Source organism: Peromyscus maniculatus, chromosome 1, assembly GCF_049852395.1.
Source record: "Peromyscus maniculatus bairdii isolate BWxNUB_F1_BW_parent chromosome 1, HU_Pman_BW_mat_3.1, whole genome shotgun sequence".
NCBI lineage: Eukaryota > Metazoa > Chordata > Mammalia > Rodentia > Cricetidae > Peromyscus > Peromyscus maniculatus.
This window is the reverse complement of record NC_134852.1, coordinates 197290432-197404726: the sequence shown is the minus strand read 5'-3', so window position 1 is coordinate 197404726 and position 114295 is coordinate 197290432. Positions and strand designations below refer to the sequence as shown.

The following is a 114295-nucleotide window of genomic DNA, read 5'->3' as shown; positions in this document are numbered from 1 at the left end:
GTGGAGAATGAGGTAAGAATGAGATTATTAAATTCCTGACTGTAGAGTATACAGCAAGTTATTAATTGGGTGATGTAAACATGAACTGTGGACAGCTGTGGCTTTGTTTTCCACAGAGAAAGAGACATTAAGCTAAAAACCCCCTGGAGAATCCAAAGCAAGGAAGAAAGAAGTTTATGACAGGCCATTCCAGATCCTTCCTCACCTTCACTCCTCAATCAACCACACCAGACACGTTTCAACTGAGAAAAAAGTTTTAATAACACATACACATACATTCAGAGGCCTTTAAACAAGACATAGTATAAAATCTTAAAGAAAGGGGGAAATGAGGAGGAAACATCGCATTTACTGCCTAAGAGCTAGGGGTTAACTGCTGACGCAATGCCAGCCGGGAAACGGACACACAGGTGACGAGGTGTGCCGGCACCATCGAGTGCTCACACCCACTGAGATGGGACTGCACAGATTCGCATGCCCACCACTTGTACCCTATTGCCTCCTGAGAGACAAGCCAAGTCGGTTCACTTAACTCAGCTGCTTGTCAACGAGTCATTTTCAAATGTAAAAAATTACTCTTGGTTTAAAGACTCCACACATTATTACTGGCCGGTCCCCACCAACTGTATCTATTTTGATTGGGGGGGGGAAGCAAATGCTTCAATAGAGCCTGGATGGTAACACACTATGTTATCTATCTTTTACTGGGGATATATATATATATTTTTGTGAAGTCAAAAGCAAGCTACTACTTGCACTCAAAACAAAAACAAAATGTCAACCTTCCAAAAGGTGACAAAGGCACCACTGCCATCAGGAGGAGACAAGACAAAAAATGCACAAATGCTGACTTCAGTGCTACACAGATGATTTGTGCACGGAGCCTCTTCACGTGACGTTATCATAGAACTGTATTTTCAGATAACAAGAAAAGCAGGTTAGAAAAGGCAAACAGTTACACACAAAAGCATAAACACAAGTACTTTAATTTTCAGCTTGCAGTAAGGGTAATAAGTTTGACATACACATCCAGAAAATTAGACAAGGTGATTTTTGGCACAGTAAGATTGCCAAACACACCACCACTCAGTGCAAGCTTTGTTTGCCAAGTCCTAAATGTGGCCTGACAGTCTTTGTGCAAGGAGCATTTTCTCCCTCTCTACCATCCCATTTTCTGGGCAACAAAGCCGGAGAGAGGGAGATAAAGCATGGGGACTTGGAAGGAGATGGAAATACTTGATTTGGGAGAAAAATCATGAGCTACTATGCTAAAATAGAATCACAAAGTTTCTATGAGAACCCAAATGCAAATACTGACTGGACTATGACCTGGAGACTGAAGACTGTTACCAGAGTCATAAATACAAGGGCCTAAACTGATATCTGGCCATTTATTTTAAAGGGAAGGATAAAGTATTTTTCTCTCATGGAGAAAGACAATTGAAAATAGAGATTTTACTCTTATTGGAACTGCTAAATAAGAATGTATCAAAGTGGTTTTAAATTTGATGGGTGGTTATCAGTTGAAACTGCAATATAAAAGGGTCACTTAAAAACCTGAATAACCCACTTGTCCCCGTCAATGTACACAATAGAAAATATTTACACACTGTAATTACAAGCAATATAAGCAGATTTTATACTTTGAGATTTTGTACACTTTACACAATGCAAAATGAGAAAAATATGAACACTTATAAAATTACACACAAATAATGTATCTACAAGGTATTAAATTACAGAGTGAAAGCCCCCATTGTTGGGCAGATAGATGCCAGAGTTTCAAGCTTCTGTCAAATATAACTCTTTGTATCTATCTCTGTAACCATAGTGGCATTTTGTAATAATACCCTTGAGAGGTAGCATCAATATACTATTCTTACCGGTAAACTCAACACAGAAGAAAACTTTTGTTGGTCTGACTCTTGGAGCCCCAATCAGCCTCAGTTCTTGTAAATTTGATTTGTTTAGTCTTCCCTATAAAATCTCTAACTGCCCAATGCTTGACATGAGCTCAAAAGTTACTAATGTTATTTTAAATGATAAATTTAAGATAAAATGGTTTTTATTCCTAAGCCTCAATTTAGAGGTAGAAAGTTAGCTCTCAGAACTTATTTTCTCCTCTCAAACCATAAACATTGAGCCCAGTTCCTCTTCCACCCCCCACCTGGACCCCCACAGATGTTAGCATGCTCAGGAGGGAGCAAGCCACTCAAGCCAATTTTCAAAGAATAAGCATCCCTTTCAGGAAGCAAACCTCTCCCGACAGACAATGGTCAGCAGGAGTGTTCCCACCAAAGGTTTCCAAGGGCCTGGGCTCAATCTAGCGGTGCACCTCTGCTAACCTCTACCATCTAAACTAAAGGATGGCTTCCAGTGTTTACAAGAATTTAGAGCAGCTGTGGTTTTCAAGTGCAACAACTTCAAGGTACAAACGCTCGAGCAAACACACACACACACATACACACAGTGTCCCCAAAATAAACATCATCAAGGTCTCTGATAAATTATATACTGTGGGAACAAGGTTTTTGGAAACTTCCAGATTTTTAAGCCTTTATACAGAGACTTCTGTAATATAGTTACCAATGGCCAGAATTCTGGCTAAGCTAAGATTTTATGATTGAATCAGTAATTTAAAAATATATGCATTTACAAGAAATCCTAAACAAACTGCCTATGAATGTTCTGGCATTTTAAAAACAGCCACTACTTTGTAGCTTCATCTCTTCCTCTAAGGGCAATCTGACAGTATGTCTGTTTCTTATTTGACTTTAAATAGATTTAAAAACCTCAGATTTATAGTCTTGAATAGTAAAGGGACAATGTATGGACTGAAGCTGTCTGGTTTGGGGAGTTACAGAAGAGACCCACACTTGTGATTACAGAACTCTGGTCTAGACTTTCCCTTTGTATCCTAAAGTAACCAAGAGGGAAATGCAAACCACTGGACCTTGGCCTTCGTTTCAACGTCCAGCTCCTCAGGTTGGCCCACACTTATCCTCCTGTGCTGTGATGACCCAGGCGCTATGCAGCCACCTAACAAGATAACGGCTGAAAACAAGGGGTGCTAGGGAGGGTAGGCTGGGGTCTTCTATCAGCTGTGTCTACCCTACCCTTCTTTTATAAGCCCCTTTCTTTCCTCTAAGGTCAGCTGCAAATGGCATTTCATATCTGCTTCGGAAACGGCAGTCTTCATCACCAGCCCCACACTGCATATTCGAGTGGCACACAGCTGTGTTCCTTAGCGTCTGCTGGATCCACAGTAACCCTCTTGGAAAGGCCCTTCTTGCTTTGTATTTCTGCTGCTGTAACTCCTGTTAAGAATCTGGCACCCAGAAGTCATGAAGCTGCCCCTGGAGAAAGGGGAAAAGGGAAAAATTAATCAGATTATGAACTAATCCTTTTAATCATTGGACAGCAGTCTTTGATTAATGAAAGCAGAAAAATCATGATATATACACGACTCTGAAAACATCTTTCTTGTTTTGAGACAGGGTCTTACTATTAGCCCTGACTGGCCTTCAATTTCAGAGATCTGCCTGCTTCTGCCTTTCAAGTATTGGGACTAAAGGCACGAAGCCACCATGCCCAGCTGAAAATTTCTTATGATTTTATAACTTTTCCATTTTGTGCTCTGGCAATGAAAATGCTTAACACAAAAACAGGACATTTTTCTCATGGGCACATTCACAAAGGGACATATTTAAAGAGATTAATGTGTTAAACTGATTATAAAGTTTTTTGATTAATGCCACATTGACAGAGAGCCTTAACATTTTATTGAGGGAACTGGAGAGGTGTCTCAGTGGTTAACACACTGACCACTCTTCCAGAGGACCTGGATTTGATTCTAGGCACCCAAATAGAAGCTCACAACTGTGTAACTCCAGTCCCAGGAGATCCAATACTTTGTGGCCTCCAAGGTTATCCAGCATGCAAGTGGTACATAGACATACATGAAGATAAAACACCCATACACACAAAACAAAATAATTATTAACAAAAAAACAACAACCCCACACTGCATTTGGTAGAAGTCTTCCCAGCATGCACAGGGACCCGGATTTGTTCAGTAGCTCAGAATGCACAGGAGGTGGTGGTATATACCTGCACTCCTAGCAGTGGAGGAAGAGGGAAGGAGATCAGAAGCCCAAGGTCACCTCTGGCTTCACAGAGAGTTCAAGGGCAGCCTGAGCCCCACACCAACACTGAAATACTGTGAGACAGAGATTCTACCCAAGAATACGCTCAAGATGTTTTCCTTTGAACACATTTTTACTCAAAAACTTGTATATAAATGTTCATGGAAATTATTTTATTTTTGATTTTTTTGAGACAAAGTTTCTTTGTGTAGCCTTGGCTGTCCTGGAACTCGCTCTGTAGACCAGGTTGGCCTCTAACTCACAGAGATCCACCTGCCTCTCCCTCCCGAGTTCTGGGATTAAAGGCGCGTGCCACCACCGCCTGGAGAAATATTATTCTGAATAGTCAGAAAGTAGAAACAACTCTTGCTCTTCTTGTTAAGTGGATAAATAAATGTTATATATCCATACAGCCAAATATCATTTAGCAGTAGAAAGGATATACATATTACAACATGGATTTCTTTATCATTATTAGAAAAAAGAAGCTGGCCACAAAAGACCACATAGTGCATATTTCCTCTAGAAGAGGAAAATATTGACAAAAGCAGGCAGGCATCTGCCAGGGCTTAAGGGAGGTAAAGAGAGGCATGAAGGTGGTGGAGGAACAGGAGGGACCGCCAAAGTTCAAGTGTGGCGATGATCTGCTCCAGTCTGTGGCTACGCTAGTCCCCACAAACTAAGTGGTGAAATGGACAACATGCATTTTATCTTAACAGAATTGTTAGATGTACTCATGAAATAACCTCCATTTGATGCAATCTGACACTTTTAAATGGGTGCAAACCAACCCTAAAAACTAGACACAAACCATACATCATGCAGTGGGTTTCATAATAAATAAAACAACACCTGAGTAGGCCGACAGTTCTGGATTATTTCCTGCCATTTTCCATGTATTCTGGCAACCAAGTCTTTCACCTTAAAAATAACAAAAAGAGGAAAGATATCAGATCAGAGTATCTTCACTTAAAATCAAATTATCATTGGAAAGAAGCTGGGCGGTGGTGGCTCACGCCTTTAATCCCAGCACTCAAGAGGCAGAGCCAGGCGGATCTCTATGAGTTCGAGGCCAGCCTGGACTACCAAGTGAGTCCCAGGAAAGGCGCAAAGCTACACAGAGAAACCCTGTCTCGAAAAAACCAAAAAAAAAAAAAAAAATCAAATTAATATTGGAAAGAAAGCATCTCATAGTTGCTGCTATGGAGATGCATGGCTCAAAGTCCAAGACCAGTGGAAGCTATAGTGTGAGATCCTGTTTCAAAAAACCGAAACAAAACAGTAACAACAAAAATAAGTATAAAAGTCAAATATATTTCATAGCTATCACAGGCCCCAACAATTATATTTGATCGCTGTCAAGAAAAGGCTACTTATCTTTTGGGGAGGCTTTCAAATGACATGTTTTCTTTTATTATCATAATTAATTTTTTTCACAATCTAAAATGTCAAATAATTATGACTTAATTTTCTTGTTTGTTTTTGACACAGGGTCTCTCCATATAATCCTGGCTGTCTGGAACTCCCTATGTAGACCAGGCTGTCTTCAAACTCACAGAGATCCACCTGCCCCTGCTTCCTGAGTGCTGGGATTAGGTGTGAGCCACAACACCCACTCTTAATTTCTTTGATTTTATTTTACATGTATGGGTGTTGTGCCTACATGTGTATATCTGTTCATTGCCCTCAAAGCCAGAAGAGGGCTTCAGATCCCCTGGAACTGGAGTTATTATATACAGACAGTGTGAGCTGCCATGTGGGTGCTGCAAATCCAATCTGGGACCTCTGGAAGAGCAGTCAGTTCTCTTATCCACTAAGCCTTCTCTCCAGTCCTTAATTTCCTTTTTAAAAATTATTACTCTACGAGACAAAGTAGCCCTATTTAGCCCTGGATAACCCAAAATTTAATGTAATTTTCCTGCCTCTGCCTTCCAAGTACAGGGATTACAACAATGCATCACCACGCCGGATTTCCTGTTAATAAAGACAGTCCAGATGGTTCGGAGAACCACAACTCTGCCTTCAAAGAAATCTCTACTTTCTATTCTCTGGCTTTTGAACACCTGGCTAGGGAAGCTGAAGGGTATACCATTCTACAGGTCCATGCATTGGCCGCTCCCAGCTTTACCATAGCTTGCTTTTAAAAGGCTCAACAGAAAGACAACAAAAAATTCAGGATATGGCTCAGTAGTTAAGAGTACTTGTTGCTCTTGCAGAGGACACAGGTTTGAGTCCCAGAAACTACATGGCAGCTCACAACCATTTATAAACCCAGATCCAGGGAATTCAATGCCCTCTTCTGATCACTGAGGGTACCAGGCACAAACACAGTACAAAGGCATACATTCAAGGAAAAACACTAACACATAAAATTACACAAGCCTAAACATTTTTTAATGTGTCACTTGCTCCTCCCACAGAATCACAAGACCCCAACTTGCTGCCACTCCCTTTGTAAAGGCTACACAAACCTCTGGTACCAATGAACGAAGGGAAGGCCCATTACCACTCTTGATTATCTCTTAGACTTTCATTGCTTGAGAAAATCGTGTGTGTGTGTGTGTGTGTGTGTGTGTGTGTGTGTGTGTGTGTGTGCGCACGCGTGCACGGAGGCAGGCTTTCATGTATCTCAGGCTGGCCTCAAGCTCCTTATGTAGCTGTAGCTGACTGGTTCTTCTGTTGTTCTTGCCTCTACCTATCGAGTGCTGGAATTACAGGCATGTTCCACCACACTAGAATACAAATATTTAAACAAGTCAGCAATTTTTTGGGGGGAGAAAATATTTTCACTATGTAGCTCTGGTGGTCTAGAGCTGGTTACGTAGACCAGGCTGTCCTTGAACTCACTGAGATCTGCTTATCTCTGTCTCCTGAGTGCTAGGATTAAAGAAGTGATCCACCATCCTGGCCTTAAGTCAGGAAGAAACAGGCATCAGGAGGCAGAGGCAGATCTCTGAGTTCGACAAGGCCAGCCTAGTCTACAAAAAGTTCCAGGACAGCTAGGGCTACACAGAGAGACCCTGACTCAAAAACAAACAAAAAAGTGAATTAAAATCTCCACTTTCTCCCACTCTGTAAAGTTTAGCAAACTGTCTTCATGACAACTACCACTTCTCCACTAGAGGTTTTGGAGAAGTATGAAACTACTAACCCATTTCAATAATGTCATCCCCTGAAGCAATTTACATGGACCACTGGCTCACCCTCTAACAGAGGCTCTGGTAACAACCTTGATGGGCCAGCTTTAAGAAACAAAACCCAGGGGCTGGAGAGATGGCTCAGAGGTTAAGAGCACTGACTGCTCTTCCAGAGGTCCTGAGTTCAATTTCCAGAAACCACATGGTGGCTCACAGCCACCTGTAATGAGATCTGGTGCCCTCTTCTGGCCTACAAGGACACATGTAGGCAGAATAGTGTATATATAATAAATTAACTGATCTTAAAAATCGATTAAAAAAAAGAAAAGAAAAAGAAACAAAACCCAGGTCAGTAAAATGGCTCAGTGGATAAAAGTTCTTGCTATGTAGTCTGGTGGCCTGAGTTCTATCCCTGGACGCTGTGAGTTGTCCTACAAACCCCCACATGAGCAGTGTGGGTGGCATACACACCCCTCTCCCAAATAGAAGAAAAAAAAAAGAATCATTAATCTTAGTGACCCCTTTTAGGATGTCTGTCAGCAACAGCCACAAGCCCCACATGGATAGGTCAGTAACTAGTCACACTGCAGAGTACATCCCCCATGGATAGGTCAGTAACTAGTCTTACTGCAGACCAAGAACTACTATTGCCTAGTGTATCTGGAAATCTGACTCAGCTTCATTAGTTGCTCGTTTTCATGTTTACTTTAAAGTGACTAACATACAGCCAGGCGGTGGTGGCGCATGCCTTTAATCCTAGCACTCAGGAGGCAGAGGCAGGCGGATCTCTGTGAGTTTGAGGTCAGCCTGGTCTACAGAGCGAGTTCCAGGACAGGCACCAAAACTACACAGAGAAACCCTGTCTTGAAAAACCAAAAAAGAAAAAAAAAAGTGACTAACACACACCCCCAATGAGAACAGTTCAAATAGTCAGCTTCTGTAGCTGACCTATGTAAAGATACAAAGACACACAGCCCCAAACAGCCATCATCTACTATGCACACATAAGCCAAGAAGAAATCCACTTCATACAACAAAAATAAGTCAGTTAATAAAAAAAAAAAAAAAAGCTTAGATATTTCTAAAAGTATTTTTTGTGTGTTTCAGGAGGAATTCAGGTCAGTCTATTAATATTAAAGTTGTTTCTCTCGTACATTCTCATAAATTTGGTTTTCTACTGTCTTTGTGTATAAAAAAAAAACTTTAGGAAAAACAAACCAATACAAGAAAAGCCTTGGTAAGCTTACTGATGCATCAATCCCATCCACCACCATGGGTTAGAGATAGAAGACTCAGAATGAGTCTCCTAGAACAGTTCAGTGAGCATCAAGGGGAGCAGCTAGTCTATTCTCCTCTATAAACACAACCACTCTGCCCCGTCATGGAACTCATGCCATTGCCTTGTAATTATATATACCTATACATTTAAACAATATCTCCACCTGTGAAGCTAAGGTTTGAAAACGTAAGGTTTTGTGTGTGTGGAGGACAGTGTCTTCCTCTATCACCAACCTTTCTTTTTTTTTTTTAAAGATTTATTTATTTATTATGTATACAGAAGACGGCGCCAGATCTCATTACAGATGGTTGTGAGCCACCATGTGGTTGCTGGGAATTGAACTCAGGACCTCTGGAAGAGCAGTCGGTGCTCTTAACCTCTGAGCCATCTCTCCAGCCCCCAACCACCACCAACCTTATTTTTGAGACAAAGTCACTCACTGAACCCAGAGTTCACAGACTAATTAGATGGCTGACCAGTGAGCACTGGGGTCCACTTGTCCCTGCTTCCCTCAGCAGTAAGGTTAGGGATGTGTGCGACCACTCCCATTTACACAGGTACTGGGGATCCAGACTAGTGTGCAGTAGGCACTTTACCACACCCTGAGTATGTGCTTTAATCTGTACAATGGGAAAAAACAAAAAGTCCCAAAGACGCTGAAAGAAAATTTCTCTTTGGGTGTCAGGAATTTCAGAACAAAGAGTAAAGTGAAAAATGTATTTGCCTGAAGAGTGTTTTTTACTTGTACTTTTAACCTAGCTAGAAAAGTACTTAGTAGAAGCCGATTTGTTATCCAAGTCCTAACTTAGAGTGGTAATTAACACCAGTATTCAAAGTACTAGAGAGGCTGAAGCAGGAGGACCAAAAATGCGCTACTGGCTAGTGAGATAATTTAGTAGGTGAAGGCACTTGCCACCAAGCCTAACAACCTGAGTTTGGTCCTCAGGAGCCACACGGTAGAAGGAAAGGACCAACTCCCACAAGCTTTCCTGTGACCTATATATCCTAAACAATGCACATACACTAGATTATGTGCACCCCTATCCCCAACCAACAAATAAATGAATGTAAAAAAAAAACCCTAAAAGTTTTGAAGAAAGCCAGGCACAGTACTAGATGCTTGTGATCAACACTTGGAAGGCAAAGACAGGTAAGTCTGTGTGAGCGGACAGCCTGGTCTACACAATGAGGTCCAGCCAGGGCTACATAGTAAGATCCTGCTTCAGCAAACCAAAAAGAGCTTGAGGCAAGCCTGAGCTATATAATTAAAATGTCTTCATTTTAAAAAGTCCTCTTTATGTTCTTTGAAATATATTTATGTGTGCATGTGAGCGTGCACGCGTGCGTATCTATATACTGAGGATCCATGAAGTGGCTTCACCTCAAGCACACTACCACTGAGCTCTACTCACAAAGCCCTTATGCTTTTTTCCCCCAAAGAGCGGCTTGTGTATTTCCCTTGCTTACATTTTCTTTTTCTTCCAGCAGGGCCTTACTGTGTGGTTGCACAAGAAAGCCTGGGACCTGGGTTCTCCTGTCTTAGCCTCCCAAGTGCCAGGACTAGAGGTGTGACTGCTGACAACACACAACAATAGGACGCAGGGTGCTCAGTGAGTGAAGTGGCTGCCGTGCAGTCCTGAGGGCTGGGGTTCAAATCCCCAGAACCAACGTAAAGCCAGGTGTACACATCTGTAATAACTGGAAGCTCTAAGGACAACTAGTCTCCGTTTTAAACAAGGTGTAAGGCAAGGGCTGACATTCATAACTGTCAGGCATCCCCATGTGTACCATGTCGCATGCTTATACCCCAAACCCGCCATGAATAATATACTTACTTTAGTTCTGTAGAAAAGCCTTGCGTCTTCCCTAATATCACACTTAACATGCTTTTCCAAAGCCCCACAAAGCAGCACGAAGTGTTTCTATGAAAACAAACAAATGCAATGGATGAAAACAACTCTAAAGTCTTGCAAAATAACAGATTATGCAGTTAAAAAAAAAATGAAATCACTTAAAATGTACTTGATCCCACCAGTGAAAGGTGTTGACTTTCATAAAAACATAATGATTATGACTCATTGTTAGTTAATCAGAAAAGATATATACAAGAACTAGGTGCGGCAGGGCAAATGCTTAATAGTTCTAGCTATTAGGTAGACTGAGGCAGGAGGACCAGCTAAAGATCATCATGACAAAAATGAAATCCTTTCTCTTGGGGGAAAAAACAACAACAAAACAAAACAAAAACCAGGCCTGTTAGAATCATGTGGTAGGTAAAGTCCTTGCTGCCAGGCCTGACCTGAGTCCAGCCCTCAGTACCCACAAGGTGGAAAGAGCCCTGACTGCCATGTGGGTCATTTGGCATGCTCATCTGCACACAATTTAATACTTTTCCTAATACTTTCTCCATCTTCTGAGTGCAAGGCACTGAGTTTATAGGCATGTGACATTACTCTTGGCTCTTTAAAAAAAACAAAAAAACCTGCCTCCCTGCCCTTTATTGGGCTTGGAGAGATGGCTTAGTAGAATTTGGTTCCTAGTATCCACATTAGGCATCTCACAGCTATTTGCTAACTGTAGCTCCAAGGGATCCAAGGTCTTTGGCCTCCAAGGGCACCTGCACTCATGTGTGCACACCTACATGAAGGCATATATACCCACATGAAAATAAAACCTTTATTGTTGTGTAAGTCCACGTGTCTGCAGAGGTGTGCATATGTCACCGTTGCATGTGCAGAGGTCAGAAGACAACTCTGTAGAGCTGATTCTCTCCTCCCTTTACATGGAATTCTGGGAGTGTACTCAGGTTACTAGGCTTGCTTAGTAAATGCTTTACCTGCTCAAATACCTTGCCAGTCTTCTCCATGATTTTTAACTGCATTCTTTTCTAGTTTTCTGAGAGGTAGTCTGGCTATATTATTCAGGCTGGCCTCAAAACCTTGGGTGTAAGAAATCCTCTTACCTATTCTCCAGAGTAGCCAGGAAGAGCCCAAACATCTGGCCTAATCTCCTCTCCCACCAATACTTGAGATAGAAAGTGCTTTACTGCTAGGCTACATTCCCAGCCTTCTCCTCACTAAGATGTCCAGGCTGACTTTGGATTTGTGATTACCTGCCTCAGCCTCCTGAGCAGATGGGATTATAGGCCTGTACCACTTGGGCTTTTTTCCGTTTTTTGAGACATGGTTTCTCTGCATAGCCTTGGTTATCCTGAAACTCTGTAGACCAAGTTGGCCTCGAACTCAGAGCTCTGCCTGCCTCTGCCTCCTGAATGCTGAGACTGAAGGCATGTACTGCCAATGTGTGCCATTCTTTTTGAGGTAGGGTTTCATCATATAGCCTTGACTGGTTTAGAATTCATGCTGTAGACCAGGCGGGCCTCAAACTCACAGAGATCTGCCTACCTCTGCTGGGATTAAAGATCAGCAATAAGGTTTGGTGTGGGTTTTTTTGTTTTTTGTTTTTCCTACTTCTGAGACAAGGTCTCATTTCACTCACTATATGGCAGTGGTTTTCAAGCTGTGAGTCAAGACCCCTTTGGGGATCACACATATCAGATTTCCTTTAATCCCAAGGCCTGAGGCAGAGACAAGCAGATTTCTCTGAGTTTGAAGACAGCCTGGTACATACAGAGCTAGATTCAGTACAGCCAGGGCTACATAGAGAAATCCTGTCTTGAAAAACCAAACCAAACCACATAAATGAAATTCTAAAAAAAAAAAAAAAAAAAAAAAAAAAAGTTATTTAATGTATATGAGTGCATGTATGCCTTTATACCAGAAGAGGGCACCAGATCTCACTACAGATGGTTGTGAGCCACCATGTAGGTGCTGGGAATTGAACTCAGGACCTCTGATAGAGCAGCCAGTACTCTTGACTGATGAGTCATTTCTCCAGCCCAAAAATTAAATTCTTAGTATGGAGAGAGAATTCAGAAATGCACATGTGAAGCAAATCAGTAGTTTAATTTACTTGGAAGGCAAACATTTCTAAATAACATTAAAAATTTTAATTTTTTGTGTGTACATGTGGCAGAGAATTTGTAAGTGGGCTTTCTCTTTCCATCCTGTGGGGCCTGGAGAATGAACTCAGGTTGTCGAACCTGGCAATAAGGACCTTTACACCACTAAGCCATCTCCCAGATTCCACTAAATAACCATTTTTAAAGGCATTTTAGTTTTTCTATAGGAAAACAAAAGTGAGTGGAAGTTCAAAGGAAGAAAGTGAGAAGAAACCAGGTAAACCTAGTCCATTTGGTGACCCTTGTACCCTATGAGTATATTTTACTATTTCCAGGTTATGGTCACTAAGCTCTACTCCAGCAAACCACTGTTGAGAAATAATTCTTGTCACTATGATATGGTTGCAGGTTACTATGACTCCCGGATTTCTATAGCAAAACCAGTCAACTTTCAAGTTTTCTTCTAACACACGCACGCTCATTCATTTCACCAATGGAAACAACTATTTATAAGAACACTGAACATTACCTACCCGTTGTCCAGAAGAAAAAGAATGAGAACAACTAACTTCCCCAACTAAATGAAGAAGAACGTAGGTCAGGTAATATGCCTGTTAGAGAGACAAAGAAAATTACTACCCATGAAAAAGCTAAATAAATACCACCCCAGTCTACTGATTAGCAAGGTTGCCCAGGAAAGCCAGGATTTAACTGACTTGGTGAGGAACGAAAAACCATGCACTCCACCAGACTTTCTGATTTCTGAATTAAGTGCTTCTTTTACCACCTTACCACTGTTGTGTGCAGTGCAGGGCCACAACGGAGCACATTAAATTACAAACTGCCCTTTCACCCCAACTCTCAGCTCTACTCTGGAGAATTTTCCAACAGCAATAAACTCTAAAACATCGTTTGCTGTATGCCCGATGCGTTCTCTAAGCTGTGGCTCTGGATACCTGCTTTTCAAGTTCTAAATGAAGACTGTCATCAATAGTTCCATTTGGTTGTTCAGCCCTTTTCTTCAAGACCATTTTCTTCAACAAATCAGAAGGCTTCATCTGCACTAGATAGCGATGTAGGACTGAGATCTATCAAGGGAAGAGAGACTCAGTCAATTCTTGCATAGTGCTCTTTCTTGAGCTAATTCCAGTGTGCTCTCTGTTATTCTGGCTCCTTTTCCTGGCTTGATAATTCTGAAACCCATTTTTCTGTTTACTTCAAAGTCCTCAATTGCTTAAGGTGTTTTATATTAAGATTTAGTATTTGTAATTTAGGTTAAATGCTTAGAACAAGATCAAATGATATTATAATAGAGGTCACTGAATTCTAAAAAAGAAGCACTATCTATCCAATGTAGTGGCTCATGCTTGCAATCCCAACACTTGATGCTGAAGCAGGAAGATCACTGGGAGTTCAAGGCTGACTGGGCTATTAGAGAGTGGCAGGCCTGGCTGACATCAAGTAGTCAGCCTGATGGTTAATTAATCATGCAGTTCTCTTTTCTATAGATATAAGGAAAAGGCAATAGACAAGACAAACATCAGTAAGGCTAACTGCAGAAATCCTATCCTGGATCCCTTGGTGGCTATAAATATCGTTGAATGGACTGAGGACTTTTAATTATCTTAGTGGCTCAGGAATGGTGCCCACATATCTGCAATCAAATCCACTTCCACCCGACTAGGGTGGCAGTCAGTTGTCAGATAATATGCATAGTATCTTGTGCATATTCTAATACTGCTCTTACATTTAATGGTTCATACTACTAGATCATGTCTTCCAGAGTACAGTCTCATTTTTTATTTATTTATAGGACATAACCTAGTAACTTATAGTGAATTGCAATTCAAACAAGAACAATACAGGGACACCCAAGACAAAGTTCTGTGAATTTTTAAATCCAATTAAGGGCAGCCCTTATCTTAGTCCAGGTTCTATTGCTGTGAAGAGACATCATAACCACAGCAACTCTTATAAGGGAAAAATTTAATTGGGGTGGCTTGCTTATAGTTTCTGAGGTTTAGTTCATTGTTACCATGGCAGGGAGCATGGCAGACATGATGCTAACTACATCTTGATCAGAAGACAACAGGAAGTTGACTGAGACACCGGGTGGTATTGTGATCATAGGAAACTTCAAAGCCTGCCTCCATGATGACAAACTTTGACTAACAAGGCCATACCCACTCCAACAAAGCCACACCTCCTGATAGTGCCACTGTCTATGAGATTATGAGGGCCAGTTACACTCAAACCACCATAGCCCTGTTAGTGTTAACAATGTTTGCAAAGCCATCAGAACTCAGAGTGGTGTTCCTATAAGATATATTTACACATATTCATATATCTACCAGTATACCCTCTACTGAACAAGTACTGGAGGCAAACCACATTAAGTTCTATGATCCATAAAGACCACTTTATTAAAATAGGTTTAAGATGTGGTTAATAGCTTTGTAATTTCTAATCCTGTGACCACAATTTCTAATGCTGTTAATCTTGGGAGATTGAATAAATTCTCAATGTAACAGCTGCTAACAGCACATTATGAATTTCTCAAAATTAGGATTTTGAGAAAAAAAATCCTTCTGATTTAGGATTCATCAAATCTTCCAACATCTCACCAACTCTCTCATTTATTAGAAACAAAAGTGTATTTATACCTGAAGATTATTGGCATTAGGGATATCTTCGTGTTTTTCATCCAAAAGCTTTGAAATAATCACTAGACTGAGGCACTGCCTCAGTTGCCTGGAATTAGAAATGAAAAGTTTTTACAATGTGTTTAAACAATACTACTTGACAAGCAAGCAAATGAGCCAAATGGAACCTTAGTCTCTTGGGGCTGTTTCAGAACTAACTGTTAGAGAGCAGTGGTGTTGATGTAAAATATGTGCACATCAGGTTAGAACCGCCTAGAGCTGGGGGTAGTTCAGTTGGTAGAGGCTTGCCTAGCATACACTAAGCCCTGGTGTGCTCGTGCATGCCTGTAATCCTAGTGCTTAGCAGGAAGATCAGAAGTTCAAGATCATCCTCTCCTACACAGTGAGCTCCAGACTCTGCTTGAGCTCCTAAGAACTTGTCTCATAAAAGTAGAAAAGAAAGCTGATTGTGGTGGTGCACGCCCTTAATCCCAGCACTTGGGAGGCAGAGACCAACAGATCTCCGAATTCAAGGTCAGCCTGGTCTACAGAGAGGTCCAGAACAGACAGGGATACACAGAGAAACCCTGTCTCACCCCCTACCCCCACCCCCCGAAAAAGGAAATTAATTTTTGCTATATATCATCTATACCAGCTGTTCTCAACCCCTGGCAGCAGGGTGGTGGTGGTGGTGGTTCGAATGACCCTTTCACAGGGGTTATATATCAGATATCCTGCACAATAGATATTTACCTTATAATTCATAACCATTTAGTTGTGAAGTAGGAAAAAAAATAATTTTATGGTTAGGAGTCACTACAATATCAGGAACTGTATTAAAGTGTCATAGCATTAGGAAGGTTGAGAACCACTAAGCTATACTTATACTGACTTATCTGATAAGCTAAAAATAAAAACCAAGAATAGTCAGTCATGTTCTGAATTAAGTAACATAATCAGGCTCACACCCCCATAAACAAACAAATAAATAAATAAAAGAACATTCAAAAAATGTTGAATAGAAGCCAAAGTTCCAAGTTGGGTGTGGTGGCCTAGTCCTGTAAACTTAACCCTCAAGAGAGGCTAAGGCAGGAAAACTGAGTTTGAGGCCAGCTGAGGCTACATAGTAAGACCCTGTTTTACAGTAAGAACTCCAAAGTGTTTACCTAGCATCAGCATTATAAAAATCTTGATGTTTATTTCACTTTACAATACCTTCCACGAGATGTCCAGTTAGGGACCAGCTGTACCAACCACAGAAGGTTGTGGGGATGACTGGAGAGTTCATTTATGCCCACACAGAGTTCATGTACCTGAAAAAAAGAGAACAAGCCCAGGGTCAGAGCTACAGACCTTTTTGCCTTGATGGAAGTCACCAAAACAGAACTCTGAAGTTTTGAAAATGCATGCCATTTAGAGCATACTAGAATGCATATATCACAAGTTCTGTTTTTTTCTTAAAGTACCCTAGAATGGTCACACACTAACATTTATATTTATATATTTACACTAGCATTTCATGTCACTCTCATGTTGTTGCTACACTTGAAAGCAACTTGGTCTTTCTTAAAAGAATAAAGTATTCAAATACCAGTTTCCCTAAGTGTGTACATCACACACACACACACACACACACACACACACACACACACACACACACACACACACACGATCATATATATTCCAGACCTGAAAATTCTTGCATGCTTGGATCCTATTACAGTATTTTAGTTTTCTTCTGGCTATGGAGCTCAGCCTTGTACGTGCTAGGCATGTACAAAACACCTGAACTATCCTTTAGCTCTCTAGCTATCATATTAAAAATTGACAGCTGCTTCAAAATAAGCTGATGAGCATGGGAAGAATGCAGTATGATCGGACAAGATGAATTACTTTTTGATAATTTTTGGAGCTTGGTGACAGTTACTCAGTTTAGTTATTTTTGTTATTGTTTTCAAGATAGAGTTTCTCTGGATAGCCTTAGCTGTCCTAAAACTCACTCTGTAGACAAGTCTGGCCTCAAACTCACAGAGATCTGCCTGTTTCTGCTGGGGTTAAAGGCATGGGCTATCACAACCCAGCACTCAGAGGAGTTTATTATGCTCCTCTTGGCTCTAGTTTAAAAACTTCTATCAAAAATGGGAAAAGGCCTAAAAAAATTACCCATGCTCAGTCGCATGGGATTAAGTTCAATTCAATCCCAGCTGCAGGCATAACTATCATGTCATTTATGCTCAGAGGTCATTTCAGAAAGACTATCCTTGAAGGCCTCAGATGACATCACTGCAGCCCTGCTGTGCTAATCTTGCCACACTGTTCACCCTTTATAATTTGTAAGACTTGATTACAACTTGAAATGTGTGGTGATATATTGTGTCCCCCAAAATATTGTGTACCCTAATAAAGCTTATCTGAGGATCAGAGGAAAAAGCCAGCAACTATATTAAACATAGAAGTCAGGTAATGGTAGCACACGCCTTTTGTCCTAGCATTCGGGAGGCAGATATCCATCTGGATCACTGTAAGTTCAAGGCCACACTGGGGAACAAAGCCAGGCATGGTGCCTTTAATCCCAGCACTAACCATAGAGGTCTGGAGAGACAGGAAGTGATGTAGCTGGGTGGGAAGAGGAAGTGAGATGCAGAACAGAAAGGCATATAGGCGTGGGCATACAGGCAGTAGGTCTCTTTGGCAGAGGATTTCCAAGTGTAAGAACATGGCTGGCTTCTTCCTGCTTTTCTGATCTCACAGATTTCACCCCAATATCTGGCTCTGGGTTTTTATTAATAAGACCATTTAGCAATTTGTCTTACAGAAATGTCACTTTACCACATCTGTACTCTTTTGCTCATCCACTAACCGCACGAGTGGTAAGGAAGCCCGGCAAAGGCAAAGGTGCAAATGCTCAGACATAGTAAATCTCCAATAAAAGGTTGAAAGACAGCTACCGAGTTCCACCAAATAGTGCCTTCCTCAGCTACTTTCCATGGTTAAACTTCTTAATTGAGCATAGAATCTTTGAATTCTGAGTGCACATGAAACAATGTGATGCTGTACAACACCCAGAGCTTTATTTATCTGTAGACTGGTCTCCTGTAGCCACTGCACAGCTGAAGATGACATTATTAACTCTTCAACTTCCTGCCCTTACTCATAAATGCTAGAATTACAGGTACACACAGCCATCCTTGGCGCAACACCTAAATTTTAAGAAATGTTACCTTTGTGTTCCAATCTCTGATGTTTTTCATGAGATTTATCAGGAGGCTTTGAAAGTCTACTAACGGAATCTGTTTCAGCTCTTTTTCCAAACTCATTTTAAACAGCATTAAAATCAGCAACATTATTTCTCGATCTTGGTAACCTTCTGGATGTATAGATGTACACAAGCCCAGGAACTGCCAGAAATGCACAAAGAAAAAAAATTACTTCAAGAGTTTAAATTATACTCTTGACAGAAGATTAACAAGTATCAGATGTCTAGAAAAGGCAAGAAATGCAACACAAGTAGTGGAATGAAAGGGTAAGTATTTCTTTCTCCATTTTCAGTATTAGTGACTGGCTTCAGCAACTAAAATTAAATTATACTGTAACACTTAACAGTGAAATTCTGACCTGAAGTTCCCTGTTGTTCTTAATATTAAAAGAAAAATGCATTTATAATGGAAATACAATTGCTAAGACCTTTCACTTGGTAAGAAACCAGTGGAATTTTAAACAATTAACCACAAAACTGGTTCTGACTCTTTGCTACAGATATACAAAGTCTTTCATACCTTAACTACATTTAAAATGTTGGTCTCAGGAAGAGTTGAAAAAACGGGATTACAAGATGAATCTTCGCTTCCTCTTCCCCCTAGTGTTTTCTGTGTTTCAAAACTATTGGAAAGGGAATAAAGCATGTATTTCAGAACCATTGAGAAAGCAGTATGGAATCAGGCATAAAATACTCACTGTGGGAAATTCTGAACAACTACTTTACTAAGTCAGGGTCTCACTCTGCTGCACAGGCAAGCCCCAAACTTACACTCACGCTGCCTCAGCCTCCTAAGAAGCTGGGCTTACAGGTGCATGCCACTGTACCCAGCTTAGTTTCCATTTGAAACGGTTACTTTCCTTAATACTCCCATGTCAGAAAGCTATGAAAAACAGGGTTGATATAATAATAATGGCTGATGATTGCTATAGGCCCTATGAGTGACCTGAAGAAACTGCCAAACTAATATAGAGAATTATAGAGGCTAAGGAGATGGCTCAGTGCTATGCAAGCAGGAAGACCTGAGTTCTAATCTCTAACAACCACACACAATTCCAGGCATGCCTGTAAGTGTCTGAAATTCTAGCACTGGGAGATGTAAACAGGAATATACCATGAGCTCACTAGCCAGCCGAGGTGAAGGGTAAGTTTTTGGTTCAGTGAGAAGACCTTGTCTTAAGGCAATTGGGTGGGAAGTCATCTAGGAAGATACTCAACCTCCTGCTCTGGCCTCTGCATGTGCATGCACAGAGGAGTAGGTACAGGTACACTTATGTGTGTGCACCACAAACACATACACACATGCACGCACGCATGCACACATGCACGCACGCACACACCAATTCTAAGCATTTGAAAGAAGATGCACGACCTTGGCCATGGTATTTTAAATTATGTGTGTATTTATGGGTTTGTGCACATGAGTGTAGTGCCAATGGAGGCCAGAAGAAGGCATGGGAACCCCTGAACCTAAAATTATAGATTATGGGGAACTAAACTCAGGTCTTCTATAAGAGTAGTATGCACTCTTAACCACTGAGCAATCTCTGCAGATCTGATTTTGACTTTTGAGACATATTTTTACTTAAAACAACAAAAACCCAACGAAATTCATTTGGCAAAACAAAACCAAGAAAACATAATGTATCAAATGATGGTATATAATTCTCTTTGCCTTCCCAAAACTGGACTCTTCCGAGACTCGCTTCCTCCTCCCACAGTTGCTATTGGTTTTAGGCCTTCCTTCCACAAGATGTGATGATCTTACACATCAAAAGCAAGCATGAACACAGGACATTTGGTCTTTGTTTCCAGATCCCAGCAAGAGCTCTTAACTGCTGAAACTCCTTTCATACAGATAAGGTGACTCATGAAGACCACAGTAACTAACCTATGATTAGGGGGTTAGAAATTAAGCTCTACCCAGAGGGGCTAGAGAACAAACTGATCATCAGATGGCCAACAGTTTCATCTACCATCCTTGTGAAATGGACCTCTAACTGGAGACATGGCTTCGTGGTTAAAGACAACTCCCCCATTTTGATGCTTTGGTGGAAAACCCATGTATTTGGTGTCATAACAGTATGTTTTCCACCTTTCCCAATGGCCCTCTGCACCCACTTTACTACAACAGTGCCATAGTGTGTACCATTCTCTAGCTTCCCGTTTTCTCTTAGCAATGTACCTAGAGGATCCCTCCTCACCTGCATGTGGAATTCCTTTTTTCTTTTGTGCCCCATTACCTTTGATGGGAGCTCTTGCATGAACATGATGGGGGTTTATTTCTGGGCAAGGCTGTTACTAGTGGTCATAGCAAAGAGTAAGATGATCCTGCTCTCCTTGTAATCATATACTGCTTACAGCTTCTCGAGGGGCAGGTCATGAGTCTCGTGCAGGTAACCACTGCTAAGTTTATAAGTACAACAGCCATGTCATGCCTAGAAGACAGGATTTCACAGCTCTCCTTCCCAACCTTCAACTTGTACACTCTTTCTGTCCTCCCTTCTGTGATATATTCCCTAGGCTTTGGAGCATTTTTGTTTTTGAGATGGTCTCACTCTGTAGTTCAGGCTAACCTGGAACTATACCCAACCTAGCCTCTAATTTACGGTGATCCTCCTACCTTAGCCTCTCACATGTTGGGGTTACAAACATAAGGCACCAGAGTTACTTTAGAAAGAAAAAAGAGCTGGGTGGCACTCACCTTTAATCCCAGCACTAGGATCTCTGTGAGTTCAAGGCCAGCCTCATCTAAAAAAATGAGTTCTGGAAGCCGGCGGTGGTGGCGCACGCCTTTAATCCCAGCACTCGGGAGGCAGAGCCAGGAGGATCTTTGTGAGTTCGAGGCCAGCCTGGGCTACCAAGTGAGTCCCAGGAAAGGAGCAAAGCTACACAGAGAAACCCTGTCTCAAAAACCAAAACCAAAATCAAAAAGCTAACAACAACAACAACAACAACAAAAAAAAAGAGCTAGGTGGTGGTAGCACACACCTTTAATCCCAGCACTTGGGAATCAAGTAGATTTCTAAGTTTGAGGCCAGCCTGGTTTACAGAGCATGTTCCAGGACAGCCAGGGCTACACAGAGAAATCTTGTCTCCAAAACAAAACAAAACAAAACAAAACCCAAAAACAAACAAACAAAAAACCCCAAAAAACCAAACCAAACCAAAAGAAAGAAAAGAAAACAGAGTAACTATAGCCATGGCTGGTCTAGAAATTACTATTTATCATCAGCGAGACTTGAGAACTTATAGCAGTCCTCCTGCCTCAGCCTCCCAAATGCTGAGATCACAGGTATGAGCCACCACAGCCAGCCATTTTTTTCTTTGCATAACTTTCAGCAAATTACTTCATCTTTCTGTGCTCAACTCACTTGTAAAATGGGAATGAATTACTAGTAATATTTGTAGTTAACTATATTAAAATATTATGTCAAACCCTTAACTGTGTCTGGTACACAGCAAGTACTAAATAAAGGCTTCTAACTGTGATGCAATGATGTGCAAAAATAACAGATGGATCAATTTGGTAAGAGCAAAAGGCTAAAGAACAAAACAAAATTGGTCCGAGGCCCAGTGTTTCACAGCTCTTAGGTTTAAGCTGGAAGATCTCAGTCTGAGCCTAGACTGAGGTAACATAGTGACCCTTGTCTCCAGTGGGGAGAAAAATAGGAAAAATAGAAAATAGGTAAGTAAAATTATAAACTCAATATATTATATAAAAGTGCAGAGATTTCTTCTAATGGTGAAGAGTCTTGGACAAAGAAATGCTAGAAAAAAAAGATGTTTGGCAGGCTAGGCATGGAGAGAGGACCTGACTTAAAATTGATACTAAACATATAAAGGAAGAAATAGCTATGAGACAGGCAGAGGAAGAAAACACTGGCGTGCCGACTGAAAATGGTAGAGTGTTCTTAGGACTCACATTTTATGTCAGTGTATCTAGACGTCAGCTGAGACTGCACCAGTCTCTGACAGCTCCTCTCTGAACACACGTCACCCTTCACACTGCACTGGAATTACAGGCAGCTGTGAGCAGCCTGACAGGGGTGACAGTGACCCAATTTAGGCTCTCTGGAAGAGCAGCAAGTGCTTTTTTTTTAATTTTAATTTAACTTTATTTTATGTGCATTGGTATGAGGGTGTTGGATCCCCTGGAACGGGAGTTACAGACAGTCATGAGCTGCCATGTGGGTGCTGGGAATTGAACCACGGTCCTCTAGAAGAGCAGCCAGTGCTCTAAACTGCTGAGCCGTCTCTCCAGCGCCGCAACAAGTGCTCTTAATCATGGAACCTTATCTCCAGAAAATCCTTCAAATTATATTGATAAATATTATTAACATTTTTGTATTAATGCAATTATTTGATTCCACCACTTTGTATGCTTACTAAAATCAATTAAAAACTCAATGTATATACAACATACAAAATTAGTAAGTACTATTGAGTTTACCAAAAATAATGTAGTTGATATTTTAAATGTTTATATATATATGTATTTGTTTATTGTTAGTTGTGTGTTTCCCTGTGTAGATATGTCATAGGGATGAGAGATTGGATCCCCTAGAGCTGGAGTTACAGGCAGTTGTGAATCAAGGAACATGGGTGCTAGGAACCATCTTGGATCTTCTATAAGAGCAGCACAAACTCTTTATTGCTAAGCCATCTCTCTAGCTCCTAAACTGTTTATATCATGCAGAAGTAGGAGGTATTTTTAATGGGTATATGGCTGGGTGTGGTAATGGTGCATGTCTTCGACCCCAGCACTTGGGAAGCAGAGGCAGGTGAATTCTTGTGACTTCAAGGCCAGCTAGTCTACATAAGTTCCAGGCCAGCCAGGGCCCACATAGTGAAACCCTGTTTAGGGGTGGTGGGAAGAGGTTATTTAGTTGTCTGGGTATGGTGGCACATATCTGCAATCCATAACTTAGGAGGCAGAGGCAGGAGTCAAGTTTAGAGGAGCCAGAGTTACTGTTTCAAAACACAAACAGAATGTTCTAATAATAGAAGGGGGTTTTGGATAGGCTGGGAAGGCACTGTTTCTTCTATTTAAAGCAGCATTAGAGCATGTCTACAATTTTGCTACTCAACATTACTTTCCGATATGAAGTGAACCTAGGAAACAAGGGGTCCAGTCACAGTGAAGAGAGAGAAGGGAGAAGTTTGCGTTTTTCTTATGAGTGAGCCAACATGAGCATGTGCTCCACTGCGAGGACTGCTCTGACCTCTTCCGTCCTCTCCTCTGCCCGCTCGTGGTGTGCTGCTGATGTGTGTCCTGCACACCTCAAGTCCAGGCTGTGCCCTGCTCTCACCTGTGCTCCCACCCTGCTTTTTCTTCCCCTCCACTTTGAAGGTTTTCTTTGACATTACTTAAAATAACCATTGCTGGGGCTGGAGAGTAGGCTCAGCAGTTACGAGCACTGGCTCCTCTTCCATAGGTCCAGAGTTCAATTCCCAGCACCCACATGGCTCTCAACCATCTATAGTGGGGTCTGATGCCCTCTTCTGGCATAAAGTCATACATTCAGATAGAGCACTTAAACAAACAAACAAACAAAAAACCATTGCCATCAAGACTTCAAAAATGCAGGGCTAGAGAGATGTCTCAGCAGGTAAGCTCAAATTCCCTACACCCTCATGGCAGCTCACAACTGTCTCTAACTCCAGTTCCAGGGGACCTGACATCCTCACATAGACATATATGCAGGCAAAACACCAATGCGCACAAAATAAAAATAATTTTAAAAAACCTTCAAAAATGTGATCAAATTTACATTTCCTCTCATGGAGGCTTTACACATAAAACCATCTTCTCCTATAATTAAGGCCAGTTTTGCCTCATATTTCTGATTTTTATAAATTTTGACTCAGTTGTATGGTCCAGCTCCTTAGTTCTGTATCTGAACACCTAGGCTAGAATTCCACGTTAGAGCGCACAGTAGACTTTCCATTTACAGTCTTTTTTTCTTTAGTAATTTATATACACACATTTCTAGTTAGGTTTATTTTCTAGATGCACCCCCCCATCACTAAATTCTTTCTTTTGGCATACTTTTAACTAGTTACTAATCAAATAACCTAAAGGTTATTGGCTTCTCTTCATAAATTTTACTCCCCAGTGTCCATACCAAATCTATTTATCAGAGTCTTTTAGTCGATTCTTAGGCCTTGATGCATAGACTGAATCATTTATCAAATTATTTTTTTTACCAAGTTCTTTCCAATTTTTATGTTCCCCCCATCTCTTGTCTAACTGCTTTGCCCAATAAACATCTGCATCACATTTTCTAAAACTTAAATTTACTGAGGGTTGGGGTTGGGTATGTAGGTGGGTAGATGGTGTGTGAGTTTGGGGGTGTGCCAAGGTCCTAGTATAGAGGTCAGGAGACAACTTTGGGGAGTCGAATGATTTCCTCTGCCCTGAGTCTCAAAGACAGACTGAGGTGAAGTTATCTGGCTTGCACGGGAAATGCTTTTACTTGATTAGCCATCTTGCTGGCCTCGTAAACCAATGTTAAAGATCAATGAGAAGTCTTTAAAACTCTTTACAGGAATGTTTCTATTACTTCCCCATCAAACATGACAACTTCTAGATTAGGGCAGATATTTAGAATGTATTTCTAGACTGATTCCAGCTTTGAATTTAAGTAAAAAATGAATATTGATTTTATTAATCAATTATAATGACAATGAAAGGATATTATTTAAAAAAAAAAATCTTCTTTTTGAGCCCAGTGTAGTGGCACACGCCATTAACCTCAGCACTTGGGCGGCAGAGGCAAGGTGAATTTCTGTTAGTTCAAGGCCAGTCAGCATGTTCTACATAGCAAGTTCCAGGCCAGGTAGGGCTACAGAGTAAGATACTATGTAAAAACAAAAAACAAAACAAAACACCCAAAAGATCTGTTTGGTGTTTACTATGAGAAGAAAACTCACATTAGATTGTCTTCATTAAAGTCTGGCTGAAGAGTCTCCAGAGGAAACAAAGATCCAAAACCAACGCCCATGTTTAAAAACACAGCCGCTATGTCAGACAATGATGGGATCCAGGGCCAAACTGGTGAGTCACTGAAGGTATCTGGTGAACACAAGGAATTGTTTTAATTCAAACACTCATGCACAAAGGCAAAGTGACAGTCCACCTGTGAAGCGGATTGTTACAATTTTTTTTCTTCTTTCACTTTTGTGTCTTGTCACTTGAGACAAGTTTCACTATACAGTCTATGCTGGGGTTATAGGCATATGCCACCATACTTGCCTTTCATCACAATGACTTCACCGGAACGATAGCTGCTTATGGAATGTTAACAATCTAGTTAAGGTACATCATAGAAAGTATAACTTACCAGGTTGTGTGAACTAAATAACACAAAGAAAATATCCGAATAATCCATTAGAGTGTAAGTCATAATGAAGTAACATGTTTTGAAACGATTAGACACAACACTGGTTAAAATCCTAACTACCATTAACACTGGAAGTCTTTATCATCTTCAGTGGCCTCAAATAAGTGATTGGTGAAATCACAATCTTTCTTGTATTAAAAGGGCTTTCAAGCCAGGCGGTGGTGGCGCACGCCTTTAATCCCAGCACTCGGGAGGCAGAGCCAGGTGGATCTCTGTGAGTTCGAGGCCAGCCTGGATAAGAAAGCAACACTCACACACTTAGATGGTTTCAATCTGCCTTAACGCACTATTAACACAACCCTGCTGTTAATTCATAATCAAATTAAAATCAGTTGTTTAAATCTAAGCCCAGAGGTGTGTACTTGTAATCTTAGTACTCAGGTTGAGACAGGACTTAAGAGTTCAAGGCCAGCCCAGGTTACAAAGTTAGGTTGAGATAGCCTCAGTTACAAGAGACTGTATCAAACAGTAACAATAACCCTAAATAATAATTTTTAATCGGATGATTTAGCACATAAGCTTCCAAATATTTCTACTGACCCTACAAAATAACTCACATGTTAAATATTAAGGGTTGTCATCTGTAAGATCTGAGATTTTTTTTCCTCAAAGAACACAGAAAATCAGACACTTGTTTTTGAGTGGTATTTCATTCCTTTTTTGAAGACGTGTGATTACAGGGTTAGAGAGATGGCTCAGTGGTTAAGAGCAACCACATGGCAGCTCACAACTCTATTTCCAATTCCAGGGGACCTGACACCCATGGCAAAACACCAATGCACATAAAATAAAAATAAATAAATAAAAAAGTGTGATTCCAAAAAGTAATTTTAGAGCTCGGATATATAGTTCAGGTAGAGTGCTTGTTTAACATTCATGAGGTCCCATATTTAACCTCCAGTACCAGCAAAAATCAAAACAAAAACACAATTCTAACATTAAGCAATATGAAAGTGATTGTGTAATAAGCAATAGCACATACTACAAATCAATTTATGTACTCACCATTTCTAATGGTTATTTCCATCAATGTACTTAAAATTTGGACAGACACAATACAATTTGTGTGAACTGACATCATCTGTCAAAAACAGATAAATAATTGTTAGAAAACGTGAGTTTAGTATTTGCTAGGCTCATATTAAGCTATTGAAGTCTGGTAATATGGAGAATGTTCTTAATACTAGCTCCTTAGGAGGCTAAGACAAGAAAATTGTGACTGTGAGTCCAGCCCAAGCAAAGCAGTAACATCCCACTTCCAAAATAGTTTCATGTGCACTTTACTTAACACAATCACCTAAGAAGGGTTTCATTATATGTATAAACAGACAGACCAATACCTTACCAATGGGGCATATGTTCATTAACAGATCCATAGGAGGTGGGACCAAACACGGGTCTAGCCTTAGGTCAGGCCTCTTTGCATTCTAACAGGCTACCTGGTTTCTAGTGTTTGTTCATAATTTTTACAACTTCTACTTTTAATTAGGTAGATAACATTTGAAATCATAAAAAGCTACTTTTCTAGAATGTAGCACCATTCCAAACTAAACATAAAGAAAGGGCTGGGAAGATGACTTAGTTGTTAAAATGTTGGTGAACAAGTGTGAAGACCTGAGTTCTATCCTTAGTACACACACATAAAACCCAAGTATGGCTGGGTGTGGTCATACACACTTTTAATTCCAGAATGAGGGAAGCAAAGGCAGGCGGATCTCTTCTGAGTCTGAAGGCAACCTGGTCTACATAGAGTTCCATACCATCATCTATGGTCATGTAGTGAGACCTCATTTCAAAATACAAACAAATCCAAGCATGGTGTTGTACATTTTTTTTCTTTTTAACTTTATTGTTACTTTTATGTGCATGAGTGTTTTGCCTGATTTTATGTCTGTGCATCACACACATACAAGTCCCATGGAGGCCAAAAGAGGGTATCAGATTCCCTGGGACTGGAGTTTAGATAGTTGTTAGCTGCCATGTAGGTGCTGAGAATTTAATCTGGGTTCTCTAGAAGAGCAACCACTGCTCTTAACCACTGAGCCCTCTCTCCAACAGGATGGCATGCATTTGCAATTCCCAGCTTTGGGGAAATAGACACAAAGGATCCTTGGAGCTCACTGGTCAACACAGACTAGCCAATAAGTCAGCTCTAGGTTCAGTGGAAGACTGTGTCTGTCTCAAAAAAAATCAAGTGGAGACCAACTGAGGGCCCTCACGTCAACCCCAGCCAACACATGAGCACGTGTGGGCACACACAGGCACCCCCCCCCACTTCCTCTAACTCCCACCCCTCAAACTATAAAGAAAAAGACATAGGCAGAAATCACAGGGCTGGGAAGATAGTTTATTTGTTAAAATGTTTCCTGTGCAAGAAGAGGGCCTGAGTCAATCACCAGAACCTGTGTATTAAAAAAAAAAAGAAGAAGAAGAAGCGAGTGCCAGTGCTGTGTTATATGCATTTTATCACAGTGCTAGTGAGGCAGAGAGGTGAATCCTGAGGCTTGCTGGGTATGATGGTGTGAATGAAAATGGCCCCCAGAGGTTCACAGGGAGTGGCACTATTAGAAGGTGTGGCCTTGTTGGAGAAGGTGTGATGCTGGGGTAGGCTATGAGGTTTTGGAAGTGAGCCAGGCCCAGTGTCTCTCCCTTCCTGCTACTTGATGATCCAGATGTAGAACTCTCAGCTCCTCCTGTGTGTGGCCATGTCTCTGCCATGATAATAAAGGACTACACCTCTGAACTGTAAGGCGGCCCTAATTAAATGTTTCTTTTATAAGGAACACTTTTTTTTTTCTTTTATAAGGAGCACTGTTGTGACCATGGTGTCTCTTCACAGCAATAAAACCCTAAGGAAGGCATTAGCCATATAGCCTAGTCTACCCAGCAAGTCCAGGCCAATAAGAGACCTCTTGTATGATATTTTGTTTGTGTTCTGACAAATAAAGCTTGCCTGGAGATCAGAGGGCAGAGCTAGCCACTAGTTAATCATAGAGGCCAGGGTGGTGGCTTGCACCTTTACTCCCTGCACTTGGGAGGCTCATGCCTTTAATCCCAGCACTCGGGAGGTGGAGACAGAAATATAAGGCAGGTGGAGACAGGATCTCAGCCCCTTTTCGGGCTAAGGATCCAGAGAGGTAAGATGTCTCTAGTGGCTGCTGCTCTGATTCTCTGGTCTTTCAGGTTATTACCCTGATATTTGACTCTTGGTTTTTCATTGCTAAGACTAATTAGGTTCATGTTTCAGAGAGCCTTGTTCTCAAAGAACAAAGTGGGTGGAGCTTAAGAAACAACATCCCAAGTTGACCCCTGGCCTCTACATTTAAGCCCAGACACAGGAAAGTCAAATCACAGGTTAGTAATAAACAAATAAATAATAGACCCATACATTTTTAATTAGGGGAAAGGACTTGAGTCAGGGTCTTAAGTAGCCCTAGCTGTATTCAAACTAGCTATGTACCTAAAATTGACCTGAACTCTTGATCCTCTTGTTTCTATCTCCCAAGTGCGGGCCCGGTGTCATCCCCCCCCCCCCCCCACTATCACACCTAGGCATTCTCTAGGATTCTCCTTGGCCTACAGTTTTAAGGGATCACCTTTTTACAGTAGAGAAGGCATGGAGGCAGGACAGCTGGGTGGTCACACTGCACCTACACTCATGCAACAGCATTCACTCATATTTTTGAGACTCATGTTTTTGAGTCTCATGTTCAGGCTCAAATTATCCTAAAGAGAGACCACAGGGTCTCTCACTGAACCTGGAGTATACTATTTCCCCTAGATTGGGTAGTCAGTAATCCCCCTCTCCCAATTTACTGGCCTCTACCCGCCCATGGCACTGCTGGGATTACAGATGTGCACAACTGTGCACAGCTTTTATGTGACTGCTGGGATCGGAACTTCGGTCCAGAAGCACTTTACCCACTAAGCCATCTCCCCAGGCCCAACTAAGGCACCGTTAAAAAGATGTTCAGTTGTCACCAGAGACACAAGAAAGAACAGTAACTAGTGATTAGCTGCCTTCAAGGACAGGACAGCTGGGTGGTGGTGGTGCATGCCTTTAAACCCATGCACTTGGGAGGCAGAGGCAGGTGGATCTCTGAGACCAAGGCTGGTATGGTCTACACAGCAAGCCCAAGGACAGCCAGGGCTACACAGAGAAACCCTGTCTCAAAAAACCAAAACCAGAAACCTCATTAACCACCTTCCATTAAAAAACAACAAAAAACCTTTCTTCTTAATATTTTGCATAGCTATCTTAGCCTATTAAACTTTTTTTTCCACAGTACTTGACTCTAAAAACAACAACAACAAAAATGACATCTACTCACACCCCCTGCCCCCATCTCTTCCATGTTGGAATGTGGGCTTCATTTGTGTTCAATCCAGTACCTGGCACAGCCAATACTAAAAAATGCCAACCACATGGAAAAACTGAAAGAAGAATATGTTAGAATGTCTAATTCTTGACAAACACCAGGTTCCTTGAGTAGAAATGCTTTATTTTCTCCTATAGATCCCATGTATGGTTGTCTGAATGAAAATGGCCCCCATAGGCTCATAGGGAGTAGCACTCTTATGAGGTGTGCTCTTGTTGGAGGAGGTGTGGCCTGTTGGAAGAAGTGTGTCACTGGGGGTGGGCTTGGAGGTTCCAGATGATCAAGCCAGGATCTGCCAATCCAGATGTAACACTCTCAACTACCTCTCCAGCATCAAGTCTGACTGCATGCTGCCATACTCCCCACCATGACAATAATGGGCAGAATCTCTGAACTGTAAAAAAGCCCTAATTAAATATTTTCCTTTGTAAAAGCTGCCATGGTCATGGTGTATCTTCACAGCAATAGACACCCTAACTAAGTCTAATGGAGTTTTCTGATACCAATAATACCTGGCTCCTCTGCAAAAGCAGCCAGTGCTCTTAAATGCTGACTTATCCTCCCCAGTCCATCCAATAACAGGTAAGGTAGATCTTTGTGAGTTGGAGGCCTGGTCTACATAGTGAGTTCCAGGCCAGTGAGGGCTACATAGTAAGACTGTCTTTAAAAGAAGATAGGATTTCTATCTTCTTTTAGGACAAGACTTGTGTGTGTACGTACATGAAGGCATACTCATCCACACAGGGCCCATTAGGACAAAGGTTAACACTGACTTCCTATATGACTCTGACCTTAACTTATTGGGGGTAGGGGAAACAAATGTAAGCCATGGAAAGCCAGTGGAGGTCAGAAGACAACTTCCGGAGCCTGCTGTCTCCTACCATATGGGTTCTAGAGACTGAATCCAGGTTGTCAGGCTTGGAAGCAAGCACCCTTACTTAATGAGACATCTTGCCCAGCCCATTTCATTTTACTTTTTGAGAAAGGGTCTACTGCTGAACCTGGAACTTACTAACTCAGCTAGAATAGCTGGCCAGTGAGCCCCCAGGATCTCCCTGTACCCACTTCCAGCTCTCAAATCGCACAGATGTGTTGCCACTCTTGGCTTGCAGACTGGTCCTAAGAATCTGAACTTAGGTCCACAGGCACCTGCACTCACATGCACTTGTCCACACACAGACACATATATGAACAGAGAACATCACTCTCCCTGCCTCATTTTATTCCCCCAGAAATCATAGGGGTAATACACTATTTTTTTTTCTGCTTAAAGTGAAAAACAAAAGAAAAAATTCATTCATTTAGTGTGTATGTGGGGTGTGTGTACATGGCCCACGTGGAGGCCAGAGCACAACTTTTATGAGGTGGTTCTTTCCTTCCACCACGTGGGCCCTGGGAATTAAACTCAGGTGGTCAGGCTTGATGGCAAGCACCTTTACCCTTCAGGCATCCTGCTAGATCCAAGAAGTTTACTGAGTAGGAAATACAGTAGGAACCCACTATAAACCCCCAACATTTCTCTTACCCGAAACAACCACTTTAACACAGGTACAGGACATTGGACGTAGTGATATGCAGAAGTAAGGAAGCCTTGTGTTGTCAAAAAAATCTGATCTGTTTTTCCTGATCTGAAAACAGAAGATCAACGATTGTTACCCATGGCAAAACACTTCTATAGCACAAACACATTTGACATAATCAGAGAAACGAGCCGGCGGTGGTGGGACACGCCTTTAATCCCAGCACTCGGGAGGCAGAGCCAGGCGGATCTCTGTGAGTTCAAGGCCAGCCTGGGCTACCAAGTGAGTCCCAGGAAAGGCGCAAAGCTACACAGAGAAACCCTGTCTCGAAAAACCAAAAAAAAAAAAAAAAGAGAGAGAGAAACGAGTAAGCAAACCTCAGTCAATGGAGGTAGTAGATTCCATACTAACATGGAACAGATTTACACATAAAAGTTCAACTGATGGTCTAGCTGACTCAGATGATGGGCTCACATTTCTCTGTGGACAAAGCTACATTTGTATGTAGTGCTTAGAGTCCACCCACTCTCAGGACATGGGCTTGTCAGTTTAGGGATGAACTTCCTAAGTCAGCACCAGAATCCACATGGTTTTTCTAGACCTGAAATGCCACACCCTGAGAATAATCATCCTAGTGCAGGCACTGGGTTGACTGCAGGGCTGTCCACCTCAGTATGTGTTTTGTCTTTCTCAATGGTACCTGTTCTGAATTTTAGCTGAGCAAAATCACTTGCTGTGTGTGGCATTGCTGACTGAAGCTCCCTCAGTCAGCAGAAATCAAGCACAGACTGTATGGCCTTCTGGGAATCTGAACAGAGAGCCAGCACTATTAAGCAGTAAGAGACGACAAGTGGAGAAAAACATGGCAAAAACAATACACCAGAGCCAGGACTGCCTAGGCATGAAGCAAAACGAATCTGGTTAGGTCCCTGCTGTTCTGACAGCCACTGTTATTACTGTTGTCACCGCTGATCCTTTCTTTTGTGGTACTGGGAATACGTTTTGGAGACCAAGTCTTGCTCTGTCGCTCAGGGTGACTCAAACTGTAACCTTCCTGCTGCAACAACTCTAGGATTACAGGTGCAAGCTGTCACGCTGGACTTTACACATTCATTTCTTCCCTTTGAGATAGTATCTCCTGTAGCCCAGACAGGCTGCAAACTTGCAAGTAGTTGAAGACCACTTACAACTTCTGACTTTTCACCTTTACCTACCAAGTGCTGGGACTACAGGCTTCTGATTTATGTGGTGCTGGAGACCAAACCCAGGGCCCTGTATATGTTACATAATCACCCTACCAAATGAGCTACATCCCCACTCATTACACATTAATCTTAATCCTAGCCGATAAAAAAAAGAGATGTACCATGCTTGAAGCTTTCGGTTTTAATTCTAGCACTGTAAACAAAAACAAAACTCCATGTTGATGCAGTTAATACCAGCAATTGCTGTGGGACATTCTGTATGCTGTGAATGTGTTGCTCTGATTGGTTGATAAATAAAACGCTGATTGGCCAGTAGCCAGGCAGGACATATAGGCGGGACAAGCAGAGAGGAGAATTCTGGGAAGATGAAGGCTGAGTCAGGGGAGATGCCAGCCTGCTGTCCAGGGAGCAGCATGTAACAGCATACAGGTAAAGCCACGGAACATGTGGCAACATATAGATTAACAGAAATGGGCTGAGTTTAAATATAAGAGCTAGTCAGTGGTAGACCTGAGCTAATGGCCATGCAGCTATAATTAATATAAGCTTCTGAGTGATTACTTTATAAGCATCTGCGGAGTCTGTGAGGCTGGGCAGAACCAGAAAAAAACTTTCAGCTACAAGCACACAGGAGGCAGAGGCAGGCTCTTTTACTAGTCTCCAATTAGAAGCTTTTAAGAGCAACTTTTAAAAAAAGATTTTAGTTTATGTGTATGGGTGTTTTGCCTCTGATGGTTATTCTTGGCTGTCAACTTGACTACAACTAGAATTCATTAAAACACAAATGTATGGACACACATGTGTCAGATTTTTTCTTAATTAAATCATTTTAAGTGTCAAGACCGCCCTACCCCCCCTTTTTTGAGACAGAGTTTCTCTGTGTAGCCCTGGCTGTCCTAGAACTAGCTCTGTAGACCAGGCTGGCCTCAAACTCACAGAGATCCACCTGCCTCTGCCTCCTGAGTGCTGAGATCAAAGGTGTGCACCACCACTGACTAGCTTAGAAAGACCCATTTCTCACCTGGATCTCTGAAGTGGGCAGATACATCTTTAATCTGGGCCACACCTTCTGCTGGCAGTCTAGATAAAGGACACGGAAGGAGGAGGAAGGCTCTCTCTCCCTGCTTGCTCTGGCTCTTGATCTCCCTAGCAAGTTCATTCATGCATTGGCATTAGAGGCTATTCTTCAGGATTCCAGCACACACTGAAGACGGGCAGATATATTCAACCTTGTGGATTGAACAACTGGAATTTTGGACTTGCCCTTGGTGGACAGCCATTGTTGAACTGGCTGGACCACAGCCACCTGTAAACCATTCTGAAAAGTCCCCTTTCTATATATACAGAAAATTCTATACATTCTATAAACCTCTAGAGCAGTGTTTCTCAACCGTCCTAATGCTGTGACTCTTTAATATAGTTCCCCATGTTATGGTGACCCCAACCATAAAGTTACTTTCATTGCTACTTCAAACTCAGAAATCCACCTGCCTCCTGAGTGCTGGGATTAAAGACGTACTGAATCCACCCCACAGTAAGTGTAATTAACCAATAAGCCATCTCTCCAGCCCTTAGAACAATTTTTTTTATACAGAAAAAAACCCATGTTTAAGATTTACTTACTTGAGAATAAGCTTTTCCACAGCACTTTCTCCGATAAAACCAGAGTCTCTTAAATCTAAGGTATACTGATTGAAAATTTTTCCAGAATTGAGGAAATTAAATATTTCTTCACCTGGATGATGATCAGGAATAGCATCAATTGTAACTGAAAATTTCTTTAGAAATTCCCTGAAACACAAAGACCATTGAATAACAAAGAATTAGGATACACATGGTTTTGTACTTAAAAGACAAGGGCAGTCATCCAGGAGGGGTGACGTAGGCCTATGACCCCAGTATTCGGGAAGCAGAGGCAGACAGGTGAATCTTGGTGAGTTCAAGACCAGCCTGGCCTACAAATCAAATTCCAGGACAGTCAAGGCAACACAGAGAAACCCTGTCTTGAAAACAATGTTTTGCCTTCCTTAAAGCTTGTAGTGAAAACCACTGAGTCTCTGAGTGTGAAGACTTATCATGTACCTTGTTTTTTTTTGCTTTTCAAGACAGGGTTTCTCTGTGTATGATTGGCTGTCCTGAAACTCGATTTGTAGACCAGGCTGGCCTCTAACTTAGAACTCAGAGATCTGCCTGCCTCTGCCTCCTCAGTGCTGGGATCTAAGGCTTGTGCCACCACTACCCTGCATACCTTGGTTTTAATGTTTGCCTTTCAACAAAACCCAAGTGTATCTCAGTCATTTGGCAGCCAGTCCTCAGTGGCCCAGCTGTTTTATAAAAATCAAATGAAAAATGGTAAATAGTACTAGAAGCTTATAGATGGTGTAAAAAGACACTACCTGTGTTCTTCCAAGAGGCCATCCTCATCATCTGTACTGTCCTGGTCACCAATTCTGATAGGAGATTTAATGCCTCGGCCTTGTCTTATGTCTTCCTGTAACTGCTTCTGTAGTTCATCTAGCCTGAAAATTGAAAGAATGTCCTAATAAATGATTTACATTTATTTATTTTTGAGCCTGGTTCTCTCCATGTAGTCTTAGAACTCTCTATATAGATCAGCCTGGTCTCAAATTCAACAGAGATCCAACTGCCTCTGCCTCCCGAGTGTTGGGAATAAAAGCATGCACACCAGGCTAGGCTTACGATTTATTTAAAAAACAGACAACTAGAGCCAGGAGCCTTTTCTACAGAGCTAGTTCCAGGACAGCCAAGGCTACACACACACACACACACACACAAAAAAAAAAAAACCAAACCAAAACAAAACAAAACAAAAACCCTGTCTTGAAAAACCAACCAACCAACCAAACAACAAATAATCCCCCCCACAAACAAATGAAACCCAGAAACTTCAGCTGTTATATAAAAGCAGCCCCAAGCAAAACTCTTACTATATACTCTATTTTAAAGAAATTCTGTTAGAATACAGGGTAAATCATATCTCCACAATACATTACACTACTTAAAAAAAAAAAAATCGATTTTATGGGTATGTGTTTTGCCTACATGCATGTCTGTGAACCATGTGCATGCAGTGTCCAGAGGCCAGAAGAGGGGTTGGATCTCCTGGCAATGAAGTCACATGTAGGTGCTGGGAATCAAACCTGGGTCCTCTGGAAGAGCAACCAGTACTAGTACTCTTAGTCACTGGGCCATCTTTCTAACCCCTTGAATATTTCTTTACAGCTAGAAATTTAAGAATGATCTGTCCAAACCAGAGAATAGAAAAAGAAAAACAGTAAATAATGATCAAATTTGATTATCTTCTCTAATGTTTAATACTCATTGATATCTTGTAGACCAACATCCTGATAATATTAGGTTTTTGTTTTCATCATGGTCATCCAATTATTATCATCATCATCATCACACCTAATACTGAGCACTTACTATGGCACACCCAACCACGAACTCTTGGTGAGACTAGAGGAAAATAAGCCATCAATAATCTCATTGTTCTATTACTACTGAAGGGTCAATCATTACACCAAATGTTACTTCCATCTTTGGTCTGAGAAAGTTATTATTCCTACTACCATTTGCTTGCCTATGTGCGTGCGTGCGTGCGTGCGTGCGTGTGTGTGTGTGTGTGTGTGTGTGTGTTTTGTGATGTATCCTAGGCTGGCCTCACACTTGAGATCTTCCTGTCTCCACTTATGTGTTGAGATTACTGGTGCGTATCACCACATGTAGCAATGCTTAATTTAAAACAACTTCTCTAACTAAACTCAGAGGGAAAAACTTTTAACGTAAATGTCTGAAAAGTTAGTTATATGTTTAACAAGTTTGAGATTTGTATATACTAACTTTTTTTTTTTTTTTTTTGGTTTTTCGAGACAGGGTTTCTCTGTGTAGCTTTGCGCCTTTCCTGGAACTCGCTTTGGAGACCAGGCTGGCCTCGAACTCAGAGATCCGCCTGGCTCTGCCTCCCAAGTGCTGGGATTAAAGGAGTGCGCCACCACTGCCCGGCCAGTATATACTAACTTTTACACAATCCAGTCAGGTAAACTTACTTTTAAAGTAACTTAAAATTTATTTTGAAACTGGGAGTGGTGGCACTTGCCCTTAAATCCCAGCACTTGGATCTCTGTGAGTTTGAAGCCACTGACATCTTACCTACTCCAGCCAGCTAAACTTTAAATGAAGTTATCTGGGCTAGTTTCATGGGTAGTCTTTGAATAAATAAGGCATGCTGTTCTCATTAGTAATAAGTCTGTAACCAGTAACATAATTTTTTAACTTAAAGTTTAATTTATATGTGTGTGCCACATATATGTATGTGTGTTTCCACGGAGGCCAGAAGAGGGTGTTGGAGCTCCCGGAGGTGGTTGTGAACTACCAGACATAGGTTTTGGGAAACAAAATCAGACCCTTTGGAAGAGCAGCAAGTGTTCTTAGCCAGTGAGCCATGGCTCCAGGCCCACTGTTTAATCCCAGCATTCAGGAGGCTAAGGCAGGCAGATCTTTGTGAGTTTGAGGCCAGTCTGATGTACATAGTGAGTTCCAGGATAGCCAGAGCTACATAGTGAGACCCTATCTCAAAAAACCAAAACCAAACAAACAAAATTACATTGATTTGTATGTGTGTGTGTTCATGCATACTAGGTGTGTGTGTAGGTCGGAGGATAACTCAAGAGTCAGTTCCCTCCTTTCTCCATCTGAGTCTTAGCGACTGAACTCTGGATGTCAAGCTCGGCAGCAAGTGCTTTTACCCACTGAACCATCTCCCACGCCCTTTATTTACTGAGATAGACACTGAACTTAAGGCACTCTTCCTGCCTCAGTATCCCAAGTTCCCGAATTACAACAACTGCCACTATTTTTAGTGAGTCTCATACATTTCATTATGACCCTAAATTTTCAGACATGTATAAAATGGGCTGCTTATCATCATTTTGAACTATTCTTCCACAGAGTAACATGATACAGGAATACATGTATGTTCATCTTGGTTTCAAAACTTGTATTTGATATTGGGCATGGTGATACACACCTGTAATCCCAGAATTTGGGGACACTAAAGGCAGAAGAATCTGAACTTTGGGAGGAGCCGTGGCAACATAGGGAGATCACGCCTAACTAAGCAAATAACCCTTCCTCCAGCCCAAGAAAACAGTAACAAAACTGCTTGAAATTGGTAAATTTGAAAAATTTTTTTGGTTTTTTAAAATATTTTTGCCACGTGGTGGTGGCACACACCATTAATCCCAGCACTCAGGAGGCAGAGGCAGGGGATCTCTGTGAGTTTGAGACCAGCCTGGTCTACAGAGTGAGTTCCAGGACAGCCAGAGCTATAGAGAAACTCTGTCTCATGAAAACAAAACAAAAAACCCAAAAATATAAATAAAATGCTTATTTCCCTAAGCAGAATAGATTTATTTATAACAAAGAATAAATAACAATGGTTCCTTACTCAGAGTAGTTTATATCCATATTACACGAAAACTGAGTTTTCTCAGGGTTAAATGTTACTAATTTAAAGAAAATATGGAAAGTTTCATAAATCTGCATGTTATCCTTGCACAGGAACCATGCTAATCTTCTCTGTAGTGTTACAATTTTAGTCTATGTGCTGCTGAAGCATGTACAAACATAAAAATATTCTAAGAAAAGGCCCTATCTTTGTGCCAATAATAAAAACTCATTGATTAAAAGCAGGCAAAGGCAGCTGGGTGGTGGTGGCGCACGCCTTTAATCCCAGCACTCTGGAGGTAGAGGCAGGCAGATCTCTGTGAGTTTGAGGCCAGCTTGGTCTACTGAGCGAGTTCCAGGACAGCCTGGACTGTTTCACAAAGAAACCCTGTCTCAAAAACAAACAAACAGGCAAAGGCTCTGAACAGACATAATTATGAAAAAGCCTAATACTACACAAAAATATACTTAAGATGCCAATCAAAATCATGATGAGAACCATTCCATGCCCTTTAAGATGGCTATTATAAAAAGGAAAAAAAAAGTGTGAGAGAGAAAATATCAAGTGCTGGAGAAGATGTGGAGAAAAGAAATCCTCCTTCATTGCTGGTAGTTATGGAAAATGCTGTAGCTGCTGCAGGAGACAGTGTGGTGGTTCTCCCAAACCAACAATCACCTCATGACTCACTAAGGCTGTGTGTGTAGGCATATATCCAAAATACCCGAAAGGGGGACTAAAGATATATGTACACACATCTTCATAGCATTTTTTCCCCAGAATAGTCAGTAAGTGGGCCCTGCCCAAGTGGCCATTAATGGATAAATAAACAAAATGCGGCATGTATGTAAGACAGAATAGTCAACCTTTAAAAAGGAAATTCTCCACAATCTTCACTACAAACAAGACATTATGCTACGTATAATCCCTCTGATCTAACAAATAAACTACTAAATGATCTCACTTGACATATCCAGAGTAGTCAGCTTCATAGAAACGGGAAGAAAAATTAAAATGGTGGTTTGTCTAAGGCAGGGAGGAAGAGCACAATGGTAACTGGTGTGGAGTTTCGTTTGAGAAGATGAAGAATGTTCTGGAGCTAGGTGGTGGTGATGATGGCTACATGGATGTTAGTGTACTAACCTAAACTGAACTGTTCAAAATAAAATCTAGGGCTGTGGTGATGGCTCGGAGAAAAGCCCTCACTGCACAAGCCTCAGGACCCAAGTTTCAATTCTCAAAACCCACATAAAAGCTGGATGTGTATGCCAGGTGTGGTAGTGCACACTTTTAAACCCAGAAGCCAGCAGGCAGAAGTCTGTGAATTTGAGGCCAGCCATGGCTACATAGTGAGACTCTTATCTCAAAAAAAAGGGCAATGGATGCATAGCATAAGTGTCTGTAATCCCAGTGCTCCTACAGGGAGACAGGAGGTAGAGCCAGGAGACTCCCTGAAGCTCATGGGTCAGGTGGCCCGGCATACACAGCACTGAGGAGACTGCGTCAACACGATGGAAGGTGGGGACTGACACCAAGGCTGTCCTCAGAGCTTCACATGCATGCTACAGCAAACACGCACTAGCACTCTCATGCATGAACTGTGCACACAATAAAAATAAGTTCTATCCATGCTTTTCATCAAGGATATCAGTTAAGATACTGTTATAACAAGCAAAAAGGAATTTATAATAATGCAATACAAAGTATACTGTAAAACCTATATCTTTTGATATCTCACTAATAAGAGAGTACATCTTATTTCTACAACAGTTGACAAGAGAACTGTAATAATGGTACTCCTACAAAACGCATGTTAATTTTTAGTTCCCTTGGGATTTATGGTGCTGGAGACTAAAGTCAGGGCTTTGCAATTGCTTGGCAATCCTTTTACCTGAGCTAAATCCTCAGCCCCATATATACTAATTTATCATTCTAAGTTAAATTAAAAGCCAACCACATAGGCAAAGCAGTTTGTTAAATTTAACAGATTTTAACCAACCTTTGTGTGTCTTCCATCTCCTTTACAAGACGCTCTAAAGTATTTGTATAAGTTCCACTCTGAGCATATTCCTAAAACAAAAAGAAAGTTTAAAAAATACTTTATAACTCATCTTAGTAGAAGAACTGGGATATTAAGTTATTCAGAGTACTAATGACTATTTTCTGTCAGTATCCTGGGTCTGGATGATACCCTTCTTAAAGGAAAAATTTCACCATCATGCTTTAAATCTAGTATTCTATACTGCAGGCAATTGGATTCCAACATCCATTAGGAGGGACACTGCCTGTAACACCCTGCTAACCTCAGGATCTGAATGCAACACCCAAGGGCTCTGTGGCATCCCTATATTTTCTTCTGCATTCTACTTCAGTGAAATCAAACTACCACTAAGTTTTAGGTGTTATCATGGATTACTATACCTTCCCCACCAAACTTTACAGAAACCTTAAAATTAATACAGTTTACTCCCAAGATAGAATGAAGCACTTTATAAATAAAATTGCACACCACAATTAACAACATTTCTACACTCTACCTTCATTTACAGCAGTGGTCTCCAAAGCAGGGGGTGTGCAAGGTGATCCATTGGGGTGCAGGAAGAAAATAATAGAACTTCTATTTATATGGAACTTCTATAGAAACTCCAGTAGAACTTAATCTACAGTAACGTCTACGTAACTGCCACAGGAAAATACTTAATTTTTCTTTTTTCTTCTAAATTCTGCTTTTGTATATACTTTATTTCAAAAGTACACAGTATTATAGTGGTACATATATAGAATCTATGAGGTACATATATATTGGGGAACATGCTTAAAAGTTTCCTTTCAATAAAAAAAGTACATGTGATCAAAAAATTTTGGAGACCACTGATTTACAATAATAAAATTGAAGATATGGGGAACTCATTTACCAAAAGAGAAATTCACACCCATGTCAGTCTAATGATGAGATGTAGTAGTAAACACTGAATTTTAAAGTAAGTCAACAATCTATCTTCTTTAATTAATCCATCTTTTCCCCATCAAGTGAAGACAAATTACCACAGAACTACTTACTATGTAGTCTGATGACTGGGATCTAAGCCCCTTGGAAAAGGCAGGAGGCTTTCCTGAAGCTGTAGGAGTCTGGTTGAAGTTCATAGCCATTATCTCTTCCAGTGATTTTAATGTTTCCTCTTCCTCATCACTCTCTAAGTTGTAACCTAAACTTTCTTCATCACTATCAAAATCACCCCTGAATTTCCTTTTCAGTGCACTGCTACCTGCATTGGAATTTCCTGAACTCTCTTTATCTGAAGGTGCTGCAGGGCTCGGGACACGCGGCACAACTTCCAAGGCAGCTGGGGGAGACTCTGTAGGAGGGCTGTACTCTGAATGCAAAGATCCCCCAGAACTTTTCCCTGAAGATTCATTAGAAACAGCCTTCATAGTCTTTGCTTTGTGTTCCTTGTGTTTGGAGGATTCTGCAGAATGCCCAGAACGTTCTTTAGAGGAGGAACGCTCTTTATCTTTTTTAGGAACTGGAAGAGTGCAATTTTTAGCATTTAATGGTACTCGAGAGGAAACAGCACTTGGAACATGGGAAAGTAAAGGTAGTTTTGTCTCCTTTGATGTCACAGAGCCAGCCGGTTTACTTTTCTGAAGGTTGCTAGCTCTTTTAATTGCAGATTTTTCCTGAGGTAAAGGGAAGTGGGGCTTCTGTGTTTTAGTCTCTTTGGTACTTGCTGCGTGGACTTGGTCACTATTCCTGGAAGAATGGTGGCCAGAATTTGAAGGTGCCAAGTCTGCAGAAGAACGATCTCTTTCATCATCAGGTTCCTTGGCTATATCTTCCAAGCGCAGAACGCCACCTGGTGTCTTCAGTGCAATGTGTCTTATAAACTTTTCTCTCTGATGTGATGTGTCTGGACGCTTCTCTAGGAAGGACTCTTTTGCTTTTGGTATGATAGATTCTTTTGTGCTTTTCAGATCTGAGTCCACAGAGTTCCTTTTTCTTTTCTCCAAGAGTTTATTCTGCTTAGAGCCTAAAATTAATTTTTGTCACATCAGTGAAAAGTATACTGTTCTGTCTGGCTCAAGCTTATTCACAGAACACTGATGAAATGTTTAAACTCTAAGTTTAGGCCGACATTATTCACTATATATATGTAATGAAGAAAGAGATCTGGCAGCGAAGATTTAGAGCTAACAACACATGCTCATGTTTACTGCTAGTCTATTAAGTTACTATCTTACCAAAGGTACCACTCCCTAAAACATAAGACCCTGTATATTGGCACTAATGAGGGATTCTAGACTACTTCTGCTTGAAGTGGATATTCTTTTCAAGTCCCACCCACCTGGTTCTAGAATGAAATACTTCTACATCTAAAGGTGTGGTGGTTTTAGATTATAAGCAACTACAGGACTAAAAGGTAGATAAATAATTTATTTAAAAATAAACTTGACTGGGTGTTGTGGTACACCATCTTTAATCCCAGCACTTGGGAGGCAGAGGCAAGGGGGATCTCTGTGAGTTTGAAGTCAGCTTGGTCTACATAGAGTTCCAGGACAGCCAAAGTTACACAGAGACCCCCCTGTCTCAAAAAAAAAAAAAAAAAAAAAAAAAAAGCAAGAAATAAATTCTACCTTGCATTGTGGTGCATCCCTATAATCACAGCAGTCAGGAGTCTGAGGCAAGAGGATCATGAATATAAAAGGCCAGTCTGGGCTAGAATGGGGTGGGGGAATTGGAAAACCCTGTCTCAATAAAACAAAACAAAAACAAAACACCAAAACAAACACTAAACCAATAAATAGATGCATCCAAGTATTTCCACCTAGTGATTACCACCAACTCGTATGTCCTTCTAGTTTTCAGCTGTTACGGGTTGAAACGCCGTGCTGTGTCTCCCCAGATATGGTCAACTACTGACCATCATCACTACAGACTGAGAACTTAACTGGGAACAGGGTCTTCACCGACAAACCCAAACTAAAACAAGGTATGCCAGAGGAGGACACAAGATACCATGCAACTGAGAGACGTCGTTAAAATCCAGGACTGCTGAAGATCGCAAACAAACACCAGAAGCTGAAGGTGTAAAGAAGTAGTCTCCCTAGAGTAGCAATCAGAGGGAGGGCCTTACCAATGGACTCATTTCAGACTTCAACTTTCTAGAACTATGAGGTAATAATTTCTGTTGTTTTAAGCTACCCTAGCTTGGGTACTTTGTTATAGATGCCTGTGTTCACTAACTAGAAACACTTTAATAACTATATATTTGCCCAGTGTTGGTGGTGCACACCTTTAATCCCAGCACTCAGGAGGCAGAGACAGGCGGATCTCTGTAAATTTGAGGCCAGCCTGGGCTACAGAGCATGTTCCAGGACATCCAGGACTATACAGAGAAACCCTGTCTAGAAAACAAAACAACAACAAAAACAATGCAGGAAGAGAAATCAAATGACTCAAGACAAGATTGAGTTAAGCAGATTATCTTAAGTATGATATTACAAAGATAATAACTACAGAGCTGGATTTTGTTCCCGTATACTAGGAAGCCAGATCATTAATATACAGATAGAAATGACAACGACTTGATTTGGTCAGAAGTATCTAGAAACAAACGAAAATTGTTTATAAAAATAGTTTAGGACAAGTCAGATTACTAAGAATTTCTACTATTTCTGCCTATGAGCAAAATACTCTGGAAGCAATGCAGAAAGATCTTGAATTTGAGGCCAGCCTAGACTATACAGTATCTAGAATTGAGAGGGGACTGAACTGCTTGACAGTCTAGGTAGGCTCCACCTTTGTGTGTGTGTGTGTGTGTGTGTGTGTGTGTGTGTGTGTGTGTGTGTGTGTGTGTGTGTGTGTCCGTCCATGTGGAAGCAGAGGTGGACCAGTACCTACCAGTATCTACCTTGTTTCTAAGGCAGTCTTCCTGAAGCTGGAGATCATCATTTTGACTAGACTGGCTCACCAGTGGGCTCTTGGACATCTTTCTTGGTGCCCTGATCACAGGACTGTCTCATTGACCCCAGCTTTTACATGGTGCTGGAGATCCAGACTCAAGTTTCTATGTTTGCAAGACTATATAGCAGACCCAGGGAGCTGCCTTCCCCAAATCTGAAGCACTCTTTTCTAAACTTTCTAGGAAGTAGAGAAATTGAAAATTTTTCAGTTCTTTTTGTACTTCTTTTTTAAAAAACATTTTTTTTAAGGTTTATTTATTTATTTATTACGTATACAGTGTTCTGTCTGCATGTGTCCTTGCAGGCCAGAAGAGGGCACCAGATCTAATTGCAAGTGGTTGTGAGCCACCATGTGGTTGCTGGGAATTGAACTCAGGACCTCTGGAAGAGCAGTCAGTGCTCTTAACCACTGAAACATCTCTCCAGCCCCCATCTTTTTGTACTTCTTAGTCTATAGGTTGTATGTTTGTTTCACAGTACTTTGATTATTTATTAAATAAAATATTTAGATAAGAAATGGGTTGAGCTTGTAAAATGTCAAAGAAAAAAAGAAAAAGATGTCCAATGTTGATTAATTAAGGAGACTAGTCATTAAACTATAAAATGTACCAGGACTGATTAAATTTGACTACAGGATGCAGCCAAAAGGCGGCTTTTGGAAGGCCAACTCTATATGTCCACTCTACCAACATTTAAAAAATTCTTAAACTTGTAGCAACCAATAATAGTATAGTGTGTGTGTGTGTGTGTGTGTATAATTATCACACTTGAGTGTAATAGCAGACTTACCATTTGCATTGTATGTGTATATGTCTGCATATGCAAACTATGCATGCACTCAAGCACAAGTCTTTCTGTGGATGTGTATGCATGTATATGCCCAAGTATGTGGAGGCTCTCACAGGTCAACACTGGGTGTCCTCCATCAATCTTAACTTTCTTTTTTAAGACAAGGTCTGTCACTGGACCTGGAGCTCCTCAATTCAGCAGAACTAGCTGGCTGGCAAGCCCCAGGGATCCTCCTGCCTCCCAGCACTGGGATTATAGGTGAACACTGCATGTCATGCTTTTATACACAGACACTGGGGATCTGAACTGTGGTCCTTGGGCAACAAGCACTTTATCAAGTAAGCGTCTCTCTAGCCCCTTGTTTTGGTTTTCTGAGACAGGGCCTTGCTATGCAGCCTAAAACTTGAAGTAAACTGCTTCAACATTCTAGGTGCTGTGATTATAGGCATGAATTACCATGTACAGCTCCATTTTTAATATCACATACAATGACACAAGGAACACAGTAAGTTTTCAATAAATGTAAGCTATTTCTCTGTTAACTATATCTTCCTGAATGTAGGAAGAATCCATATAGTTCATTTTTCAAAGTTTGAAGTTATAGCAGAAAAAGCTGACACACTAGATGAGTAAAATTATTTCTACAGGCCTTTCATTTTCTCAGTAATAAGTTTTTGCAGTGTTAAAGTTTTTAATACTGTAATTCTGGATCCCTACTTTAAATCTTTGTATACATGGTGTCATCTCAAGTTGCTTCAAGTCTTTCTGCAGGAAGAGATTTAACACATGCATGCTCCCCAACCCCTGACCGGCACTAAGCAGGTTCTATTGGGCCCACCTTCAGTCTTTAAATTTTCATGTTCTAATTTTTCTACTGTTAAGAAGAGATACTTAAAAGAATTCCTGAGTTAGGTGGTTGTGGTGGCACACGCCTTTCATCCCAGAACTGGAGAGGCAGAGGCAGGTGCATCTCTGTGAGTCCGAGGCCAGCCTGGTCTACATAGGGTTCCAGGACAGCCAAGGTTATAGAGAGAGACCATGTCTCAAAAAAACCAAAAACTAAAACAAAACAAAAACAAATAAACAAACAAAAGAATTCCTGAGTTAACAGTAGCTATTTGTGATGTATCTTCTCAATCAACAGAAATTAAAGTATTAATTAATTAAAGTATTAATTAATATCTTGTAGATGTCCTTGAGATGTTACATTAGAAAGACATCTTTGTATTTGGAATATTTGGATCTTGTTTTAACTTCATACAAAGCATTTTTTAATAGGACACCAAGAATACAAGAGTAGGGGCTGGAGAGATGGCACTGACTGCTCTTCCAGAGGTCCTGAGTTCAATTCCCAGCAACCACATGGTGGCTCACGACCACCTGTAATGAGATCTGGTGCCCTCTTCTGGCCTGCAAGGACACATGCAGACAGAACACTATGTATAATAAATAAATAAATCTTTAAAAAGAATACAAGAGTATGCTGCTGCTCATTTGTTCTGGGATAGCATCCCACTGTAGCCCAAGCCAGTCCCAAACTTGTATCCTCTTCTCTCAGTCTGAGTGCTGGAATCACAGGTATGTACGTATCATCATGCCTAACATCAAAATGATGTTTCTTGATGTAGCCAAGGATTCAGAAGTGAAAACACTCAATACCAATATAAAGAACGCTGTTAAAACACTATTAGGAATTCCTTTGAAGAAGGCAAAGAGAAATCAAGACAACAGATTTTGCAGAATAAATTCAAGCACGTTTTTTTCGAGATCAGGTATTACTCAATATAGTTCAGGCTGACTTCAAACTCGAGATCCTCCTGTCTCAGCCTCTTGAGTACTTGGGATTAAAGACGTGTGCCACTATACCTAGCTCTAAATATTAGTCTTTAGAAATATTAATTTTATCAAACTCTTATTATCTGAGACATTTAATTCTAGGAAGGGAACTAAATATTTGAATAAATTTATTTTAAAGTGTGAAAAGAAGATGCAAACTTACTTAGAAACTATATGTTTAAGTCTCATGCTACCTACCTGAAAGTTCCCATGAGTCTGAAGATGATCTTTTTCTTGAGAGATGTCCATTTTCCTATGAGGAAGTAAAGAATATGAACTTACATTTGAATAGACTTCTAGACCAATAAAGCAAATACCTATATTCAGAGGTAGTTTTTAAACCAACAAACAAACAAACAAAAAAAAAACTTTAAATATCTTAAAATGAAGAATATGGGCTGGAGATGTAGCTCAGCGGTACAGTGCTCATCTAGACACACAAGGCCCGAATGCAATACCTAGCACTAGGGAAACACACACACAGCCATCTGTATCATAAAATATGTAAAATAAAAATAAAAATCACAAAATAAAGTCCATGTTTTATAAGCTAACAGTAATTTCATAACTCAAAAACTAATATAATAATTGAAGACTATTTTTCTATGGACCAAATATTATGTCTATTGATCATTAGCAATATTAGTAGTAAAGGCACAATCTTATTGCAAAGAGGCCTCTGAATTTACAAATATCTTCTAGGAATACACAATGCCAAGGTTTCTTTTTATTCACTCCTAGAACATTAGTTATTTTTGGTTTATCTGATTTGAATTTTTCACAGTAGCTTATCAACACTGCATTTCTTTGCAGTGTTGGGGTCTCAACCAGGGCTTCTCACACAATGGGCAGGCATTCCACCACAGAGCTACATTCCCAGTTCTACACTGTTTTTGTTTCTGAGACAGGATTAGGTTATGTAGGCCAGCATAGCTGACTTTCTAGGGAAGAGGAAAAGCTTTGATGTTAATCTGAGTCTGTATTCTCAAAAGAAAAAAGATAGGACTACGTCATCAGGTATGTTTCTAAGACCCATACCTAATCAATTATCTAAGGTTTATATATGGGCTGGAGAAACAGCTCAGCAGTTAAGAGTTCTTGTGCTCTTGGAGAACTTGAGTTCTTAGCACCAACATCAGGCAGCTCACAACCATCTGTAACTCCAACTCCAGGAGATCTGATGGCTTTTTTTGGCCTCTAAGGACACCTCTACATACAAGTTCAAATAAAATAAATAAGTCAAAGATTTATATATATCTGGAACAGTGATTCTTGAACTTTTGGAGTGCATCAGTTATCTAGAGGACTTACAACCAAAGACTGCTGGGCTCCAACTCCACTGTTTCTCACTAGGCAGGGACTGTATTTTGGACAAATTCCCAAGTGCTGCAGATGCTCCTGCTGCTCTGAGGACATTTTAAGAACCACTGCTCTAAGTTATTTCCTGTTCTTTTATATTTGCCATTCTTTAAGTACCTCTTTTTGGAAAACTTAACTTTAAAAAAATGACTCTACTTGCCTGAAAGAATGTCTATTTTCCATTAGAAAAGATCTTTGATCCTGGTCTGAAAAAATTAAGGTAAAGAAATTTACTGAATTCAATGAAGGGTAGTTGGAGGAAACCTAATGAAACCAGTGTCAGCCCAAACTGTGCACCCGTATTTCCTTAAATGTTATGGATTAATAATATCTTTAGACTTAGGATCTAACCATGGTACGGTAGTGGTAAAATTAACCCAGTAATTCTTGTACATACCAGATTTGAAAGATTACTCTTTCCAGGGATAGCATCATTCTGTTTACTGTGTTCATGCCTTGGTTTGCATTTTTTCCCTACACTAGAGGATTTTAAGGAAAGATTGCTTGTTTCTGAGAAAGAATTTTCCGAGTTGATTCTCTGCTCCATTTGTTCCTTTCTCAACTTCTTCTGTTCTCGTTCTCGGCAGTAAGAAGCTAATGACAACTTGAACCTCGCTCCCAGTGGGCTTTCTCCTGGGTGGTGCCGGGATAGGCTGCTTCTGCTACTAACACTTCGGGAGCTGTTCTTGAAGATGTCACCCCCTGTGGCTGGGGCCTGCTTTCTGGAGTCTTCACTAGTCTTGCCTCGATCTCTGTCATTCTTCTCTCTGTTACTTTCATGAATGAACAGTGACTTCCTTCTCTCTGGAGACCGGTGTTTTTTCTTCCGTGTCTTCATCTCTTTGGGCAATCGATAAGAGGAAGGATAGATACCTGATCCTTTGAGTAAATATTTGGAGCCTACTGACATACAAGGCCGCCGTGACTCATGTACACCATGATCTTTGTGGTGCTCTTTACCACCTTTCATGAAAGCTTCTAAAATAGGACTTTCTTCTGATGACATTCTTTTGGGTTTAGTTTTTTTTGGTGAAGATAATTTCCTTTCAAATTGCTCTCTCCCACTGATGGATACTCCATTTCCTCCATATTTGATGTTTGATTTTTGTGGAGAATCCAACATATGTTTGTCTAAAACAGTCACAATTAAAACACATACAAATTTTATGTTATTAAAAATAAATTAATGTTTCTATTCCTATTTAACTATCAATTTATAACTATATTGAAGCTATTAAAGAATTCAAGCCAATTAATATTTGGGTAATAAAATACATTTTGGAAGAGAGAGAAATTAAGAAATGGGTTTGTTTACCTTTTATGAAGTTTACATTCATGACTCCCTCCTACTACATCATCTAACCTCCCTGTGGCTATATTTGTGAGCTACTGTGCTAGAGAGTAAAATAAACATTCAGAGGCAGAGGCAGGCAGATTTCTGAGTTTGAGGCCAGCCAGGTCTACAGAGTGAGTTCCAGGACAGCCAGGGTTACACAGAGAAACTCTGTCTTAGAAAAAAAGAAAGAAAAAAAAAAATCAGCACTATCAACTGTATGTTATTTTAATTGTTAAGAATGTAGAACAGATGGCTTAATGTTTACACATCTTCATTCTAACTGTATAATTTTCAATTCTGAACAGTATAATCAAATTCTGGAGGCCCTCTTCACCTCTAAAACAACCGATCAAAAATATTTTAATATGCATACCTGGTTTTGAAGCTGGCTTGAAGAAATCTATGATTGACTGTTTCCTGAAAATAAAAGCACAACTAATATGACATCACAAAAGCAAGTATTAAAACCTCAATATCTTAGATTAGGTGGTGAACATTAGATTTATATAATACAGGCTGGATTCCACTATCCGATTTAACTAAGTTCTGACAATGTTAATCATGCTTTGCTAAGCCACAAGAAAGTTGAAAATATAACCAATTTTCTCTAAGTTTATAAATACAACTGAGACAATGAAATCTCGAGTACTAAATGGCAAAACTAAAGTGTGAATCTAGGGAACTGATGAGTGTTGTTTAGTTTGGGAATGCTCACATCTACATGCTAGGGTAGAAGACCTTGGGGAGAAGTCTCTGATTCTGTTTGTTGTTATCTCCAGTGACTGGCAGTGATTCAAATAGAAACCTGATGAGCAATGGTGACTGGAACCCTTAACAGACTCTTGCAACAGGAGGAGAGTGACAGATGGGAAGATGAACAATCAGGTTGATCTGGGGAGGTGGTTGAAAGGAAGGTGCATGGCAAAAGCAGAAGGGATCATTTATGAGTCTCACAGTATCTCTATGTTTCTAAGATGCTAAACTAAGTAACAGCAAAAACTAAAATGAGCCACAACTTGGGTTTCAAATGTTTTTTTTATCTAAGATTCCTTAAGATTAGCTAGGAGCAGTGGCACACATCTTTAATCCCAGCACTCAGGAGACAGAGGCAGGTGGATCTGTGTGAGTTTGAGACTGGGCTGGTCTATGTAGTGAATTCTTGGCCAGTCAGGGCTACATAGTGAGACCTTGTCTCAGGGGGGACACTACACACAAGAAAAGAAAAAGAAAACTACAAGACGAGTGGGGGGCTGAGGAGAGGCCCCGTGTTTAAGAGCACTTGCTGCTCTTGCAGTGAAGTCGACTTGGCTGTTCACAATGTCTAACTCCAGTTCCAGGAGATGTGATGCCCTCTTCTGGTCTCAGGCACCAGGCACACACATGCTGCAGACATACATGCAGCCAAAACACTCATACACATAAAATAAAAATAAAAATATTACAAAAAAAAACCTCTTAAGAAATCTTTAAAAAGCAGCAGACTACCCAAGTAAAATGAAAAAATGTTGATATAAAAGTTAAAACAAAACAAAACAAAACAAAAAAAAAAACAAATTGGTTTAATAAATTTTATGGGTTACTGTGCCCTAACACAGGCATGATTATTACCAGAACCTACACTCTGATTTGTTAATGCATGTTGAGTTGTCAGCTGTGAAAGGGGAGATGTTATATGTAGAGAAAAACTGAGTAAATAAAATAATTTACTGAAATGTATCCATTTTGCTGAAAGCGAGTAAGCAGTAAGCTACCAGTGTCTCTAAACATGTCTCTTCTGAGAATGGAGCATTCCATGAAAAGCCTAAGCAATCCAAACCCAAGGCTGATCTCCTTTTCTAGTTTGTACACTTTACTGGTCACATCAGAAGAGCAATGTACATCTTTCCTGGTTTACCTAGATTCTACAGGTATGCTGATAGAACCCTAAATGACTCCAAATGACAGCAAGTGACAGGGTAAAGGAGAATACATGCATTTCTTTACAAGAAGTAACTTACATTAGGTAAATTAACTCTACCACCAAGTAGAAAGGAAGAAATGCTAGAGTCTGCAAAGGGGAGGCAAATGATGTCCTATTATTGGTAGTTAGCAAGGTGCAAAAGAACCCAGAAGCAGCTAATTCAAATCAAGATATACTAATATCTCTTTGTTAAATACAACACCGCATCTCTTTCCTCAAGTATTAACCCTAATATTCCTCTTCAATACACCAGAAAGACAACAACAACAAAAATGGCTTTGGGTAAACCATGTAACCATAAATGAAACTTTCTAGAGGGAAAAATAATTGCTTCCTAAGTTCAAATGCACAGAAATGCCCATTACTTATCTATAACTGGTTTTTAAAAATTATGACAGCCTCACAAACCTTTATCTGCAAGTTTAGGGACTTGTGGATTTTGGGAAGGAAATAACCTGAATGTATTATGTACAGCCCCCAGCAGGGTCTGGTGTAACCTGTAAGTCAAACATACTAATATTTCTGCAGCAAAGCTTATGACACTCAGTGGAATAAAGACCATCCACAACCTCGTATTACTTCTGGCCAGCCTGGCTCAGCTGCTAAATAAGCTGTGGTAGGCAACTTAATGAAAACGTTTGCTTTTCATAGCTTTCTGAATTAAGATAAAGGACTGCGAGTCTGTGCCACAATATTAACGCATAAATCTACTTTTAAACGTGTTACCACTTTTAATAATTAAAATAAAAAAGACAGTACCAAGTTCGTAGATAATTTAAACATGTTTTATTGTTAAAGGATGTCATTTGATGAAATTCTCCATCATTACATAGCTCCCAGAAAATCTTTACAAAAAAAAAAAAAAGAAGAAGAAGAAAATAAAATGAAAAAGGAAAAGGTCTCTTGGAGAGGCAGAAAGTTACTCACAGGGAAAACAGGCGCATTCCAAAAATGGTTTTAGTATGAATGACCGTGTACACTGTACTATATAGAGTAATTAGTGGGTTTTCCTTATCACCTCTTACATAATTTCACTCACAGTGTAGAAACCACCAGCATCAGAACGATCTAAATAGATGCATCGAGGAGGGAGGGTCCCAGGTCAAGCTCTCGAAAGAATAAAAATAACCTTCTACCTAAGGCGAGCTCTCCATAGCCACTAGACCAAAAGCAACACCCCAACTACAGAAAAGGAGACTCCAACTCCCAGAAGCCCCCGCGCGGAGGCGGGGCAAGGGCTTGCAGGCCGCAGAACATCAAGGCCTGAGCTCGCTGAGGATGGCGGGAACTGAAGAGCAGCCGTCCGCAGTCCTCCCTTCTCCCCGTGCCCCCGCGACCCGGCCCCTTCTCAAGCCCTCTGCACGGTACCTGTCCCCAGGACTCTCTGTTCTTTTTCCCGCTGCAGCAGGGGCGGTACTACCGGGTCTCAGATGGCAGCGCGGGGGCGACGACCCCGGGGCTGGGGATGAGGGGAAACCTGGCCTAGCGGGCATGCAGCGCCTTGTCATGTCGGCGCCGCTGACGACGGCGGCATGAGCTGTGGCTGGAGAAGCTGGGTGCGTGGTTGCCGTCTTGCTGCTGGGACTCGGGGCGGCTGTCGGTGCAGAGGTGGGCGGCACCCCCTACTCTCTTCATGGCGGTTCTCTCTTCGGAAGTGACTCCGGTGTGAGCGGGAAGGAACCTGAGGACCACCAGGGGGCGGGCCTTGCTCGAGGTGCCGCGTCTCGATTGGCTGACCTGGGGGTCACTCTGGTGGTGGCGCAATCGAAAGCCTGGGCCTGTGGGGAGGAGGCGGGGGCTTCTGGAAGGGGGAGGGGAGAATGAAAACTGCCCGCCCCAGACCCGTCACGTGCGCCCGGGGCGCGCGCCTGCGGCGTCGGGGCCGCGGCCGCCTTGGCGGGTGCGTGGGAGTGGGAAAGCGGGGGCCGTGGCGGGTGCTGCGACAGCTGGCGACCCCCGCCCGATCGGGGGCTGGGGTGCGGGGGGGGGTTTGCAGAAGTAAACCGAGCCTGCAGCTGTCTGCAGTGAGCACGGCCAGCAGTTGTCACGGTCATGCTGCAGAAGTGCCCAGCTGCGCTAGTGTTACAGAGTCATGTTGGCGTCCTAGGCCACAGTGCCGGAATGCTTGTCACCATTTCCTCGGCAGGCTGCTCTGGCCATTGTGAGTTGACCGCTGTGTGAAGGGTCTGGTAGACAGTAATACGGTCCCCTCCCCCCCACCCCCACTCCCACCCCTCACCCCCGCCAGGGCAGGGGTAGGGAGGACACCCAGCCATTGAAGGAGACATTTTTTATTCTGTAAAAGCGTTTTGTCTGTAATGAGTTTCCCGTGAAGTCTCGCATGGAGGTTTTTGGCCGGAGCAGCCCTCATCTGCAAAGGCTGTTGGGCTGGGTTTTCTCGGCGGACTGAGAGACCGGTCAGACAGTATTTCTGAGCCTCACTGTCCCTGTATATAGGATGGGCGTATTTCTTCTGGGTAAAATCACTCTGGGTAATTTTAAGCAATAAAACCCAGCAGTGTAAACAGGTTTAGATTGTTTCACGTAATTGGTACAAACACACGATTTCCTTTCCTTTGTCCTTCAGACAGACTCCTGCAGTAACAGGCCAGTTGCTGTAGGGAAGGCCTGAATCCTAGCTCTTGGGAGACTGAAGTAGAAGGGTCAAGAGATTGAGGCCATGGCTGTGGTGATAGATAAAGGAACTTGCTTTTATGACCCAGGACCACATGGCAGAAGGAGAGGACTGATTCCCTCCAGCGAGTTAACCTGTGACTTTGGTCATACACACACGTGAAAGAAATGTAATAAAAGACACATTTTTTTTTTTTTTTAAGAGAGAGGGAAATAGCGGGGTGCTAGTGGCCCATGCCTTTAATTCCAGCACCCAGGAGACCGAGGCAGGCAGATCTCTGTGAGTTCAAGGCCAGCCTGGTCTACAGAGATAGTTCCAGGACAGCCAGGGCTACACAAAGAAGCCTTGTCTGGAAAGAAATGAGAGAGAGAGAGAGAGAGAGAGAGAGAGAGAGAGAGAGAGAGAGAGAGAGAGAGAGAGGCGCTAGTCTTAACTATGTAGCAAAATCCTGTCTCAAAAGAGCTAAATAAAATCTTCCAGAGACTGAAAAAAATTCCTATTATAATGCTTGTTAATAAACAAAATATCAATCTCAAAGATGTCCAGGGTTTAATTAAGAGGAATGTTCCCTCAGTTGGCTAGAACAAATTCCTAAATGACACACACACAAAAATTTGAGCAGGTCTTCTAAATTTATTGTACTGAGATTGAATTGCTTCTGTTTCTAAGCACACTGGACTGACCTGAAGCTCACCTCTTTTCTCTTCCCTGGTAGCCCTCAAGAGGGGGAATTAATGAGAAGACGGCGACCAGTAAGCGGGCAAGGTAGGAGGTAAAGCGTAAACCCAGGTCTTCCCAGAGCGCACAGCTATAGACTAGGTACTAAAGGTGTAAGAAAAGAAATACCAAAGTCAAGGGCATTAAATAAGACCTTTTCTGCTGCTTATGACTGAGAATTTACTGTGCTGCTTATATGTATTATTCCATACATTAAAAAAGAGCACAATAGGTGCTGAAAATAGGTTGCATAATGACATACGTTTGTTCATGCCTTTTCATGTGCATTATTTCCTGTCCCTTCCTTGATTTAGTACTTTCTGTTGGCTATTTCGACACTAGGAAGTCCCTGCTTCTAGAACAGCACATCCACTAAACTTTTAAGCCGATTTGTTTCATTGCATGCTCAATCCATAAAAAGAATAAAGCATAAAAACACATTCCGCATGATCAATTGGCCGCTTTTCTTGGATTGTAGTATTTGATTCATCCAGCCTCCAAACTATCACTTTAAAGTCTGCTCATGCTGCCAAACAATAGTTTTCACATTTTCTTAATCTGATCAGCAGATTATGAAGTTAAGTGAGGCAAGAAATCCCTTGATCAATAAATGGAGATGGAGTCATAATGAAAGCACAATTTAAAAAAAATCTCTCCTTAACTGGGTAGTAGTTACCTAAACCCTCAATAAACATCAGGGCTTTTCTTTGTTTAAGCTGCACAGGAAAAAGATACAGATTTCGTTTGCAGAGTGAGATGCATTCAACATACTAACAACTGTCTAGAGCCTGAGATGCTCCTCTCCTCCAAAGAGAACCGAGCCTCTGTCTTGTGTGGATTCTCATTTTTTGCTTTAAATGTGTGCACATACACTATGCACAAACATATATATTCCAACCTAAGGACTTCCCCACCTCTTTAAGGTACTGAGGATGGAATTCAGGGTCTCATGCGTATGAGGCAAGCACACTGCCACTAAGCTATTCCCAGTTTTGTGAGAGCTTTTTGATTTTTTTTCCTCTTTTACTTTCTAGTGGACTGAAAATAGATGGCCAGGGAACTACAGACTGTAAAAGCTGTCAAAAAAGCTCTCATGTGTGTGCTCTCATGGGGTGACAAGACAGGAGAGAAAAACTGAGGTGTGGATGAGGGAAATGATGATGAACAGTGTCAGCGAGACTAGGTGAGAGAGTCAAAACAAATCTCCAGGCAGTGCTGAAAAAAGATTTGGAAGAAGGAAGGCTGGACTGTAAATGGCTAGTTTGGTAAGATTTCTGAGCATGGGGATAAGGAAGCAAGGGCCAGGACCTGGAGTGGCTTTTTAAAAATGATTTGTTTGTTTGTTTACTTATTTATTTATTAGTTTGATTTACCAGGCGGGGTTTCTTTGTGTACACAGCTGTCCTCAAACTTGATCTGTAGACCAGGCTGGTCTTGGACTCACATATTCACCTGCCTCTGCCTCCTGACTGCTGGGATTAAAGGCTAAATTATTTATTTTTAATGTGTGTAGTATTCTGTCTACATGCATGTCTGTGCACCATTTGCATGCCTGCTGCTCACAGAGGTCAGAGGCAGCACTGAATAACCCCAGAACTGGAGTTAGACAGTGTTAGCCACTGTGTGGGTGCTGGGAACTGAACTCTGGGTCCTCTGGAAGACTAGCCAGTGCTCTGAACCACTGAGCCCTGTCTCTAGCCCAGCCCACCCATGGCTTCTGTATATAACATATTATATATAAAACTCGCCGGGCAGTGGTGGCGCACGCCTTTAATCCCAGCACTCAGGAGGCAGAGCCAGGCGGATCTCTGTGAGTTCGAGGCCAGTCTGGGCTACCAAGTGAGTTCCAGGAAAGGCGCAAAGCTACACAGAGAAACCCTGTCTCGAAAAACCAAAAAAAAAAAAAAACTCAGTCCACTCTAGCAGCAACTCAGGAAGTCCGCAGGCTCTGATACTGATGAGAAGGGATGGGAGAGATAGCTTGGGGAAAACCATGACGTGAACAATGGAGCAAGCTTGCTAGGAAAGGCAAGCTCTGGGTGGGCGTCCTGGGAGGAGTGACTGTCTAAGGGTGCCAGAGATCCCAAGCAGTCACAAAGACTTGCTAAACATTGTGGGCAAATGATCACACAGAGAGCCTCAGCGCTCTGGGATTAAGAGAATCAAAAGACTATCTGTACATAACAGAGACTCACTAAAAAGCTGGAAACATGGAAAGCAACTTCTGGCTTTACAAGAATGGCATGTTTTGGGCTTGAGATTGCTCTGCTTGGAAATTAACTCCAAGCCTCCCAGAAGTTGTCCGAGGGCTAGGGAGAGAGTGGGGGTAGGAATGTGTAGAGGGTGGTCTGAGAGGTGGGATAAGGAACAGATTCAGAGAAACAGGAAACAATTAACTTGAAAGCCTGACAGAAAGACCGCATGAGGGTCTCAAGAAAGGAAGGTGAACTTGTACACGTGCATGCACGTGTACACACACACACACACACACACACACACACACACACACAGAGGCTAGAAGAGGGTGCCAGATCCTCTGGAATTGGAATTACAGGTAGTTGTGAGCCACCATGTGCGTGTGTGGGTGTTAGCAATTGAGCCCAGGGTTTTGGAAGAGCAGTCAGTGCTTTTTAACCACTGAACTATCCAGCCCCAACCATGATACATTTTATGGTGTTTTTTTTTTTGTGGTGCTAGGGATGGAACTCAGGGACATATGCACACACACACACACACACACACACACACACACACACATATACACACACACACATTCATGCTATCACTGAGTTATACACACACACACACACACACACACACACACACACACACACACACACCGCCTCCCAGATCTTTCTTTAGTGAATCCCTTTATCTTCCAGCACACCATGACGCTGAGTCTGTGTCAGTCATCAGATGGCCTCCTGGGAGGGTGCGTATTTTAGCCCCAACGAGGCTTTTTGTTTGTTTTATTCTTTTGTTTGGATTTTGTGAGATACTGTCTTGCTTATGTAGCCTGGCTAACCTGGAACATAATTATGTAGACCAGACTGGCCTGAAACTCATGATCACAGAGGGTTGGGATTATAGGCCTGTATTTCCATATTAAGCCCCAAATAATTTTTTAAAGACACAGAACAATATTTAAAATTTAAGAGTTTCTATACAAACTTCTAGATTTTTTTTGTTTTGTTTTGAGTAGCACAGTCAAAATTCTCACACTTAACCCTACAGGGACTAGGTAGGTAATAAAGAAATATTTAGTAGCCAGAAAGCTACCTTTAGTCTCAGTATTGGGGAGGCAGAGGCTGGCAGTGCTTTGTGAGTTTGAGGCCAGCCTGGTCTACATAGAGAGTTCTAGGACAGACAGAGCTATACAGAATTATACCCTGTCTCAATAAATAAATAAATAAATCAAATTAAAATAAAATCAGCTCCATTTTCCTACTCTTATAGAGACATGAAGTCACAGAATACTTCTTAACACTAATGATGTCCACAACAAGCACTCCTTGGACATGTTGTGGGTCAGATCCTGTTCTAAGCAGTTTCTGGATTCTGATCCATTTAATCACCGCATTCCTCCAAATTAGAAAAGGTGGCCTGGTCCAGTGTCCATATCAGCGTGATGATAAATGGTACCTGGTACTCAGCCTCAGTGTGGAAGGAGGTAGGACTGGGAACATGGGAGGGCACATTCCTGACTAAATGGGGGCAGTGTCTTGAGACCAGAATTCCCACATGGGAATGTGGGTCTGTTGCCTCTGCCCTCAGCACCAAACCCCCGGGAACTGTGAGTGAGACATGACAGGCCTGCTGTCAGAGCAGACAGTTAGCAGTGGTTTCCCATACCCCCCAACGCTTGTTTATTTCTATAGCACTATGAGATCATATCCTCCCTGCCCCCAACATATACACCACTGTTTAGCCCAGTCCAACCAAATGTCTCCTGGAGCCACAAGAAGTAATGAGTGCACCGGTGCCTAGAGGAATACTCCAGAGAGTGGGCAAGATTCTTACTGAATAATTTCTCTTTAAGACAAGCTCTGGCATATCCCAGGCTGGCCTTGAACTCTGTATGTAGCCAAAGGTGACCTTCAACTTTGGATTCTCCTGCCTCCACTTAGGGAGTGCCAAGGTTATAAGGGTGTATCGCCACACCAGGTTTGTACTCAGGATCAAATCCAGGGTTTCCTCTGTGCTAGGCAAGCGCTCTACCGACTGACTACATCCTCATTCTTTAGTTCTTAAAGAAAGTACCACAAGTACCAACACCTATGGTCATCTACAAGGACCAATGGCCAATATCTAAGAAAAATGTAAAACGTACATGTCCTTACACATCTTACAGACAGATTGGACATTCATAAAGGTGGATGTATGAAGGCCTTTCTTGCCATAATATCAGTGGCAAAACATTGAAAGGAAACTGACTGGGTAAACAAATGGTGATAGAACCACACAGTTCACACCAGGCAGTGGGTGATACAGGCGGGGGTGCTGTGGTTAACATCCACCCGACTGCCTGGCCTGCCTTGCTCACCCTCAGCCTTATTGTGTTTCCAGTTGCAGATCTTACTGGTTTTGCACCTCAAGTACCTTTGTAAACCCCTCTCATTTTTTACAAATGTAAAATATAGCGATGCATACAAAGAATAATATAAGCACACATCCACTAGTTTGCATTCCCAACTCTTAATCTCTTATCTAGTTACTTCTTTTCTGGTCTTTTTGTTTGTTTTTTAAACTACCACCTCCTAATTCCCATTATTGTGGTTTTGAAGTCAAATGAAAGGGTCTCTCGTGCATCTTTAGTCAATATATATTCTATATATTGTAGCAGGAATCTTAAAAGTTCTTATTAATAAAATCAAACTTGAAGCCAGGTTTTGGGGTGAATGCTGGAAGATCAGAGAAGCAGAACAAGCTACAGCCACCTCACCTCACCAGTTCCTCAGCTGATCCTGTTTCCTCAGACTGGAAGCCTCTGAGTCCTCCTCCGAATGGATCTCAGCTGAACTGCTGCTAAAAGCCTAAAAGCTTAACCAGGCTCTAGTTCCTGGTTCTCACACCTTATATACCTTTCTGCTTTCTGCCATCACTTCCCAGGATTAAAGGCGTGAGTCACCATGCCTGGCTGTTTCTGCTGTGGCTTTAAACTCATAGAGATCCAAATGGATTTCTGTCTCCCAAGTGAGAGGATTAAAGGCATGTGTGCCACCATTTTCTGGCCTCTATATGTAGTAGCTGTTCTGTTCTCTGACCTCAGATAAGTTTATTAAGGTGCACAATATTTTGGGGAAACACAATATATTCTAAAAGTATGCATATGTATATTTTATTTATGTGTTAATAGTCTGCATTCTTATTTGCCCATGACAGACCATGCTGCCATGGACATCTCTGTCCACACGTCTTTGTGTCTGTGTGCAAGAGCCTCTATGGGTTGTATAATCAGAAGAGAAATTACTGGGCTATGAGATAGTTTCATTATCAAGTTTACTGTATGCTTCCAAATTGCCTTCCATAAATGGCTGAATTAATTTACTTTCCTCCATCAGCATATGAGAATATCACTTTTCCTAGTGTGGCCTCCAATATTTCATTGTTTTATTTTACATTAACCCTAATTATGTGGTTTAATATATATTTCTATATTTAAGGGGCAACTTGAATATCTTTTGTTAATTGCATATTTCTATATTTTACTCATATTCCTTTTTTTGTGAGGGGGTTTAACATGGGGTTTCTCTGTGTAGTCTTGGCTGCCCTGGAGCTTGCTCTGTAGACCAGGCTGGTCCCAAATGCATAAAGATTTGCCTGCCTCTGCCTCCCAAGTGCTGGAATTAAAGGCCTATACTATCACTGCCAGGCTAGAAGAATCCAAATTTGAATACCCCAAAATCCTTTCTGTCTCTCAGCTGCACCCTGACAGAGGCCAGCAGTCCTCAGAGTTTCCTGCTTTCATGGTGGCCTCCTTGTCTTCCACTTTGCTTTGCTTTAATCCATTTTCCACATTGAAGCCCCCCACTATCTCTAATAAGCCACTCTGACCATACCATTCCTAAATTCATCACATACAAGAAAACTAAATGAAGTATCACATAAGACATGACCACCCCCACCCCTTCACCCTCCACCAACTTTTAAGATTTGCCGTGCCAGATGTGACACCTCTGATCCCTCGCTATTTTCTCTGAAGACCATCATCCTTCCTGGTGCTCCCTAGACTGAGCCAGTCATAGGAATGGCCATTGAACATCTTTGAGCATGTCAGCCTCACTCCTGCTTCTGGGCTCTTGTACAAGCATTTGTGGAGCAACTTGTCCTTGTAAACGTTTCCCCGATATCCCTAAAGAGACCTGCTTGCTCCTTGCTCAAGCCTCACAAGCACTGGGTTCACTGTGATGTGTGGCCTTACACTGAAATAACTTACTTTGTCTTTATCTCTTCTCTAGATTAAAAGCTTCAGGTGGACAGAGCTCTGACTGCTGTCTCAAGAGGCAGAACGGCAGGCAGGTTATCTAGGAGTGTAGGTTCTGAAGCCAGCCTACCTGGCTTGAATTGCCTTTTTCACTCTTAGGGAAGTTACTTAACCCCTCCATGCTCCAGAGTTCTCATTTGGGAAACGGACAGAGCAGTAGTGTTGGTCTCATTGGTTTGTATTAATTGAGTTAATACATATAAAGAGCTCGTAATAGTGTCTGGCAGCATCTAGTAAGTGCTCAATAAATCTTCATTCTGATGATCACTGTTATTAACCAGTTACTAATAGCTATCATTTATTTATATCATTATGGATGACACTTGGCAGGAAGATGTACCCAAGGCAGAAGCAGTGCTAGCCTAGGTAACACCTGGACATCCCCAGCTGAAGGTCTAGGAGTCACCCAGCAGTCTCTTACTCCTGGCTGGGGTCCCTGACAGGGATGTTTTTGTTCTTGCCTGCGTCCCTTGACCCTCCATCCCAGGCACTCAGCTTCTAACCAGAAACAGCTAGAGGTAGAAAAAAGCACATTGTATCAAAGGAGCCTGGGAACATTGTTTGCATTTGTAAAACCCTGGGCTGCCACCACCCGTCTTCTCTGTCCCACTCACCAAGTCTGCCTTCACTCTTGAAGTAGGCTTCAAGTCTGAGCTCTCAGTAAGTGGCAAGCTCCCAGCCTCTGGGCCAGAATTCCTCCAGAATCCAGTTTCCCGTGTCCGGGGCTCACAGGTCCCTCACCATAATGTTCTCTTCCAAGCACAAAATTTTTACTTTGTGTTCTTCTTAGGACCTAGGCAGAGAGCAGCCCTTCTGAGCAGAAAAACTAGCTCGGTTTTTGTGTGATAGAGCAGAGCCAGGAAGTGCTCCGCCTGATTTTCTGGAGGCCCCAGCTGCTGGCTTCCATCATAGTGAAGCGCTTAGATGCGGACAGGTGTGAAAGTGAAGGGATCAGCCTGGGGAATTCGGATGGCTCTGGTTCAGCAGAGCAAATGGGGAAACAACAGGTGTCTGCAGATGCTCTGACCCAGGAAGACACTGCACCACAGCTCACTTCAAGATTGAATTCTCATGAAATCGGTCCCTTTGTGACACCCTCCCCCAACACACACTGGTTCTCCCTGGGGCTCTAGAAATTCTGCATCCTGAGGACTTCTGCCAGCCTTGGTTACAGGTACTTTGAGGTTAGGTGTGACTCCCTCAGGATTACTGCTGGACATTCTGAGATGTTTAGGCTGTTGGTTGGTCATAGAACACAGTAGTGGTCTACTTGCATAGTAATTAAGAGGGACTTGTTGGTTTGAGCACATGGTTAGGACCAACAGAAATGACAGAACATAGGCCCATTGAATAGAGATCCCAAACCTAGGGGCTCAGAGTCGCTAAGATTTCTCTGAAAATATAGCACTCTCAAGTTTGACAAGCAGGCATTCTATGGAAGGAAGGGTTAATCTGACCTCCCAGTACTGGAGTTAGAATTGGGTTGGAGAACTCTGTCAAATGGGCATTTCCCTTCCTCTTGCCTAAGGTGGACAGGAGTGAGAGCCAGTAAATCACACTTGATGCGTTTTTGCTATCCCCTCTTACATTGTGGAGTGATGGCAAAACCCACGTGAAACTGAAATGTTCCTGTGTCGATCACCAGGCGGGAGAGCTTAGGGACAGAAGGTTGCTCCTTAGTGAGGCTTAGAGGCAGACAAACTCAGAGGACAAATGGCAGCCACCAAAGGAAGGAAGCAGGTAGAATACCTGGGTCTGCCGCAGAGGGAAAGAAGAAAGTCTGGATGAGCGTCACTGTAGAAGACAGCTGAAAGGACTAGTGAGCAGCCGCCAAGTTCATTGGAAGAAAACTGCCTGTAGCATTATCGTTCTTTTCTCTTCTTGTTCTTTTCTGGCTTTTCCAGACAGGGTTTCTCTGTGTAGCTTTGGAGCCTGTCCTGGAACTCACTCTGTAGACCAGGCTGGCCTCGAACTCACAGAGATACACCTGCCTCTGCCTTCCTAGTGTTGAGATAAAAGGCATGCGCCACCACCTCCCGGCACATTATTATTCTTAACTGCAAAACTGGAAATAATTCAAGTATCCATCAAATGACAATTAAGTACCCCACAGAACAACTTTTTCCTGGAATACTATACAATCATTAAACACTGGAGAAGATACAAGTGTGCTGTTATAAAAAAGATACCTTGAGATAAAGGGGGGAAAAAGCACGGTGTGCCAAAGTATGCGTATAGTGAATTCCTTTCTGTGTTGTGTGTTTTCTTTTTAAGATCAGGCATGTAGTGTGTACTAACATACTCTTGGATTACATAGACAATGTCTACAAGGAAGTACAGTTGCTCTTTGACTGAGAGTGGTGTTACAGCCTTTTCAACTCATGGTAAATTGAAAACTCGGAGAGTGGAAAATGCGTTTCATACATCAATCAAGGCACACAGTTTACTGTAGAGCACTGCTTCTATCTCCTGGCTGACGAGGAGCCAGCTCACAGCCCCTGCCCAGCACCCACCAGAGAGTATAATGTAACATATCACTGGCCGGGAAAAGACCAAAGTCCCAATGCACACTGAATGTATGTTGCTGTGATACTGTCATAAAGTCTAAAGTCATTAAGTTGAACCATCATAAGTCAGGGCTGTGTGCACACAACATGGTTGGCAGCACCTGCACCCTCCCTCCAGGGTTGGATTATAAGGGAGAACTCAGGGAATTGTTACTTTCAACTTTGGAGTTTTTTATATGACTTCAACTTTTTATGTGTATGGGTATTATGCCTGCATGTATGTCTGTGTAGTATGTGGTGCCTAGTACCCAAGGAGGCCAGAAGAGGATGTTAGAGCCTCTGGAACTGGCTGCAAGCCAACCATGTGAGTGCAGGGAATCGAATGTGGGTTGGCTAGAAGGGCAGCAAATGCTCTCAGCCAGCTCTCTAGCCCCTTGGGTTGACAATTTAAGCAACATTTTTAAAAAAAATTCTGCTTTAGACCGGGTAGAGGTGGTGCATGCCTTTAATCCCAGCACTTGGGAGACAGAGCCAGGTGGATCTCTGAGAGTTCAAGGCCAATGTAGGCTACAGAGTGAATTCCAGAAAAGGTGCAAAGCTACACAGAGAAACTGTCTCAAAAAAAATAAATAAATAAAATAAAATAAAATAAAATAATTAAATGTGTGTGTGTATATATATATTATATTATATATATATATATATACACACACACACACATATGAGGAAAAAGAACCTTTATTCTGAATGTATACAGACTTTTTTGTTATCTTCTGAACTATATTACAGCTAATTATATAGCATTTACATTGTGTTAGGTATTATAAATAATCTAGAAGTAGCCTAAACTGTTATGTGTAAATAATACAAGGGACTTAAACAACTTTGGATTTGGGTTTCTCAGGGGAAACCACTCAACTTGAAAGGTTTCTTCTTCCTTTTCTTCCTTCTCTTCTTTCTCCATCCCTCTCTCCCTCTCCCTCTCCCCTTGTTCTATCTGCCTATCTCCCCTCTCTCGGCCATGATGAGAATGGAACCCAGGGCCCACACGTGCTAGGTGTTCTGCCCCGGAGCTACCTCCCCAGCTGGAGATGGTAATCGTACCAGGAGTGTGGACTTCAGGCTTCTGGTTCTTCCTTCATTGAGGATGGTAGACAGCACTACGTCCTTAATGTACATTCTTTTCAAGCACGTGTAGAATATTTGCAAAAAAAAAAAAAAGCATAGCAAGATTCAGGGAGATCCCAACAGGATGATGATAACATGCAAAGAGCGCTCTATTCTCTAGTGTAATGGATTAGTAATAAGCAAAAGTATCATAGTAGGTAACAGTTAAATAACGAGTGTATAAATACCTTTTTAACAGAGGTAACAAAGGAAAAACTTGTGCGGGTGAATTTTCTCTGTTCTTGATTTTTTTTCAACCTTCACTTCTAATTATGATGACAGAACTCATTGCTCCTGTGTTGAAATACCTCTGAATAAATGATCGAGTTAATTTAGATCTCACCTTTTTCCTTGAAGGATTGAAGGCAGGTCCGTTGCTCAAAAATGCGATTCAAAATCTGAAGAAACCCTACTCGCCGGTGGTTGGACTGCTCATTTGCTAAAGCATGAAAATTCCCCCGGGATCCTAATGCGTGGCTCCAGGCTCCAACATCTGAAGAATCCTGGTTTTCTCCGGAGAGGAGTCCACACCTGCCAGTTACAATAATATGCTTAGATACTGACAGGGACAGATGTCCAACACATCTTATGTGGGGAAAGCCAGACCCCACAAAGCACAGCCAACTGCAGGGTAATGTATCTTGAACGCATTGGTAGATTATCTACCATGCATATGTTTAGGCACCAGGAAAGGAAGGAGGGGCCACAGCATTTGCTGTTCTTTCTTTGTGACGCTGGCGAAAAACCCAAGCCTTGCACTAGACAGGCAGGTGCTTACCGTTTGGAAGGAGAACAATAACCCAACCCCCTTTTTTTTTATTTTTTTAATTTTTGAGACAGGGTTTGTCTGTGTACCTGGTTGTCCTGGAACTCACTCTGTAGACCAGGCTGGCCTGGAAGAATAACAATCTTTTTGAGAGAATACATTTTCTAAGAGAGCACTGAGATCAGGACGAGGGGAAAAGTGAAATCTTGGGCCCTTTGCTTGTTTGTTGTTTAGCATTTGTAAAAAGATTATTTCTTTTTATTTTGTGTATATGGATGTTTTCCTGCACGTATGTCTGTGCACCACGTATGTGCAGTGTCAGTGGAGGTCAGAAGGGGATGTCATATTCTACTGAACTGGAGTTGCAGATGGTTGTGAGCGTCCATGTGGGAGCTGGGAACTAAACCAGGTCCTCTGGAGAGCAGTCAGTGCTCTTGACCTCAGAGCCGTGTCTGCAACCCTCTTGAGCATTTTTAATGTATACATAGTGAGATGAGGTAACTGCAGGCTTAAGACTGTTTAAGCTCTAGAAAATGGTCATGGTTCTCTGATGGGAATTTTGTTACAGTTTACAAATATGTGCATATAAAACGTGTCCATTTCTACAGAAAAACAATCTGGATGCATGCACTCAAATGTCACTGTGGTTCTGTCCCTGAGGGCTGGGAGTTCCACTTTCACTTTGCTTATTCCTCTCACTTTTGATATGTTTACAGTGAGTATTTGTAGCCAGGGAAACTGAAGATTACCCCAGAACGAAGTGCTGCCCATGGTAGGTAGGCCTTGTCCAGGAACAGCTGCCTCAGTTCTTCAGGCCTCAAGTCCAGGACTGCCATCTCTCCCTCAGGCCCTCTCCCCAGGCTCAGCATTACTCACAGCATTGGTCTCCATTTCCTAGGTGCTCGTCCTTTGCTGCCTCTGACTTCCAGCCTCACTGCCCACCTCCTGAACCTGTCTGGGCTCAGCTTACATTCTGATTATTAAGACCCCAAACTCTTGAGTTGGGAAAATTTGTCCATAGTCCCAGCTCCTCAGGAAGCTGAGGCAGGAGGATTATTTGACCTGCCTGAGCAACATAGGAACCCCATCTCAGAAGAGAAAGGAAGGAAAATGGAAAGGAAAAAAAGAGTACATTTTCCATTCCCTCCCCCCCCCCCCTCCTCCGGCTTACTGATCCCATAGAATTGACATCACCTTGGACCTTCTAATGAAACTGTGTCTTTTCCTCCTGAATGTTTTCTTGTGCATTTCAGTACTTTATATAAATCCCTTCAAAGGCTAGATAAGTGTAAAATTTGGATGTAATCAATTAATTTTTTTTTTTTTTTTTGAGATAGGATTTCTCTGTGTAGTTTTGGTACCTGTCCTGGATCTCACTCTGTAGACCAGGCTGGCCTCGAACTCACAGAGATCCACCTGGCTCTATCTCCCGAGTGCTGAGATTAAAGGAGTGCGCCACCACCACCCGGTGTAATGAATGAAATATTTAACAGCGAGTTTTCAAAAGGCTATGTCTAGGAGAGATGGCTCAGCAGGTAAAAGTGTTTGCCTCCAAAACCCGGTAACCCGAGTTCAGTCCCTACAACCCACGTACAATGCTGAGGCGTGGTAAGCCTCTGTAATCGTAGCTCTCCTAGAGTCAGACAGGGGGTCGGACAGGAAAACTGGCTTAGAGTATGCTGTGCAGCAGCAGAAATGGGAGGCCCTGCCTCCACAAGGTGGGAGGCAAGAACCCACCCGGGAAGGCTGTCCTCTGCGTTCTGTGAACACTCCATGGAATATGGATGCTCCAACCCCAAACACACAGAGTGCCATGATTAAATTTGAAGCAACAGCTGGGCAGAGTAGTACTTATTTGTATTCCCAGCACTCTTGAAGTGGAGGTTAAGAGAATCAGGAGTTCAAGGTCAGCCTTGACTATGTCTCAAGTGTAAGATTAGCCTGAGCTATATGAGACCCTATCTCATAAACAAAAAAGGGACTGGAGATATGTGAGAACACTGGCTGCTCTTGCAGAGGACCCTGATTCGGTTCCCAGCACCCTCACGGTAACTCACAACCATCTGTAACTACAATTTCTGCTGACCCAATACCCCTTTTGCCTCCGTGGGCACTGCATGCATGTGGTGTGCAGACATACATGCAGGAAAACCACTCATACATAAAAGAAAAATAAGTCCTAAAACAAGACAGTCCAGCAGAGTGGTGCATGCTTTAATCCCCTCACTCAAGAGGCAGAGGCAGGTGGATTTCTGCCAGCTTGAGGCCATTCTGGTCTATATAGCAAGTTCCAGGCCAGCTAGAGCTACATAATGAAACCCTATCTCAAAACAGAAAACAGGCAAAACAAAAGCAATAATAATAATAAGCAAAATCTTGGGAGGTAAGCTAGCCTTTTTATGGCCAAGGATGCTCACCGGTTTTGTGACTGGAGACAGCGCCTGGAGTGAGTGGTCCCCTCGAAGTGAGAAGACTGCAGTTTCGGAGTGGAGGCCTCTCCAGTGGCACGAGGGGCTTTAGCCAGCTGAGAGGCTGTCTGGATGGAGCATTCGTCAGGGCTTGGAACTTCCCGGAGAAAGGCTGTTGGGGCCAGCTGGGATTTACTTGGGCTTATCTAGTAATCCTTGGTCTGGAGACACAGATTGCTGTCTGCCTTTTTTTTTTTTTTTTTTTTTTTTTTCATTTGCTATACCAAGATAAAACTCCAGTAAATGAGATGCCTAGAAGAACTGAAACCCCCAGAAGTAATGGATCTTCCCCCAAGGCCACCCAAGCAGAGAGAAAATGGGGAGGAACATGGGGTTCCGGGACACAAGAGAGGGGTGGTATCTGTGGAGACCTTCCAGAAGTCATGTTGGAAAGGAGCACGAGCCAGACCTCAGGACCAAACTTTGTATCACCTGGAAAATTCTTTACTCTCTGTGCCTTCCTGGGTTGTGTTCTTCACATTTTCTACCCCTGTTTCCATGGTGATTAGTAGTAAATCAGTTACTGGTAAAACAGTAAAAGCTGAAAGATAAAATGTATCTTTAGGGGCAGGCAAAGTACAGGAGCTAAAGAGGCCTGCAAAGCCATTCCATCAGGAGAAGAAAGCAGGCTGGCCCCAGAGCGGCTTTCCGGAAGTGGAGGCATCTGTCCTGGAAATGAGCTTGGGGCAGAGAAGGTGGGGGCTTGGGGGAGTAGCAGGCTTAGTTTTTGTAAAATGCCCACCATTATTTTATTTGTCCCTGTATTGTATTTAATTCACACCAAATTGCAGATAATAAATTTCCCTGTGTTTGTTTTTATATTTCTAGCTGAACCAAAGAATCATGACTTACATGATCCTCTATTCTGGAGTGCCTGCTATACACAGCCTGGTAAGGAGCTGGACAGATGGCAGAGGCTCAGTATAGTTTATTTCCTTCTTTTTCAGTTGAAAGTATTTCTATGTAAGACAGGCATGGAGGTGCACACCTCTAATCCCAGCACTCCAGAAGCAGAGGCAGGAGGATCTCTGTGAGTTAGAGGGTAGCCTGGTCTATATAGCCAGTTCCAGGCTGTCGAAGGCTGTATAGCGAGACCTTGTCTAAAATTTTTTTTAATGCACAAACGTGTGATACATCACTACGCCCTTCTTGTTTAACTTTTCTCTTAGCTCCTCCTCAGATTCATATGATTATGTGGAAATAGCATGCACACACAAATACAAGTTTTATCAGTATGTTTTAAAAAAATGAGATTCCATATTTCTTGCTTTTCACTCAACATCACCCTTTGGAAATTTACCAAGAAGACTTCTGAATGACTATCCCATTCTTCCCAATGCCTGGCCAATAGATATGTAGCTGGGATATAATTTATCCGAAGGATGGGTATCTTAATCCTGGTACTATACAGCTGACTGGACATATCTATTCACATCTATGTTTTTTCCCCAGTGACATCAACTGCTGACTTGAAATTGGACATGGTGGGAGGATTTACACCATAGAAATCTCCAGACATTAAAAATGGTGCTTTGGTGGAGGGGCTGGAGAGATGGCTCAGAGGTTAAAAGCACTGGCTGTTCTTCTAGAGGACCTGGGTTCAATTCCCAGCACTCACATGGCAGCTCACAACTGTCTGTAACTACAGTTCCTGACACCCTTACACACATAGGCAAAACACCAATATACATAAATTAAATGAATAAATATTTTTTAAAATGGTGTACTGGTCCTGCATAATGGGCGTTAACAGCTTAGATGCAAGATTATAAAACATCGGTAGCGAACTTATGCCCTCCAGGATTCTCCCATTGTGCTGTAAGCCTGTATTTAAGACCTCCTCCCTCCTTCAATAAACAGCATTCGGCATTAAAAAAAAAGGCCTGGAGAGATGGCTCAGAAGTTATGAGCACAGACTCCTCTTCCAGATGTCCTGAGTTCAATTCCCAGCAACCACATGGTGGCTCACAACCATCTGTAATGAGATCTGGTGCCCTCTTCTGACCTGTTGTCATACATGCTGTATACAAAATATACAAATGAATCTTAAAAAATAAAAAATAAATGGTGTACTGGGAGGCAGAGTCAGGTGATTTCTATGTGATCAAGGCTAACCTGGTCTGCAGAGAGTTCCAGGATAGCCAGGGCCACAAAGAGAAGCCCTGTATTGAAACCCCCCAGCCCCAAATGGTGCTTTGGGGGCTGGAGAGATGGATCAGCAGTTAAGACCTCATATTTCCTTCCCAGAGGACTCAAGTTTAGTTCCCAGCACACACATGGCAGCTCACAACCATTTGTAAATCCAGGTCCAGGGGATCTGACACCCACTTCTGGCCTCTGCGGGTACTGCATGCACATGGTACACAAACATAAACGTAGACAAAACACCCATACACAAAAAAATAATACATCTTTAAAGGGAGAGGACTTTCAATTTTAATTAGCAGATCATATAGTCCCTATTAGTTTGTTTCTATTCTCCCTGCCTTAAGGTTGAAAGAATATGGCTAGTACAATTAAAACTACTGTGTGTATGCGAGCATGTCCCCTTATGTGTGCAAAACACTGATGCATACATGTCCTTACACATACTTGCTAGTGTTTTCATTTCTAGGGTACCTAAGGGTGGGATTGATGGGGCAAGAGAATACATATTTTCAGTTACTACAGCTGTCCCAGATTACAAAGGAGTATAGAAATGTACATTTCTACCATCAGTGTGAAATCTGTTTGTCCTTCATTCTGGCAATGGAAATCACCCTCGGATTAGTTCTTGCAGTCTGAAGTGGATGAAGTAATATCTCATTTTGATTTGTATTTCCATGAGTATTAATAGTTGTGAGCGGGGCTGGAGAGACAGCTCAGCAGTTAAGTAAGAGCACTGGCTGCTCTTTCAGAGGACCCAGGTTCACTTGCCAGCACCCACATGGTGGTTTGTAAACATCTGTAACTCCAGTTTCTGGGGATCCAACCCCCTCTTCTGGCCTCCAAAGGCACCAGGCATGCATGTGATGCTCAGACATACAGGTAGACCCACATGCCCAGCATACAGGTAGACAAAATACCCATACACTTAAAAAAAAAAGTCTAAAAACTTAAAGAAAACCAGTTGTGAGCTCCTCCTGCTGACCAGTTCAGTGCTCTTTCATGATGTGTTTGCTGCTGCCAGCTGCTCATTTTCCTGTTGGATTGTTTGCTTGCCTTTTGTCTGCTTATAAAACCTTGTGCCGGGCGGTGGTAGCACACGCCTTTAATCCCAGCACTCGGGAGGCAGAGGCAGGTGGATCTCAGTGAGTTCAAGGCCAACCTGGTCTGCAGAGTGAGTTTTAGGACAGCCAGGACTACACAGAGAAACCCTATCTCGAAAAACAAACAACAAAAAACAAACAAACAAACAAAAAAAAAAACCCACCACCACCAACAAAAACCTTCTTGTTTGTTATTGCTTCTAGTTATCCGTTTCTCCTGTATGAGTTTGTACATTTGTCTATTTAAAAAATTATTTTATTTTACTTTATGTGCATGGATGTTTTGCTTGTATGTTTGTCTACCATGTGGATGCAGTGTCCATAGAAGATGGCATCAGATCTCCTGGAAGTGGCATTACAGATGGTTGTGAGTCACCATGTGGGTGCTGGGAGTCAAACCCTGGTCCTCTGGCAGAGCAGCCGGTGCTCTAACCACTGAGCCGTTGCCGTTACTCCAGTCCCTTGTCTATTGTTCTTTTTTCTTTTGCCATACGAAACTTAAAGAAGAAGTTGTTACAAGGTAAAATATGTCTATACTCTCTTTTATAGCTTCTGGTTCCCAGTCTTGGTGTGTAGAGCACCCTCCCTGTCTCTATACCAAGCTTATAGCTTCCTAAATTTTCAAGATTGTTATTGTCTTATTTTTTCACGTTTGTCTTTAATCTATATGGAGTTCATATTTGTAAGTAGTATGAAATAGGAATCCAGTTTTATTTTCTTCCAGATGGAAGTTGACTTGGTACCATTTATTAAATAATCCATTCTTTTTCATGGGATTGAAATACCAACTTTGTCATATAGTAAATTCTCATATGTATACTTGGTCTATTTCTGGGCTCTCTATCTTATTCCACAGATCCATTTATCTATTCCCATGCCAATACCAAATTGATTTAATTACAGAGGTTTTATAGTTCAGTCTGATATCTGGGAAGACAAGTCTCACTCTTTATTTCTCCTTTTTCACATTTTTATTTGCCTCTTTCAAGTATTTATTCTGCTATGTAACTTTGAAATCATTTAATTCATTTTCCCCTCCAAATAAAAACCTTCTTGTTATCCAATTAAAATCACATCAAATGTGTACATTAATTCTGGTAAAATTGATTTTTCTATCAGTGTTCTTTTATTATTTCCAAAGATATTTGCTGAGTACCTACCTCGTGACAGTCTTACAGGGTATAACAGCAGACAGACATGGCCCCCTTTCTCTTGAAGGCCAGGCTACTTTGTTTATGATAAGTGGCCTTGTGGTTCCACTCTTGCATATATATTCAGTAGAAATGAGTGCTGACATTCACTACAAGAGAGTACAAGAACATCCATAGCAGCTTTATGCAGTAAACAGAAGAAGGCACACTACTATTCCAGTAGAATCCGGGTAAATAGCGGGATGTTTCTTACAGATTGGGACACCACACAGCCCTGAAAAGGAATACATGACCTTCTGATATCTGCAGCAACACAAGTGAATCTCACAGGCAGACTGAGCACAGCTAGGTAGCTCTGAGGACTTAGTAATCGCCCTTATAACAAGTTCAAAGTCAGACCTCTTTATATAGAAAGAATAGTGCCTCCCTTGTGGAGGGGAGCGCATGTTGACTGTGAGGGGACAAGGGCCCCTTCTGCATGGCTTATACTTTGTAATTGTCCTGGTTTCAAGAATACACATACCTGCTTATTAAGTCATGCACTTGAGAGCATCTGCTTTACTGTTATAAGCAGTATTTCAATCAAGATAAGTAAGAATAAAAAGGAAATTTACCATCACAAAGGTTTTCTGCCCCTCCTGGGTGATGAGGATGAGTGGTCTGTGTGGGTCTCTGCCTTCTGCTTTCCCTCTCTGGAAAAACGACTTTCTAGGACTTTCCAGGCTGGGCTTGTGCAATCTTGAAGCTGCTGCAGCCGATGATCACATGATAATTTTCTAGCCTCTCCACCCTTAGTAAATTTATTAAAAAGCATCTCTGGGTGGACTACAGTATGGCTTGTACAGAAGCAACAGACTTGGGCCAGCCAGCTTCGACTCCCTCTCCCCAACTGGTCAATAAGAAACCACGGGTTTTCCTGCCTTACCCCCAAAAGAGTTATAAAAGTTCAGTAAGTGCCTGGAAAGCAGGCAAGACTCCGAGATGCAATCTGGATCACCCATTACCAATTTGCTTTGCTCACCCACCGTAGTGGCTGGGCCTTATGCTTCCTAGGGGAAAATGAGCAGTTTGGATGCCTGCTCCCGCCTTCTCCCTTCTCCCATCTCATCCACTCCTTTGTTTCCCATCAGTGTGTTCCCTAATGGGGTGGTGGTCTATATTTGTGGCTCTTTGGGGAGAAAACTTGGAGCCCTACTTGGGGTCTCACATGTAACCCCAAGACTGCAAGCGTGAGATGTAGCCTGCAGCAGTTCTAAAATGCGCTTGCCATGTGGCGCTGCCGAGTTGCAGTTACTTCCTGCCATTTTGTGTTTCTCATCTCTGGGGTAGTGAGTGACTCACGCTTTCAGTTCAATGTGAGGACATGTCCCACCGAGCTGACTGCCGGATGCTCCTGAGGACATTCCTAACCCACCACTCACCAAGTTATTAGAAGTCTAACTCCTGAAATCACTAATCCCCAAATAGCCTCTATTCTGTCAACTGCTGGCTTCCATTCTTTGATTTTATGCACAGTAGTTCCCAACTCAAGGCCAAAAATTCTACCCCATGCCGAGCCACTTTCAAAGGAGAACCAATATGCTAAGACTGGAGGGGGATTTTGAATAGCGGCTAATTGTCAGTTCGTCTAGTGAAAAGAGCTTCCTCTCCCCGCAGCAGGCTGGTTATTTGTTAAAGTTTTCTGGGGTTTTGGAGCACCTCACCGTTAGGGGCAGTTCAAACTCAGCGGTTTTAATTATTAATCAGGTCAAAGGCGGATGACAATTTTTCTTCTCTTCAGGGGAGGGTCTTGAGGGTTCACAGAGGGGCACGCCCAGGCCCTTGTCCTGTGATGGATAGAAAGGAGAGAAATGGGCAAATGATTGAAGCCAGACCAGTCTCCAGTTCTTAGTGTCAGACTGTTTGGAAAGCCGCGAAGCTGCCTGTGGGCTCATTGTGAGGAATGTGGGTCTCCATCCTGTCCAAGGATCCGTGGTTTTCTGAGTTGAACAATTCCAGGTCAGCAGCACGTGTGAACATGTGTCCTGTTGTATGTGCTCTCGCAAACCAGAGCACAGAGGAGGTGGGGACTCTTCCTGTGTGTCCACTCTGGGGTGCCAGCTTCCTCCTGGTGGCAGTGGGAAGGCCACCACCTCTTTGCTAAGCACACTGTGGGAAAGGCAGGCTTTTTCTAGTTTGGGTCTGTAAAGTCTCCAATATGCTGACTTTGTGTCTGCCCTGCCTCCCACGTCTTTTTTGATCCCCTGAGATCACCCTTCTCCTCTTGGCTTGAGACCTCAGCTTGACAAAATCCAGAAAAGTCTTCTCGGCTGCCTATTCGTCAGCCATTCCAAACAATCCCGGCAGGCGCTGCCTCTCACCCTTGTTGCTAGGCAGATTCCCTGGTTGCTAGGCCACCACTGTTTCTTCTCAGCCTGGGAAAGACGTACAAATTTCCAGTGACCCACTGAATCATCTAGCCGCCCACCCACCAGCAAAAGGAGTAGATCCTAAACCTCATTGTGTGTGAACTCGGTGCCCAGTGTAGATCAACTCCAAAGGGAAACCAGGCAGCAAAGCCAGGGTGTTCCTTCTGGAGGTGACCCAGTATGCCACAGGGAGGATGGGCAGGCCATCTGGGAAGTTTCTCTGGACAAGGACCTGGACATGGCCCCATGGGAACGCTCAAGACCCTCCCTTGAAGAGAAGAAAAATTGTCATCAGCCTTGACAAGAACTTAGAGAATTTTCTCTGGTTTAAGTTCGGTCACCTTCAGCCTTACGGGCTCAGAAAACATCTTATGGGCAACTAGAGAGAGTCCCTGGTCCTAGCGGTAAAAGAGTATTACGTTTGAAGACTCAATTTACTAACCTATAATGAGACTATTGTATGGCTCTAGACTGATTCTATTGCCTTTGCTTTGTGGTTGCAGAGTTTTCAGGGAACAGGATATAAGCGAATTGGTATAGACACCAGTTTGTTAAGAAAAATTTATGTATTTATAGCTACGTTTTTTTAAACCTCCCTACTATGTGTCAGCCAAAATACTGGGTGATTTACAAGATGACATTTAATTTCCCACATCAATTATGAGAAAGACAAAATGCTTAAGCCCATTTTATTAACATGTTAGTTCAAGGCCATCAGAATGGTTCGGTGGGTAAAGGAACCAAGCACCAACCCTGACAACCTGAGTTTGGTCACAAGAACCCACACGGAGAAGGAGAGAAGTGACTCCCGCCAGCTGTTCTGACCGCCGCACACAAAATAACTGAAAAAAAAAAAAAATCCTCTTAACTAGTGTAGGCTTCAATTGTTACCATCTAGGTCAGTTTCAATTGTTACCATCTAGGGGTCTTGATGGGGTTCATTCTCTCTTCCAATTAGAAGATTCAAAGGCAGAAAAGCCCTGGAGTATGACAGGTAGCAGCAGGGCAATCTCAGGTTCAGTAGACAGGGTCAGCCTCGGAAGAAAAGCTTTTGTTAGGAGTGAGGAAACACACACAGCAAAGCACACAGAAAGATCCAGAAAAGCAGAGATGGGGGAACCCTGGGACCCTGAAGTCTGGTCTCTCCTCAAGGGCTGGGGGCTTTGGAGGGTTTTTGAGGGGGCTTTCCTCCCCTAAATTAGGGTTGGTCGGTCGGTTTAAACAAAGACAAGGAGCCTGATAGGCCCACAACTTTTGGGTAAACATGTCCTGGCCTGGCCTTGAACTTGTTAGACCAGTCTGCCAACGGATGGGGTGGGGGCCTGGAAGAAAAAGCCTGCCAGGCCTTTGTCACAGGTCAGGAGGGTGAAGAAGAAGCCGGAAGTTGCCACCTTTCTTATCTGTCTGTGGCCCCTCCACTTGTCTGTTTACTGGGGATCTTCCTCCCTCATAATGACTTAAACGGAGGCTATTCGTCTAAGATGTAAGAGAACCAGGATTTGAGTCCAAAGTTGGCTTAATAGACGCCAGTCGTCTGGGCATGTGCAGGTGTAGGTTGGAGGAAGGTTGGCTAATGGATGCTGAAGTGCTGGTGGATCAGCCACACAGCGATTTCCTAGGAATAAGGCTCCATGTGGAAGTAGAACTTGATTGAGCCTCGATCTCCAGATGAAATTCTAAGTATCACACAGCATGCTTTGCTCTTCTGGAGCTTCTTTGAGAGAAGGGCTTCTGGATTCTTGTTGGCAGTGGGTAAATATTTGGGTCCAGTAGAGCGGCAGAATGTAGGGAGCACTCTCTGGTTCAGCAGGCATCCGAATGGCACAGGACAGGCATTTTAAAGGGACTGCCAGTGCCTAGGAGCTCCGAAGGAAGGATCCTGATGGAAGTGTAGTTGGATTAGGACCACTGAACTCTGCAGAAGCCTGTAGATCAGTTGTTCTCAGCCTTCCCAGTGCTGTGACCCTTTAATACAGTTCCTCATGGTGTGCTGACCCCCAACCACAAAATTATTGCTACTTCATGACTGAAATTTTGCTATTGTTATAAATCGTAAATATCTGACATACAGATGGTCTTAGGCGACCCCTGTGAAAGGGCTGCTTGACTCCGAGGGGGTCACGACCCACAGATTGAGAACAATTGCTGTAGTGATCTGGGACAAAGAAGTCCTTCCTTATCCAGAGGTCTGGTGAGTACCTCCATCCAGGGTGGTGCAGAGCAGACGTAAATCCCAGATCTGGGGACCAGATCCTTGGAGGAGCCTGGGTGGCAGCTTCTGAAAGCCAGTGAGAGCACAATGAGGCTTGGCAGTGGAGTTGACTTCTACCTGAAACTAAAATCTGAGTATGTTCTGTAGCCAGGCCCTAAAGAGCTGAAAGTATGGAACAAAAAAGTCTAGGTATCCAAAAGATCACTTACTGGAAATTGTAGGGATCTCATCTAGGTTACCAGATGATACCAGAGAAGTCAGGATCTCCCTCTTAACGTTCTCAGTCTCATTAATAAAATAGTTTAGAATGGACTCCAACAATAGCTCGAAGACAATTTTATCTGGGTTTAAGAGAAAAGGCCAGGGTAGGCAAGCTGTAATCTCAGCAACTGCCAGGAAGAGGAGAGGGGAGGAGGGAAGGGGGAGAGGGGAGGCCATGCTTGTTAAGACAGCACGGAGGCCAGCCAGGACAGTCAGCCACAGGGCCGGGAGGAGGCTTCAGGGGAACAGTAAGGAAGCCCAGAGTCTTGGGGGAAAGCATGCTTTGAACAGAGATAAAAGAAAAAAGAAAACATACATTTTTCTGAGTAATTTAGAAAAGCAGGCAAGCTAACAAAGCCTCATGATTGTGGCCCTGTAAGCTACTGAGGAAGGGGTCAGGGATTCTGGGAAGGAAAGGACATTATTTCATTAAAGGGATGACTATTCCACCTATCTCTTTGGCATGGCTATGGTAAACCTGCCTTCCTGAGGGGCGGTCCCTTGGCCAGCCCAGAGGTTTTACGTTTCTTGATCAGATTTGCTTTTCTTTTTGCTTCCTCCCTACCCTGCTCTTCCCCTTCCTTCTACCCTTCCTCCTCTTTTTTTTGGGGGGGGGGCAGGTTGGAGGTTGGTGTAGGGATTGAACCTAGGGGCTTGCACATTGCACATGCCAGGCAGTTGCATTACCACTGAACTATAACTCCAGCCTCCTGTTTTTCACCACGCCCCCCACAGGGTTTCTCTGCGTGGTTTTGGTGCCTGGCCTGGATCTCACTCTGTAGACCAGGCTGGTCTCGAACTCACAGAGATCCGCCTGCCTCTGCCTCCCGAGTGCTGGGATGTTTTTTACTTTTTGTTGTGGAAAAAAGTCTACATTTCCCAGGCTGGCCTTGAACTCAATCTGGAGCACAGCCGGGCCTTCCCTTTGTGATTCTCCTCCCACAGTCTCTCCAGTAACCGGGTTGTCAGGCCTGCACCACCAGTTCGGGGCTCCATCCTTTTTCTCCCAAGCGTTCTGGGATCGGGTGAGTTATTCAGCAGAATGCGCATTGTCTGATTCTCTGCTTTCACAAGTTAGTTTTTTTGGCTTTTCCCCAATTTCCTCCTGAAGTACTTTCTGAACAATCTCGACCTTGTCTGGACGCCAGAAATTTGCCCAGCTTTGGGCCAAGACAGCCAAGGGGGTTCCAGGGCCCCTGGAAATTTAGCAGGATGGGGTTAGCAGCTGTCTCAGCTGGATTTGCATGAAGCAGCTGGTGGAACAGGGCAGGGAGAGGTGAACTCTCAAGAGAGTAGAAATTGAGAGATGGAGGCAGCTGCAGTTGCTAAGGTCTTTCTGCCTGGGCCCTTCCATCGCAGGGGCGGCTGGGCCCCTCCATCCCAGGGGCGGCTGGGTCCCTCCGTCGCAGGGGCTGATGGGTCCCTCCATCGCAAGGGCGGCTGGGCCCCTCCATCCCAGGGGCGGCTGGGGCTCCAGCTCTTTCCACCTGGCTTTATTCATAAAGCAACAAACCAGTTAAAGTGAAGTCCCATGGGTGGGGACAGCATCTTGAGGCCTGGTGATGTTTACATGCAAAGCTTATCAGCATCCGGGGTAGATGTGACTAATGACTGGGTAGAGGTGAGGGTGATGGTGGGTTACATCCCAAGCCACTAGACTGGCACTGTTAGGGGCTTCGATCCAATCAGGGGTCATGGCACTCCAACAGAAGGGAAGTAGGGGAATCTGGGCCTCCTCTGCTGTTTTAGTCACCCGAGAGTCCCTCAGAAGTTTGTGAGTGGTTCTGGCTTGTGCCCACTTGCAGGACCCTCCCCCCACTTTTACCTTTCTTACATGGGTGAGCAGTAATTTTTACTTTATTTTTAACGTTACAAATGACATGATATCCGTGGACCGGCAACAATGACTTAGCTTATTGCTAGCTGGCCTTTGGAAGGAAGGTTCAGAAATTTGGTGGGAGGACTTTTCTGACCCACTGACAATTTGCAGTCTCCAGCTTGGTTCCTGGGCAGCTGTGGTTAGGGTGAAATCTTGATTCTCTTATCACTTGACGGCTTAGTTTAGGCCTCCGGTTGCTGTTCCATGAACTGCCTTGAAATTTAATCACCCAAATTTATTTCCTAGAGTGTTTTTCACGGTCTCCTCCTGTAGGCCCATTCGTCACCGTCCTGTGACCTGACAGGGCAAGTTATTGAAGATCCCCGGGGTTCTTCACACTAGATTTAGGGGTGCGGGTAACTCTGGAGGCAAGTTCTAATTTGAGTCATAGTTGGGTGGCTTTCCCTCAATTGGTTGTGAATCCTTCCCAGGGCATCCTGGAGGCCCACAAGGAGAACACTTCCCTTCTATTCTTCCTTCGAAAGAGAGGTGGTGACTGCCAGGATTGGTCTTCTCATGCTGGGACTATGCTGTCTTTGCCCCTGGTCACATGCTGACATTGCTCACCTTCAGTGTCCCATTTAATCAAATGGAGGTAAATACACACTTAAAAAAAATTTTATTTTTGAGACGAGGTCTCACATATCCCAGGCTGTCCTCAATTTCCCAATAGAGCCAAGAATGACCTTGAACTTGGGTCTTCCTGTCTTTACCTCCCAAATGTTGGGATTACAGCCACCGTGTTTTGTGTGGTGCCGGGGATCAAATCCAGGCTCTATGCATATTAGTCAATCTCTCTACCAATTGAGCTACATCCCTAGCCCAAGACAACATACACTTTTTTTTTTTCTTAAAAAGGGGAGGGGATTACAGGGGTCAGTGAGATGGCCCAGCAGGTGAAGGTACTTTGCAAGCTTGGTGACCTGAGTGTAGTACCCGGGACTCACACGAAGGGGGAGAGAACCAACCCTGCAGAGTTGTCTGTGACCTCCATATGCCCGTGCGCACATACACCCCACAGCAATCGTAAGTAAACATTTTAATGAAGGGGTGCAAAACTAAACCAAACGAAAGGGGTGGCAATGTAGGACCTGGCCCAGCACAGCAGCAGGATACAAATGCTAGCGCCCTGCCCTTTCACCGGGACTCGGCCTTCCTTTTGGAATCTTGGACATTTTATTCATCTGGTTTGGAAACACCCCTACAAAATTTCATTTCAAGAATAGTTCCATAAATCAAGTATTCAGGTATCTCCTTCCAACTGGGGGTTTCCTCTGTGGAGTAGGAGCTGTGAAGCTCCAGGGTTACCAGGCACTAGATGTTATATGTAGCCAGCTGACATGGGCTGTCTAGGAGAGTCTTGATTGTGTGGCCTCCCCCGTCTGTTCCCCCAGGTCTGGACACTCCTACTGTGTGCTTAGCTGGCCTCTGGAGGTAACTCCACAGGACTTGCTCCTCTCCTGCAAGCTCTGCTGGACCAGTTAAAGTTTATTCTGTAGAAACCTCCACCAAGAAGTCAAAAGATGAGTTTCCTGCTCTTAATAGATAATTTTTATTGGTTTTGCAATAAACGTATGAAATAGAAACAATAGCAATAAACTATCCCAACAAGAAATCGAAAGGCTCAGGCCCCCAAAGCCCTTCCTGCCTCTTCTTAATGACTCTCTAATTTATAGAGCAGCCAGTGGGCCTACTTTTCTTCTCCAAGCTTTGCAAAGTCTTCCATCTTGGAGGCTGGGGTGCTCTGAGGCCTGGTGGACTCATTCCCACATAGTTGCTGTACTGAAAGTTGGGACGTAGGAAAGCCAGGCAAGAGGAAGTGGCATTGCCCCTGTCCTGTTTCTTCTGGTTTTCTTTCTCTTTAGCTTCTTCCTGTTTGTCACCAGATGGGGGTCTAGGAGAACAATCAGGATGGGACTCATACTGAAATAGCCAAGGGCCACAGTTTAACTTAAAAAAAAAAAAAATACATCTACTTTTTTAATGAGTGTGTGTGTGTGTGTGTGTGTGTGTGTGTGTGTATGTTTGTGTGTGTGTATGTTTGTGTGCATGTATGTTTGCATATGTCTGTGTTGTGGGGGCACACAATGCACATGTAGAAGTCAGAGGACAACTTGTAGGAGTTGGTCCTCTTCTACTGTGTTGGTCCTAGGGAAGAAGCTCAGGTCATCGGGCTTGGCAGCAAGTGCGGTTACCCAGTGAGCCATCATATGGCTCCGTGGTTTAACTTTTAGAGAGCAGAGTGACCAGGGGGTAGGCTTAAAATATACCTGGAGGCTTAGCCAGGGCGTTTCACCTTTGAAACCTCTATCTTTTGGAATCTGTAGAATATTTTTAGTTCATGGTGCGAGTCTCTTCTCAAAAACCTCCAATCAGCATGCTCAAGAGCACCAAGAGGAGGAAGGATGTTGATGTCTTTGGAGATACTAATGAGACCTCCTCCGGGCAGTTCTCAGGGGCAGCTCAAGCAAGCTGGAAGCCCTGGGTCCCTGGCCCTCGGGGGTTTACTGGCTGGCTCACTGGCAGTGTCAGATGAGTGATAGCTAAAGTCAGGACTGAATGCTCCACCTGACCGTTTGCCCCGAGGCCTGAGGCTCAGAGAACAGGTTGCTTGTGTTCCTGATCATGCCTCAAAGGAGGTGCAGGCCTCCTTAGGGCTCATGCCTCAACAGCCAGAGAGAAAACAAGACTTAGTGGGGTTTCCAACACAGCCCTCCAGGGACTGGATAGCTCAGGGTCTGGGTGGACAGGAAAGACCCTGGCAGTCCATGACAAGAGGACAGAGATAGTCTTAACTGGAGGTAGTGATGCTTTTCATCAATCATGGCTAGACTGATACTCCATACACCTTCCTGCTTGCCATCCTCTTCCGGTCCCTTCCTGCACGCTGGGCTCTTTCTGCCATGCTTCTGTGAGATTGGGGCTGGGGGTGAACCTTTTCCAGGAATCGGTAGCTGCACCCCAACTCTCCGCTCATCCCCTCATCTCACCCCCCCCCCAGTGGGCTTGAAGGAAAGACCGCTGACTGTGCAACCCACAGGCCCTGCAAGTCCCTGTCTATGGCACGCTGTTATGCTTCGAGGACACAGGACTGTGAACTTGAAATTGTCTTGCCTTTGTCACCTCCTGGCAGGTCTTTAGAGCTCGGGGAAACAGTGGAGCGGTACAAATCGCAGTGGCGTGGTAAAGCCCCCCTTACTCCTGATGGGCTGCCTGACTCATATCCGTTTCCCTGGCAAAAAATAAGTTTTTGTTATTGCTGGCTTGGCAGAAGCACGGAAGAGTGCGCGAGGATCTACTGCCCCATGCATCACTGGCCAAATTGCCTGAGAAATCCCAGCTCTAGAACTTTTCATCGTTGGCTGTGATGTACTGAGCAGAACGGCAGCTCCATTTCCCCAGCGTGGCTCAGCGACGCTGGCACTTAGCAGATCCGCTCTGCTTGCAACTCCCAGCAAATATGGCCTTTCCTCTCCCTTCCCCTCCCCGTGGCCCTTTTTGCCCCTCACCCTTTATCTTTCCCATCCCCCCTGTCTGCTCATCAACCCCCTCCCTGCCTCTACCCAGCAGAGCCATAGCTGGAGAATCAGGAGGAGGCCCACAATGTCATTTCCCCATCACTCTGCAGCCGATTCCACACTAATGTTCTTTTAATGCTGTGATGCTGCACTAATTAATAAGCATCCTGCACAGAGGCCTCGCTCAACTCTCCTCCCCTCTCCTCCTCTTCCCTCCCCGCCCCTCCCCAGCAGCCAAGGAGAAGGCCCCCTGCCTGACATCCTGGCATCTGGCAGCAGAGAAAGGATTTCACTCCTCTACCTGGGCTGCCTGATATTGCTATGAGAGATAACTGTATACGAACCAATAATCTAGCCTGACAATCCAATTTACTGACCAATAGCGCACAATCCACCATGTCATCGGCAGTGGGGAGGCCCATAAATTAGTTCCTAGTAATTTATTCTGATCAATAGAATGGGCAAAGTCACTTGTCTCTTTAATCAAAGGCCCTCTCAGAGATGTCCGTGCAGGCTGCTGTGTGGGAGGGAGCGAGGAGGTCGTGGGCTTTTGGCACCACACCCCTCACCCTGGCTTCCAGAACCCAGCAGAAAGCCTCCTCCAAATAGGAATGGTGTGGGAAGGCTCTGTGGTCCACGCTGCCTATCTCAAGCGGGAAACACTGGTCTTCAAAGAAACCAAGGGCAGCGGCGCCCCAGACTGTGGTAAACAAGTGCGCCTCCAAGGACATCATATCTCTCTGGAATGTTCAGCAGCTCCCTTCCTCCCGACCTCCTGACCGTAGGGAGCCCCCAGTCCTCACACTGTCTGTAAAAAGAAGATTCCCAGGCGATGGGAATGTGCCCTCCAAAGCCTGCAATGTAGATCTGTTCCCACTGGCTCTTCAGAGGCTCAGCAGGGCAGAGGACTGACTCTGAGCTTCAGCCCTTTCTGAGGCCTCATGCATCTAGAGAGGAAATCCACATTAGCCCTTGGTAAAGTAAACAAGCACTTAGCTGTCTTATGTGGCTGGAGGAAAGGTCGCGGGTTCACACTCCTGCCCAGAGATTGTTCCAGGATGTCACACATTATTCAGAGGGCTATCACCTGAGAGAATTTACATGTGTAAATAGCATAATGGCTTTCAGCTTTCATATCCTTTCCCAGCCTTGTGTAGCTCACCCTGACACCCACCAGAAGCCCCAAGCCCCAATTCTTTTATGTATGGTCTAAAAAATTTCATGAAGGTGTGGTGGCATGCTTCTGTAATCTGAACAGTAGGGAGGCTGAGACGGGGGACTGAGAGTCTAAGGCCAGCTTAGGCTACATAGAAAGTCCCAGGCCAACCCTGGACTCCATGGCAAAACCATGACTCAAAAATAAATAGTAAAAGTATAATAAAATCATCTGGTTACCTGGAATTCAGTGTGTGTGGATATGCACATGGGTGTGTGTATCTGTGCATGTGTGGTTTTTTTGGGGGGGGGGTGAGGACAGAGAAAGATGTCTGGTTTCCTTCTCTATTGAGCTGTTCCTTATTCTCTTGAGACAGGGTCTCTCACTGAGACTTTTACAGCTAGGCTGGTGGCCAGAGGCTCCAGTGTGTGTGTGTGTGTGGGGGGGGGGCTAGAGATATACCTCGGTGATTGAGAGTGCTTTTTGCTCTACCAGAGGACCTGGATTCAATTTCTAGCACCCACATGATTGTTCAGTTCCAGGGGATTCAAGGCCTGGATTTGAAGTCTTCATCCAATGCACTCATCTGGCCTCTACAGGCACCAACATGGTACACATACATACATGCAGGCCAAACACTCATACACATAAAAATAAATCCTAAAAAAATTAAAACAAAAACAGAAAGAAAGCCTCAGCGATCTTCCTGTCTCTCTCCACAACACACACACCTGAAGTGCTGGGGTCACAGATGTGCCACGTGTGGCTTTTTATGTGGGCTCTGCAGATTTGAAGTCGTCCATCTCTCCAAGCCAATCCGGCCCCTTTGAGCCTTGTGTTTTGTGTGGCTCTTGTGCGTGTGCATGCAATGCATTGGTATCTCTCTTCCGTTAATCTGTCTATTGTCAGTTTACTTCATAGACTAAATTATTAACCCTTCAGAGGCGGGGTGAGGGAAATTCTCTCTGCCTCTGTACTAGCGCGGTGGGTAAGAGCCAGTAAGATTGGCTTTGGATTTCTGCTCCGCCACTTCCTGTTTGTGAGGCCTGGAGCAAGCTGTTTAAACTCTATGACTCAGTGGGACTAACAGCAGTATCTACTTCAGAAGAGTGGGAGGATTTAATAGCTTAATCAAATGATACAGGATTATTTAATAAATTAATATTTTGAGAGTCTTATGCAACCTAGTTGTTATGAATTTGCTCTGTAGTCAAGGCAAGCCTTGAATTCCTGATACTCCTGCCTCCACCTCCTACATGGTAGGAGACCATTACAGGCATGTGCTACCATGCCCCCAGCTTAAATTTACATAAAACAAAATTAGCAAGTGAGTAAGTAATATGCTTAGAACAGTACTGACACATAGGAAGGCTATTTCAAGTGTTTGTCAGTGTAAACAGACCCACAGAGATCAAGGGACAAGGCCATTGGGACTCTCTGAAGATCCGCCAAGTCCTTGAGATGCTCCGCTTCCTGAGAATGTCTGCCCTCACCTCTCCTCCGCTCCTTGTCCTGCTTCTCCAAACAGATAGACATCATCAGCCGCTGCTATCACTTGGAGTAGCTGAGAAACTCCAAATGCTTCTCCCAAGCTTTATTCCCTCCTCCAGGCTCTGGGCTTGAGCTGGTGCACTGTCTGGCCTTGGGGAAAGAGCAGTCTGGCTTTAGAGAGAGCAACCCTGCTCTCAGGGAGTAGGAGGGAAGGACAGGCTGGCCTTGCGATGGCTGTGGGACTTGGCAAAGGACACCATACTCTTTGACATGAACAGGATGTGGAAGACAGAGTTTTGTAACGAGTAAGAGGCAAAGGCTGGTTACTTTGTGTCCTCCTCCTAACTCTGCCACTGACTGTGGGACCTTGACCAAGTCTGCAGGTCTGACCTTGACTCCATGTCTGAGATGAGGAATGGATGGGAAGAAAAAGCTTTCACGTCTCCCACTGTGACGTTGTGGACTTCTGTGTGAGTCCACGAAGAGGTCTGTTGGATTTTCTGAGTCTCCTCCCCTCTGCTGTGCCCTGATCCCCATAATCATCTAAAAATCTCTAAACTAATATCAACACCAGCAATACAGGGAAATCTAGGGTGTCTCAGACTGCTCTGGTTACTAAGTGCAGCTGACTTCGTTCCTGAAACAAGTGTGTGGGGGACCCATTTCCTTAGATGGAGGTTTCTATGTCCACTACCTTAATTGTGCCTTTGATGACTTCTGTTCCGTCAAGGTCAAAGCTGGGACTTCTAATTGTAGGGAACCTCTGAAGGCCTTTCTCCTAATCCTATAGTTTTCAGGGCTACTCAGGGCAGGGAAGCTCACGCTGACGACACAGATTCATCGAGGCACAGTGAAGAAACAGCAACATCCCACTTGAAATTCTAAGCTCCCGTGACTGTCCTTGGACCCTGTTCTGGCCTCCCATCCCCCTGGAACTGAGCTGGGCTGGAGGGCTGGGCTACCCAGTCATCGGTGTGATGGGGCCAGGTTGGAGGCCCGAGGCCAGCCCAGGGTGGCTGCATGGCAGGTGGACACAGTTTCTGGTGAGCAGGAATCTGGCACCCTCTGCTGACCCCGCGGCAGGAGACAGCTGGTCAACCAGGCTAGGGCTGCAGCCGTCGGGAAGGGGGAAGGGTGGGGCCTAGGACTCCATGGCAGCTTACTAGTCAAAAGAGCAGTTCTCCTCTCTGAATAGATCATTTTTATTGGTTTTGCAATAAGCTTATGAGACAGGAACAATTGCAATAAACAAACAGAACAAGAAATCGAAAAGATGGCCCCCAAAGCTGTTACTGAGTCCTTCACATCTTCTCCTAATGAGTCTCTAATTTATAACAAACTCATCACACCACCACCTCCAGGGCTCTGTGGCCGGGGACTCAGGGTGGTCTGTCCCTTTTTCAGTGCCCGAGGCCTGGTTCCAGAAGTGACAGGAGGCTCTGTGGAGAACGTGGGAGGAAGCATGGGTCCTGGCCGTCCCCAGTCAGGCCTTGCTTCAGCCATGGCTATCTCTGTGTGTCCCTACCTTAGATCTCTGCGGAATGGAGGAGACTGGCTCTGGGGACCCCACTTACTCCAGTCCTCTGCCCCAGCCCCCTTGGCAGCCCGAGGCTGGTGAGAGAAGCCGGCTTCTTTAAGACTTCCAGACTAGTGCTCTTCATGAGAGGCTGTAGTAGCTCCGGGCTTAGCCTATCCTCAGAGAGGGACGAGGCTCTGGCAAGGCGCTGCTGAGTCGTTTTCCTCCTCAGGTTAGAGGCTCTGCCAGGGCAAAGCCATGCATGAGGCCAGGACGAGTCTCTTTCTGGCAGGGTTGCCCAGGGAAAGCCACATCTATTCCCTCAGCCTCCAGCTGCTGGATCAGGGGCAGTTTCCTGTCAGGCGGAGGCTGTAGAAGGGTACAATTCTTTTTCTACCAGAGACTGAAGTTCCCTCAAACATCTACTTTCCCCAGGCTCTTTTGTCATCAAGTGAAGCCTCTTCCTAAGGTGGCCGGCCTCCTGTCCTTTCACCTGACCCTCCAGGAGGTTCTTGCCAGCCTCTGTGTGGTTCCTGGCAGCTGAGCGTGGGGAAAGGCTTCCAGGGACGGGACCTGCAGTCCTGACCAGGCTATGACCATATTCCCCGCTGTAGGGGACCAAGCGCCTCGTTGAGATGCCTGCAATCCTTAGAGGTGGCCACAAGATGTCAGTGCCAGGCCATACAAATGGCTCCTGTCCTGCAAGGGCTGGGAGGGAACCGGACAGCAGGAGTCAGCCAGCGCTTGGCACCTAGCCTCAGCCCAAACTCTTGACAGTTCTCTGTATCCCTTTCTTGTTCCCGATTCTTTGCTCCAAATGGGGGGTTGCTAGGAGGGTTGAGGGGGTGGGTTTCTGAAACTCCTTGACATCCTGCTCTGGGAAAGATGGGGAGCTGGCGTCCCTGCTGTAGACTCTTGTGGAAAAGACCCACCCCCGTGTGTGTGTGTGTGTGTGTGTGTGTGTGTGTGTGTGTAGGTCATCCTAAAAAGATAAGGAGTATACCAATAATAATTATATACTCTCCATTAAAAAACTAGAAAGAGTTTTACAGTTTTCATCATATAGAAATAATGTTTAAGGAAATAAATATACATTTAAACCATATTTAAATATTTTTGCAACCCATACATGTATTGGACATTAATAATGCATATTAATATGGACAAAATTTATGTTTTAATCTATCAATTAAATTAAAAAGTGTAAAACCAAACAAAACTGAGAATGCTAGCTTTGGGGTTGCCTGTGTTGTGTGTGATGTTGCAAATTCAGAGCTGGAAGGCAGGTGGCCTTACAAATGCCTCTGTTCTAGTTGGCCATGTTAAGTCTATGATCCTATAATCCCTGTATGCAGGAGACTGAGGCAGGAGGATCACCAGAAATTGGAGGTCAGCCTGGATTACACAGGGAGCTCTAGGCTAGCCTGTGCTACATGATGATGAGACTTTTTAAAATGAGAGAGTAAGGGTGGGAGGAATGGGGGCGGGGCGGGAGAAAGAGCCAGTCAGCATCTGGTTTTATAGACACAGAAAGAGAGGCCCAAAGGTCTGCGACTGAGCTGTCCTGTGGACCCACGACCCTTGCCTTCAGCCCAGCACATGTGCGTCTGTCTGGATGCCTTGGTCTTAGTGGCTCACTTCTTAGAAAGTTCTCAAACTTCCCATCAGCCAGCAACTTTCTGAGCACCATCAGAAGGAATCACAAAGAAGGCAGAGATGGAAGGAAGAACGGAAAGAACGTACGGTGTGGCTGTTTGCCATCTTGGTGTCTCACCGTGGCAGGAGCGGACCCCTAAGAGTGAGTGTATCTTACTGCGGCGGATCTGTCTGCCTACCTGTGGCAGGCAGGCCTGAGTTTCCGGGTTTGTGTCTGAGTGATTCCGAGACCCCTTGTGAGTGCGCTTGCCGAGCCATGGCCTCCTTGAGAAGAAGGCTTTAGTGCTTTGGGCTAGCGGGGTGGGAGCTAAGGTGTGTCCGGGTTGGCGTGCATGCCGTGAGCGATAGGGGCTGCCCCCTCCCTCCCTTCTCTGCCCCCACCAGACTGTCTCCCCACAACCCCAAGGGTTTCAGTGTCCCTGCCCCAGCAGCAATGAAATTCTTTATCGGTTGAGGCACCAGCCCCGTGTCGGGATTTCAAGGTTCCTGTCGGTTCCATCCATCTTCCCGGGCCTCCTGGTATTAGCATTGATCTACAGGGGAAATGAAGAGCGCGGCTGGGTTATTACGCACCCGCCCGCCTTCCCTGGGCTGTGATTGAGTGCACACAGAGAATTTTTGAAACATGGCCACCCTAACTTATTCTGTCTTCCTGCCAATAGCGTGGCATGGGTCCAAATTACGGGTCGATACCAGCTGATCTTTTTATGTTAAACTGTGATGAAGTTGCTTCTGTGTGGAGATGAGATTAGGCCCTGGGCCCTCATTTAATGGAGAACTTTTGGGATGGGAAAGGGGGGAAGTCCCAGAGTGGCCAAGGGGAGTGGTCGGCGAGGCATAATGTTGGGCGTGGTGGCTGAGGGCACACAGTACGCAGTGCGCGCAGGCTTGGCTCTGGGCCTGGACTGCACGCATGCTTGAGGAGCATCAGAGCCAGCTGCCCGGGGGCCCCTAGGCTCCCTGATTTATTCCCTTGTGGTCCTCCCCACACCGGGGACCCTCAGCTCCCCCATCAGACCTTCTAGTCGGTCAGCCAGTCTGCCCCTCAGAGGCCCCTCCTTGCTCCCTTCCAAGGATAGAATTCCATTTCCCTCCATCCCTTCCCACTCCTTTCCCCCTCCCCCACCGCTACACACCTGCACCATCAAACGGGTTTGTCTTTAACCTCCAAACAGGGAACTTTAATTAAAGAGACAGTGACCCCTTTTATGAGTTTGGTCGAGTTGGGTTTCAGGGCCCTTGTCGCTAGCGGCTCACATAACGCTAACAAAAGCTTGCAGGCCCCAAGAGGAGCAGTCTCCCTCATAGACATTGTGGCGGGGTGCAGGGTAGCTGTTGGGGAGGCATGGGAAGAGGGAGCCATCATAGGGTCAAGAGCCTCAGTGTCTGAGTCTGTGAGACTGGAGTTTAAGGAGGTGGGTTAGGATCTCCATGGGGGTGGGGGGCGCTGACTGTGCAGTCCCTTTGGAGTTTAATCCCACAAAAAGGACACCGTGTGAATCCTAGCAGTATGGTGGCGGCTCCTTGTGTCATGCATCAATGTCCAACAGGGCTCTTATCTCACTCGCTTGTTGGTTTACAGCACTCTCATACTATAAAACTGAAAACAATTTCCCAGAGGAATAGACTGGATAGAACTCACGTTAAGAATAGCCCCCCCCCTTTTTTATACTTACATATTTAAGGAAAAGTGATTTTATGATAAGGCATGATTGCTAATAACTATAATAACACAACTCAACATAGCAGTGGATACGATTTCTGTCCTGTGTTTGAGGTCCTGGTGCCGACAATACACACACCACTTGAAAGAAGTCGCTCCTTCCCGTGCTGGAGTCAAAGCCTTCACGTGCCTTTGGCTAGCCATTTCAGCCCTTCTCCCCTAAAGCCCCCACGCCCCCACTCTTGTTGGGCTGGAGTTATGAGTTGAAGGGCCCTATCTTATGCTTAATCGCCTCCTAACTGTTGATTTTTAACCAAGGGCTTCTCCAGGTCCTGTACGGGATGTTTGCTCACTCTTTGATCTGGTTCTTTGATAGCCTTTGTGAATTCTTTAAACTGGAGAGGGTGCCCAACCTGCCACACTTATTCATTCAACAAACTTGGGCTGTTAAAAGGAGTCAATGCACAATTGATTATTTTCGTAAGGGAGGCTTTCCCCAAAGTGGGGTACACTCCTATCAACCAGAGACTGATAAATTTTCAGTTATCTACTTGAAGAATTAATCACCCAAACGGCATGATATGAAAAAACCTAGGGTTGAGCCCAAAGTAGGTTTGTGGAGGAGAAAGTCCTCACTTCTTAATTTCTTCTGCTATCGTGGTTCCCTGGCTACCTCCATCTTGTGACTCATGTACTGGCCAGACAAAGACACTTAGGTGAGGACAACAATGTGGAGTCAAATGACGTAGACACAAATGTGTGTGTGTGTGTGTGTGTGTGTGTGTGTGTGTGTGTGTTACAAACCAACACTAACATCTTGAGGCTATCCCTTCCTATCAGTGGGTCTGCCTCTGTATACACAGAGCATAACCTAGGCATGTGAGCGGTGTGTCTATGTGTGTGTCTGGGAGTGCACACACCCACAGAGAGAGGTCACAGCCCCTTCCCTGCTCTCTGGAGGAGGGATCTGGAGGCCAGAAGGGTTGGGGCATAATTGGTTTTGGCATTTCCTACCTCCGCTGTCCGGGAAGCTCTCTCTGTTTCATCTACAGCCTGATCAATCCCTAGTCATGTGCCTTTCCACATGGACGCCCTCGACCCCCCAACTCACCATGCTCTCAGAAACTTCGTTAGTACCATTAATCTGCTGACCTAGGCAAATCACCATCTCTTCCTGCAACTCAGCCTCTACCCCCCACCCCGAGACACCCCCTGATGAGGCAGAAATACTCTCTCATGTGCAATTACCCCCCCCCCCCGACTGGCTATCTCTTCGTCTTCTCCCTCCCTCCTTCTCAGGCCTGTCCAATAACCCTTTCCAAATGTGGCAGTTTGTTTGCTTAGTTTAGTTGCCACCAATACCTAGAAGCAGAATGGGTCCCATGTGCTTGCCCCCTAATAGCAGAGGGTGTGGGGTCAGGCTCTGGCTGTTAGGGACCATACAAGGGAAAACCTGTAACATGCATGGAATGTTTACAACATATAGACATTAGGGTAGATGCCTTTGCACAAGCTTTCCAATCCTCAGGGCCTAAGAGGAAGGTGTGATGTCCTCCACATCTCTGTGTAAAAGCCCTGGCTGTCCTGGAACTCGCTTTGTAGACCAGGTTGGCCTCGAACTCACAGAGATCCGCCTGCTTCTGCCTCTCCAGTGCTGGGATTAAAGGCATGCGCCACCACTGCCCGGCCATGTTGTTTGTTTTTGAGACAGAGTTTCATGTAGTCCAGGCTAGCTTCAACCTCACTATGTAGCTGAGGACCTTGAATTTCTAATCCTCCTGCCACTATCTGCTGAGTGCCAGGATCACACACAGGTGTGTGCTACCACAGCTGGTTTTATGTGGTGCTGGAGATGAACCCCGGGGCTTCATGCATGCTAGGGAGACACTCTACTGACTGAGGTACATCGCGAGCCCGTGTCTCTTTTTTGCCTCTCTGTGTGCCACAGTGCACATGTGGAGGTCAGAGGTCAGCTTGCAGGGGCTGATTCTCTTCTACCAGGTGACAGACAGGTTCTGGGTCTCCAATATTGGTTGTCAGGTTCTGTGGTAAGTGCTTTCTCCTGCTGAGCCATCCACAGGCTCCAGTTCTGGTTTTGTTTTGAGACAGGCTCTTAGTAGATAGTCTAAGTTGTCCTGGAAATCACGGTATATCCCGGGCCAGCCACAAGCTCACTACCCTTCCCTCCGCATCCATGTGCTGGGGTTACTGGTGTGAGCCACCATGGCTGGCTCGGGTTCCCCCATTTAATGGGGGAGACAACAGAGGCTAGGGCAGCGACTCATGAATGAACTGTAGAGAGATTGCCTAACTCAGCTCTCAGGCCATTCTTTCCATTTCATAGACAGGAAGAGGTTCTAGGTAAGCCCCCAAGAAACGCCACATGTAAAAGGACCCTGGCCTGAGGATTGTCTCAGTACTCTGTGCCAGAGCTAGACTTGAGGCTGAGGAGCAAGTGTGTGTGTGTGTGTGTGTGTGTGTGTGTGTGTGTGTGTGTGTGTGTGTGTCCGTCCTTCCTTCCTGTCCAATTCCTGTCTGCCTAGAAAGGGTCCATGATGTCCAGCCCCTGCTGTGTCCTGGTGCCAGGATACACTGCCTCAGCTGGGTCCAACCTCACAGGAGATGGCCCTGCTTCTTCTCTGGCCTCAATGGTTGATGCTCTGGGCCCATTGTCCAGGCGGGAACAAAGACTAAGGATTTAAGCCTAGTGACCAGGCCGCTCTACCAAGCAGAAAAGACTGTCCCCCCTCGAAGCTGGGCCCAGCCAGGCGGGGGTGGGGGGGTCGGGGGGAGGTAGGAGGGAGGCCTGAGAGAAAGGGGAACAGGGAACCTTTCAAAGTAACTAATTAAAGGGCCTTTGCCTGCCCCCTCCCCCTGGTGCCTAATCTCTTTGGGGCAGTAGCCAGACAATGTGCCCGCCACCCTGCCCCCCTCACTCAAGTTTTAAAACAAGAGACAACTTGAAGTTAATGAGCGCCACCTGACGGGGGTCCCCTAATGAGAGGGGGCTGCTGGGCAGCTCACACATTCTCTGGCTCCATGAATAGCTCCCCTAACCCCCTGAGTTTCATTCAACTAGGGCTAGGGGCAGGGGGCAGAAAGGAAAGGGCCCGGCTCTATGTGGAGCACGTGGACAGTGATTTGGTGCCTGGAGGAGGCCACCTCCCCTCCCCCATGCCCAGCTTTGAGGCTGAACCTCACCAGGCTTTGGCCTAAGCTGACTGAATGCCTCAGGGCCAACCAGTTCTGCTCCTAGGTCCTTGGCCACTGGCATGGACTGTTTGTTTTTCCAGACAGGGCCCTGAGGCAGAGGAGGGATATTTTGCGACTGCAGGGCTTGGTGGTAGGGTCAGGGGTCAGGGGTCAGCAGTCAAGAGACTTCTGGAAGTAAATTGGAAAACCTGTCTTGGACAGTGGCTAGTTTCTTGCCCATACGACTCCCCAAGTCTGGCCCCATCTCTGAGTCTTTCATCTCAGTTTCTGCCGGACTCCCACCTTTGATGTCCTCCTCGCGGCTTCCCTAGATCTCAGGTCTGACCTGCAGTAACCAGTGCGGCTCCTTGGTCTCCGCACCTTCTGTCCCCAGCCTCGGTGGCGAGGTTGACAGTCTCCTTGGTAGGTTCCTTGGTCCCACTCCTGACATATGTGGGTGTGCAGCAGCCTAGCGGGACAAGTTTGAGAACTCTTGGGGACATCTGGGGAAAATGGTGAATAGTTAAAACTTTCTCCTCTTAAACCAACACCCCCATTCCAGATAACTATCCCTACATCGACTGTTCATCTTGAACTTGACTCTAGTCTTCACTGGAGCCTATGGTGGATTCAGGGTAGAGGCTTTGAACTCAGGTGGAAACTCTGTGAAATGGGGTACGAAGTGTCTGATCTTTGCTCTCAGACCGAATAATAACCACCAAGGGCTCCTTGGAATTTCCTCCTCCATTACCTAAGAAAGGCGGAAGCTGAGGGCATACATGGCATTCTGAAGATCCAGCGTAGTTGAGGTGGAAGGGAGGGGGGGACAAGATGGTATGGGGGTCTCCAGCCAGCAGGGTTTCACGGACAGAGGTGACTAATTTCCCAGCTACTCGTGGTGAAAATATCACATTTCATGCTTTGTTGCCGATTCATAGAAAAATCCTATTAAAACTGGGTGGATTATTTGTACAGTTTAAACAATGATGATCAAATATTTTACATGTTTTGAGAAGAACCTAGAGTTACTGCCTGTGGCGGACTTGTATGCTGAGTGTTTCATGATGCGTTGAGGTAAGAGAGAAAGCTTGAGGTGGGGAGCTGGTGTGGCTGTTCTGTCCAGCAGGGGGCGCCCTCTCCCAGGGTCAATACCCCTTTCTACCTCAAAGCCCCACAGATGAGTAATGATTTCATATACCCTTTTTGTTTGGCCATCTCTTCCTCACAACTCTTGGACCTGATTCAAGTTCCCCACAAGGAGCACCTGCAGGACTTTGGTTATCTGGGACTGAGGTGGTGTGGCTGGATGTATACAGCACCAGTACTCACGAGGTTGTGTGTCCAAGTGTGTCTGTGTGTGGGATTTGTGAATGTGGCCATCATGTGGCATGCTCTCAGTCAAGGCCAAGGGTCTCTCTGTCTTCCCCTAAACTGGGCCTCTCGCACACACATTTACGTGTGCACATACTTGCACACAGGCTGTGTCTGTGGGTAGGGTGCTCTCTGTGAAGCAGGTGCAGAGGCTTAGGGGGGTGATAGGCGGAGGTGGACAGAGAGCTACAGGTCTCCCTTTCTGACAGACATTTAGGCACTCCAGCCTGGGAAGCACGAATCTCCACCTCAACTTCAAAGAACTCTCGGGAACACCCTGAATCCGCTCAACCCTACACAGTGACACCCCACCCCACCCCCAAACTCCAGAGAAAGGCATTCTGAGTGGCTGAGCCCCCAGCTGGTCAGCCTAGAGGCTCATCGTGGGAACTTGGGTCTAGTTCAGCCCCAGGACTTGGATGAGCAGACTGAAGGGAAAGCTGGATGGCCCCTAGGGCAGGGACAGAACAGTCCTACATCAGGACCCTGGGCTGCTTGTCCCTGCCCACCAGGTGGTCCTGCCTCAGCAGTTTTATTACCCACAGGGAGATAATGCCTGCAGGGAGGCAGCTTGTTCTGAAGGAGAATGTGCAACCCCACCCCCACCCGCATGGTTCAGCCGCAGGGGCCAGGCCTGGGCCTAGCTTGATTTCTGGTCAGATGGATCTCCAAGGGGCTCCACTGGGATTACCTTGAAGAGGCCACTGACACCCCTAGTCCTGCACAGTCCTGCATGGGGCGGTGGTGGTGGTGGTGTGGGGTGGTGGTGGGGTGGTGGTGGTGGTGGTGGTGGTGGTGGTGTGGGGTGGTGGTGGTGGTGGTGGTGGAGGTGGTGGTGATGGTGGTGGTGGTGGTGGTGGTGGTGGTGGTGGTGGTGTGGTGGTGGTGGTGATGGTGATGGTGGTGGTGGTGATGGTGATGGTGATGGTGGTGGTGGTGATGGGGTGGTGGGGGTGGTGGTGGCTGGAAAGAGAATTGCTGAAGGAGGAGAGGTAGGACCAAGGGGGTGGGGGAGGGTAGGCTTCCTTGAAGGAAGTTCAGAGAAAGTTGAATTGGAGAGAGGGGGTGCCGGTGGGGATCTGGAAACAGTGGAGGATGGACTCTCTGCCTCTCTGGGTGTCCCCCACATGGGCGGAAGAGTGGGAGTCACCAAGGGCACCTGGTCCCCTGTGAGGGCTCGGTGCTGTTGAAGGTGTAGGTGACATGAGACTACTGTTTGATTCCTGTTGGTATTTACTGCTGTTTGTGTGAAGGTCGTTCCCACCGACCGAACTTCCCAGGGCTGAGCCTTAGGTAAGGAACAGGTCCAGCCTGGGGATATCCAGTGGCTCCTCCTGGGAACCCAGTCTAGGCATCTTCTTCCCTGACTCCTCCCCTCCCCTCCCCTCCCCCCCCTCCTCTTTTCTCTCTCTTTCACCCCTCCTCATTCTTTTTGAGACAAAGTCTTGTTATGTAGCCTGGACAGCCTAAAACTCACTATTCTCCTGCCTCAGCCACCCAAGTGCTGATCACAGGAGTTCTTTACCTGGTCTTGCTTTTTTTTTTCCCCCTCCCTAGGTTCAGAGCCTGGGACAGCAGTGTGTCCTAATGACATCCGTCAAGAGAGAAGAAGTCCAGCAGCCTGGTCTAGAGGAGCGGACACCATCCTCACTGCCTTCCCCACAGCCTGCACTTTATTAGAATTTATACGTTGCCCCGATTGAGGGGGAAAATAATTAACATCCCTACAAATATATCGTAAACAAAATATTTATTAGAAATAAATAACTCATTTATTTTACATATTTCATTTCAACAATAACATTACCCAATTTATCATTTAACATTTTTGCAAGACAACTTAACGACTACTTATTAGCATTTCCATTTTTCACCCGCGCACCATAAAGCACGGGCGCTCCCCAAATGGCCTGGCACAAGCCGAGCCAGGAGCTGAGAAGACCCTGGGGAGGGCTGTGGGTCCCCTGGCCCTCCCCATCTCTGACACACTCCAGCGTTTGTACGACTGACAGCTGACAACAAACACATGTATTCACCTTCAAACACAGACACCTTCCTCTTCAGCTCACAGCGCTGCTCCTCATGGGGCAGCACCCCCAGAAGAGATAGACACTAGCATGCAAATTGATTTCTTGACTCATTCCAAATTCGTGTGTTCACAAAACCTGCCCCCCTACACCAACACACACACGCACACACATGCACCCGTTCATACAAGATTACCCATGGTCCACGCCCTATAACGCACACAGCTGGAGGCTTTCCACCATGTCCACCTCAGATCTCGCAGAGTGGGTACAGAGAGGAACAGCCATCTCCATCAGCCCCTTCAGAGTGAGACCAGGCATGGCATAGCACTCAGCCTGAGACCACCCCCACCCCAGGCCTCACCTGTGACTGCTCAGGCCTCCCTCTGTGTTCCTTTTCTGTTTCCCCAGCTCAGCAAGGACTCTCTGGGACCAAGTGTTCATGTTTGGTTCAGACTTCTGCTTCAGGAGGTCATCCTGCAGAGCCTGGCCTCAGTTTCTCCACTCCCAAACCCCAGCTGTGCCAACTAGAAGTGTGTGAGGACCAGGTCTCCCTTAGTTGCCTGGGTTCAGGGCTGGGAATTCAAGGCTGCACTACAATTCTGGGTCTGGGCGAAGTCAGGTCAGACTACCTGCAGATAGTCAGTGTATTTGAGACCCCCTACCTACTCAAGGTCAAGGCTGAGTCTACCCACCACTGCTTCCTTCCTACCCCTTGACAGAAGGAGAGAAGGGAGCAGGGAGGAGGTATCCAGATGGCAGATGAGGCTGGTGTTCCTTATGTTCCTACCTCCAGAACTGATCTGGGGTCTGGGGGATTCCCTGGATCAGGATGTCTAGCAGGTGCCCCTAAATTCTATTAAGAATCAAGCTGCAGTCCTCTTGCCTACCTCCTTCTCAATCACCAAGCAGTACACATTCTAGCATATCTATGCAGACCCGGGCTGAGAAAACAGATGGGTGCACACCCCTCGAGGACACACATACATGTGCAGAGATGTGTACATCACTGAATTCTTCCCAGCCAATTCACCACCCCATGTTCAGTGTCAGCCCAAGCTGTGGTAGATTTGATACTGGATGGGTGTTGAGGGTGAAGGCTGAGAAGTTCCCTCTGAGTGTGCAGCCTCTGGGGGCTCTCACCCTGGGAGGTAGAGGTGGGAGGCAGGGCAGGGCAGGCCCGGAGGCCCCTTCCAGTCAGCTTAGTCAGGGGTTGGGGGCTGGGGGCAGGGCCCATGGGGAGCTCACACAATGCCTGGAGGTTGGAGGGTCTGAAACTGGAGACTTTAATAAAAGCCACTGACAGCAAATAAAGCTGCCCGGGGAGTCCCGTTACCCACAACAAGGACCCTTTGTGAGCCAAGCTGGGCTGCACTGACCCTTCTCCACCAGGCTGGCTCCATCCCACCCACCCTGGGCCACAACTCCCTGCTTCCAGCCTCCATTGCCTACTCTTCCTCCTGGCCCATCCAGCTCAGTGTCCCTCCAACAATATCGGAGCACAGCGGTGTATGCCCACAGACTGGAAGCTCCTCTCTATGTCCACTGCAGTCCACCACCTTGGATTCTGATGCCTCCAGCACCAATCTGTTTAGTTCAATAAGCCCACTCAGAAGTCCAGTGGGAGGTTGGGGATGGTGGTGGAGTCCGGCATTCATGGCTTAATCTTGATGTAGACCATGGTATGTATAGTCCTTATAGTCCTTAACCTAAAACTTGCCCGTTCCTCATGGTGTGCCACAAGGCTGCAGCACTAGAGTCAGAAGACTTGGTTGAGTCCCGTAGCTGTCCATTCCTGGCTGTTCAACCTTTAGTGAGTCATTTCTCCCCTGAACCTCAGTTGCCTTCAAAGTGGAGTTGATTTAAAAGATTTGAAGATTCACCGTCAAGCCCCCCCCCCCCAACAACTTGCTTTAGCCCCAGTTTGGAACCAAACTGTGACTTGGTCATTGACTTCGAAGCAGGTCAGAGTCCTGCGCTGCACTTCTTCTTAACTATATCGCTAAGGGGATAGGCGCCGCCACAAACGCTTGCTGCTCTTTGGGAAATTGAAGAACAGGAGGGAACTTATTCCAGCTTTTGACATCAGTCAAGAAGTCCATTCGTTGGTGGAAGGCTCACAAGTCATGTGGTCAAGAGAAAGCAGGAGGTACTGGCTTGGAGTTTGGGCACCCTTGGAGGTGAGAAGAGAGCGGTCCCCTAGCTCACGCATGTTGGGATTGAGAAAAAGGAAACTTCTCTGCCGTTAGGTGTGGAGGCGAGAGGTAGAAAAGGGCAGCCCACAGGATTTGGGGTTGTCACTTTAAGGGCGAGGTGGGGCCTGAGATGGGGCACCACCCAGGGTGACAAGATGGGGTCCGGCCATCACAAGTCCCTCCCAGTCCGGCAGGAGGGGATTCTGGTGCTGGGCGGGGAGGGAGATTAGGAGGCGCTCTCAATTGCCTTAATGGGCTCTAAGAGGCGGGATCCTATTACAGCTCGGGGTGCCCCGGGGTGCCTTGCTGGGAAGACAAGCTAATCTGCCATGCAAATTAAATCCTGCCTCAAGACGCAAGGCCTGCTTAATGTGATCCATTACACAGTTTACTTGTTTATATCTAATATTGGAACAGGCAGCCCGGGCGGGCGGCAGCGGCAGGCGGAGCGGCCCAAAAGCAGGAGAGTAAATTACCAGCAAAATGAGCTTTTCCAGCCTCCGCCGCTGCCGCCACCCGCGCAGGCCCGGCTCCCGCGTCCCGGGCGCCCCCTCCCGCCCGCCCGCCCGCCCGCAGCGTCCCCTCGCACGGCTTGCTGTTCCGTTTTCTCCCGGTTGGCCGTTGAGTCTCTTTCTTCTCTTTGTCTTTCTTATTCTTCTTCTGCCCCTTGACCAGTGTCTGTCTCTGTCTCTCTCGGTCTTGAGTTCAGCCTTCAAGTCGCTCCTGGTTGAGTCGGCTTTCTGTCTCTCACTTTTGGCTCTCTCTGGGTGGTTCCAATCTCTTCCTGCAGCAGTGATGGACACTTGGGTCTCTGATGATACCAGGGAGCCCCCTGTGGGTAACCCTGTGGTCCGGTGTATGCAAGTGGAGGCTGAGCTCAGCATTCCTGGGCTCACACACCTGCACGTAACCCTGCAAAATGGGCCTGGAGATGCCTGGCTTGGGCTCAGAGAGCAGAGCTCTATTTTACTAGTGACTCTGTACTTGGTTGAGACAGTGTGTATCTGGAAGGTGTTACTGTGGCTCTGTATGTGGGGTTCCTTATATGTGTCTGCTAGAGTGGGTATGGGTGTGCATCAGAGACCCGCTGTGTGTGTGTGTGTGTGTGTGTGTGTGTGTGTGTGTATGCGCACGCGCGTTAGGGGTAGTGTCTTGATAAACTAGAGAATGTGTCTTCCATCTCTTCTCCTGGACTTTCCTGCACCGTTGGGCTGGTTCAACGTGGGCATGAGGTCCCAGCGCCTTCCTCACACTTCCTGGCTGACCTTCCGGCTCTCGGCATAGCTCCGCAGCTTTCAGTGCCCTGTGTCTCTGGTGTGTAACATTTCCCTTTCCCACGGCTCCTCGCCCTGGCCCGGATCTTCCGTGGAGATCACCTTCAAGTGGCAAAGCCCAAGGCCTGAGTCTGCACCAAGCCGGAAGCAGACTTTCCGAAAAGGGTGAAAACCAACAAGAAGTCAGGAGGGTCGAGGACACTCAGCCGCGAGGATGTGGTAGACGCCGGAGAGACACACAGAGGACCCACACTGGAGAACAGACGCAGGGCGGAAGGACAGAGTGGCTGAGTGCCTGTCACTGGGAATTCACGCTCAAGCTCACAGGGAGTACAGATCTGTCACCAAGGGGTCGTTTGACTGAAGCTGGGGATGCAGGAAGTGCTACCCCGTGTCTGGGCATGACAGGGCACCTGTCCTGTGGCCTCCTGCTGAGACAGGAATGAGTCCAGCTGAAGCCTCTGGACCCCTGCTTGTGCCTCTGGTTCTGAGGGGATCTCAGGCCCGGAGCAGGCAGGGCGGAGAGGTGTCCACAGTCATGGCTGTGCCCAGCTGCTACTCTCGTGCCAGCCCGGCACAGCACACACGCCCACTCATGTGTCACGTGCCATGCTGGAGGCTTGCCAATGAGGTTCCCTGGCTTTGGTCCACAGTCCTGAGCTGGGGCCCCTGTCACAGCCTTTATGGTCATGACTTCTGAGGAGTCAGCCTCCACCTCTAATAGGGCCTTGCCCCCCTCAGGTCAGTGAGTGGTAATGGCCCCTACTCTTCTATCCCATCCATCCATCCAGGGGTCCCAGCCCCCCAATTCTTTTGGATTCCCATGGATCTCAAATGCCTCCGTTCTTCGACTTCTGTGGACATGTCTTCTTGTCCCTGACCTCTGGCCCTGGTTGGGTGGGGAGTCTGCTGAATGGAGGGTAGGAGGGGAAGGTGTGAGTCTGTATGTCTGTGTGGAATGGGGGCTGTTTAGATAAACAGATGGCAACAAATGGCATAAAATTATATACCCATAATGTCAGTTCATAACATTTTGTTCGACATACTTGATTTAATCGCTTAGCTGACGATTTGGCTTTTGGGCCCATATGGTGGGGAATGAAGCTGCGTGGCACCCGCTCCAATCTGGCTCTTTTATCGCCAAGGCTGGAGGGGTGGGGATGGGGGGGTGGGGGGGAGAAGAAGGGATGCAGATGGGAAGAGAATGAGCTGATAGGAGAGGGGCCGTGTGGGGGGGTGACTGTAGGGACTGAGGGGGACTGGACCCTGGCAGGGCAGAGGACTTGCAAAGAGTGTGGACAGAGAAGTCAAATGGGATGGAAGGACGGTCCCCAGACTCCTGGTCTCTGTGCCTACCACCACTTAATGTTGCTCGGGTTGTGACTTCAGTGACCCCGGGCTGTCTTTTTCACTTTGTAAAACCAACGTTCTCTGGGGCTATCCTATCACTTTTGTTAAACTTAAAGTGTGTGTGTGTGTGTGTGTGTGTGTGTGTGTGTGTGTGTGTGTGTGTGTGCATATGCGCGCGCAGGTATGTATCTACTGGTGGGTTCATGGGAGGATGTCTAGGAAACTGTCAAATGTCTTGTGGGACAGGTTAAGTCTGAGTAAATCACCTTTCACTTAGAGCAGCTGTGAGGATGTGAGTGCGAGCTGGTGACCACGTCTTAGATCTGGCAAGACTGATTTCTGGATATGAGTGGGCGTGAGCTTGAGTTTGGGTAGTGTTGGTGCAGATGTGGCTGTGTCTATGCAATGGGTCTGGGGGGGGGCACGGAGTTGAGGGTTGTGCAGGGTATGACCGAGTGTGCAAATGTTTCAGATGGTTGTGGCACCCGGTGCATGCTCAAACAGTATTGCTGAGCATGGGCAAGCAGCCATCTACTTAAGTCTGTTCTAGGTGTGAATGCTGCTCTCCAATGCTTTGTGTGTGTAGGAATGCATATTGAAGCTCTTCCATGCAGGCTTCACATGAGGGCCCCACTCAAATCTCCTGGCTTTCGGCACTGGTTAATTTAGCTCTGGGCCAGTGCTTCAAAGAAAAGTTCCAGACCCTTTCCCACAGAGATGCTCTACCGCTTCCCCATCACCAGCCCGGCCTGGTTTGCTTACCCAGGGCCTTCCTAGTCCCAAAGCTGTGCCAGCCCCCACAAGCAAAGAATCTGGGCCCAAATCCACGCCCATCACTCACTTTGCAGCCTCATCTACCCCCTGCCGGGTGTTGCCCGCTGGCTCTGGAAATAGGGGCTGGCACCTGCAGAGGGCTGGGAGCCCTTTTTCCTCTCCCCCCTCCTCGTGATCCATGTCCCCCAACTCCAGCACTGGCTTTGTGTGCTGAGACTGCTGTGCTCTCCGTGGGGTCTTCCGGCCTGTCTGCCCCGTAAGTGCCACTGTTCCTGTTTCTCCTCCATGTCCTCATGGCGCCTTGCCCTAGACATTCCTTCAGTCTGCTTTTCTGGCGCTTCCTCCCTCCCTGCCTTCCTCCCTCCCCTGCTCCATCCCTTCTCACACTTTCTTCTCCTACTTTTTTCTCCTTGCGCTTCTGGCCATACTTCTGAGGGTCTCTGAAGGTTCAAATCGGGGCTGGGGTAGGGTGGGGTTATAGGCTCTTAGGATGGTCCTCTACTTTGGGAAATCCTCTTATCATCCTTCCTTTGAGCCAGCAGGAGGATCTAGTGGTGTTGGGTGGGAGTGTGAGAGGGGAGGGTCAGGAACACTGGGCTCTTCTCTAAGTAAGTGTCTCCAACACCTTAATCCTCACCAGATGCTGTGATTCAATGAAACCCTGAGCTTCTTCTCAGGTCACTTGGTCGTTAATTTCAGTAGTCATGGGTGTGTGTGTGTGTGAGAGAGAGATGGTAGTATAGCCGTGTGTGTGTGTGTGTGTGTGTGTGTGTGTGTGTGTGTGTGTGTGAGAGAGAGAGAGAGAGAGAGAGAGAGAGAGAGAGAGAGAGTTGGTAGAATAACTCTGTGTGTGAGAGGTGGAAAAAGCAAAACAAACAAACCATAGGGCACATCTGATGAGCCACACACTGTGCTAGGTGACATGAACAGGGTGCGCATAGACCCTTGTCCACAAGGGTGTGTAAGGGAGGCGGGTGTGCAAGCAAATACTGATGCTTGTCATCCAGGAGGCGGGAGAGGCCCAGCGGGGGGTGGGGTGGGGTGTGAGAGCCTGGGGAAGGTGTGAGAGAGGTCCTCAGGTGTATTGAAACATTTTCTTGTTCACAAAAGAAAGAAAGAAAGAGCAAACATATTCTCCCCTCTTCTTGTCCTCCCTCACTGGAGATTAAACCTAGGACTCTGCATGTTCCAAGGGAGTGTGCTCTGTAACTGAGGTGTATCCCAGCCTAGCGTTTTCTTTTTTCCACTTATAAATACTTGCTCAGTGTAGAATGCTTAGAAGGCCCAGAAAAGCTCAAAGGAAAATGAAACTAAACCGAAATCCAAATTGACTGTTTTGGGAGACACGTTCCTACTATGTATCCTAGACTGACCTAAAACCGGCTGTACCGTTCAGTTTAGTTTGGGTCCTCTTGCCTCAGCGTTTGGAGTGTTGGAATTATGGGTATGTACTGTCCTATTTGACCCAAATAAAACTTTTAAAGAAAACTTCCGGGTGGTAGAGACGGCTTAGCGTTTAAGAGCACTGGTTGATCTGCCAGAGGACTGGGGTTCCATTCCCGGCAGCCACAGGGTGGCTTAAAACTGTCTGTGATTCCAGTCCCAGGGGATTAGACGCCCTCTTCTGGCCTCCTTGGGCACTGCCTGTACATGGTGCACAGATACATGTGCAAGCAAAACACATTTACACATAAAATAAAAATAAAGTCTATAAAGTAAAAAAAAATAAAGATTTCAGAGAACCCTGACAGATTGTGGAGTTTTGATTTTTTTATTAATTTATTAATTTGTTATTTAGGCAGATTCTCACTATGTTGCCCTGGCTGGTTTGGGACTTTTTATGGAGACCAGACTGGCTTTGAACTCACAGAGATCCACTTGCCTCTATCTCCCAAATGCTGGGATTAAAGGTGTGTGTCACCACACCGGGCAAGAGATGGCAGAATGTTCTGAAGCAACTGTGGTGATGGTGGAAGAGACCAGGCGCAGCAGAGTTTGGAGAGACCATTCCAGGCAGAGACAGGGGCCATCAGTCCAGAGAGCAGTGTGCAGTTTCCTCTGTACAAATCTGCTGCTGCAGTGGAAGGCTGAGGCCCTGTGTGCTGGCCGAGGGGGAGCTTTCCTCTTCAGGGGAACTGTGGGTGAGGAGCCAGTGAAGGGCAGTAAGCAGGTGAATGCTGTGGTCATATTTCCCACTTTAGATGATTCTGAAGGATGGGTTAGACGTGGTTGGGACCTAAGCAGAAAGATCAGTCAAGAAACCACCGAGAAAAGGCCATGGAAGGTGACCAGTGGGTGTGTAATGGAAGAGGGAGGGAGGAAATAAGGGAAGACGGAATGAATAGGAACGGAAGCTGGCTGGAAGTGGGGATAGGGATGGGAGAGAAAAGGGAGCCAGGAGTGAAGCCCGGGCCTTTAGCTTAGTCAGTCACGAAGCCCACGGTGCTGTTTGTTAACGTGGGAAACTGAGCAGAGAAGGATTAGGCAGAGGCTGAGGGAGTCCTGAGTCTGGTTTTGAATATGTTGAGTGAGAGAGGGAATCACCGTGTAGGAATGTCCAGTCAGCGCTGGGTCACAGGCTCTGGAGCTGTGAGTGCAGATCTGGGACTTACAGTTCATCTCTGCACTAGTCAACAGATGTCCACTGAGCATCGGTGACAGGTCGGGCTGGGGTGGCTGTGGTGAATGAGACAACCTGCCCTGTTCCCTTGTGAGGCTCCTAGCCATCCATGAGTAAGTGCTGTTTGAAAGCATGGGGACACTTCACAGAAGGAGAGAAGGGGGGCACTAATGAACCAGTGTCAACAGGCAGTGTGGGAACCAAAGCGTCTCTCTCACATGACGGAAGGCCAGGAGGCCAAAGCTGGCTGCCTGTGTCCTGCCGTTCCTGTTCTCCGGTTCTGCTCCTTCAACGTGCTATGGCTTCTCAGGTCTGACTGTGAGGTAGCCAGGCTGCCTGATGCCTTGCTCCCACTCATGGAGTTGAGGAGGACACATTGAACAAAAATGCTTCTGTCTGATGCACAGATCCTTCTCTAACCCCTGACACGGAAGGAAGCCAAGGCGCCTGGCTATGGCCTTCAAAGCTTTCTATGATCTGGCTCTCCTTGGCCTCTGTCTTGTATAAGTCAAGCCATCCAGGCCTCATAACTCTTTTCCAAACCAACTCTCAAGCCCTCAGCAACCTCACTCCCTCCAGCTTCCAGATTTTTACATTCTTTCCCTTGAAACAATCTCTCTCCGAATCAGCCCATGACCTGACTTAAGGGGCTCCCATCTAGGAGTTTTCCCTGTGCCTCTGAAAGCCTGCATGGCTGAGGACTGAACCCAGGGCCTTGTGCTTGCTAGGTAAGCGCTCTACCACTGAGCTAAATCCCCAACCCCTGCATGGACCTTCTTATGGTCCTGTGCACTGGTCTGAATGCCTGTGTGTCATCTGCAACCCGTGTGGAAATCTTGACCCTCACAGAGATTATGTTAGCAGGTAAAGTTGTTGGAAAGTGATTAGGTCATAGGGCAAAACCTTCATGAGAGAGACTCCTGCTTAACTGGTCCCTTCCACCATTTAAGGACACAGTAAGACGTTGCCATCTGTGAAGAAACAGGTTCTTACTAGCCACAAGCTGCTGGTACCTTGACCTTGTAGTTTCCAGTTTCACAACTTTGAGAAAAACATTTTTTGCTTTTTTATTTTTTTTTTTTATTTTTTTTTTTTTGGCTTTTTGAGACAGGGTTTCTCTGTGTAGCTTTGCACCTTTCCTGGAGCTCACTTGGTAGCCCAGGCTGGCCTCGAACTCACAGAGATCCGCCTGGCTCTGCCTCCCGAGTGCTGGGATTAAAGGCGTGCGCCACCAACGCCCGGCGCTTTTTTATTTTTTAAAGGCTATATTTGTTTATTTATTTATTGAGACAGGGTCTCATGTTGCTCAGGTTGGCTTCAAACATCTGGTATCGACTAGGTTGACCTTGAATTTCTGATTCTCCTCCTATCAATTACAAGCATGCACCACCACACCTAGTTTTTTATGGTGCTGGGAACTGAACCTGGGTCTTTGTGCACACTAGGCAAACGCTCTATCAGTTGAGCTATATTCCCAGCCCTCAATTTTTGTTTATAAGATCCTGAGTTTGTGGCATTTTGTTATAATACCCTGAATAAATGAACGTTTCTCTTTAGGAAGGTCTGAGTAGCTCATACAGTGACTGTCTTTTTCCAAGTCTGTCTTTACCTCTAGGCAAAGAAATCCTCTGGTAGGGCTTGGGTTTGTTCCCTCTATGGTTCCTGGCACATATGGGGCATTCAGAGTCATAGGTGGTGGGGTAGGGTAGGCTGGTAGGAGAACAGGCTGCAGTTGGTTGAGGCTGGGTGTTGGGCTGGGCTGGTATCGGGTTGGCTGATGTAGGAGACTCAGTGTTTGGGCAAGGACAGGGCTGTTGTGGAGAAGGCACCGGTGAAGAGGTGGGTTGAGTACAGTGTGGAGTTGGTGTTGGTGTAGTGATGGGTGTCTGGGGTGCCATGCTAGAAAGAAATGCAATGTTAAGAGGCAAACAAGGTAAAGGAAACAGGGTGCTAGTTGTTGGGGGCAGGTGAGTGAGGACGGGATGAGGGGGAGAGCACTGGAATCAGGAACATAAGAGGGCCTTTGAGACCTCTCCAGGGTTCTGACTTTTAATGCTGCTGATCCAGCGCTTCCGCAGTAGCCAGCTTCTCCCCAGAAGGAAAGGAGAGGAGAGGTCCCGGGGAGAAGAACCTGAGAGGGTGAAGAAGGATTTTCATTATGAAGTTAATTAGCTTCAGAGCCACTGCACCTTTCAGGACGAGGAATTAGAGGGATTTAATTGCTTTATCAGCCTTCCCTTTGATTTTCAGCAATCAGGCCGATTCCATTTAATTTAACTGCCACAGACGAGGAGAAAATTGATGCGCTCACCTGCCTCGGAGCAGAAAGAGAGAGAGAGAGAGTGGGGAAGAGGGAGAGGGGGAGCCAGAGAGACTGGCAAACACAGAGTCTGCAGATTAATGAAAACCAACAGCATTTGCTCACAATTGGAGATGAAGTGTGCCCTCGAGGTGTTTGGAGCTGTGGATGTGGGGCTCTGTGTGCTTGTGTGCTCAGCTATGTGGGAGTTTGTGACGAGGCATGTTTGTGTGGGTGTGACTGTGGGTGATTTGGTTGATGTGGAGGTGGGTATGTGGGTGAATGGGTATTTGGTTGTAGATATGTGACGTTAGAGGCATATGATTGGCTGTCAGAGACTCCTTGTAGACCGCAACGAGAGTGTGAGAGAGGATGGCTGTCATAGCTCATGGAACTATGAATAACATAGTGACTATATGTGTGTCATCGCGTGGGCAAGAGCTACCCCGTGTGTGAGCTGCACAGGCATTAGTTCATTAGTTCAGGAAGCCCGGGATGAGCCTCTGCCAGAGCCAGGCGGAGAGCTGCGGGGGCAGATGATGGAGACAGGGTCCCTGCATGCAAGGCTACAGTGCAGCAGAGGAGGCTGGGAAATAATATCACGGCTGTAGCACAGACTGTGTGGATTGCTCTGGTGGCACCATTCTGGAAGCTCTCGGAAGAGATCGTTAAAAGACGACAGTGTCTGAGTAGAGAAAGGATTGCTAGGCATGGGGAACAGGGTAGGCACTGTGGCCAGATCCAACAGTATATGTAGCATGACAGGAAGCTGGGGATCTCAGGAGGGCAGAAAGGACTCTAGATCAGTGGTTCTCAACCTTCCTAGTGGTGTGACCTTCTAACACAGTTCCTCGTGTTGTGGTGACCCCCAACCATAAAATTATTCCTGTTGCTACTTCATAACTGTAATTTTGCTACTGTTATGAATCATAATATAAACATCTGATATGCAGGATATCTGATATGTGACTCCTGAAGGGGTCGAGACCCACAGGTTGAGAACCACTGTTATGGCTTGTGCTGAAAAATGTGGATTTTGAATGGGAAGTAACTCTCAGATATGTATGTTAGAAAGATGGGTTTGAGCTGGGTGATGGTGGCTCACACCTTTAATCTCAGCACTCAGAGGGCAGATGCAGGCGGATTTCTGAGTCCGAGGCTAGCCTGGTCTACAGAGAGAGAGAGAGTTCCAGAACAGTCAGGGTGACACAGAGAAACCCTTTCTCAAAAAACCAAAAGCAATGAAAATAACTAAAAAAGGGATGGATTTGACTTCTGGATGGAGGGGACTGGGGAAGCAAGCTGGAGGCAGGTTCTCAAGGATGCAGGGCAGAAGTGTGGCAGCCTGAGCAAAGAGGGAAGAGAGGCCAGGCTGGGTAAGATGAGCAGGATTTGGGGAGGGGCTAAGGAGAAACACGTGTTAGAGGATTCTAATCAGAGAACTAGTAAGGGGTTCCTCAAAGGAGCACACTGGAGCAAAGGCATGCCAGCTCAGCCTTGAACACATGCAGTCTAAGTTACTAGGACCTTAGAGTTGCCTTATCCATTGAGCAACTAAATAAGGGCTGGCATTCAGCAGAGGGAACAAGCCTGCATGCCTAGGGGCAGAGGAGTGTGTGTGGATCAAGAAAAAAAATGAAACCGGCGTGTAGCTCTGTGGTGGAGCACGTGCTAACATGTCTGAGGCCCTGGGTTCCATCCCCAACTCTGCAAACAAAACAAACAAATCCAAAACCAAAGCCCAAACCCAACACAAACCAAGTCCCAAACCCAAGAGTATCCGGGGCAGATCATGGTGGTACATGTCTGTGTTTCTGAGGAGGCTGAGGAAGGAAGATTGTGGACTTCTGGGGGTCGGGAAGAAAAGAAAGGGCCAGAAAGATGGCTCTGTGGGTAAAAGCATTTGCTACCAAGCCAGATGATCCGAGTTCAACCCCCAGACTCACACGGAAGAAGGAGAGAACCAATTCTGGAGAGCTGTCTTCTAACTTCCACAGGTACACTATGACATACACACCCTCACACAATCAATCAGTCAATCATCAATCAAAGTTAAAAAACATCTAAAGAAGAAAGGAGGAGTTGGAGAGATGGCTCAGTGGTTAAAAACATTTATTGCTCTTGCAGAGGACTGGGTTCTGTTCCCAGAACTCACACCAGGTGGTTCATAACTATTATAACTCCAGTTCCAGGGAATCTGATGCCCTCTCCTGGCTTCTGCAGGTACCTCGCCCATGGTGCACATAAACTCATGCACACACACACACACACACACACACACACACACACACTACATACACATTAAATAAGTAAATAAATCTTTTTAAAAAAAGACAAGAAAAGAGAGTCTGGGGTCATAGCATGGTTGGTAGAGTGCTTGCTTAGTACACAAAGCCCCACTTTTAATCTCTGGGTCCTCATTAAAAGCAGGGTGGGAGGGGTTGTGGCAGCACGTGCCTAGCATTTGGGATGTAGAAACAGGTGGGTGAGAAGTTCATGGTCATCCTTAGCTACACAACAAGTTCGAGGCCAGCTTGGACCACCTGAGACCTTGTTTCAAAAAACCAACAAACAAAAAGATAAAAGTCAAGGACTAAACCCTGGGTCACTTGTGGATATGTGAGTGGAAGAAGAAAAAGGAATCGGGGAAGATGCTGCTGAACCAGAGCAGCACAGAGACAAACTGAAAAACTAAAATAGGGGGGAGGTTGGGTTCAGTTTTTAGAGTTCTAGAGTTAATTTGCTGTGAGAAATCCACGAACCAGCGTCCACCGGCTGAGATAGAACGCTGAGCTCCCAGCATGCATTAAGGCCCGAGGATAAGTTTGGGACAGAATCTGGCACCGCTGGTGTTCAGGATGAGTGGGAGGTATGGATGATGAGATTAGAAAGGTGAGCTGGGCGGGTCAGGGCTTTGAACATCAAGCCACAGGTCATCAAAAGCACTTTAACTTAGACCAGGCACCAGCGACTATCTTCAAGAAGGATTGTGACTGGCCAAATTTTAGCAATCACTCCATGTTTGATTGTCTCTGAAACCGGAGCTGGAGAGTTGGACTTGGGTAAAGGCAGTTTATTTGGGAGGTGACTCCAGGGAGCAGGGATAAAGAGCAAAGCAGAAGAAAGCTGGGTACCACCGCAGACAACTGAAGGGCAACTGTTAGGGACCCTCTGAGGAAGCATGCAGGCTGAACTTGAGAACTGTCCCTTTACAGGACAGGAATCTGGGCCTTCACCTACTGAGTTAGGTCTCCACTTGAAGGTTGCTGTCAGAGCCTCGTCATGTCTTTTCCTGGGCTAGCTGTACCGATCCTGAAGGAGGCTGGGAGGCAGAGCTGCTAGGACCAATGGAAGACCCTGCTACACTGAGACAGACACTTAAGAAGTAGATAAAGGGGCTGGAACAACGGCTCGGTCATTTAGAGCATGTCTTGCTCTTGCAGAGGACCTGAGTTTGGCTCCCAGCTCCTGTGCCAGGTGACTCACAGCTGCCATAACTCTATTTCTAGGAGATCCCATGCTTTCTTCTGCCCCCTATGGGCACTGCACTCACATGTACACTCCCCAACACACATATACACTTAATTTATTATTATTATTATTATTATTATTATTATTATTATTATTATTATTTAGACGGAGTCTGTCTATTCAATTCAGTCCTGGATGTCCTGAGACTCACTATATAGACCAGGCTGGCCTTGAACTTACAAAGATTTGCCTGTCTCTGCCTCCCAAGTGCTGGGGTCAAAGGTGTGTACCATCATACCTGGCCTTTAATTTTTTTTTAATTGTAAAACATTTAGGGGTTGGGGATTTAGCTCAGTGGTAGAGCGCTTGCCTAGCAAGCACAAGGCCCTGGGTTCGGTCCTCAGCTAAAAACAAACAAACAAACAAAAAAACAAAAAACCACCACCAACAAAACAAACAAACAAACAAAACATTTAAAAAAGAGGTGAACCAGAGAGGGCCAGGCTAGGGAAAGATGTAGTCACATGACTGCACTATCCAGGCAACCCTAGGTAGAGAATAGAAGGACTGGATAGAGGGAGGGCTGTCTTGAAGGTACAGAATTAATTGCACTTGGAGATAAATTCCACATTTAGTATTTGTGAGAGGCAGAATGATAGCCGACCAATAGCCTAGTCCTGAGAACCTGCAACTGCCTTGCACAGCTGGAGGAGTTACGGCTGCTAAGGGTCACTCTGTGCGCAAAACCCTTACAAAGCAGGCCAGAGAGTCAGTCTCAGAGGCTGGCGATGCTTCTTCATTGCCTCTGAAGACGAAGAAGGAGCCGTGAGCTGGGAAATGCAGGTGCCTCCAGAAACTGGGACCAGCCAGAGAATGAGTTCTCCCTTAAAGCTTTTCAGAAAGACTGGCCCTGTTGACACTCTGATTTGAGCTCCATGAGGCCTAGCTGTATTTTTGACAGCACACTGAAAGATAATGAGTTGGGGTTATTGTAAGCCACTGATCATGTGGTGTCTATTACAGCAGCAAAATAAAAGCGAATCCAAGGATGAGGCTGGCACGGTCCCTGAGGAAAGTTCTAGCGCTGGGTGGGCAGGCATCTATTCATTTATTCATTAAATTTTATTTTATTTTATGTGTATGAATGTTTTGCCTACATGTATGTATGTGTACCACATTGCATGCCTGGTTTCCAAGCAGGTCAGAAGAGGGCAGGCATAGGATTCCCTGGAGCTGGAGTCACAGACAGCTGTGAGCTGCCATGTGGGTGCTGGGACTAGAACCTGGGTCCTCTGGAAGAACAGTCTCTTAGTAGCTTTGAACTGCTGAGCCATCTCCCCAGCCCCATGGATAGGAAATTAATGAACAAGGGAAGAGAAGTAAGTTTAGGAGAGAAATGTCTGAGCTGTTCCCACACCACGCTGTGGCTGAAGCGACTCCCTTTCAGAGCTGTCCTTGCCAGAGGTGAGGCTGGGGGATGCAGGAAAGATTTGGGGGGTGGGGATGGCTTGTATGTCACTTCACTCCCAGGAGTTCACTCATGCAAGCGGTATAGAGGTGGTGGGAACTTCAAAAGGGGGCTAGAGACAGGAGAGCTGTCACAAACAACACCATCAAAAGAGGTGACCCAGTGGGCTGTCCTTAGGTCACTGAGGCCGCTGCCCTCAGAATAGACTGTGAGGAGACCAAGGCAGTTCTTCCAGAACTCTCTGTTGGTTCTTGCTTCGGGGGCGGGAGGTTGTTATAAGAAGAGCAGGCCCTCCCTTCGCTCTGGCCTCCTGTCCTCCCAGGTGACTTCTCCAGTGTGCCACCACTGGGACAGTACCTGCCCTGATGGGCTTTAACCAGGGGAACCCGGGCCAGAGTTCCGCTGTTACTTTTAGCCTCCAGCTGAACTAATTAAACTAAATATCCAAAAAAAAAAAAAAAAAAAAAAAAAAAAAAAAGCTGGGCATGGTGGCACACGCCTTTAATCCCAGCATTCAGGAGGCAGAGTCAGGCAAATTTCTAAGTTGGAGGTCAGCCTGGTCTGCAGAGTGAGTTTCAGGACAGTCAGGGCTACATGGAGAAACCTGTCTCAGAAGTAAGTAAGTAAGTAAGTAAGTAAATAAATAAATGGATAATGGATAATGCCTAACCACAGGACTTTCATTATGGTGACAAAATCCGAGCTATGCAGGGCTCCACACTAACACAGTGATTTTGAAGTTGCTCAGCAGTGGCCGGGGACAGAACTGGGGACCAGCGAAGGGCGTTAGGGCCGCCGGAGAAGTTGTGGGTGGAGGAAGCCCTGTTGATCTTTGTTGACACCCGAAGAGGCTCTGTGGCCTCTGTCTCTCCTTCACTGTCTTCTCGCTGTCCCCAGGCGCTTGGCCTTGCTGGAGGTGGCCTACGGAGCTTTTCTGCACTGTTACACCAGTTGAGGGATGCATGGCTCTGATGCATTACTCACACCCACTGCAATATGAATTTCCCAGAGTTCCCAGTGCACAACCTTGCCGGAGGTACATGAGAAAGAGGAGGGAAAACAGGATGGTGGGTTTGCTTTGTTCAGAGAGATAGGATGGGGTTTTCCCTTGGCTCCTTCTGAATACAGAGTCTCAGCCTTGCCTGGAATCAAGAAAGCAAAAGCAATCTTAGGTACATAGGCCCTGGCCTAGTGGGAACAGGCCCTGAACGAGACCTGGCCCTGGAGGCCAGGCTGTCAGGTGTCCAGGCCTGTGGCCTGCTGTCAACCCTATTCCTTGAGAGGACAGCTTTTCCCTCTCCCCCGACTGCCTTTTGATTAGAATGTGGACTCTAAGCTGGAATTAACCTGATTAATGTAATGAAGGCAGGGCCGGCTCAGCACCGCCCGGTGATGAGGGGAGATGGATTGGGAGCGAAGGCGCTGGGATGGAGGTGCGGCCGTAATTGGCGCGTTTACTGCTACCTGCCTCGCTGACCTCGCTGTTTAGCCCATTAATGATGATGCACAAGCCTCACTGTCCAAAGATAATGACAGAGAATCTCAGGGGAGGGGCTAGGCCTGGGACCCGGGGTCCTAGGAGCCACGGATCCGAGGGTGGTGAGGGTGAGGGATTTGAGCCGTGGCATGGGTAAGAGGATACCGGGCCAAGGGTCTCTGCAAAAAGGCTTGGGAATACAGAGCTCCTGTCTAGTAGCATGATTTGGAACAACT

General features: G+C 44.9%; 1 protein-coding gene, 3 long non-coding RNA genes and 1 other non-coding gene across 8 annotated transcripts; 3 read left to right on the top strand and 2 right to left on the bottom strand.

Annotated features, from left to right (window-relative positions):
• Positions 1–236: 236 nt before the first annotated feature.
• Slf2 (SMC5/6 complex localization factor 2) lies at positions 237–75148 on the bottom strand. Of its 3 annotated transcripts, XM_076563177.1 has the most exons (24): positions 73396–75148; positions 72791–72930; positions 65492–65679; positions 65086–65161; positions 62089–62267; positions 50052–50095; positions 48740–49473; positions 47182–47236; positions 41458–42425; positions 40397–40467; positions 35327–35449; positions 34554–34721; positions 31731–31833; positions 26832–26907; positions 25357–25498; positions 18941–19043; positions 18386–18562; positions 16380–16477; positions 15186–15273; positions 13479–13610; positions 13056–13133; positions 10397–10483; positions 4998–5066; positions 237–3356 (listed from the first exon to the last, which is right to left on the bottom strand). In XM_076563177.1, exons 7-24 carry the CDS (start codon positions 49463–49465, stop codon positions 3321–3323), a joined length of 3300 nt encoding a protein of 1099 aa, XP_076419292.1. In that variant the 5' UTR covers positions 49466–49473; positions 50052–50095; positions 62089–62267; positions 65086–65161; positions 65492–65679; positions 72791–72930; positions 73396–75148; the 3' UTR covers positions 237–3320. The 3 variants fall into 3 exon arrangements, with proteins under 3 accessions (XP_076419292.1, XP_076419291.1, XP_006988234.1); XM_076563176.1 differs by lacking the exons at positions 62089–62267; positions 65086–65161; positions 72791–72930; positions 73396–75148 and having other exon boundaries at positions 65492–65630; XM_006988172.4 differs by lacking the exons at positions 62089–62267; positions 65086–65161; positions 65492–65679; positions 72791–72930; positions 73396–75148 and adding an exon at positions 53007–53328.
• Positions 38469–38571, bottom strand: LOC121826941 (U6 spliceosomal RNA). Its single transcript, XR_006069102.1, has one exon. It is a non-coding gene; the product is annotated as a U6 spliceosomal RNA (small nuclear RNA).
• On the top strand, positions 53548–65640 carry LOC121824063 (uncharacterized). 2 transcript variants are annotated; one of them, XR_006065821.2, is made up of 3 exons: positions 53663–53799; positions 54989–55038; positions 65506–65640. It is a non-coding gene; the product is annotated as an uncharacterized LOC121824063 (long non-coding RNA). The 2 variants fall into 2 exon arrangements; XR_013048376.1 differs by lacking the exon at positions 65506–65640 and having other exon boundaries at positions 53548–53799; positions 54989–55622.
• LOC143271163 (uncharacterized) lies at positions 65660–69968 on the top strand. Its single transcript, XR_013048377.1, has 3 exons — positions 65660–65779; positions 69211–69273; positions 69835–69968. It is a non-coding gene; the product is annotated as an uncharacterized LOC143271163 (long non-coding RNA).
• A 20977-nt stretch (positions 75149–96125) lies between the features above and the next one.
• LOC143271160 (uncharacterized) lies at positions 96126–96905 on the top strand. The gene is made up of 2 exons (XR_013048370.1): positions 96126–96397; positions 96662–96905. It is a non-coding gene; the product is annotated as an uncharacterized LOC143271160 (long non-coding RNA).
• The last annotated feature ends 17390 nt before the right edge of the window (positions 96906–114295 follow it).

Excerpts from the sequence above, each read along its gene's own strand:
- Slf2 (XM_006988172.4), bottom strand. The coding sequence starts at position 53,146 with ATGACAAGGCGCTGCATGCCCGCTAGGCCAGGTTTCCCCTCATCCCCA. Across the intron at positions 34,722-35,326 it reads GGCCTCTTGGAAGAACACAG|GGAATTTCTAAAGAAATTTT; the intron begins GTAGTGTCTTTT and ends TTTGTGTTTCAG. Across the intron at positions 26,908-31,730 it reads TGTTAAAGTGGTTGTTTCGG|ATGATGTCAGTTCACACAAA; the intron begins GTAAGAGAAATG and ends TGTTTTTGACAG.